Source organism: Osmerus eperlanus, chromosome 1, assembly GCF_963692335.1.
Source record: "Osmerus eperlanus chromosome 1, fOsmEpe2.1, whole genome shotgun sequence".
In the NCBI taxonomy this organism is placed as follows: Eukaryota; Metazoa; Chordata; class Actinopteri; order Osmeriformes; family Osmeridae; genus Osmerus; species Osmerus eperlanus.
Genome location: NC_085018.1, coordinates 17,395,980 through 17,501,669, shown reverse-complemented (window position 1 = coordinate 17,501,669; position 105,690 = coordinate 17,395,980). Strand labels below are relative to the sequence as shown.

The 105,690-nt window shown below is 46.0% G+C and overlaps 4 protein-coding genes and 1 non-coding gene across 8 annotated transcripts; all 5 read right to left on the bottom strand.

Annotated features, from left to right (window-relative positions):
- Positions 1-7,083: 7,083 nt before the first annotated feature.
- ip6k2b (inositol hexakisphosphate kinase 2b) lies at positions 7,084-30,064 on the bottom strand. 3 transcript variants are annotated; one of them, XM_062465009.1, is made up of 7 exons: positions 30,042-30,056; positions 24,528-24,626; positions 12,256-12,605; positions 9,607-9,838; positions 9,319-9,488; positions 8,915-9,090; positions 7,084-8,783 (listed from the first exon to the last, which is right to left on the bottom strand). In XM_062465009.1, exons 3-7 carry the CDS (start codon positions 12,467-12,469, stop codon positions 8,175-8,177), a joined length of 1,401 nt encoding a protein of 466 aa, XP_062320993.1. In that variant the 5' UTR covers positions 12,470-12,605; positions 24,528-24,626; positions 30,042-30,056; the 3' UTR covers positions 7,084-8,174. The 3 variants fall into 3 exon arrangements, with proteins under 3 accessions (XP_062320993.1, XP_062320977.1, XP_062320986.1); XM_062464993.1 differs by lacking the exon at positions 24,528-24,626 and having other exon boundaries at positions 30,042-30,064; XM_062465002.1 differs by lacking the exons at positions 24,528-24,626; positions 30,042-30,056 and adding an exon at positions 13,685-13,701.
- Positions 30,065-36,122: 6,058 nt separating this feature from the next.
- trnaf-gaa (transfer RNA phenylalanine (anticodon GAA)) lies at positions 36,123-36,195 on the bottom strand. The gene has a single exon. It is a non-coding gene; the product is annotated as a tRNA-Phe (tRNA).
- A 2,428-nt stretch (positions 36,196-38,623) lies between these two features.
- On the bottom strand, positions 38,624-51,065 carry LOC134023131 (G-protein coupled receptor 22). Its single transcript, XM_062464981.1, has 3 exons — positions 50,677-51,065; positions 42,174-42,233; positions 38,624-42,127 (listed from the first exon to the last, which is right to left on the bottom strand). Exon 3 carries the CDS (start codon positions 42,033-42,035, stop codon positions 40,290-40,292), a length of 1,746 nt encoding a protein of 581 aa, XP_062320965.1. The 5' UTR covers positions 42,036-42,127; positions 42,174-42,233; positions 50,677-51,065; the 3' UTR covers positions 38,624-40,289.
- Positions 51,066-59,774: 8,709 nt separating this feature from the next.
- Positions 59,775-62,548, bottom strand: si:dkey-117n7.5 (uncharacterized protein LOC559444 homolog). 2 transcript variants are annotated; one of them, XM_062465133.1, is made up of 5 exons: positions 62,298-62,548; positions 61,760-61,885; positions 61,151-61,369; positions 60,490-60,672; positions 59,775-60,339 (listed from the first exon to the last, which is right to left on the bottom strand). In XM_062465133.1, the coding sequence occupies exons 1-5, from the start codon at positions 62,407-62,409 to the stop codon at positions 60,314-60,316; spliced, it is 666 nt and encodes a 221-aa protein (XP_062321117.1). In that variant the 5' UTR covers positions 62,410-62,548; the 3' UTR covers positions 59,775-60,313. The 2 variants fall into 2 exon arrangements, with proteins under 2 accessions (XP_062321117.1, XP_062321126.1); XM_062465142.1 differs by having other exon boundaries at positions 62,304-62,548.
- Positions 62,549-62,685: 137 nt separating this feature from the next.
- On the bottom strand, positions 62,686-103,732 carry col7a1 (collagen, type VII, alpha 1). The gene is made up of 114 exons (XM_062465170.1): positions 103,444-103,732; positions 98,380-98,452; positions 98,057-98,237; positions 97,616-97,772; positions 97,227-97,320; positions 96,930-97,088; positions 96,574-96,731; positions 95,876-96,005; positions 95,547-95,666; positions 94,447-94,602; positions 94,113-94,232; positions 93,703-93,852; positions 92,935-93,051; positions 92,168-92,311; positions 91,912-92,037; positions 91,664-91,810; positions 91,008-91,130; positions 90,559-90,831; positions 90,326-90,469; positions 90,118-90,249; positions 89,636-89,782; positions 89,362-89,490; positions 89,107-89,256; positions 88,739-88,875; positions 88,391-88,517; positions 88,121-88,264; positions 87,684-87,853; positions 87,524-87,562; positions 87,280-87,306; positions 87,126-87,170; positions 86,884-86,997; positions 86,181-86,252; positions 86,057-86,092; positions 85,621-85,674; positions 85,442-85,516; positions 85,210-85,323; positions 84,463-84,489; positions 84,269-84,322; positions 84,082-84,153; positions 83,928-83,987; positions 83,658-83,693; positions 83,023-83,067; positions 82,710-82,745; positions 82,544-82,588; positions 82,371-82,406; positions 82,218-82,253; positions 81,952-81,984; positions 81,808-81,879; positions 81,640-81,699; positions 81,343-81,378; positions 81,181-81,261; positions 80,537-80,572; positions 80,046-80,090; positions 79,871-79,942; positions 79,695-79,739; positions 79,580-79,615; positions 79,440-79,481; positions 79,176-79,256; positions 78,979-79,014; positions 78,747-78,782; positions 78,204-78,284; positions 78,090-78,125; positions 77,838-77,909; positions 77,703-77,747; positions 77,162-77,197; positions 76,543-76,578; positions 75,799-75,903; positions 75,622-75,687; positions 75,460-75,495; positions 75,330-75,365; positions 75,125-75,172; positions 74,971-75,006; positions 74,719-74,844; positions 74,318-74,527; positions 74,172-74,207; positions 74,016-74,060; positions 73,817-73,933; positions 73,629-73,700; positions 73,477-73,521; positions 72,445-72,480; positions 71,554-71,589; positions 71,426-71,470; positions 71,211-71,243; positions 71,021-71,083; positions 70,766-70,801; positions 70,545-70,625; positions 70,360-70,428; positions 70,023-70,058; positions 69,865-69,924; positions 69,700-69,744; positions 69,556-69,591; positions 69,404-69,439; positions 69,251-69,310; positions 68,975-69,100; positions 68,651-68,722; positions 68,533-68,568; positions 68,322-68,381; positions 68,111-68,155; positions 67,452-67,487; positions 67,279-67,314; positions 66,919-66,975; positions 66,764-66,835; positions 66,590-66,661; positions 66,398-66,433; positions 66,225-66,305; positions 65,208-65,261; positions 64,549-64,602; positions 64,338-64,400; positions 64,182-64,244; positions 63,900-64,016; positions 63,698-63,775; positions 63,401-63,454; positions 62,994-63,042; positions 62,686-62,816 (listed from the first exon to the last, which is right to left on the bottom strand). Exons 2-114 carry the CDS (start codon positions 98,447-98,449, stop codon positions 62,800-62,802), a joined length of 8,673 nt encoding a protein of 2,890 aa, XP_062321154.1. The 5' UTR covers positions 98,450-98,452; positions 103,444-103,732; the 3' UTR covers positions 62,686-62,799.
- Between the last annotated feature and the right edge of the window lie 1,958 nt (positions 103,733-105,690).

Here is a 105,690-nt window from a genome sequence, read left to right as displayed (position 1 = left end):
CCATATAGACTGTGCTATGGACCGTTTTTTGTGTGTCCGGAATAAAGAAATAATAATAATGTAGGTCACAACCCAGTGTCTATTCGACATCGGATATAATTTAAGCAACACTAAAATAAAGTAATCAAAGAAGAAAAATTATACGTTCCATATTTGATTTAATGTTTTATGAAAATGTTGTTTCAAAATTGCATTGATGTCTTTCGATATATTCAGTCACTACTGTCATGTAAATCTGTGTAACAAATGTAGACAACCCTAGGTTAAACCGTTACCAGCAGAGGTCTCTATCACCCTTCAGATGCTACAAGATGTACGTTGCAACCGATGTACAGAAGGTCTGATTGACAGTACTGAAACTCTCCAGCATGGGGCAGAGTGAAACCAATCCTTTGATTTTGAAGGGAAAAGTTACTATGGTAAGCATATCCAGTGTAAAGATGGAACATAATTTAGTTGTAGCCTATGTACGAGCATGACATATTCTAGATTTGAAATATGCTTACAGTGATGTGAAATATATCAACCCAAACCCAACTGCATACAACCACTGGTTGACTATACTAACTGTCCAGGTGAGTTTCTCTATATTTATATTGGACTGTCATTCATCTAAATTACGTCACACAGCTGAAACACAGTCCCTTTCTGTATTTATGGTTTAGATAAAATGCCCGCATTCAAATGTCAAATTCAGTCACCTTCACAGAGAGTTTGATGTTCTGTTCTCATGCAGTATGAGCACTCAAATCTTGTAGCTATCTTAAAAAATCATAATAATTGTTGGCCACCCGTGTGATGTTATTCAATATACATTTAGTCATTTAGCAGACACTCTTATCCAGAGTGACTTACAGTAAGTACAGGGACATTCCCCGAGGCAAGTTAGGTGAAATGCCTTGCCCAAGGACACAACGTCATTTAGCATGGCCAGGAATCAGACCGGCAACCTTCTGATTACTAGCCTAATTCCCTAACCACTCAGCCACCTGACATCTTTCATTTTTTCCCCCAGACCTAAAAAAAACCCTAGTCTAAGAAAGTTAAGGTAGAGGATAATGAGGTGAAAATCAGGTATCAGAGGAACAGAGACAAGATGGAGGTCAGAAGTGATACCAGGTGCTGGATTTTTTGCTGGTTTTGCGGATACAGAATATGTCAGGGCTGCTTACCTCCCTTCCTTGCTGTAAGAGAGAGTGAGAGAGAGAGTGAGAGAAAGTGGGAGTTGTAGTCACAAGACCACCATGAGATTGAGCACTGTGAGTCTCTCCAAGCCTGGCTGTCTTATCCTACTCCTCCTGTTTCCTGCTTAATGCCTCTCTGGAATAGTCCTGTATAAACAGACTTGAGTCACTCATATTCGATTCCAGCTCCTTTAATCATTATATTCATTATATTCTATTAGGCTATGTCTGCTATTTTGAGTAATTGACCATTCCTTTCCAGGGTCAAACAGCGAAATCTCTCTATTATTCTATCACAATGCCCACTGAACTATTCTAAGGATAATTCCAAGTTATGCTTTTACTTTTGAATGCATATCAAACCTTCTGAATATGATGAATAATCACAGGCTAGGATGAATTATGATGTCCAAAGAGGGATGGCTGCTCTGTGATTGGATAACCCCTGTGTGAAGTCTTTGGACTTTATCTTCTTATTGAACCGTGGGAACAGGCATCAAGTAAACATCCATCCTGATCTCTGGTTCCACTATTCACTATTGATGTGTCCTAGTTCTGCTCAGCTGTCCAATATAACCCTGAGGTCAGGGTTAGTGTGGCAGTGATTCCCATAGAGGGCTTAATCTCTCCCTTACTACATTGTAGCTGTCAGACAGACAGGGGGACATTGTGTCCCTGACCCTGGCCCTGGCTTACATAAACATGTTATAGATTGAATAGAGACCGTTCTCCTGCCTTTGTCGTATGGTCTTCATCAGTAACACTGATGCATGATCTGTAATCTAATGCAAAATACCATGGTGTTTTGTGTGTCTATGTTTCAATGGGATTAATCAAATCTTCAGAATATCCACACGACAGAGAGAGAGAGAGAAAGAGGGAGGGAGGGGAGAAGAGAGAGAGAGAGAGAGAGAGAGAGAGAGAGAGAGAGAGAGAGAGAGAGAGAGAGAGAAAGAGAGAGGGAGGGAGGGAGGGAGGGAGAGGGAAATTGATGCCTGGTGTGTTCATAATGCATTGCTCTCCTCTACCTGCTTAATATAAGCACAAATGCTGTTCCCTGTCTGGTATGCTTGGCAGAAATGAGTTATACTGTATTCAGGATGAATCTACATTTTTAATTGCCTGATACCTACTAACATTTGTTCTGTTTAACACAGTGCTTTATTATGACCAACATGCAGAACTCCTAGCGAATAGTAAACAACTAGTAAGTAAAGAAAACAAAGGATAAGCTTTTGTAAAGAAGCATACCTATTATAATCTATTATTCCTATCAATGGTAGAACCCACACAGATGCATTTTCACATTGAACAAAAAACGGACATGCAACTCAGCATTCTTGGTAACATACAGTATATGTCAATGAGAACAATAGGCACAACAATACTGTATTTAAACAAGGTGAGAGTGTAAAACAGGAACCTGTTGGGCAGCACACCAGTGGCCTGACGTGTGTCTCACGTAGATTAGTCCTTAGTGACATCAATGCTTTGTTCATTCTAAGAAGGTGTGAAGTGAAATGACAGGAAGCTATAAAAATAAAAACTCACTCGTCATGACTGAATCTTCTGCAAACACCCCCGCACACACTCAGGCTTACCATTAGAACAGTTTTCGGAGCTTTTGAGAATGCTGGGAAACTGATTTCTGGCCTGTTCTGGGCAATGATGTGTACAGATGAAACAGTTTAGTTCAGCAGTATATGTGTGTGTGTGTTTTAATAATGATGGATAATCTTACTGCACTCACTATACCCTTGCTGGGATTTGCTCCACAGGTCTAATCCAGATTATTCCAGATTCGTCTTTCAGACACGCACACACATACGCACAGCCCCCCTACCCCTGCGCTGCTCACTGTGTTATATAAAGCCTCTCTACTCAAGTAAACTGATGCTGCTAAACTGGGAGGGGAGTGTGAGTGAGAATGCAGATGCAGACACATTCTTATATACACATCAGTTTTGAAGCTTGTCATTTTTGTACCATGATCTTCCTTCATAAATGTGTGATGCACTGACACAATACATGGACCAATGTATTCAATTGAAAGAGGAAAAAAGTCACATAAATAAGTGAAGGTCACACAAATATCAGATGCTGTAGGATATGTTTGCATGAAATCAGTGGAAATGGTGTCCTTACAGTACATCCTCATTGAAACACCACAGTCAGATGGGTAAGCAGTGCATATAGATGCCATATAGTTATTTATAGTTACACGTTCAGACTGACTGCAGCAGTTGAATGCGAGGCCAGGAGCGTGGAGGAAGGGAGTTAACCAAATACTTTTTTGTCATGTTTTTAAAATCTGTTGTGTAAAGTCACTCACAGTATGTTCCAGATATAGTTATATTAACCATCCCTATCAGATTGTCCAGCAACCTTTGACATCTAGACTCAGGTGAGTTCTGTTTCAGAACAGGCAGAACTAGTCAGCGGTTATCTCTGACCTTCAACGTTATGCAAACCTCAACTGACACAGCCACTGCCAAGAGGGTCTATCTGTCGGTCTGTCTACTTTATCTTGATGCCAACACAGCGACTGAATGTCTATAAACCTGGAGCAAAGCCTTGAAACCTGGATATGTTGTCCCCCGATATTAAAGTAGGGCAAAGACAAGAGGGAGATGTCCAGGTGTCATATAACTTACATCCTCAAAGTCATTCATATCTAATAAGAAGACTGGGACTAGACCATAACTTGTCAAGGAGACCTATTTAGGTACTGTTAGCTACTGTGTTGTGCCTATGACGCATGCTGATGAAATCATAAAATTTGATCCAGCTACTGTTCCTAATGGTGTGTGGTGACATTTCTACATGTGCTTTATGTCGAAGGCCACTCAGCTGGGTGGACTGTTTGCATGCAGCTTATCCAGTAGCAGGGCTACCAGACATGTCATACATTCACACACTGAAGATTAGACACAAAATGGGATGAATAAATAATGGAGTTTGGGGAGTGGTCCCACAGATAGACTCATAACATCAGGCCAGGCAAGTATTGACATAGCCTTTATGCCCTTCACCTGAAATAAACACCAGCTACTAAATGCTTGCACATAGTACCATACACACACACACATGAACAGATGTCCATTCCCAATGTGCAAACACACCCTGACACACAAACATACTCTCAGACACATTCAGACTTGTATACCTCTTTTCAATATGTAAACAATGAATGTAAAACAAGAATGCATGATCTCTTCAAAATCAATTGTGTTTTAGGCTTTGAACATCTATGCTCTGGTACAATATGTGAGGAGGTAATCCAAGACTTGGGTCACACGTGTCTGTAAGTAAAAATAAAGTAAAAAAGGTGCTTTATTTTCATCCCTTCCCTGGGATATTTAGACTTTAGTTATCTGGAGCATGTCGCTGCATACAGTCTACAGCTTTGCTAAAAATACAGTTACTGTTGCCATAGAGATTCATCACCATTACAAAAGCTATCACCAAGGCAACCTAAACATCATCTAGATGTGCAAGGATGACTACTGCCTCTATTCTCTCTCATTTTCCTTTACTCACTGTCTCTTTAACTCCTCCACCTTAATAAATTAAAATACACATACACGTACACACACAAACACATTCAGTCAACCATAGCTCAGATTAAATAAACAACTATCACCACCAGGTAATTAAATATTAGCCATCATCTCTGCAGCTGACATGTAGATCATACAGTATTTCACATATTTATGTACATTCATCTAGAGAATCATACTCGACACACCTGGTCTTAAAATTAGACATGACAGAAAAGCTATTAAACTATGAAGATGCAGATTATGTGTTTTTCAGAATAAATCCCTTCCTATCTGTCCCTGCAGGTTCATGGCTCCTCCCTCTTATTCTGGTGGTACATTGTGTCCTCACATCACAGTGACAGGGTGGGCTTTGTCAATGACAGCCCACCCACCCACCCATTCAACCTGACGAAATACATAAAAGATGCATGAACAAATGCAGTTTGTAATGCATCCATTAAGATAACTGCCCGTGGAGAACAGAAGAGGTACCGTACAAATAAAATAGCATTGCAAAACATCGAACTAGGAGCCCATATAACTGATAAGAGTTATAAATCATGAAATATGTGCCTTGATGCCTTGGAACACTCCTTCCAAATTACTCAACATGGAGAGGGAATCTAGCCAGTATCATGATGATGACTGTTGATAACGCTTAGCCTTTGACTGTAATGTGTCAGATAAGAAGTGGAAAAACTCATAGTTCAAATATTCTAGTTGCATTAAACCCCAACAAAGGCCATAAAATGACTCCTGGTGTGTTATCACACACACACACACACACACACACACACACACACACACACACACACACACACACACACACCCTTTGTGTGTAGGTTGGCTCTTGAGCATGGGTGAGTAACATACTGTGTTCAAACCGGCTAGGACTGGACTGAGTGGTACGGGTGGGCAACGCTCGGTGTGACTCTCCCCCAGGGGCCTTGTGTCCTTGCTGGGTATCATTGAGCTGCGTGCTCCATCCACCCAGCCAACATCACACTAGTCTGTGTAATGCCTCTCATTCCACAGACGTCATCAGTGCATCCAGGCCTCAATGTATTTACCACTGTGTGTCACATTCAGTACCATCATGATGACGTGTGCTCAGGCTGTCGACTGTATGTGTACAGCTCCCTCAGTCTCCTCCAGCCATTCAACTTCAGTCTTAATGTCTGTTTTAAGACATCTGAATATTATTAACAGCCCTTAACAGGTCAAACACAATGCCAAGCTTGCGCTAAAATGTGTGTTGTGTCCTAACATTACTAAGTATAGCAGTACTGTTATCAAAGGCCTCTTTGATAGCAGCCTTTGTTACTTTCCCATAGCCATTTGACACATTAAATAAAGCTTCCACTATTACCCTTTATTGCCAGTGATACCTTTTCTTTATGGGCATCTTTTACCACCTACCAAAATAATTCACACCCGTGTTTCATTTTCCATCAGCAACAGGTGAAACCATGACTGTGCTGTCAGGCAGCATTCCAGACATTCCTTCCACATTATAAATCCCTGAGTGGACTTATCCTCCTTAACTCAGCATTTTCCATTCTTCAAAAGCCGATTTGAGGCGGCAGGAACAGAGGCTTCCGCCACTAGGTAACTCCTTTTACCAACGCAGGGTTAATGGGTGCAGACGAGGTCATTGCCATGGCAACCAACACCCCCATGTCCACCCCTTACATTTGTCAACCTCACCCCCCCGCCTGAACCCCTATATAGAGGTTTTTACTTTTGTAATTTTTCCAGATTTAAGGGTGTAATCTGAGCCAAAGAGGATAACAATGCAGAGAACGTGCTGGAACACCCGAGGTAGTCAAGGACATCGCCTTTCAGCAGAAAATGACACAAAATGTAAAGTGCTTAATAGGATGAACTTTCTGCAACAGTGACGCATGTTAGGGGACGTTTTCAGGCGCAGACTTGTATTTACTCACAGTCTTAAGTAATTTATGTGCACACATTAAAGCTTGATCTGGGAGTCTTAAACTGAGCTCTAAGAAATCCTCTGCCTCAATTAAGGCTACTTTATTGACACACTGGGTCAGTGTTTGCGTTTCATCCAGTTGCGTGGTCCAAGAATTTTGTGGGATACAAAAACATGGTGTGGAAATTCCCCAGCACACCATGGGAGAGCAGGGAGCATGACTAACGTCTCCCCCAGCAGCAGAGCCGACTCATCTTTCAGCTAGATGGCATTTCTCGACTTTCCCGTGCAGTGTCATTCTACACAACATAAATCACGTGCCAATAACATATTCCTATTTCTATGAAAGTTAGGTCAAAATCCCTCCTTGACTCTCCCTAAATACAATTAGCTTAAACTTTAGACAAGAACCATCAACACGTGCTTTTACCACAAACAAATGTCTTTATTGTTCCAACATATTGTTGACACACAGGTATACAAGAGGGCTATCTTCCCTTGCAAAAACAAAATTATATTAAATCCAATATAGAACAGAACATTTACAACAGTAATATGGAATGTAGTTGTCTCCGTTTCTCATTTTAGTTCTTTCCATTAAAGTTTTTTTTAGAAATGTGTCCAATAAATAGTATCTCTCTGTATCTATTTTTATGATCAATATATTCTCTTCTTTAGTCACCGTTTTCAGGAATGAAGAGAAACAATTAAGACAAAACAAAGAAAGTGACAAGAAATTGTCTTTCCCTTACAACTCCCTCACTGCCACAGTCTGTCAGAGGCTAAACAGTACAGGGGAGAAAAGGCATAGACAAAAGGGTAGATCCCTTCTTCTATTCCTAAATCTGAAAGACAATCTGTTTTTCTCTGAAAGACAAAGTGTCTCTGTCAGGTGTTGTAAATCCAGATGCACCAAAAAGTATTTTGGTTGCTACGGTTTGCAGAGACAACAGGACATATACAAAATATCTATAAAAAGAGTGCGATGAGGGGTCGCTTGCTTGAGGACTGTCCAGTCCAGGACACAACCCACCGGGACCCACAAATATGTGATGTGCTCTTGACGGCTCTTGACAGCAAGTCAGACAGCTGCTTGACTTGCACGTTTCCTTTCTGTGTCCGTCTTATTCTCAGAGAGCCCTTACAATAAAGACAAGTCTGTAACAGAGGAGGATGCTACACAGTTTCAAGTGCCTGATGGGACTCCGGTCCCATCCACTAGCTCTCCTACCACACAAAATAAAGAAAGGGGTTTGGGAGCGGTCAAAGGAGAAAAGTGCCAATGAGTGCACAGTCAGTTCTGTCCCACAACAATCAAGTGGGGTAGGGTTCAGGACGGAGCCTGTGTTCCCTTCCCCGACCCTGAAGCATCCCTGATCCCGCCCCTCCTATTCCGGAGGGTTACGGGTCAGATCCCCGCATGGGCATTAGGTCAATGCCTCGACAGAGGAGCTTAGCTTAGAGCTTTCATTCCCAGGTTTGTGGCTCCAACATGGTGGCCAACGTTTAGTCTTAGTCTGCACCATGGTCCTCCAGCTGAGAGATGATTGTGATGAGATTCTGGAGGCCAAAGATGTATCCACTGTCCTGGCCCTCGTGCACCACACTGTCCTCCCCGTAGTGGCGACAGGTCGTGTGGGCAAAGTCAATCATGCGCACATCCACCACGGGGCTGCAGGCCTCTCCTGCTCCACGGGACGCGAGGCTGCCTCCGTTTTTGCTCGCCACCCCACCGCTCCCACTGGCGGCAGAGGAGGAACGAGGAAACCCAAATGCCCCTTCCTCCTCCTCCTCCTCCTCCTCATCGTCCTCGTCTTCGTCTGAAGGCTCGTCTTCGTCACCCTCCTCGCCGCCGCGGTGCCGGGTTCTGGTGGGGGTGCAAGAGGGCTCTCCATCGTAGATGATCAGCAGAGAGCTGGAGTAGAAGCGGTAGGACTCGCAGGACTCCAGCACAGCCTGCATGTCCTTCAGCTTGTGCAGCACCGGGGAGAGCAGCTCACGGCGTAGACGCCGCCCGTCATGGAAGAACTGGAACAAGGCCTCCTTGAAGCCCGGCAAGGTGAGCTTCCGGCCGTGGTACTTGTTCATGAACATCAGCTGGCCTGAGTCGGACTGGTACACCTGCAGGGGGAATAACAAACATGAATGTGTCAACAAACAACGCGCTTTCTAAAATGTCACCATATTTGACATGTACGACTGCAATTGTGGTTTCAGCAGCCTTTGAGAGAGAGAGTGTGAGGAGGTCCTACCTGCATGCCACAGAGGCGGACCCCGATGGAAGCAGACGTGCTCTGTTGGCATTTCCTAATCTGATTGGCCTTCTTCTCCTCAGAAGCATCGTCCCCATGCTGGCGTGTGCCCATCTTCAGGTCCAGCACACACGGTACAGAGTGGCGCCAAGTCAGGTTCTCCAACAGGATGAATTCTGGGATAGGGTCAAGGCTCAACTAACAACAGCAGACCTTCAATCTCTGTACTTCCTCTACATCCCTGTCCATCTTGATATCTGATCAATAACCTTGATTCTCAATTGCTTTAAACAACTGCCCATTCATTTTTCCACAGGGGACCCATGTTGGTCCGAAGCCTTCCAAACTGTTAGGACACGAGGTCCTGGGTTACAGAGCAGAGCCTGTCTGCAGGGAAAAGATACTGTATTGATTGCGGTGCTTGGAGTTCTCCTTCATTCTCTGCAGGTGCTGCTGGTGGCACTTGAGGCTCCAGGGGTTGTGTGTGATCTCAGGGACCACGTTGCCCTTCTTCAGGCTGTAGTAGAGCACATCTGCCGGCTGCTGCTGCTTCTGCACCTCCTCTCGGTTATAACTACACACACACGCAAAGATGTTAGCACACAGACTATTTTGCAACTCTTGGCGATGTAGGCTTCTGTGCGGTTAAATAGTCAAACTACGTGTTTGTGTGTGTGTACATTTGTGCTAACCTCATAATCTTGTCCTCTTTACGGATCTGTCTGGCCCTGTCTTTGCTGTAGTTGTCGTTGTCGTGGAGCTGGGAGGATTGCTTCTTGTTGCCCCACTTCAGCATCTTGCTCTTGGGCTCACAGTCCGCCGAGGGGTCCGTGTTCTCCAGATCACCTGGTTCACTGTGGAGGGGGTAGGCAATGAGACACAGATTCCCCTCCTCGTCCTCCTCGAAGCTGACTGATACCACTCCTGAGACAGAGGGAAACAGGAAGGAAGGAGAGAGAGACAGCAGGACTGTTAGTACCAATAAATAGGATTCCTTCTTTCTCTATGCAAAGGCAGGTGATTTAGCCAAGACCATCCAAATACTGGGATGGCTATGGCAGCTCTTACCAACTGTGTCCTGTCTCCAGCATCTAAAACTGTAAAGAGACAGACACAAACACACACAAGCATACAAACACAGACACACACATGCTATGGAGGCAGAACATATGGCAGAGAGGGGGGGGGTAGGGAGTCAGAAGATAGAAAGTATCGTAGAAACTATAGGAGGCGTTTGTCCTTAAAACAAGAAGCAGAGATACGCAATCACCACAGGAGTCCAGAATGTATGAAACTCACTCAGACCTTTATTAAGCAACCACAGAACCTAATCCCAACACCATCACATTTCAAACATCACAGCGTTCCAAAAAGTAAACTTGAACACTAGAATTTAAGGTGCAGCAGATATTTGATGACCCTTGTACAAAATCACAAAATAATCACTTGAAAACACTTAAGGCCAACTGTCATGATACAACATAATACAAACAAGTAGAACAGTCAGTATCACACTAAATGAACATTTGTACAGTCACAATAAATCCATGATAAGTCCATTTGAGTCCATATTTGGGTCAATTCAGGTCCAGCCAGCTTTTATTATTTGACCAAGTCCAATAATTCATCTAATAAAATGAAACAAAACTAATCTGATAAGCGTGTATGTGCAGAGCTGGGTGGGTTTTTTCTAGAACAGAGAACCCCCCCAGTAACCACCCTCCAGCTATTAACAGCTTTTCAAGGAACAGTGTAATGGGTGGGGGAAGTGTCCCAAAAGGAAATCACATCACAGCTGCTGGAGCTGATAGATACCAGGAAAGAGGGATGGATGGAGGGGGGAGGGGGGGGTGTTGGGGGTTCTGGATTAAACTGACAACGGCAGATCTGTGAGTAAAAAAAAAACTGGAATAAAAGAATATGTAGTTTGAATAAAACTAGATATGGAAGAGTGGAACTAAGGCTAAGGCTGAATAGTAACTGAACCCAGCGGGGACAGTGGGAAACAGAGCTCTTCCCTTTCACTGCTCTCGTCCTGAGTGATGTCATTGGCAATGATGTCACTATCATGCAGAATGGTCAGGCTGTTAACTCTACCCTCACTGTAGTCCAACAAAAGTGCAGTGTCACCAGCACGTGGGATTATGAGTGTGCCATTAGTCAGTGCCTTATGCAAGTTACTGGTCTACTGGTCACTACCTAGATGTGTTTGGTGTGTGTGTGTGCGCATGTGTGCGTCTATACATACAAGAATATTCGGGTAAAAGTGTGAGTGTGTCTGATGAGGAACATTCCATAACGTATGAGAGGTCGACAGTCTGTTTCCACTGATGTGTCCTCTGCCAGTCTTTTTATAGTTCAATGCTGCATTGCTGTGGAATCAGATGCCATGCCAAGTCTTTACTCTGTCACATGTCTGGGCACCAAGTAAGATAAGGTAGATCTATGGATATATCATATGTGACCGTGATGTCAATGCATGTCTGGGCACGTGTCCGAAGACGTCTATTAGAAAAGTGTGTGTGTGTGTGTGTGTGTGTGAAGGGGAGGGGGGGATTTCCAATGAAGGGCAGAGTCCTTAGCAGTATTCTCTCCCCATATGAACGGAGTCCTCTGATGATGAGTCTATTTCTTATTGAGTGTCCAGAAATCTAGCGTAGCCTCATGGTGTCCCTGTAACCCTGTCCCTCTTCTGTGGCCAGGCCTGGTGCTCTGACATGGAGCCCAGAGTCAAGGGCTACTACTGACCTCCTCTCTGGGCTGGCTCACTTCTACCCCTCAAACTGATGGTATGCGCATGTTTCACATTCCTGCTGAGGTTTCAGATTCCATCTGAAAGTAGGAGTCTAAGGCCTACCTCCACACATCCGTCTGCGCACAGGAGCGTGTATACAGCTTGTGTGGACAGTCAGTATGTGTTTATCAACCTCAGAATGTGGCAGTTTTTGTAGTCCCTTGGAAAGGGGGGGTCGTTCTCCATCCGAGGATAGTGCCCTCTTTCTCCCCTCACCCACCCTCCTCCACCTCAATGTTTGACTCCACACTGCAGCTCTCTGCACTGATGCTGAGTCCACAACGTTCCAACCCCCCCGTGCCCGCTTAAGCCCCTCACACAGAAAAACTAATCCCCATTGTGCTTCGGAACCACCATCTCCAGCCATTGCTAATCCTGGATACAGTCAATGTTACACAACCACGGTTATCAGGAACAGAGAGATAGAGGAAGAGAGAGAGAAAGACGAGGAAAGAAATACTGGGCAATAGCAGTTGCATACAAACACACACACACACACACACACAAACATCCCTAAATAACGAATGATGTTTCCCTGGATCCTTACCTTTGTACTGGGGGGTAAACTTCCTGATCTCTGGTGGAAGGCTCTTGTAGAACTGGTGCTCGCGGGGGATGAGGGGCTTGCAGATGGTCTGCTCCCCGAAACGGAGCACACACGAGTGGCCCCCAACCTGGTGAACGAAGGGCTCAAGCATCACCCCTTTTCCGGGATAGGGTGTCCCATCTGCCTGCATGAGGGCTTCTAGAGCGGGACTCATCCTCACTCCGCATCTGATGGCTGAGCTGGGGGGGCCCACCACGGCGTCTGGGAGGGAGGCGGAAGAGCGGCCGCCCCTTTGGCTCCCTATCCTCTCGCTGTTCTTCTCTGGGCTGCTAGGGGGCGCTGCTGGAAGCCTGCGTCGCAGCAGGAAAAACAAAGGGCAGTGCAGGAAGGAAGGAGAGAGAGAAGAGAGGAGAAAAATCCTTTAGTTCCCTTCGCTTTCCAGGTCCAAGGCTAAGTTAGTGAAGTCCTGTGTCGGGTTAGGATATTCCCCCTGTATGAGTGGGGCTTAAAATGGTGGTTTTAACAGCTCCGGGAGCTGTATTTAGTGGATGAGAGCGAGTGTGGGTTCCCGTCGCTTGCTGGTACTGAACTGACGTCTCTGCTGAGCTCAGAGCGAGAAAAGATCACAACATGACCCATGGCTCCTCCCCTTACCCCAGCCTCAACCAATCAAGGGCTGGCAGCTGTTGTTGGGTGGGGACAAACCACTGAGGACAGGAGCAGGCAAACAAAGAGGAAGAGAGAGAGAAGAGGGGGAGGGGAGGTCGAGCACAGAAAACACAACGGCGACAAAAACAGAAAGGGATGTTATAGATAGACATAGATGAAGATGTGAGTTACATTACCAAGACGTATTTCAAATATCCCTGCAAAATTATATTTATAGATGCCGTTTCCATAACTGCTCCGGCAGCAGGTCATGAAAACCTGGGGAAATTCCACTGCGAGAGTGGAGAGACAAAAAGTGAAAGGGCTGATCTATGCTTTCCCTTTCCTTTCACCAATGTCACTTTAACAATCTTATCTTAGACGAGGCGGCTGAGGGAAAAGGATACCAGAACAAGAAAGACAAGTGGGATAAGAGGGGAAGGAGGGGCTTGTTGGCAGATGTAAACAGAGGCGGGGGTCCCTGGCCCTTTCCCCAGCACACGCCTTCCTCACAGACTCTGGATCATAAAGCCAAACACGCAAACATCCACCTTAACAAATGCATGGTGATGCATGGTGATGCATGGTCAAAAGCTAAAGCGTACACCCGAGGGAGCACTAATAGAGAGAAGTATTTTAGGAAATGATTGAAATGACTACTAAGAGTCTAACTAGGCTAATGACTGACAGTCAAGTATAAGCTGATGTGTGTGTGTGTGTGTGTGTGTGTGTGTGTATATGTGTGCATGCACGCATGTGTGAGCACCTACCAACCACTCACATGTTAATCCCCAAAATCCAACTTGCTTTCTGGAATTAGAGCTGTTAATAATCGATCCCATAGCACAGTCCAGAAGCAGAGGTAGAAGGGGATTACAGGGTGTACTCTGCCCCAGGACAGGCGCTCCTGCTTGGCAAGGATCCTGGGACACCCCAGTGAATGTGATAGATGAGACCAAAAGTGGAAAGGTTCAGTACATTGGTGTAAAATGGTGTGGAGCTGTGTTCCTGTGGACAACAGACTCAGGGTGTTGGTTAATGGTAATAGTGTGTGTGTGTGTATGAGTGTTTCCTTTCCATGTCAGTGTGTTTGCATGACTGGCTGCTTTTATGGCCTAGTCAAAGTTGGTAGATGAATGTGTCAGTGTTATGTCAGGTTGGCCTCGTCCCCTCTCCCATCACACGGGCCTGTGCCCAGGGACAATGGACCCCAGCTTGAACTGGCTGGGCCCTCAGCCCGATTACGAAACAGACAGAACCGGGCATGGCCAGGAACCTTCTAGAAATACACAGCACACATCCAGAGATACCTTACAAGAGACATCTAGGCTCACTAACATTACTCTGGACAAATTAACATAGTAATACAATTGATATATATATATATATATATGCAAATCATCAAAAAAGCAAATTAGCAAACAGGAAATGCAGTGCTAGGATAACATCTAGAGTGAGAAATAGAGGGGGCGAGAGAGAGTAGCGCAGACAGCGTGACCTAGAGAGGACCATGGTGATCGCCTGCAGCACTAAGCTGAGCAATACACTTGACTGAACCACCCCCCAGTCCTTCCGTCTCTCCCACACTCTTTACCTTTCAGCCCGTCTCTATGGCCCTTCTTCCCCCCACCGCTGTCTGCCAGGGGAGAACATGCCTTCCGAAGGACAGACAACCAGGGCAAAGCTACACACATGCACGAGAATGACAGATTGCTTCCCAAACACACTGTGCTAATCCCCAAGAACATGCCACTCACACCGCCTGGCCTCTTTCCCCAGACAACACCGTTGCTTTGGGTTTGGTCCTGTTCTGATTTCCACCTTTGGTCATCATAGCCTTAGCTAACAGTCCATTTCAACAAGCCTGTCACCCCTCTCATACATCATGCCCGCCTGTTAATGTGTGTGTTATGGTGTCAGTGTGTGTGAGTAGGTCAATGATCGTGTGTAGCAGGAGCCAAGAGATGTGGGAGGAGTCACACGAGAGCATGAGAGCCAGTGAGATGGTGTGGAAGTGTCACACATGCCGTGACATCTGCACAGGCTTCAGCAGGTGAAACCCCAATTACTGAGGCGTGTTCCCTCTCCATCCCTCTCTCCCTCACACACACCCTCACGCCTACCCCCTCTCTCTCTGGTTCTCCATTTCCATCCATTTTAGATAGACCTATGAGGATTAGTTTCTAATAAAAACACATGATAGTCATGCTGTCAGGAATATTTAAATCACAAAGATATGCCAATCTCTGAATGGACTGGAATAATATTCTGGGGTCCTTGTCACTCGACACTGGGAATACCAAATAAACATTGCATCTAATAATACACACACACACCCCTAGTGTCACTCACAAACAAGCATGATTGCGAGCACATAGCCCAAACACCAACACACACACACACACATAGAAATAACACTGCTTGCATTCACACACTGCTTGCAGTCACACTGTCAACAGAGCGCACACGTCACCTCACACGCGTGGCCCAAACACAAGGTTGGGCCCGGATGTCATGATGTTTACAGGGAAAACAGGTGGACCTCCTGACTCCCCACACGCACACCTGCACAGTGTCCCAGATACACACCTGTGCTCAGGTGTTGTGGCTTCAGTTGAGTTGACCTGGGGGCGACACGTCACTGGAAACATTTCAGGGTCATGACTTTGACAGCAAAGTATTTAGGGGGTAATTACTTTTAAAAAGTGTACATACATGTGTTGGGATCAAGACCCTCGTAATTAGGTCCTAGCTGTTGAAGAAACGAAGGAACTTTTTGTGAAAGACCCGTCCCAGAGGGAGCTGTGGGGTCTGGAAGGAGCAGGGCAGCTGTGGTGGCAGTTACAGGTGACAGGGAACCAGGGTCACCACAGACCTGACCACAGATATGACCACAGACCTGACCACAGCCAGTCTGCTGAGGTACTGTCTGCTGCAGCGGCTACACTGCCAAGACAACGTGGCCAGTTTGTTGACTGACTGGGAAACACACACTCTCTACCTGGTGGCATACCTTGTGCAGCATACCAGGTTACATAAGAACATTCCTGAAACGCTCGTGAAGTTAAACGTGTACAATCCAAGGCATGCACACATACACAGGCAAACTAGCTGGCTTACTAAGTGCCTATACTCAGCACTACCTTCAGGCTACAAGTGTCCAGGGACATAACACGCGAACACACACAAGTCACTAAAGAATGGTATTTGAAAGACAACTAGGCCAGTGCGCACACACACACACACATCAGTATAGCTGAGATTGGCCCACATTCTGAGGCATGGATAATGCATGGTCTATGTGCTGTCCTCAACATCACTTGAATGAAAGGTGAGAGCAGACTTACTTTTGCTGTCACAGTTCAATACACAAAGCATGCTTGGTTAGCACACTACCTAAAGAAACTACACAGACATCATGTAAACACAATCCATTTGGCCTATGTGCGCACCCACACACACTTCCTCTGAACCACTGATTGCAATGTTTAAATGCAGTACAGCTTCCCCTACTTGGAGATAATGGTGTGTCATCAGGCAGACCCACAGTAAATGAGTTCCATGGAGGAATGTCTGTGACTCACAGCGTCTTCATTTGAGTAGAGGAGTCCATAAAGGCTCAAGTGTGTGTGTTTGTGTGCATGTACGTGTGGACACCTGTGTCAGGGATCATGTATGAAGGGAATTAGCCTACTTGTTTACATTTGTAAGTTCACGTGTACAAATTTATATTTGGGGTTGTTTTTACTAAACCTACTGTATTTCAGGAGGGTCCCAGACGAGGGTTAGCCTTCTTGCTGTTTGACCCTATTTTCTGGTTATTGTAGATCAAGGTGATTTGATCACCAGCCAGTCTTGGAGAACTGTATGTGGGAGTGTGTGTGTATATTAGAGCCCGACCGATAAAGGATTTTTAAGGCCGATACTGATACAAATATTTGGTGATTTAAAAATCCGATATTCCGATATCGGCCGATATAAAAAAATATTTTAAAAATCCAGAAACGCGTAACAAAACAAACTGATTTCCCTAACAGTAGTTATTTGTAGTTTACATTTAGTCACTTTTAGCAGAAATTCTTATCCAGAGTGACTAAGTACAGGGACATTCCCCGAGTGCCTTCCCAAGGACACAACGTCATTTGACATGGCCGGGAATCGAACCAGCAACCTTCTGATTAATAGCCCGATTCCCTAACTGCTCAGCCATCTGACTCCTGTTATTATTTCCTCACTAAAATAACGTTAATGCAGTTTCTGATAAATAAAATGTATAAAAATACAAACTTACGATATGAAACTTAAAGTCCTTTGAACAAAAACACAATAAAAAAAATAAAAAATATTAATATTCATTTATCGGCCATTATAAATGCCGATACCGATAGTTTGGAAAATGCCCAATATCGGCCGATAATATCGGCCCGCCGATATATCGGTCGGGCTCTAGTGTATATGTGTGCATGCTTACTAGTTGCTAAGTGCTAGGTAGTCAGTACTGAAGGAGCAGGTGTAGGATGCAGGCTCCAGTTTACTGACAGTGTTTAAGTACAAAACACTCCTGGGGCATTCAAACACAGATCATCCCTGAAAGTGCCCTCCCTTTTCTTGCACTCAATATGACCAGCATTCTGCACTGTCATATTGATAGAGCCCCCCTTCCTCCAGGATATACACCCTTAGGTCTGCTGGCTGGGGGGGTTCTGACATCTCCCATTATTGGACCACATCCATCCACTCCTCCCCCTATGCCATCACTCGCAGGCAGACACACACACACATGCCCTAGGCCCCGCCTCCCTGACCCATATCCTGCTGGACAGCAACGACCAGCTTCAGTTTACCGAGGTTGTGAGCACTGGCAAAATTACATCTCTCAACCACCGTCCATCTCTCCCTCACCATTTGGTCAATTTCCTGTTCCTGTAAAAACGCTGCATCTCTCCCTGTTGTGGGAGTGTGTTTTCCCTTTCAGAGAGACAGTGCTGTGATAGCTTGCAGTCAGCAGGTTTGTTGACACAAATCCCACTCTCAGCTCCCAGACCCCCCAGCTCTCAACACCTCCTCATGTGAAAGACAGACTACTGCCTCGGGTTCTTACTGCCTCGGGGTCTCCCTCCCAGAGACAACCACAAACGGATGCATACTTCTGACTTCTGACATCTCAAATTCTCCTCCTGGATATGCCATTCCATGGTGAACTACAGTATACAGTCAATGGACAGAGAGTTCTGGTCCCCTTACACACCGAGTCTCAGATCCACAACCCTTCAACCAGCCAGACGAAATGTGTGCTTGTGTCAATTTCCAACTGAAATAGGTGGTGGGGGGCAGCACTGGCTATAGTCCAGATGTTACCAGAGGGCTGCGTGGCTAGCAAGAGGATTAGTGGAGAAGGAGCCAGGGAGGGGAAGGGGAATGACTGATATAAACCCACTTTCTAAGCTTCTACCCTAAATCTCTCCCACAACTCTCTGAGAAAGGTCAGTCTCTGGAGAGCCTGGGCTATAGAGAGGAGCGTGGAGATCAGGGCTACAGACGAGGTAAACAGAGACATGTATAGATCTGTAGGAAACTCCACACTAGCATACTGACATAACAGCGGGGTCAAAGCTAACCCTCAGGCTTAGAAAATAATGTATATCACACCTCTGAGTCAAGTTCATTACCAATGCACAGTGTGTGTCAGAGCTGTGGTCTAGATATGTTACAGGACTGTGAAAGGTCAAGGTTAAGCATTTTAACAGCAGCCAAAAGCCTTGTCATTATGTTTCCCACATCCATTGGTGCTCATATTTCCAGTTCATTGAGTATGTGCATGTCTCAAAACCAAGATACTTTATTTGCGCCTTGAACACTTCAGGTCTAAAAATATCTACAAACTCAATTTGAGTGTACTGTCCCTTTCAATTTTAAAGACCTGGTTTCACAGCTTGTTGACCAAATAGTAACACTTTTTCCCTGCTCTTGTGTGTCATTTGTGTTTAATTATCCATGTAGGCATTTTCCTACTCAACAGAAGCTAAGGCACCCATGTCTATGCACAGTCTCCGGCCCTTCCCTTGACAGCCCAGTGCAGTAACGAGAGGCAGATGACCTGCTGTCACAGGCAGCGCGGCTTATGAAACCCCTCCCCAGCACGTGTAGAGCAGGAAGTCACATGGCCTGTCCACAGGGCTAGAGCTGTCAAAGAGCAGACACACACTCCAGCAACTCCACAATGTGGAGGCCTGCACTTAGGAACCATGATATATACACACACACACACACACACATAACACACACTCTGGAAATCTGCATGTGCACAGCTGCTCCTGACCCACAGGCACACAGTTCCAAAACAACAAGTGGGATCAACACCAGATACAGCTGTATAGGCACAGTGCAGATCCTGAGGTCCAGATGGAAACACTCAGACCTCTAGTCAGCAGCAGAGCCCTGAGAACTGGTCTGCACAAGACACATGCACACACACGCACTGTGCTACTAGTCTACTAGTGCAGCCCTGGATTGTTATATTTAGTGGAATCATGTTTGATAGACTTTGCCGCAAACTAATGTGGATGAGAATAAAAGACAATAAATTGCTGTGTACGCAGTGTTGGTGTGTTATTGTGTCAGCAGTGTCGAGTCAGCCCAACAATGATTTCTATCTGATTCTCACACAGATGTGCACACACACATTCCTTCTCTCTCTCTCTCTCTCTCTCTCTCTCTCTCTCTCTCTCTCTCTCTCTCTCTCTCTCTCTCTCTCTCTCTCTCTCTCTCTCTCTCTCTCTGTGTGTGTTTGTATTACGAAAAGCTTTGCTCAAGCCCAATATGAGGAAATGGCACTGACTGGAGTCTTTCTAAGGCTCTCCCAACTATTACACTACTGAAACTCTATCTCTTCCTCCTCCCCTCCTCACACTTCTGCCTTTCTCTGAGCCTCTATCTCTCCCTCTCTTTCTCCCCCTCTCTCTCTCCCCCTCTCTCTCTCCCTCTCCCTCTTACACTACTGAAACTCTATCTCTTCCTCCTCCCCTCCTCACACTTCTGCCTTTCTCTGAGCCTCTATCTCCCTCTCCCCCTCTCCCCCTCTCCCCCTCTCTCCCTCTCTCCCTCTCTCCCTCTCTCCCTCTCTCTCTCTCTCTCTCTCTCTCTCTCTCTCTCTCTCTCTCTCTCTCTCTCTCTCTCTCTGTGTGTGTGTGTGTGTGTGTCTCTCTGTGTGTGTGTGTGTGTTTGTATTACGAAAAGCTTTGCTCAAGCCCAATATGAGGAAATGGCACTGACTGGAGTCTTTCTAAGGCTCTCCCAACTATTACACTACTGAAACTCTATCTCTTCCTCCTCCCCTCCTCACACTTCTGCCTTTCTCTGAGCCTCTATCTCTCCCTCTCTTTCTCCCCCTCTCTCTCTCCCCCTCTCTCTCTCCCTCTCCCTCTTACACTACTGAAACTCTATCTCTTCCTCCTCCCCTCCTCACACTTCTGCCTTTCTCTGAGCCTCTATCTCCCTCTCTCCTCTCTCCCTCTCTCCCTCTCTCCCTCTCTCCCTCTCTCCCTCTCTCCCTCTCTCCCTCTCTCCCTCTCTCCCCCCTCCCCCTCCCCCTCCCCCTCCCCCGTCCCCCTCCCTCTCCCCCCTCTCCCTCTCTCCCTCTCTCTCTCTCTCTCTCTCTCTCTCTCTCTCTCTCTCTCTCTCTCTCTCTCTCTCTCTCTCTCTCTCTCTCTCTCTCTCTCTCTCTCTCTCTCTCTCTCTCTCTCTCTCTCTCTCTCTCTCTCTCTCTCTCTCTCTCTCTCTCTCTCTCTCTCTCTCTCTCTCTCTCTCTCTCTCTCTCTCTCTCTCTCTCTCTCTCAGCACAAATGAACGAGTGAACAGAGAATGTTTATGTCTTTTTCTGCAGCAGTTCAAGTTTCCTCACATATCAGTGTGTATGTGCATGCAGTGTGTGTGTGTGAGAAACTGTGTCAACAGCCTTACGTAACAACTTCTGAATTTTAACTGAACCCCATGACATTGAGTTCATCAGTACAGTCAGCTCAAAGGTAGCATCCAGTTCTATTAAGAAAAACATACTAACCCTCCCCCAGAGAACAACACTGGCTGTGGTCTTCTCAAACAGCCTGGTTGACTTTGGAATACAGACATTCTGTGTGGACAAGTTATAGATTGAGTGAATCAACAATATAGGGTAATGTAGTTTAAAGCTTTGACAACTACATGCATGTTGGTCCACTCATTCGACAGTGTATGTGTATACTCTAAATGTTTGCCTATGTGTGTGTATTTGTGTGCAAGTATGAGGCAATGACTTTGTGGATAACTCTGCATCCCAGTATGGGACATCCTAGATGGTAAACACTTGGCAAACACTTTTGAATTGGCACCTCGTGCCAATTCAAAAATTAGCACGATGGGACTGGTTGCTGGAACAGGACACGAGGATCTAGGGAAGTCCAAAACGGAACAGAAACCTACAACAGAAAAAAAACTAACCAAGGGAGAAAAAGGCCAAACACCAGCAGAAAACATAACATAAAGGGTCATTCTGGCCTTGCCCAACACATTTCAACAAACTAAACCATGCCCAGACCTCATTTGCTTGATCAAATTAGGAGCCTGCCACCAGACTAATGCATTTTACTGTCACTGTTAAGAGTCTAGTTACTTCCATACACCAACTCCCTTGATTGCTACAAGCACAGTACTTGTAGATCAATATAACTTGCAAAAGCTTTGATTTAGGTCACTACTGACACGACTGTGTCTGCCTGACCAATTGGTTTCCAACAACACTAACCAAGGAAGACAATCATTTCCCATCATGTTATAACAGCAACTACCATTAAGGTGCACATGCTCAAATCAGCTAGTCTGTGTGTGTTTGAGTCATGTGTTTGTGTGCTTGTGTCCCTGTATGTGCGTGTGTTCAGCTGTGACACAAGTGAGAATGTCTCTGCCCGTTCCTCCCAGAGCCACAAAAGCCTCTAATTGGGATTAGGCCTGAAGGTGGAGGGTGTGGAGGGTGTGGAGGGTCTGTTGAAGAAGAGTGGAGCTCGCACGGTAGGCGGAGCACCACACCCTGCTAGGACACCAGCTAGAGGCCCACGTGTTCGTGTTCGGGGCGTGTTCGGGGCCTTAAGAGTTGACAGGCTAAGAGTCTCATCTAATCATGAAGTAACACGACTCTCTGCTTTTATGAGCTGGGGTGTATGTAGGTCAGGGAGTTCACCTATCCTACTTCCCTCGTTAATTTATAGAAGACATAGGAAATCGAGAGAAAACGGCATTTGATGTCAGAAGCTTCTGCATGGGAAGAGCAGACTGAATCGTGAGTTACGAAGGACGGGCCAAATGGAGATGGGAGCAAGCGAGCGAGAAAGAACGATATGATCGGCATCCATGTTATTTATCACATCCTGATCCCAAAACTAGCAGTCATGTTCCGGTCGCTCTGCTGCTGGGAACTGCTTTGGAGATACGTGGAAGCGTGCTCAGCAGAGCACCATGTGAACCATTTATGTGTAAATAACAAGGGTAAGAAAATACTGGGAGGGATACATTCACCCATCTTTAAGCACCACATAAATCTTTGAGTTTTTTGGTAAGATGGGAGATGAGAACTCTGGTGCTGCTCAGAGTGTGGCAGTGTGACCTGCCTCAGAGCCATGACAGGTCACTTGTAATGGCCTTATTGCCATGCAATAAGAAAATCATACTTGGAAAAGTGCACACACATGGCAGAGGTGGGCGAAGATAAATCAAAATGATTCTTGTTACAAAATAAAGTACATAAACACTGGTGCCAAAAATGATCAATACAAAATAGCATGTATTCTGTCATTTCAAAACACATTTGTTAAATTTAGTTTTCAAATTCTGGCTCTCAATTCACGTTTTCATGAACATAAAATGTGTGCAAGCTCCCGATATCTGGGGGGACAAACTCCACAAAAGTTAAAGTTGACCATGAAAATTGGGAGAATTGGGGAAATGGACTAGTGTGGTCTTATCAAATCAGTGTGTGTGTGTCTAAGCACTTTGTTCTTCATTTAAATATGTATTTTCATACCTTTTTGTTTTATGTTACTTTTATATTAATGTTGAAGGAACCAAGGAGAAAGTATTTTGAAAAAAAAAAATTACTCCACTCTAAAAGGTGTCTTTTAACAAATCACATTTGCATTTTTTCCGCCGTCAAATACCAATTACAAAATACTGAAAATTTTAAAAAGTATTTCACATACCGTACAAGTCACATAAATACTGCTCATCTGCGCACACACAAACATGGAGGTTTGTTTAAAAATCTGTTTCATAATAAAAACTGTTGATTTAGAGACTCACAAGTCAGGATGTGAGCCCTTCTCAAACTGTGCACGTGTCTGTGTGAATGTGCCCGTCTCGTCAGTCAGGGTGCAATACAGTGTGGCGATTGTGTATTCCGTATGAGTGCTACTGTCTGGATGACTGCTCAATGCCATTGTGATATTTAGCAGTAGAACACAATGTGACAATGAGGTGTGATCAGGGTGTGCTTGACCATCACACAAAACATGGCTGGAGTGTTTCAATAGTCACTGAATCAATTGTGCTACTGGTGTGATATTCCTGTCCAGTATCGTCAAAGCCAATAATCATTGTGCCAGGCTGATACTTCCCTCAGACTCTCCTGTCCACGTGAGGGTGTCACCCTCCTCCCAGGACAGAGGGCTTAGTCTAGACCAGGGCCCCTGTGACAAGCTTGGACCCCCTTGATGCCCTAAATGGTCTAGTCTGAATACTTATAAACATGGTATTTTGCCTGTAATGTCTGCAATGCGGTGAATAAAACTATAGGACAATAATAATGTACCTGACAGTACAACTGTCCCCCCCCAAAGGACCAATAGCATATTAGGCTGGAGGTCATGATGTTTTGGCTCATCGGTGTATAATCCTTATCCCATGTTATAATCCTGCAAAGCTCCACATTAATATGAGTCTCTCTGGACTTATGGCCATGTCTATGACGAGGAATATGCATGTGTAAGTATACATATGTATGAGGTAGAGTTTATATGTGTGTGATAGGTGTGTGTGAACTAGGATGTGCATGTGAACATGAACACTGCTGCAAGTGTTACTTTGTCAGTGACTGTCTGCCTGCCAGTGTGTGTGAATGAGTGGATGAGAGATACTGCAGTTCTCTGCCTGTCCCAGTGCACATGAAGAGTGGTGCACGTGTTTCTGCAGAGGCGAGTGAACGAGAGCAGCACCCTGCAGCCCAAAACACTGTACTCCTCTCTCCTCCCTCCCAGTCTGTCTCCATCCATCCCTCTCTCCCACCCGTCTGCTTCCATTACCCATCTGTCCTTTTCTGACACAGCTTTCTCACCTCCTCTCACAGTCCAGATCCCTCCATCTTTCTCTCCTCATACTAATCCTTCCCTCAAAATCTGCTTCTGTTAGTTTCCGTGCTCCGAGATGTTTTTGTCTTATCCCTCTCTCCATCCAGTCTTTTTCGACCTGGTTCTACCTCTTCACCCTCGTAACGTGTGGGCATACACACACTTTATGTCATCCATTTCTAACCCCCCTGCATCCCTCCCGTGTCACTTTCCCCTCTCCGTGTCGTCGTGACAAAATCGAGCCTCATCACTTACCTCTTTCACCCGCACTCGCCCCCGTCCTTCCTTCTCACACTCTCACATCAACCCTCTCTGCGGCAGCGTGGAATTTTACAGAGCTATGCAGTGCCTGGGCTGGGAGAGCGAGGGAGAGACGGAGAGAGGGAGGGAAGGAGAGAAGGTGAGGATGGTTGCTTCCTGACACAGAGCACAGATAACCTGAGCCAGTCTACTGAAGGACATGATACCTCACCCCACACACAGTGGAAAAACACCAGAGAGAAACCCTGTAGAACTGCAGAGAAACCCTCTATTTCTGGACACTCCCCATTACATGTCTTGATTCTTTGTTCAATATAAAAGCTACCCACGCACATCTATCCTACGCACTTGCAGATGCTATGAGTAGAGTAGACAATCATGACAGTGCAAATGATACCCAGTCTGTTTGCATCCATTGAAGAAATGGGTGAAAGGTAGGTAAGAGGAAACTACAGTCTGGGAAGCAAAGCCCCAAACTTTTATTAACAATACCATCTATTGATCTGACTGACCTGACTGTTTCCTAACTAGGACAGATTACCACAGTAGTGAGCTCATCAACCAGGAAGGTCAGTGTACAGCCATGAAATATGCTAGGACAGCCTCTATTCCCTCTCAAATACATTATTTATGTACTGATAAATCAGAGCCTTTGTTACAACTTGGAAACAACGGGGGTGTCCAACCTATAAATACTTAAACCTCTGAATACTTAAACCTCTGAATAGAGTGAAGGAACTCTGCCCACATGACAGGCTGTGCTCCACGCCAGTGAACTGCAGTACATCTGTTGTGTAGCCTCCAACCAGGGTTCTCATTCTATTTCAATCAATAACAGGCAGCTGGCATTAGGACAACCCAGCTAATTAGCACGTGGCGTGGTGGGTTTTCCAGCTGTAAATCAGGGACATGATTTGTTCAACCCTGACTGATGCTGTTGGGGGGTCCGACAGTGGTGCGGTCTGTGTGGTCTGTGTGTACGGTAAGGGGATGATTCGAGTGGTCTGCAGGATGCAGGCATGCCCAACAGAAGATCTACCAGGTGGCAGGATGCTGCTCAGTTGCAGCCTGCCAGGATGAAGGAGGTGGCAATATCTAAATATGCATATGCCACTCCTGAAAGAGAAAGGCTGTTGCTGATGGTGCCGTCTGATGTTCTTGTACTCCTAGTCTGCAGTTCTGAAGTGGAGGTGGTGATTTGGAAATGATGTCATAAGTGGTGGTGATGAGTAAGCCAGTTGAGGAAAGTGTACAGCCTGATAGTCACAGTGTGTGTGAGTGTGTTGTTGAGGTTGTGTGCCGATTAGGCTAGGTTTATGCTGCAGCACAGTGGAGGGAGGCTGGTGATTGTATAGCCTAAAGGACAAGTGTGTGTGTGTGTGTGTGCGTGCCACGGGTCGATGGCCTGCGTCAGCAGTGTGGACACACTGCTCCCGCACTGCTGAACACATTTCACACTCATCACTGCTCACAGTCACTCTGGCTGTGTCATACCACGCATAGACAGTTTTTCTTACATCTACCTCGCTACACTACGCAATTACTGGACAAGCACTCGTACATCCTATATAAAACAGAAATATGTAACAAATATGTATTCTGGCATCACAATTCAAACAGATCCAAGGCAAATGTTTTCCATAAACTTGTAAACACCAGTGTCAAATAAGTGGGCAGGGCTGTGATGGATCTGACCTGTCAACACTCCCGTATCAGACCGGCCTTGACCAGGTGAGGCCTGGGGAGTGGAGACCAGGAGCCCAGGGGGGGCTGAGGGGAAAGTATAAAGGACAATGATGTAAAAAGCATTGGGGAGGCCATGCTGCAAACCCCAGTCATTCCTTCACTAGATCCCTCCATCATTCCTGACCCTATTTGCATCACTCTCTTTCCAGACGGGCGCCAAGGCATATCACCCCCCACTGGACTGGCCCTCGGACCTGGGCCAGCGATGTGTCAGGCTGGACCGGCCCCCGTGTCCACATGTCCTCTCCTGCAACCACCCAACCCAATAAACAGACAACAAAAACTTGGCAGCATGCACGTTCTGGGAGTATACGTACATGGAAGGGTTAGGTGAACAGGGGTGTTTGCAGTTTGCTCCCATACAGGTGCAGGGCACAAGTACCAGTCTACAAGTACCAGTCTACGTGCACTATACTGTGGCTAAGGACCCTTTAAAGATAATGCAGTCTTCAGTCTCTGACTATGTAGATCTTGTGTACTATTCCACTGATTGTGTAACTCTGACCCTGCGCACAGCATTACTAAATCCCTGAGATTAAGCCAGAGATGGAACAAAAGTGAGACTGAGAGGGAAAAGCGGACAGGTGTAGGCAGAGAGAGAGGGACGGAGGCAGAGAGAGAGGGACGGAGGCAGAGAGAGTGGGACGGAGGCAGAGAGAGAGAGGGACGGAGGCAGAGAGGGAGGGACGGAGGCAGAGAGAGTGGGACGGAAGCAGAGAGAAAGGGACGGAGGCAGAGAGAGAGGGACGGAAGCAGAGAGAGAGGGACGGAGGCAGAGAGAGAGGGACGGAGGCAGAGAGAGAGGGACGGAGGCAGGTGGTTGGCTGCCAGGGAGCAGCAGGCATCTGGCCCAGTCTCCCAGAGAACAATGAGGACACCAGACAGAGAGGACGGCTTAGCCTCAGAACACACACACACTTGTGCAAACACGCAAATACACACACTTACTCCTGCAAACGGGAACACACACAACCACACCTCGGTTACAACACTAAAGAGGTCAAACCAAGGCTGTTGGCACCACGACAGCCATTACAAGATTTTCTCAAAAGACCAATGTGATGACATTATCTCTGCAACTAAATAGCCAATTATCGATGACACGAAGACTTGATTCCTTAGCTTCCTCAGCTCCTCTCTCGGGGTACAGTACCGGAGGGGGAGAGGAAACTCATTCAGCTGTATCTGGATCAGCCCTCCCAGGACACAGCTATTTTAACTAACAGAAGAACTTGAAATGAGAACAAAAACCTCAACCCAGAAAGTCTGAGGCTGATAGAATGGAGGGAGAGGGAGGAGATAACCTTCAGTGAGGAGAGCTAAAAACAGCTTGAGTGTTTAATAGGAGAGAAAGAATGAGGTAAATTAGAGCCTGTGCCAGAGAATGAAAGGACACTCTGACTTAAAGATAGCATCTTAAATATAACTCAGACAGAGAAAGGGAGAGAATATAAAAAGGTTAACATTTTAATAATAATTTAGTTCTTTCTTTTCATATTCTCCTAGCCAGCTCAGACCAACTCTTTGTTCTAATAATAAAACTGCAGTCTCCATGGCAAAAGTCTTGCAGGTTAGAAGAACATAAAACTGTCCTCCAACCCCTGACCATCTCAAACATTTATCTCTTAGCAATTATGGCACCATCAGCAAGACTATGTCCAGATCAATGTTTGTGGTCAGTACTACGGAGGTGCCCAGAGTAAGATGAGATGTTTCCTGCTATGGCTTGTATCAGATGACCAAGGCTCATATACAGAGGGACTGAAAGCCACTACCTGACATAATGCGTGACACTGAGACCCATGCCGTTTTAAACTAGGTCACTAGTTTAAAACTCCCTCTCCAGCCTCTCTCTCTTTCACTACGTATCCCTCGCACCACCACCCCTCCACTCTATAACCAACATGCACTCAAAACCTGTCCTCAGGATGTGTCAACGTCCAACTGTACATGCAGTACACACAGTGGACGTCTCTGTGCGTAGCATGAACACTGCATGCAAAGTGTGGTGTGTGCTGTTTGAGTTGTCTACCTGACAGCCTTCTCCTGTGGTCTGTGAGTGTACAATGTGTGTGTATGTACAATGTGTGTGTATGTACATGTGAGTGTGTGTGTGTGTGCACTTGGCCCTTCATTTCATACGGTGTGTAGCGTAGATCCTATGGGTAAAACCATGACTTCTGTGCAGCTTATTGTAACTAAGAAGAGAAAACATCAATGACATAACTCCCCTGAGACAGGGTCATGGCACCTGCTTGGTTGCCCAGATACTGGGCCTTTGCTTACGTATGAGCCACGAATAACGAACTGCTGGTAACTGGTTACAGCAGCACAGCCTCCAACTGACGACACACTGAGAAGGAGAAGCAAGACTGCAGAGCTCCAAGCACAACTCACAGAAGACCATCCAATAACAGGTATGGTTATGGTACATTATTGCCATAACTGGCTTTAATGAGAAATATTAATAGTCATAGGTAGGGTTATACTTAATTTCAATGTGATGTGTTTTTTGTGCGCGGGAATGGCTGTACTGATCAGCATACAACTCCAGTCTATTCAAGAAAAGCAGAAGGTAAAATGTTTCAATAAGGCTCTTCCTTTTCATTATAACTCAGTAGAACATTGTGTTAAAAGACAAACATGGGAAAGTGATGATATAAAACTTCGGATGGAACATCAATGGCATTTGTATCACAAACAACCCAGCCCAGCAAGGACAAGGAATTGTAGCACATGTTGTCCATCATGTTTCAAAAGCCAATGATGTTATAGTGCCAAGGTCATTCTCCAAAACAGAAGGCCACAAATAAGTTGTATCCCAGCCAGGGGTGCCAATAAAAATGTTGGGCCCCATGAACAGATGGCAATTTGGGCTCCCCCACCCTCCCATTTTCGGTATGTCGGGTTATTCATTCAACACATTTTCAAGCTTTTCACAGTGCCCTGGGTAGTCATTTCCACTCTTTGCCCTACTTTGAACGCCCCCTGATCCCAGCAACTTTAGACTGAAGAGGAGGATATACACATCTTAAAGTAATCTTCATAGAAGAAACCAATACTAACAGCGCACTGATGGAGGATCACATTTCTGTCTGGAGGCACAGTCGGGGTCCTTCTGATGCATCTGCGAACTCTGCACGTGAGAAAACTTTTCCTCACCCCTGTCTAGCTTCCCATTCAGGGAGAGGTCACCTCAAAAGGTGTCTTTATAGAGCAAGACATTCTACACCTGCTACTGACACTGGATACCACATCCATTTCAGATGACTGGCCAACGGGAGGATCACAGAGAACAGATGACATGGCATGTGCTCTCACGAATACACACACATTTTCGATGGCCATCTCAATAACTAAGTTAAATTGGACAATTACGGTAGTCGTCAAAACGTAGATTCCACGGATATGACAAATCCTAACACTGGTTCATACAACTTGCTTACTTATAACCTTGCTTGCTAATATTTTCATGCACAAATCAAAAAGTTTGTACTAAGCCTTAGTTCCTTTCTCTTCAGTACGTATGTAGCCTACAGCAAGCTAAAAAGGTCTTCCTGAAATCCAAAATCTACTAGTAAGTGTGCAACCATGTGACGACTCCACCTCACCCACCAGCCATACTACAAGTGGGGACATGCATGTGCCTACTTTAAGCTTTAACTGTAGTCAGTAACATTAACTAGACTTTCAGAGAATGATTAATCCAAGACAATAAACTCGCTGCTCTATACTTTGTAACACATTTATCTCTTTACATACCGTTTCATTGAGACGAAATGTATCAACATGCACACGTGTGCAGTCTCCCACGTGTTCCTAAAAATGTGGGCGGGAATAACTAATATTAGTCTTGCATTGGTCAACAAGACAGTGAGAAACTCCCATTCGATTGGATACAGGCCTTTTTATGGATTTTGTGACGTGTCAGGAGATAAACTTGTCTCTAGTTTGAAAGGTTATTCATCATTTACCCGTGCAGGTGTCAGGTTATTCATTGTCCAAAACATCTCAAAAACGTAAACTGTTTTCGGAAGGGATTAGGTAATCTGTCACTTAAGAGTCTCTCTGTATGATAAGATCTGTTTTCTGCGCCTGCAGTCATGGCCTCTAAAAACACGCTATTGGCACATTCTGAAAATAAGACCAAACACGTGAGTGAGAGGGGGTCTGGAGAATTAATGGATCAAAAGAGTGAATTTAAAAAGACAGGATTTGTATCCTCCCCACTCTATCTGGAGAGGGCCACAAATGAAAATGTATAAACATGTTCTTTGCACGAGATGAAAAAAATGTAATCCTCAATCTTTGTTAGTTTTTTGAGTGCGCGCGTGCATGTGTCTTTAGTGGTGGTAACCCTTTCCTGTCTACTTCAAATTAAATTGCATCCTGTTATGTAAGTTAATACATAAAGTTAACGTGGAGGCACAATTATAGACTAGACTACCGACACTTGAGTCTTGATGTGTGTACAGTATCTCTGTGTGTGTGCTTCTTCTGCATGTGCACTAGGAGCCTACAGAACGCTCACGTGCACACCCATGCATGTACAACACACAACATATGTGTCCCTTCCCCCTTCTTGCTTGTCCTTGTTCCTTTGAACAGCTGTTTTTCTTCTTGTGCCTCCTAGTTTATTTTAATCTGTTTCTCCTTCCCTCCCGCTATCTGCATCCCAGGCTGGAGGGGATGGTGGACCTGTGTAAACTCATCAGAGCCAGGGAGCACACAGTGTTATTCCTAAGTAAACACAAAGAGGCAAGATAAAGGCTCGGGACCACACCTACAGAAATGTGGACAGCTCACCTGCTACTTACCCCTGCCACTAACCACTGTCTGCACAGGTAGCTGTCATAGACGCTAAATAGACCTCCAAAAGTCAATGGCACATATTGACCCCATAATCTTTTCCATCCATTTCCAACCTACCGCACGACACTCCTTCCTCTAAGTTCTCTGAATCAGCATGTGGTTTGTATGTATGACTGTGGTACAGTAAGTGTGGTCAGCTAAAGGTTGGTCTGGCCTTCATACACTTGTTATTATCTGTCATCAGGGGACTTAATGGAGTCTCCACCACTTCAGACACGTCCTTTAGATGTTAAGAGGGGTTTATGAGCTTTCTGCTGTGTCAGCTCTCTAACACACCCCAGCTCTGAATCCCCTCACACTCTGATCACTCAGCACACAGACAGGGAGCCACAACAGAACACATCTGCAGGGGGCCCAGGTCCATGGCAACAGTAACCGCTGACAACAAACAGCAGTGAGCTCTTTTGCCTGAACACTTGAGGTTCCTCATTCCCTGCTCTAAATATAAAGCTTTGCCACACACAGGTCAATGGAGGCTGATGGCCTGATATAGACAACTTGTTCATGCTCGATCCCCTGAACATGTTTACTACCTCTAAGGCATGCTACTCAGTAACTCCTGTTACAACACCACTCCAAGTCCTCCAAACATCAGAGACAGGGAAAGGGGTCATTCAGGCCCTGTATGAGGACACCACAGCTAGAGCCTGGGAATATACTACTCTGAGCACTGCTAGACAATTGCCAATCAGAGCAGCTTTGTGCCACTGGGCATAGCTCTGACCTAAACCACATCTGTGGTTTCAACTGTGTTATTTATGATTCAGAGAGAAAAAATACATCCTGCCGTTAAAATCATACCCTAGTTGGGCAGCAGATTCATGTGCCAGGGGGTTTGTTCCCATTCCTCCTGGCATAGCCTTGAACATATTTCAAAGAATGTCAATCAGTGCTTTCAGAGCTAGTTTGGCAATGCTGTTCCTTAGCCCTGGTTAGCATTGAGCTTTTTCTTTACCCTCTGTCTCCTGACACTATCTTTAATTGACTCATGTTATAATACACTCACCATGGAAGTCATGACATTTGCTTGGCTTGCCTTGATTCAGGTCACAGTAATGAACAGAACAAGCACACTCCTCTGCTGTATCCGGCTCCTCACAACCGGCTCCACCTTTTAGACAAACACGCTTCACAGGCTGTACGCACGCTGCAAAGTCAAACTAAGATGTCATACAGAGCTGACACATTGGAGTTTATGAATTCTATACCAACCCCAGTTAAGAAGTTTACCCAGTTATTACTCTGGTACAGCATTATATTTTGTGTTACCTGAGGGAGAGGCAAAAGTCTTTTTTCACAAGTCATGTTTTACAAAAAATGACACATACAATACATAATTGAAGGTTAGAACAAATACATCAGCAAACCAGTGTCAAACTAAAGTAAAAAAATAACTTAGGATTCATTAATGTTTTAGTAGAAATAGGAGAACTGTTATATAAAAAACAATAGGTCTTGTACTGAACTGTTCAGTGACATTTAGATACTACTGACTGACATTTATACCTACTGACTGAATGGTGTTTCTGAAAGCTGTTACTGTGCTGCATACAATAAATTGAACTGTTGAAAACAGACCACATCTTCTGACCTATGACCAAATACTAAATGTCAAAAGCAAGATAGAATTATTGTGTTCTAAACAAAACCACAATCCAAGAAATTCTCATAGAACTGCCATGACAACTTATCCAATGTGTGCCTCTCAGTTTATCACATTTCAGTGCTGCCCCAGTAGATTTTGTCGAGTGACGCAAGTATTGCAGTGATCAAAGAATAAAAAGAGTTTATCTTTGATATGACATTGATTAAACAACAACAAAATCCGCCCCTGCTGCTGTGTGTGTGTGTAGCCAATATGTGTCTCCAAATCAAACAATGAGGCGATTCTTCCAGCTTCAGACAAATGACAAATAGCTCACATTCTGTTCCCTACTGCCTGATGCTGTTCATTCAGGAGTGTGCTGACTTGCTGTGTTGTTTGACTTCATATCTGTCTAAGGCCAAACATCATCATGTTGACTGACATAATGGAACATTCTGCTGTGTTGAAAGGTGGCACTGGTCAAAGCTCACAAATATGTAATGTCTGTCTCTGTCTCTCTCTCTCTCTGTCGCTCTCTCTTTCTCTATCAATAGCTCATCCTTCTCTCTTCTCCCTCTTCTCTTTCATCCATGAAGTTTCAGAATGATTTTCAGTTCTAGAATATCAATTCTGTCTGAGTCATGTGTGAATGTGTTACAGTAAATTCAGCGGAATCTGTAAAGGTGAAGTCTGTAGTTAATCCACCAGCAACGTCTTATATAAAATTAATTGATGTTCTTGATGTTGATTCTTGTGCTTTTAGGGATGTAGTCATGGCATCAAAACACTCTGGACTTTCTCAAGTCTGGAACGGACTGCTTGTGTCCTGCTGCACTCTTTCCTCACCAGGGAGCCAGTCTGGATCATTTCTATTTGGCAGAGAGCACATGTAGGGCTAATGACAGCTCATGGGGCAACCAATTATACTATATGTATGTACCTGTATGTGTGTGTGAGTGTGTGAGTGTGTGTGTGTATGTGTGTGTGACAGAAAGAGCTTTTGTGTGCAAAAGTTGGAGTCTGTTTTACTGTAGATAAAACTTCTATGTGTATGTGTTTAATTGTCTTTTAGTCCCATCCTTCTGTCATATTGGGTGTGAATGCATGCTGTTCAATATGCAAGTCAGCAATTTGTCAGCTAATTGTACCCTGTTTGAGTTATTCTTGGAAAAAGAGAAACCATAGAACAGCCAAAGGTGGCGAGGAACGAGGAGGAACCAGGAAGTGAGGCCTGTTTGGGCGTCAGCTGAATCATAACAATGTTACAGTAATTTTCTCCTTGAAACTCTTTTTCTGTAACTGACTCCAAACAGGACAATGTGCAGCCGTTTGAATCCATTCAGAACAGCACAAAACTGTGCTTGACAATCAACTAACAGTTTGGTGAACATACACTGAAAAACAGGTCCTGGCTTGTACAAGATATGCTATCTGGTCAATCATTAGCTTGTCTATTAAAATGTACTGAGGCCTTGTCACACTTGTCGACCTGATATCACAGAGAGTGTGTTAATGAACCTCATTTACTTGGATCAAAATATCCATGTATACAGGCATTCAGACTTCAGAGGCATTCAGGGGAAGCTAGGACAAATAGTAAGCAAAAGTAATATACAGTATGGACTGTATATATAGGTTCTTCTACAATCAGAAATGAACAAATACACACATTAACATTAACAACTCCCCATCATGGGTGTTATAATAACCATGTCCTTCTAGCACAAACAACCTCCAGACTGGAGAAAAGATTAAACTGACAAACTAACAGATATGGCACTAGTCAATACATTGGGCATTGAACTAGAGCTAGCCAAACTGTACTGTATAACCTAGAGATGTAACCTTGAGATGGTTACATAACCAGACCACAGAAGCAGTATTGAAAGCACTTACACTAAGATAATACTCCCATCAAAGCAGATAACATAAATGTAACAGACATACGTATGGGCAGATTTCTTTCTTTCTTTAATACATTTTTAAGGTTAGGGTTAGTCATGATAGCGGAGAGGCAAACGAGTATAGATGAGAAAACAAGACAGTGCTAAACTCTATAGGCACACAAGGCCCATGTGGCTCAGATAGGGTGCTCTGGAGTGTGGAGAGAAGAGGAAAAGGAGGAGTACAGAGAGATGGGGTAAAGGGGGGGGGGGGGGCTTTGGAGTGTTTGGGGAATGATGGGGGAATGGACATTGTCTGTTTTCAGTAACTGTTACGTAAGAGTGTTTGGCTAGTGTGTATTAACAACCATGTGTGAACTTCCTGACTCCTCAGAGCATACCTTCACCTTTCTGAAATTACAGTCAGATGCCCCCACACTCTTTTAGCTTTTTTTTTAGCTCTTTTATGTAAACAGGACTAGGCAGGGATAAACTAGAAACAAAATATTTCAGACACACAAACCAAGACAAAATAAATGAGGGACTTTTGTTTGGTCTGGTATATACTCATTAATGTGGAGTGGCAATAACTGAAGACCAAGCATGATTCGACTAAATCTGTACGTCAACCACACATGACTGTGTTGACTTACAAGGCAATATTAATTGTTTAAGGACTGGTAATGTGTATATGACTGTTTGCGATAAGTAATGGTAATATGAGTGTCAAGCTACATGTCAAGCCAGCCAACCATATTTTATGGGATACATACTGTACAGTCACCTAATATCAAAAAGCATCAGGCTGAACTGTGCACCTGCTCAGTCTACTAAGACTCCATTTACTTATTTACGTTTACTTTATTCATGTATCAGCTTCAAATACTCATATATAGTCAAAATATATTCCTATTCCTTTCTGTACTGATGGAACCAGCCGCCACTGGCTAAACTAATTTCATTGAGCTCTGACGTATGCAGTCCATGCTCCTCTTAATTTTCTTTTTCTAACAAACAACGTCATTCAAGTCTATGCTAAATGGTTATTTCTATTGGTTTCGAATGTCCTCGGGTGAGTAAACAAAATCAAGCAGTAGATAAATGGTCGTACAATGCCCCCTTGTGGAATGTTGTGTGTAAAGCTTACTTTTCCTTTTTTATATGCGGCAATCAAAATCAATCAGAATTAGAATGGGCTTTCTTCACCATGTAAATTCACATAAACAAGGAATTTTCTGTGGCAGGAAAGTGCATACGATAAACATACAAATAGCATGGATCTATAATAGTAGAACAAAATAATAACCTGATACATGGTGGAAAACGCCTTGGAAATAGATTTTCCATGGTGGAAAATCTATTTTTGTTTCATAAGTGCTTCGCATGTAAGGTGTGCAGAGTAATGACAGCTTAATTTAGTTTAATATGTAGGCACTGTTAAATTACGAAAATGTCATAAAGCAGCCAAATGTTCCACTGTAATGATTCCCAAAAAACACATGCTGCCGAAACCCGGGATCGAACCAGGGACCTTTAGATCTTCAGTCTAACGCTCTCCCAACTGAGCTATTTCGGCGCCATGAATGTAAACGGAATAGTTTTCAATTTAAAATTACTATATAATTAAAGGCTACAAATTGGCTACTAGTCTTTTTTTTCTGGGAACTACAAACAGGCGAAATTATTCCAACTGATTACGCACAAGACAAGGTTTAGGTCTAAATTATTCAGAATGTGTATCTAATGTGGAGGAAATCGTATTGAGAAATAACCTCTGGAAGCGAGCTTACAAATTACATGGCACTGTGACTCTGGGTTACTTTAAAGCATGCTCTTGATTTTTGTAATCATTTTAATTCGGTTCTTAATCATATTCATGTAAGGCTACATGCATAATTGAATAGCCTACTTTGTCCTCTACACACACTTCGGGTCAAAGCCAGTATCTGACAGCTGGGTCAGGAGACCAGCTGGACGAAGCAAGCGAAATCATTAATGACAGTTTAGAAACGGCTTTTTTAAGAAATGTAAAGGTAGTTTGAATGTAAAAAAAAAAACGCAATTAATTTCCCCAAACACTGTCCCAACATTATAATTTACGTTTCCAGAGTGTGGCAATAAAAAAAACCACACTAGATGAATGATAATTTCTTAATGTTCTTGGGAAATAGGCTACGGGCCATATGAAAGCATTTTGATAATATTTTAGCGTAATGGATTATTTGTAGTGACTGATAAACACGGTGTGTTGAAATAACATATAAATAATTTCCCAGATAGTCTAACAGTAGACAGTCTTCCTGCCTTGTTGGTTCCTCATCCAACATAGCAGTAATACCAGGACTATAGTAATACTGCAGCAGTTGTGGGGGTGGTAGTTTGGCTCTCAAACTCGTTACATCTGCATTATCTTCCAATGTTATCGTCAGTGTTTTGTTTTTTTCTTCCTGTGGGCTGCAGTGTTGCTCTTAATACTTATTTATCCTTCCCTGCTCTTACCTCATCTCTCCCTCCTTACCTGTCCTCTAATCTCCTCTCTCTGTTGCTTTGGCTTTTTTCTCTTCTCCCTCCATCTCAATTTTCTCCTGCTTCTCTACCTATCTCTACTGCTCCTCTCTCTCTCTTCTTGCTGATCTTTCCCTCTCCCATTCTCATCTCTGTTTCCCCCAAGGTGACTTTCCTTCCTCCACAGGCATTGCAGATGTTTTCCATTGTTCTGGAAAGCATGAGTGTGGAAAAGAGATGAGAGAGACAGGGAACAAAGGGTGAGGAAGGGTGGAATGTCGGAAGACCGGGAGAAGAGGATGAGGAGGGAAAAGGAGGGAACTGATGAGATTAACAGGAGGATACAAATGATATTACTAACTGCACATTCTTTGGTGTAATCAAATCAGTATCATACGCATGTGAACTTGTGAACACACACATATATACTTATATAGATACATACAGTGTGTACAAACACACACACATGTCTGTTATTGACAAAATATGTTATTTTTTATTGAAGACATCCCCACAATTTGCTAGTTAGAGTTCTATAAAACACGTCTTCTTGAAATTTGACATGAACCCTCATTGGCACATCAGATTATCACTGTTGTGACACCAGAGAGGGGCAGAGAGGGGCATGAGGACACACACATGAGAGGAGGGTGAGCAAACAACAGTCAGCAGTAAATACTGTAAGGATCTGGGACAGAGTTGCTAAATTTAGGGATCAGAGAGAGAATGAGAGCAGAAGCAAAGTATGTAAAAGGGAAATGTGAGTCGAGGGACGTGAGAGAGAGAGGGAGAGTTATGCCCACGGGGGAAAAAGGGATTAAAGATGCCTCCAGAAGAACAGATCTGAGTGTTGCTTAGAGCCAGGAGAATAACATTATATCAGACTGTGATTAAAATGTTTTGACAGGACTAGTCATATGCAGTATAATTGGGCTTACTAAATAAAACTTGGCAAATGTGATGTATAATCAATTTAAAAGGGTTATATGCAATCAAGGCAAACTCTTTTTCAAGGCCACATCCATTCCTGTTGCTAAAAGAGCTTGTTCTGAATATATTAAGTGAACAGTGGCAAGAAGGTATTATACTGCTTTAACCTTCCCACATGGCAAGAGTGCTTCTAAATTGGTTGTGAGCTCACCCATTCTCTCTCTGCATTATTCTATGATGTTGCTTGTCAATGGTGGTTCATGATTAATAGAGTGGCCCCATGCAGTTAAAAGGTTGCTATTTGAACGCAACTAATTAGTGACTATCTTTATAAGGTTCTTCTGGTGATTTAGCATAACCAGATGGAAGCTAGATAGATGTCAAACATGGTGGGGTTTCAGTTGATCGTTTTTCATCAGGCGACATGCTTCATCTCTTGCTTGGGTGTGGGAGTGTGTATGTGGGCATGGGAGTGTGTATGTGGGTGTGGGAGTGTGTATGTGGGTGTGTGTATGTGTCGGTTTGTGTCGGTGTGTACTCTCAAAAATACTAAGAAAATCATAGATAGTCAATTTCTTTAATACAGACTTTGTTCTTCTCTATTAAGAAATACAATTTTGGTGACACAATAGAAATCATGTACAATACTATATCTCTATTCACATGGTCATAAATGTACAGAACAGAACACACATACATTAACACAAATACATTAAGTGTGATCTCATCACGTGTCCCACCCACTCAGGATTCTGGCCAGCAGATGATTGTGACCAAACAACTCACTTCTACAACTCAAACCCTCCATAGCTGGATAATTCAATATTTACATCCCTGATAAAATGTACATATATAAATACACAGGATGTCTTTTCTTCTGGCTGGCTCCAACTGGTTAAGAGGAGCAGTGGATGTAGCCCAAAGCCCCCGTAGCTCATTCAGGAGGCCATCGTCTAAACAAAGTGTTTCTAATAAACATGTAGAGTAACATTATGATTCTATATCTAACACCATTTATACTGACTAGATGAGGGCTGGTGTGGCGATACAGAGATAGAAAGCCCTGAGGAGGAGGCTGACAGAGATAGAAAAGAAACAGGACTTCTCCAGAACAGCTGCATGGTGCCAGCCCTGTCTAACTCTGGAGCTTCTGATGGTCCACAGTGCTGCCCTCCACACTGCCCTCCAATAGACTCTAAACACAAATTACAAATTCGCAATGTTCTGTCCTGTATGTTTAACACTGACATCGAAAAGCGACCTCTTGTTTACTGTAAAACGTTGTTTTGTGTTAAAATTGCGGATTGCATGCCCCACTTATGGATAGTTGGAGGGACTGATGCTAAATATTGCCCTTTGATGACCTCAGTAAAATTGAAGAGAGATTTCAGTATATCCATACTGTAATATTCACATAGTTACAGTTGCGCCATATGATTTGTTTGTTGACCATGTCGACTAATACGACATGACAAAGCTAACTGCCTGCAATCAACAGATGTTGTCACCCATAGCTTTAGCAATTCAAGCTAAAAACAAACCAATTCTTAGTTTACATCCAATGAGGCTCAATCATTCCTTGAGATTTATTGCACATTATACCACACACACACACACACACACTCATGCACGCACGCACGCACACACACTCTTGCTTATACTTTTATTATGCTTATTCTTGTAAAACCAACACAACATTCAGCACCATCTCCACTGAGTACCAACAAAGAACTGAATTAAGGCATGACTAATCAAACTATACAGACTTGACAGTGATTCTCACTGAGAATAATTGGTGTGCTGGGTCAGTAGGTCTTATGTGCTTTCACAGAGGATGACTAACACTACATTAACTATGTGCATTAAGGATATGTGTATGTGTTTGTGTACGCGCATGGGCATGACAGTGTTTTTACAGTGTTAGTGTTAGTGTTCTTTTGCAAAGATGTGTTTTTTTAAGTGTGGTAGCAGTAATATCACCTATTGCCAGTAGGCGATGCAATGGAGATGGCGGTGGCCATCTTGCTGGGCTGGGCTTCTAATTAGAGGCAGTATGTTGAGAGCAGCCTCTAATTGGACCCCTGGGCTGACCTGCTTTTAGAGATGACAACCATGGCTCCTGTGACCGTTGTAAACGAATAGCTTCTATCACTGAATATCTCACTCTTATGACTCAACACACACTCCCTCTCATCAACACTCAACCCACACACACACACACACACACAAATAGCCTCACTCCCTCACTGCCTCCGTGAGGCATCGGTCTGTGGCATCGCTGGCCTCCACCCGCGGCTTGCGTGCCTTCCTCTGTCCTCCCCCCTCCACCCAGGAGTTGTGGATGACAGTTCCCCCGCTTGGTGCCGGGTCCACCTGCAGCAGAGACACCACCCTCTTCTTGACCCGGGTCTTCAGCGCACGGCGCAGCTTCTGCCTGGTGAAGGCGTAGAGTAGGGGATGGAAGATGGTGGTGCCGTAGGCCATGGCCAGAAAGCAGAGGCGCACCCGGACCAGGCCATCGCTGGGGCCCAGCGCCAGGATCAGCACGTTGACCGCCGACAGGGGAGCCCAGCAGCCCAGGAAGGAGGAGATGATGATGAGGGACATCTTGAAGACCCGCCGCTGGCGCTCCCGCCGGTCCCGGTGGCGCCTCACCGCCCGCCTCAGGGCGATAATGGCTGACACTGATGCCTGAACACCCAAGGAGGCCGGTGGCTGGGGCTGGGCCTGGGGTTGGGGTGGGGAAATGGTCTGGGTCTGAGGGACCGCGGTTGGGGCTTGGTCTGGGGTCTGCGGGGCAGGGGTGGCGGGCGTGGTAGCCACAGGGGTGGTGGCAGCGGTGGTGATACCTGTAGCCCCGCTGTCAGAAGTGACCTGGGTGATGATGGACAGGGGCGGGGGTGAGGCAGGTGTGGGTGTGGGGATGAGGGGTGCGTGGGTGAGGTGCTGGGTTTGGCTGGAGGAGGCCGTCTCTGCGGCGGTGGTTCCTAGACTCAGGTCCTTCCTCTTCCGTCGTCGTCGCCTCACCCTGCAGCCTGAGTCTTTGGAGCGTCCGGCCACCCCACCACGCATCATGTGGGTGCCGATGCGGATGTTGAGGGCCTGCAGGATACGGGAGTAGGTAAACAACATGACGGCCACTGCTATGAAGAAGCAGGGCACCTGGAGCAGCAGGTGGTAGTACATGGCCATGCCCGTGTGGTAGCCCTGCCCGCCCGCGCACAGCAGAGTCCGGTTCTGCCACTCCAGCGGCAGGTGGCCTGACGACTTGAAGGAGGAGGACGAGAGGATGGAGGAAAAAGAGGGCGAGGGGGAGGAAAGAAGCGTGGGAGCCAGTCTGGTGGGTAGACCCGTCGACACGGTGCTGTCCCCCTCTGCGGTCTCTCCTCCCTCGTTCCCTTCCTCCTCCTCCACCCCTGAGGAAAAGAAGTCTCCTTCCAGGAAGGGCAGGAAAAAGACGGCGAGCGACAGCGCCCAGACAGCCGCCAGCAGCAGCGCTGCACGTCGGGGTGTGAGTAGGCGGGTGGCAGGCCGCACCGAGATGTCGTAGCGGTCCAGGCTGATGACCAACACGTTGACGGCTGTGGCTACACTGGTGAAGGTCACACAGGCCTCATGGAAGCAGCACAGCGTGGCTAGACCCTCCCCACCGCCCTCGCTGGGCAGTAGGATAATGGCCACGGTCAGCGGCAGACACAGCACACACACCAGAATATCCAGCACGTGCAGGTTGACCGTGACCAGGTTACTGACCGAGTCGACCAGGTTGGACTGGGCGCAGTAGAGGACCAACACGGTGAGGTTGCTGCTGAAGCCCAGCACCAGCTCCAGCATGAGCACAGTGGTCAGCGACACCTGGAAACCCAGGGGATACGGTGCGCTCCATTCTGGTTCCAACCCACCCACACCCCCTCCCTCCAGGAGGCCGGCCCCCTGCCCGTCGCTGGTCTCCAGGAGGTCGCTGTAGCCTTCGGTCTCCATGGACACAGCAGCACTCTTTCATACATATCAACGGCGATCGCCTCGCCAGCCCATGCTCCGCGCTCTCTCGCTCTCTCGCTCTCTCGCTCTCTCGCTCTCTCGCTCTCTCGCTCTCTCGCTCTCTCGCTCTCTCGCTCTGGCCAGGCACTGAAGACAGCTCTGAAAATGACTGACAGGTTCTGTTCTTTCTCTACGATTCTGTGGAAAGAAAGGGAGAGACAAAACAATTCCAGTTAAAGTTCAACTTTGTCTGTATTGTAAGTCTTTAAATAGACCTCTCTCAGCCCTCAGTCAAGAACATGACGTGTTACGTATATTTCACACGAAAGGTGCAGCCATGAGTGGACAAAACAACTGAAAGTTTGATTCCTGTTCTGTCTGGTCATAGATGAGACAACAACAAGTTCAGTGAACATGGAAAGAGTTCAGGGTGGAGTGGGAGTCATTTCTCCCAGAAGAGTGTGTGTGTACAAGTGTGTGTGTGTGTGTGTGTGTGTTTTTTGAGGCAATAGGTGAGCAGATGGAGATGCTGCAAACAGCCCACAGCTTTTAACAAGCCATCGGGGAGCTTTTGTCCGACAGTGCTTACTCACTCTCCAGCTCATTCACTGTGTTGTGTTCACACACACTAGTTTGAAAAGACTGGGGGACTAATCGCATTCTCATACAGTCTCTCAGTGGGTGGTCCAAACTTCCACAAGATGTACTTTCCCACAAACTTGATCAGATAAATAAAATACTGTAACAGCCCCAGAGAAAACCCACCACCAGCACCACACATCATCTCTACACGCAACAACCAATCATGATCGTGTACACCAAATGACAATGACATATTTGATCAAATGTTCTTCAAACATTCATAACCCCTTTTAAACCTCTCCCCACTAAGACCTCTTTCTCATATTAATTTCACGATCCATGTAAAACATGTTTGGTTGAGGAGGAGTTGAGCTCTGAGTGGAGCTGGCTCGCTCTGCTGGTCGTCTGCATCGCGTGGGAGAACATGCAGCACATCTCCACATGGGAGGCGTCCAAATGAGTGTGGCGTCAGTTAATAGTTTTCAGAGAGACGCGTAATGAAGACGAATGGGTCAATGATCTTTAGACAGTATCACATAAACAAGGCCAGCTCCCCTGTCTCGCCGGCTCTGTCGGTCTCTCTCTCTCTCTCTCCATCCCTTTAGAGGCTTCTCTCGCCTCCCTCCATCTTGGTCTATATTGCCTCTCCACTTTGATTCTCTCTGAATTGCCTAGCATGTGCAGTGCTCTCTCGTCGTGACTGACCTCTCTGGTGCGCTGACAGGAGACAAGCATCCTCACACTGCATATCAAAATACCAGACTGGAGAACAATGAAATACTGGCGAGGCCTCCTTGTTGACAGAATAGAAGAAATGAGACGTGATACCCAATTCTTTGACCTTGAATCCCTTCTCTGAGGACCTGTCAGAATCATCTTTCTCTTTCTGCAAGGCCCCGACGGATAAACCAGTATTTTCTTTTCCGTCCTGTCGAACCCATATCTCCCTGCTGTCTTGGAGACAGAACAGACAGTCCTTCTGTGGAGACAGGCTCCCCTAATCCACTAATGGGTTCCGTGGGGTTTGTGGTGTCGCTGGAACATTGATGTAAAGCATCATCGACCTGCCAGTTTATAAGCCTGAGGCAACAGAGAGCAGAACCCACCACACCCTGTAGCCCTCCCTGCCTCATTAAACTGGGACAAGGCGTGTCACACAGAGGGCTACCTGAACTGAATACAAGATTGTCTTTTTATATTGACAGAATGCATGGCAATAGGTAATGTGCTGTTAAGATTCTTTTTTTTATGGTCAAGGATTGTACATTTACGATACAATCTCGTCTGTGGCCTCATTTGCTCAAATGCCCGCACATCGTTGTTTCACAATGAAAGTGTTGTGTTGTGACAAAATACCCATACATCTCAGCGAGAAAGTCATAATGAGTTATTGATTAGGTGATACACATCAATGGATGTAAATATACACAGAGTCAAGGGTATCATGGGAGTGAGACACCCTCTTTCAGAGCTGTAATGTGGAGTAAGAAAACAGTGTTCCATTCCCTTCTTTGTCAAGGAGAACATGCAAACACACTGTACAGTGACACCTCAGCAGTCTCATCACAAGTAAGAGACTGGTGCCGGGACAAGGACATCATATCCAATGGTAAGTGACTCTTTGAATGTGTCCTGTTTTACAGTACGCTCCTGATCGTACACTTCAAGGACACATTTCTAGAAGACTGTCTATATAGATGTCTATATAACCAGCACCACACAGGGACCCTGACGAGGCCAGGAGAATAAACAAGGCCACCAGACAGGACGATCCATGCACAGGGGATTCTAGTGATCCATCACTGCAAAATATTGATCACACTGAAAGTTAATTATATATCTTTGGTGCAGCCGTTAAGTCAATTGAACACTGTCACTGAGAGGACTAAATGTCAATTTAAGGCAATGAAGTCATTGCAAAAGCAATATGGGAAATTATTAAATTTGAATATAGTGTGCTATGCCAAAGTTACACATTCATCAGCACGCTGTTATTTGTGTGAGAACATAGATGTTAAAAAAGATTTAATCGCCCAATTCCTTATGTATGGAAAAGGTAGAATGTAATGTGTCTCTGTGCTGCTTGTGGATGAGAGGAAGATGAGACAATGGATGATGTACGCATTTAATCTCTTCAAATACATGACATCATCATCCCTCTCCTAAGGGAAGCTCTGGCTTTGTAACAAGGGTCTGATTGCCTGTGCTGAAACTGCGAGTAGCCAACCACAAATCAGATCCACCATCTTTTACTGACACAGTGAGCACTATTACACTATTATTTTCTTTAACCTTTATTTATCCAAGTTTGTCTCTTTAACACAGAAACACATTTAGCAAGAGAGGCCTGGTAAGGATGGAACAATCCTTAGGGTTTCTTTACAGTACATCAGAATAAAACTGAGACTTATTTTAGACATATAATCAAGAAGGCTTAACACATCAAACTCACTGTGGAAAAAGAGACACTCATACATTACCAATGCCACCACACACACACACGCACACACATACACACACACGCACGCACACACACACACACACGCACACACACAAACACACACACAAACTGCTGAAAGGCAATGTGTACTTTGATGGGGACAAAAAAAGATATCAGTCTAGAAGACATGGCCTTTTCAGATGAGCAGCTGGGACTGTAACCTCAGGAGAGGAATGTCCTGCTTCCCCTCGTCTTGACAGGGTGAGGAGGGAGGAGAAGACAGAGACATACATCCAGACAACACTATAGCATAGCTTAGACCTCCAGATCTAAAACTCTTTTTCTTACCCTGGTAACTGCTGATCTGGCTCATCTGAGCCGTTCCACGAGGACGTGGTGATTCACACAGTTAAACTAAAATGGTGTCAGTCTCTGTTCCATCACTTCAATTCCTTATTGAAACAGTTTGTGTTGCCAGTCCCTCTTTAAAGACAGGTTTTGGTGGCTTTGTAGAGTATATACTAAGTTTGTTTCTAAGTTTGAGTTTGAGAAAGTCTGTGTTTGCCAGTATGTGTGTGTGTGTGTGTGTGTGTGTGTGTGTGTGTGTCGTGGTAAGACCCCAGGCGGTCGGTGGTGGGCTTGTAGACAGTGGCTCACAGCAAGGTGACACTCAGACACAAAGCCCAGCAGGCCGGTGATTGACAGGCCAGAGACAGATGAAGGGGACAGCACAGAGTTGAAGGGACATCCAGCTCATAATATATTTATTAATAACCTAAATAACAGTGAACAGGAGGGGAAAACGACAGCTCTCCGGGTCGTAAATGTTGGATGACATATCCAGCACAGCTCCCAAGGCACATGCAACAATGACATCTCATATGTAACCCCAGCATGCAACTAGATGTCACCACACTCCCAGACACCAATCAAATCCCAGTTGCCTCTGATGGGTCTCAGTTCCCGGCCTCAGAGGCTTTGTTCACACTAGAAAGAAAAGGCCTTGTGGCCTCATGGGATCCTCTGTTGCTGCTTGATGTTCACTGATGTCCTCTAATCAGACCAGTTCTGTCCAGATCCAACCTATCAAGTGGTTGAATCCAAGGTCTTTCGTGTCACCAGTCTACAACACAACCCTCTCAGCATGCAGATCAGCAAATAGACTAGTGAGAGGAGGAGTTTAATTGAATTTGAACTCAAGATTCAATCAGCACACAGCTAGGTCATTAGAAAATGTAAAGCAGAATCCTTATTGACTTATCGCTGGGTTATTTGGTGTTGAGGTTCAAGAAGAACACAACACCCCTCCCATTTGCCATCACGACCGCACAGCTGATGACCATCAGCTAATAACAACATCCACTTGAAACCAGTCAATACATAAACATGAGTATAGCCATACTATATCACTGTGTGTTTCTACTCTTGTGTCCGACCCACTTCACATCTCAAGCTTGTTTATCTTCTTTCTCTGCGCCGTGAGAGAATTGGACAAGATCCAGGAAGCCCAAGAGGAGACCTCAGCATTCAGACACCAAACCCCGAGCCTTCGGCCTGGATCACTCTGGAGTGGTACCCCAGGGGTAAAAATTTCTGCATAGCAACAACACCTCACACGTTTCTGCCTTCTATTTCTACCCGTGACAGGTAACCAGCTCCTATACAGTAGGCACAGTGACAGGTAGCCAGCTCCTATACAGTAGGCACAGTGACAGGTAGCCAGCTCCTATACAGTAGGCACAGTGACAGGTAGCCAACTCCTATACAGTAGGCACAGTGACAGGTAGCCAGCTCCTATACAGTAGGCACAGTGACCGGAGACATGCTCCTATACAGTAGGCACAGTGACAGGAGACATGCTCCATTTAGCCCTGTTGTGCTGAGCAGCAAACAGACAAACAAAGTATCACTGGATTCGTTTCCAAAACCATGCTAGCAAAAAAGCAGTTTTATCCCTTGCATGCCAACACACATCCAAAGGTGGTTTAATCTTGCTGTGATAAATGTAAAATGACTTACCACCTTAGCGGGAGAGTTAAAAAAAGAGAGTGAGAGAGATGTAGAATATTGATCAGAATGCGAGGGCAGTGAGGAAGTTAAAAGGGAAAGAGGGAGAGAGACAGAGAGATGGAGCTGGGTTGTGGAGAGGTAGTCCACTGCTGACTCATAGCTGTCTTAGGTGTTTCTAAGGTCCGCAGTGAGACAATCGATCAAAGGTGTAATTTTCCCTCTCAATTCATCCAGCAGTGCCAAGAGCTAACAGCCACCAGCTGGGACAGCAGCCTCCCTGGCAGCCCAAGAAAACTGCCTCTTCAAAACACCAGTACTCTCCACAGCATCGACGCCACTGGCTGAACCAGGTATGCCTGTGTATTTCACACAGTTCTGGGTGAGTAAAACATAAACTGATATTTTATCATCACTCTATATAAACAGCATCTTTTTTCAAAATTTCCAATCCATAAAACCAATCCATATTGACACACACACGCATATGCATGCAGACACATACCCATGCAGGCACGCGTACACACACAAACACACACTGGGTAATATCTTACACACCAGCCAAACAGCCACCCACACAGTCTTACTCATGTTTTCTGCAGATAGAACTGAAGATGGATCACCATTAGAGCAAACTGACATATTGTGTGTTCAAAAGACTTCTGGATCCTTTCCACTGTCTGTGCATGCGGACATGCACGCAACTGAGAGATGGAGCATAAGAGATGGGTAAGAGGGAGGAATAGAGGGATGGATGGAGAAACGGAGGGATACTGTTGGAGTGGATAGATGGGGGAGGGAGTGATGGATGGGAAGGAGATGTAGAGGTACAGATAGATGCTGAGTTGTGTAGTCGCTTGAGGGTAATGTTTGTGCCCTGTTCACTCCCTCTATCCATCTCTCTTTTGACCACTACCAAACTATCCTCCTCTCCTTCCATCCATCATGCCACCACCGCATTTTCCATTATTGTGCTGACTCTTCTCAATCTCAGTGTGAAGCACAGTATACAGACTTTAACAATGCAGCATATGGGCAAATTCAGTTTTGTGCCTTAACTACATTCCCATGTTAGAATACAGAACACAGGGTGTGTGTGTCTGTATGTGTTACTTAACTCCAGCATCCATTATCAACATGTCCTAGACTACAACCCAGCCCAGAACCAGCTAGCCCGTTATTTTGCCATTTCAAGTACCAATCCATCAATAAGCCCAATCAAGGCTACACTGCAATCACACAGCTTTTTATCAAGAGACAGAATCCAAAATCATGTATGAACGTAGCTGAAATCAGGCTGGGGCTAGCGGGTGGTTGAGTCATAGCACTGAAATGCAGTTTGACATACACTACATGCATGTGAACGGTCATTTTTTCTTTTGTTTGATTATACACCAATCCAGGATGTGTCGATGTCAGTGGATCAATGACAGGCTTATTACCCAGTCTTGCATCTGCCTGGCATAGGGGATCATTTTCTGGGAGGGAGAAGGGTACTTTAGTGAGGAAAAAAGGAGGGATGAAAAGAGAGATAGATCGTAGATAGACAGCTAAGGGATAAAAACGAAAGGAGTGTAAGAAAAGAGAGGGAATAAACTGACATATAGAGAGATGAAAGACCCTTGTGCTCGGTTCAAATGATGAAGTTATTTCTCTCCAGAAGGCAATTAGAACTCAATTATTGCCATTTATCTCCTGCAGACAGGACTTAATTTGGGCAGGAGGGGCCTGGGGCGTGGGTCACAGTAGTCCGCTCTGCTGTCACACTATCATGACAGACCTTGACACCTGAGGGAGGAAGAGACCAGCACCGTACCAGCACTTCGCCCCAATACATCACACACACACACACACACAAACATATACATTGGTTCCACTTTTTCACATATAAATCTTCTCCTGGCTCTCCTCCATCCCGAATCCTTTATCTTTCCATCTCCCTATTTCATTTGCTTTTCCTGTTGTGTATTTAATTGGTCCAGTCTAGCTTTTAGATTATCCCATCTTTGTCTCTTTTGTTTTAGATAATAAAGTGCACTGCATTTTTATTTAACATATTCACCCTACTGGCTGATTTAGGGGAAAGTCATGCAGACCTACAGTACAGTAAAGAGACACATGACAGGAGATTTGTGGATATACAGACTCAAAACTCAGTAGCTGACACACATACTGTACAAACAACATTGTATATTGAATAACTATGGATGTCAAGTCCACAAAGTGGCTCCTATTTTATTTCCTCCATATAACTCCAATTGAACATTAAGGCCTACAATGTGTCTAGGAATAAGATCTGTATAAGAACATTCTAGAGGAAAACTACAACATGAATAACATGTCCCCCCACTTGTTTAAAATTAATCATATACGACAGCATCGGCTACCTCATGTACTGTGTATCATCTAGCTGAGTGACACACCGTACAGAAGAATCATCAAAGCCTCCATAAATATAAACATGCACAAATGCACGCATGCGTAGGTGCGCTTGTAAATCCAGACACACACGCACACGCACACACACCCACACACAAATGCACAAAAACCCACAGGGATACACACTTAATACAGGAGCACACACATGTTCAATAGAGATTTGAGTGAGAAGAATGGGAATAGGTTTTCCAAGACAGTCCCTTTGGAATTCACGGCAGGGGCTCCCCAAGGAGGAATAAAGAAGAGGGGCAAATTCAAAACCCACTCCTTTCTCACAAAACATACATCCACACTTTATACAGAAATAGTGAGATTTACTAGTTTAGGATGCCTGATACACAATGGTCTGTGATACTTTATGCCATTCAAAACGTTGTGCATCCCTGGGCCCACTAAAACAGAAAACTTTTGAATTTCAAACAGATTTACTGTTACCCTTTTACATATAGCAAGCTAAAGTAGGTCACACTTGTTTACCTTGGTTACAGTTAAAGTTACAGCCTTCACCCTGGTGAGTAAGTCATGGTTGACCTTATCTAGTAGGCTGATAATCCTAACTCTAACCCTACTTTATGAACACATGATGAATCATATGTAGTAGACGTACATTTCTATTAGAATTTTGAATTTTAGGACTTAAAGGCAGGTTTCAATCCGATGCTACTTTGAAAGTTTATCATGTGACATGACTCATCTTCTAGTCTATTGTTTGAACAGCCTACATAACAGCAGCAGCCTCAGGTGAGTAGAACTCTGAGGATACCAGTGCACCACGATACTTATCGTGTTATTAGCAACAGAAGTGGGAGATGATGGTGACTTAGTTGGGTGTCGTTTTCAGTGCAACACCATGGAGAACAGCAGAGCACTGACTCCGGATAGGCCGATGCTATGTTGGGAAGCGACCCGTACACAAATGTATCGATATTCTTCACAGTTATAACGTTGATAATCACACAAGTCACATTTCTCTGACATTCTAATAGATTAAGAATTTTCGGACTCATTAATTATTTGGAAAGCAACATTGACAGTGAAATTGACATGCCTGATGTAATTTTTTCTAACGAAAAATCTGTGACCGTCGTTAAATTACACATTACATGTAACCAGATAGTAAACGAGAATCCGATATATAATTACATTTCCTTAGGTTAACGAGTAACTACTTACCACCTTGCACTGGTTTATGAGGGGAATTCCCGCTACATTCTACTGCAGGTGTCCGCGCGCTGCGCTGTCTCTCGCCGATTCACTCCAGAGCGCTCCAGGACAGCCGGCTGTCAGCGCCCGACGTGACCGGAATAAATTCACGCCTTTGTGGTGTCATAAATATTATAGAGCACAGGATTGGAAAAATTCTCCACGGGACAAGAAAAAGAGGTTGGTAGTGACCTTTTCTGTTCATAAATCAGATAATTCCTTTAGCATTTCTCTCTCTCAGCAGCCTATCACTCTAGACCTCTCCACACAGAGCAGGAGCATCCCACACTTGGACCAGCCAAACGCATAGATTATCTCATGTACTGCAGAGGGTAGCCGCTCGTGGATGCACGCAGTCCTTCCATCCCTCCAATACGGTTACTCTCTGCAAGCAGCGGGTAAGGGAGGGAAGGCGAGGAGGGGGTGGATGGAGGGTGCGTTTTTAGTTGGAGGGAGATAGAAGAAAGGGGAAGGAGGGGTGTGTGATACAAGGACGACCTGAGATTTCTCAAGGGTGAACGCTTTTCCTGTAGTAATTCAGCGTCATTCCCCAAAATCCCGGCATATTTTTTGCTCTAACTGACACACAGGGTAGGCTACGACAGTGTATTAAACCCACTTCAACTCATGTCTTTCGAAACCGATGTAGAGGGGATAGGAGATGCAAGAACGACAGGTGCGCTTGTCCCAACATTAGAACTGTCGAGCTGTTTCTTCTTGCTGATAAGTGATACGTATTCAGTATAGCTAAACACAGAATTGCAGAGTTTTATGAGATTATTTATCTCCTCTCAGTCCACTTTTACACATTGAATTGAAAATGGCTCTAGTGTGAGATTCATTTAATAGTAATTTGGGGTGAACACAATTTGTTCATCATTTAATTTAATGTCAACAGTCAGAGTGAGACAATGGAAAAGTGAAAAAGAAATGGCTCACACTGTCTAAACAGCTAGGCTATGTCAGACTAAGGGAAAATTGTCTGACATTGATGGACTATTTAAAATGACTTCAATCCCAGCATGTGAGCATGTGAACACCAAATGATGAATGATAAGATTTTTCAAACAATGTCGGAATAATGACTGGATAAAGATTACTCTTAGATGACACATGGACAAGGTAGAAGAGGTACAAATTGTGTGTCCATATGACCTTGAATAAAAACATGGATTCTTCCTGATTTCAATAAACGTTTAACACACACTCACACATTATTTACATTGTTTAATTCAGTATTCATAAACAGACTTCTCTGGACTTGCACGCTGATCAAGAGCTATATAATCACCACAGGGTAACTAAACTTCTCACAGCCAGGGATGATCGGAAAACAGCAGCATTTCTGCAAAACAGTGGGGAATGGACAGGTAAAGAGGAAAATATAAAGAGAGAGGGAGGGGGTTGGGGGAAGGGGTGTGGGGACTCTACCAAGACCGAAAGATTCTTGGAAAAGGATAGGGCAAGGTCGGGGTAATTTAATTGGATTCTGCAACACCTTAGTTGTGTCTGACATTCTCCCTTGCTCCTCCCCCCTGCTGTATTGTACCGGTACAGAGCACTGGTACACTAACAAGCTTTAATGCTATTTCCCTGTCTGTCCAGTACCGAATTTCCTGTAAATCCTGCCACTTCCATACACACAGACACAAACACAAACACACGTACACAAACACACACACACACACGCACACACACACACACACACACACTTGCACTTCCTGGTGAAGACAAACAAATGGGAACTGGTCTCACTAGCGATGTGCATCTTTGGTAAAAACAGTTGCATACAAATGCAGAATGAGCCAGGGATCAGGAAGACCTGCCAAACACCCACACACCATACGCTTGTTTCCTTCAGCCAGGCTATGAACACACACACACTCACACACACACACACACACAGGCACACACACCGACAGGAGCACTCCCATACTCTCATGCACATAAACCTACATGCAGTATACACATTACATGTTGTGCTTGTTGTGTATTGCATCATTGTTTTACCATATTGTGTGGTGGTTAGTGAGTCCTGTTGCCCTATCTGACAGTTTGTCTGGTAGTTAGAAATCTGAGCACCACCTACCCATCAGAACATGAAAGGTGACCAGCAGCAGTGTCTGTAAACCGGACCTGACATTCAGACCTGAGATCTCACCTGTCTACTGCTTTGGCACTTGCTCAGTCAAGAGAGGAAGTTTAGGACACACTACAGCCACACACACACACACACACACACACACACACACACACACACACACACACACACACACACACACACACACCCAAGCACAAACAAACAAACATAGACAGTACATACACAGGGAAGTATGTACACATGTACAGTATATCTGTGAGCAGAACCACATATTCATGATGAACATATTTAGGTGTTGTTTCTAGAGCAAACACTCAGGTTATAACAGTATTATCTGTTTCTCTACTTCAGGAGTTGCGTTATAAAGAGATCTGCACTGCAGCTGGGAAGGGCAAATATGATCTGTCTTTCCAACTGAGGTGTTATTGACTTTTCTCAAAGGACTTAAAAATTAATTTCAAGCAGCAAGTCAATAAACGCATTGAGAATGAAATTAGGATATGCTTAAACTCTGATTTACATTCAGCCACAGCTCACCCTGCCCTTGAAGGAACCACTGACAGGGATCTCATAGCTGACCTTATTAGTGTCTGGATAGAGAGAGAGATAAAAAGAGAGAGACAGAGAGAGAAAGAGAGAGATAAAGAGAGAGAGATAAAGAGAGAGAGAAAGAGACAGATAGAGAGGGGGGGCAGCTGAAGTGGACAATAAAAGTGACACTGAAGCAGTTGAAAATGTCATAAAGCAGTAACGTGGGAGAAGAGGGTGGATTTGAGAAAAAGTGAGAATGTGAGAGCGATAAAAAGAGTGACAAAAAGGAGAGGAAATTCTGAGATAAGCAGTGTCCTCTAAATGTCCTTATTTCCACTGAAGGGGACATTAATCCAAGGTGCTGGAACGCTGAAGCAAAGGGAGGAAGAAAAGGTAGAGGAAAGGGTTAAGTGTTTAGGGCAGCAGTGTGAAATGGAGGGAATAAAAAAAAAGAGGGGAGAAAAAGAGGCACATGAAAGGTAACAAATTTCTCCACAATTTTCTCTTCATCCTCACACTGGCAGTGACCTTGAGTTGGAGCCTCGGACTGGCTGGTCAAGCCAAAGGATTATGAAAGGACTGGCAGAGTGGATAAAGCCGGCAATAGGGAAAGATAATGTGGCAAAAGACAAGATCAGCACGAGCTGTTTGATCACACCAGAGCCAATTAGGACATTTAATTATTTATGACAGAGGCCTAATTTTACCTCAGGAATAGACAGAAATAAACAGTGGATATTGCGAAGGATAGAGAGAGCTCTCTGAATGCCACCTCTGTAGTGTTTGTCTAGGCTAATGGTACCTCTGCCTCAAGGGTGAAGGGCAAGTACAGGTTAATGGATCTTCTCGTTAACATCTATGAGGCAGGATGGACATGGACCTGCTGGGCACGGCTTGTGTCACCACCACTGTGTGTATAGGCAAACACGTACACTGTAATCAGTGTGCTGTCAAATGACTCTCATATGATGGATGCTTTTATATGCTTCTGTAGAAAATAATACATGGTTCACCATAGTGTTTGTAGGTGGTACAATTGTGTAATTTGGCACTTTCTTCCCCCAATGTGTGCATGTATGCGTGGATTCATGTGCCTGCCTGTGAGTGTGTACGTGTGCATTTTGTGTTCACTATTGTGTTTTAAGTTGGCTAATGGGCTGTGAAATGAGCTTGGCTTATGAAGACAGTGATGTTTAGAGACCAGCTCTGCTCCTCAGGGCTCCCTGAAGGCTATGTACTTTAGGATGGCAACCAAACAAACCCTGAAAACATTACAATAGACTAAGGACAAAATATAGACAAAAATAAGCCTTCCAATCCCTAATATATGCTATGGTCTACATTAAACATAAATTCACAGGAATGTACACATCAAAACCTAGATGTGTATATTATGTTGAATGTTATGGACCAATACAGTTTTTCTTTATATTAGAGCGACCATACAATAGTGTGTGTGTCTTTGTGTTTAGTATGTACATTTGTGCACAGTCAGCTGGCATCTATGGCCCATCCCAAGTCTGTGTGAACATGTGTTTATGTCTAGACACGTCCCGTTTTAGCACACCACAGGGGGACCTGGTGACAGCTAGATGATGAGAAGCGCTCTGACCTGTCACCAAACTCCTCTTCCACCTCCCTCCTTCTCCCTTCACCTCCAACCTTCTCAGTCTGTTCTCCCTGAGCAGTCTGTGACCCATGGACCTCTTCTCCAGCTCAGCCTCCTTCCTTTGTCAGTCCTCCTCCCCCACCTGCCTCCTAAAGCCGAGGCCCGTCTGTTCTCCACCTCTCATCTGCACATCAGTCTGTTTCCACTAACGTCAGAGACCTTCAAATTACACCTGAGTGACGTCACGATGACAACCCCCTTCCACAGACCATTCGTGACCGTCACGATCTGCCCAGTGAATAAATGCTTTAGTCACACCCAGTCCTGGGAGAGGGTTAGGGTTCTCGCAGGACATCCCATTTCCCATGCATCTCAGTTTGTTTTTACCAGAGCCCAAAGGAAATAGTCACATTTGAGCCTGGGCCGGGAGGAGAAGCCAGGACAGCAGGGGACAGTGGGTTCAATGAGAAAGAGACTACGCTGGTGTCCAGTAATCCAAGCTGACACCTCATTACTGGAAGAAACTTTACTGCTGGATGTAATGCACCATGCCAACAGGAATATAGACACCAGGTGAAAACACAGGTGACTTAAGCTTCTCTGAATTAATGAACACATAGGCTGTTCCAATTTAGTCTTCTGGAGTGCTAAGTGTCTGTGTGTATGTGTGTCTGTTTGAGTTTAGTTATAGTGTGGTTGAACTGTTTGTTTACAAGACACATCTCTTTGAAACAAATCAATATGTAATTTACTCAAAGGTTCCATCTGAGGTCAGCAGAGGTCAGTGCCATTATTCACCTATCTGGTCCAGAGAAGTTCCCTGAACTGCTAAAAGACACCCACATTGTGTGATTAAACCCTCCAAAAATAGTGTACATATTCAGTTTGGTGTTGATCTTCCAGTATAAACCCAGCTTTGGTGTACCACTCTTACTGTACTGGTGTTATAACAAACTGTGTGTGGTTACATAAACCACACATTAATGTGTTTCCATACTCCAGGAAGGTAAACTTTTATTTTTTCATATTGGTGGTAACTCGGTTCCACCAAACAACTCAAAGCAGATCATTTGAACAGTGTGGTTAGGGTTAGGGTTAGTTAGTACACCCCACATGACCCCACGAGACGGGATGGTCAGATGCATAGCAATTCTGTCTAAATCTAAAACATGCTTGGAAATCAGATGGATGCTGCGACATTCTCGATAACACAGACTTTACTTATGTAAACATGGAGCTTTGGACTATATGCACACTTGAAATGAGCACCTGTCAGTGGTTACTTATTGCTGGCTAGCTCAGTCAGAACACAGCCTCAGGTCAGCATGACTGGGGGTTAATGGCTCCATATTTGAGCTCCTCCTGACAGCTCTAGCTTATGAAGAGATCATGAGTCATCCGTCAGAGGGTAAGTGGATGGTGGTCTAGGCCAGAGTGAGGTCATTCTAGGAAGGCCAGACACTGGCCCTGCCTAAGATGCCGAGATAATAGGGGCAGAACACCATTGGCTGGAGTGTCTGATCCAAAGAGGACCCTCTGTCCTCTCCAACTCTGTGTATTTATCTCCAAATGACGGATCCTTTCTAACACTCTCCTCTTCCTGCTCAGCTGCTCAATTATCCTCCTTTCAGCCCAGAGAGGAGGAAGATACAGAAGATGGAGTGGCGAGAGAGAGGAATAGATAGATCGAGAGCAAGAGAGAGTGACGCTGTCACAGGTCTTCTCACGTTCACGTCACCAAAGAGCTCTTAGGAGGAGCTCGGCACCCGCTATAAAAGAGCCCCAAAAGTAAATGACAGTTCACTGTCCTGAAATAATTGAAGTCAGTGTGGGAGTGTGTGTGTGTGAGTCAGAGACAGACGCAGGACGCTGTACACAAAAACAACCTAATAAAACACGAGCTGTCAATCGAAGAAATTGAAATGGAGAGGGAACTGGTGAGTGACAGGTGGTGGGGATGAGAAATGGCATATGTTAATGTTGGGTTATGAGACCCAAGCAGCCCCAGAGAGACTGCAGATAATGCTGAGCCATTCTGGCACTCAGGTGGCTCATCATCCACTGTGTCATAATGAAGAGAATATGCTAATGGACAGCTTATCCACTGGAGGACAGGAATTAAACAGAATAAACAGCTTGTGTGTGTGAGAGAGAGAGAGAGAGAGAGAGAGAGAGAGAGAGAGAGAGAGAGAGATGGGAAGGGGAAAGTGTGTGTATGTGCGCAGGACGGAGAGGTCACACCCGATCGTTTTTCAACTTTCAGTTTTTCTCACCTTCTGTCTAGATGTAACTTCTGAACTACAATTACGTAGTTTTTATACTATCTTGACCTTCCTTGCACACTTAAATTTGCATAACCAATTAATAAGCAATAAAAGACATCAACAAATTCAAATCTATCATGCATAAACATTGACGGAGAAAGAGATATCCTGCAAAGGAGGAGAAAGGCGTGTAACACCTGTTCAAATTGGCATGACTTGACAGTGAAACAGCCTGAGAGCAGACGAGGGAAGCTAAAAGCAGTGTGGAGGAACGGGTTACGATCAATAGACCAATAAATGCTTATTGCTGCATTACTTAAGAGTGCTGAAGTTGAGTGTCCTTCAGGACACAGAAAAAGTGTTTGTTCCCTTTCCTCCCTCAGCCAGACAAAGAGGATTGATTAGCAGTTGGACTGAAGCCTTGGGCATTGTATAGGAGTAGTACACTGTACAGATGAAGCCTGACTGGGGCATTGTATAGGAGGAGTATATACTGTACAGATGCAATAAAAGAACATTACTGAGCCTTTGTAGAAGCTGGCATATTCCACAGGACTCAACTAGAGTCTGAAATTATGAAACATAGAAAACTGTAAGAATGGACACATCACAGTGAGCGAAATAGAGCGAGAGAGACATAGATAAACATTATGTTACATTATTTGACTGAGTGGGTGATGGAGCAAAGAAGGGTGTTACAGGGTGACACAACAGCATATCTAGCAAATTTGCATTGCCATAGCAACAGCCCTCCTAATTTGAAAGGCAAGTAGGCGGGGAGATAGATATGGAGAGTGTGTGTGTGAGTGATGGTGTGTGTGTGTAACTTGTTGGCATGCTTGGTCCTGTTCTTGGCACACTACTACAACGCTCTCTGTTCTGCCAACCGTAGACCCTGCAGCTTTAAACAGTCAAGGTCAGTCAGGAGGAAAAATGAACAACTCCTAAACGTGTTCCTGCATACTACACACTGATGCATTCAATACTGGCCCACACAGATAGAGGGCACCGCCATCTCACACTACATACGTGACCAATCTGTATCCAATCATCCATCCCTTTCCACCTGAATGCTCCTAGACACTGACCTAAAAGCATGGTATTGGAGTAGTCCAAGTGGCAGAGTGCACAAGTGCACACTTAGGGGAGAGAAGGCTAGCGAGCTGAAAGATATGGCTTCTATTATCATGGGAAGATAATGCAGCTCTGCTTCAGTAGTGCCAAGGTGACCTTGGAAGGGTGGTAAACCGATGTCATCAGTAATGAAAAGCTAATGAGAACATATAATGCACGTTATTCATGTAAACAGCATACACATAATTACACATACACACAGGCGGATCACCTACGTAATCTGCACCATGTAATTAAAAACCGACACAGAAGCATACATGGACACACATGTATGCTTATGTGTAATTACAAACACAAAACCAGGGAGATTGAATCATAATTAAGTTACAATGCTTAAATATGGTATTTGTGATGTGGTATGATGTGTAATGTGACCCCAAGTGTGATGTGCAGGTCTGGACTGGGACTGAAAAACGGCCCGGGACTTTGAAACGCAGACCGGACCACGACTGTGTATTATTATTATATATTTAATTTTTTTGCATTATGCCGCGGCCGTTTGGGAAATCTCCCGACTCTCCCGAGGGCCAGTCCGACCCTGGTGATGTGGTCCCAGCACCGACCCCCCAGTGTCCCCCGAACAGGGAGAATCTGAGGCTATGGTTCTAGGATGGTTCTGTCTGGTGTGAGTAGCAGACAGTTCATGGGTACTTAAATCAATGACAGGTGTTGCTTATATGATGAATAGGAGGAAAGCAGATCAGAATCACATGTAGTAAACAAGACAAATCTGGCGCACACAATCGCACACTCTGACAAACACACTCAGAACCTGACTGACAGTAATAGACAGAAGAACTGAGCAGATGAGAGGCAGGCTGGGAGCAGAAAGGTGTGAGAAATGCTCAGCACGCACACACACACACACACACACACACAAACACACACACACACACACACACACACAAACTAGCACACATAGCCAATCATTCCAAATCATGTTCAGTTGTCAAGCTTTCCCCAAAGTCTTGGGATAGAAAATATACAAAACCATCAAAAACGAATACAGAACCGAGACACGCTGCATAACTCTGTTCTCCTTCCAGGTCACCATTATCTTTGTTCCGTTCTAATAAAGTTTCCCTCTCCCTGTGTGTATGTCCGTCTGTGTGATGAGGAGTGCTCGTCAGGGGAAATCAGGAAGGCCATGGAGCAAGGGAGACCATGAGAGGATGAGTCACACCAGATAAGCGTTTAATCTCTTCATTAATAAAACATGCTATGGTGTAATTAAAGCTTTTACTTACAGCACAGCTTGGAACTAGACACTTGCACAGACACCGCACACACACACACACGCACGCACACACACACATACACAAACTGATAGAAGACAGGTTCTGTCTGAGGTAGAAACAGATTTATATATAGAGAAGCCGAGGCAGCAAATGGACTAGCATCCATATTGTAAAGATATGACATTTTCCAATTCATCATAAGAACTGTTTAATACTTAAGTCATGTGATTTGTCCAATCCAAAGAAAAAAAGCTTATATAAAAACAGTATAAAAATACTTCTCAAAATAGCACCTTTTCTGTCAAGTAGACATGCAGATGTATACAAATAAAATTACTACAACAATATATAACTCTTTTCCCAAGTTAAATTATGCATATATGTACAATTCAATGTCAATATTTTGTGCTTCAAAGATTATGTCTTCAACAGTGGAACAATTCTGTACATTGGTGGACTGATTTAGATGTCATGTACAGACAGTACTCAATAACAACCATTTGGACCATTAAAATGGAAGGATCATTGGGTAAAAAGGTGTGCCCACTGACTGAAGAAATGCAATAGCAATAAATAAGCAAACATCTAAACCATCAACCTTGGGGAAAAACATGGATCCATCAACAGCTCAAATATATCTTTAGCTGATGTTTATATTCTTAAACATCAAAACTACGGTTTATTGACATTCTTGGAGCTGGAAACGAGGTGGTAAATGTGTACCTATTCATCATCCTCGTCTGCCGGACGGAGTCGCTGGAATGAAAAACGGGATAAATATGCTTGTGCGTGTGCTGGTTTGTTCACCATATTGGTATGGATGTGTGCAAGTGTGGGTGCTCTGTGTGTTGTAATGTGTTTAATGGGCAAGTCCATGGGTGTGTATGTCCAGTTGAGTGTGTTTACCTGTGTTGCCCCCGAGGCAGAGTTTCTCACACTGCTCCAGGAGGAGGAAGCGGTTGGCGTTGCCGTCACAGCCGCTGTAGATGAAGGGCCTGCAGGCCTGAGCCGGGGCGTTAAAGTAGTAACGCAGGGTGAAGCGCCCACAGGTGCCCTCCTCTAGAGGCAGTGAGCACGGGTCCACTGGAGCTGAACACACACATAGAAACACACACATATATGTACAGTACATACAGTATATAACAGCAAGGAAATACTTCTGAGATGAAAAACAGAGAAGAGTAGACATGAGCAGGACTGGGCTGAAGGGAGCAGTGGAAGGTGGTAGCAGTGCTCAAGGTTAACTTTAGATTTATGTTTGGAATATATTAGTTGGTAATAAACATGCACACACAGCAGCAACACACAAGCCTATGAAGTAAATGTACATCCATCTCTATTTCATAAAAATAATTCAAAATAATTTATCAGGCAATGAGGGATTGTAAGGTCAAACTTAGCATGTTTCATTAATCTGCCGTGCTTCTTGAATGATGTGTTCCACCTATGTAAGCATACCCATCATGCTTCAGTAGCCCCTATACAGTACCACATGCAGGGAGGTGGGATGCGGTATGAACCCCATCATAGCCTGAACCCTGGAGATGAGTTAGTGGGTGGACTTTACCTTCCCCCTTCAGGTCTCTCTTAGGTCTGTCTGCTTTCTGAGAGGCCACAGCTTTCTGAGAGGCCACAGCTTTCTGAGAGGCCACAGCTTTCTGAGAGGCCACAGCTTTCTGAGAGGCCACAGCTTTCTGAGAGGCCACAGCTTTCTGAGAGGCCACAGCTTTCTGGGGCACAACTTTCACAGCCTCACCAGTCGAGGAAGAAACTTTGACAACCTCACCTGTCGACACGCATTAAACAGACAGACAGGCACACACACACACAAACACTCACTAATAAATCTATCTACTCGGTTATATGAACAGGTAGATGCGCCAATTTTGTGACCATTTTCAGCACATCACAAAACATACACAGGACACAAACACACACTAGACACATACATACAGTACCAGTCAAAAGTTTGGACCCCTTTATGGGAAAAGGGTTTCAAACTTTTGACTGGTACTGTAGATATATATTGTACACAAGAGAAATTGTGTGCAACTGTATTTAGCAGCAGACTAGTGTGTGAGACTGGGGTGAGGTTAAAAGATTGAGCTAGGTTAAGCGTGGCCTACGAATGAAGGGCTGTGTGGTGTGGTGTTTTGTGGTGCAGGAGGAGGCATACCCCTGCTCTGATTGATGTTGGGGGTGAAGAGGACAATCTCCTCCAGAGGGTCATCATAGTTCTCGATGGAGTAGATATGCTCGTAGTCCGGGTCGTTGGTGTTCATCACCACACGGAGTTCACGACCTGCAACACAGGTAGGCGCCACATCGGTCACACCCCCTCAACCCATTTCACCCAGACATGGAGGAATGGGGGCAGGAGACTATAACTTACCATAACATGACCCCACCATATGCTACCATTATATTAACTTACCATCCCCTTACCCTCCCATACCAGGAACCTAACTAAGAATCTAAGGCTAGAATTGTATAAGGACTTACTAGGTGGGGTAAGTCCCCTGAGTTATAAACACAATCTTTGAGAATCAAACGGGACATGATCATATTGTGTTAGAGTTGCACAGAGTATACACTTAAGACGGACAGGAAGACAGTAACAGTTAGGAGTCCTCTGTTTTCTTGACCAGAAAACCACCCTGGAGTTCAAAGGTCTCCACACACAGACAGACATGGCAGGAGAGACAGACAGACACACTCACCCTCCTCGCCCATCTGGGCCAGCGAGCGCTGTGGTGCCGGCCCCGCCCTGAAAGACTGGACACCTGGGCGGGGCTTAGGGTCTGGGGCAAGACCTGAGAGGACCATACGGGGGCAGGAGGGGAGGAGGAGGACCAAGAAGAAGAGACATATATAGGACAGAGAGGCAGCATAAGAACATGGAGGATTAGTTTACGGGGTAGAAGAGGAATAAAAGGGTGATCAGAGGAGAGAGGGGGAAGGGAGGTAAGGGGCAGTGACCAGCGGGAGAAACAATAACCAAAAGACAACAACAGAACAACCAAGCTGGTCAGTAGGAGATTACAATGATGTTAGCAGAACCGCCTCCACCAGAACATTGGCACATTCAAACACATACATAGTTACCCACAATACAAAAAAATACAGACAGAACAATGTACACATAAAATCCCCAAACTTGGTCCAACATGAAAATGATAATCATGAAAGTAAGTCCCACTGTTCCATATTTGGTTCTCACTCACCTCCACAAGCTGAAACAGAGGAAGGAAGAAGAGAGAGAGAGAAAACATCAAAGTACATTCATCAGTGTATTAGCACCCTGCAGATGCTTCTGAGGCACTGAAGACGCGTGTTGAGGCTCATCTGGAGGACAGCAGTGTAACAGTATACAGTCAGGCCTGGCACAAGAAGATGACTGAGAGACTCACCACAGTGTTGACTCATCTCTGTGCGAACGTATGCACGAATCTCATCCTCCTGTACGCACAGAGAAGAGGGTGAGAGGAATAAACAGCCGAGTGTGTGTGTGTGCACGTCTGTCAGTGTGTGTGTGTATCAGCGTTTTTCAGTGTGTGAGTGTGTGTGAGCTGGTCTGAGACCAGGTTTAGGCCCCTCTGGGCTGACGTCTGGCACAGTGTGTGAGTGTGTGTGAGCTGGTCTGAGACCAGGTTTAGGCCCCTCTGGGCTGACGTCTGGCACAGTGTGTGAGTGTGTGTGAGCTGGTCTGAGACCAGGTTTAGGCCCCTCTGGGCTGACGTCTGGCACAGTGTGTGAGTGTGTGTGAGCTGGTCTGAGACCAGGTTTAGGCCCCTCTGGGCTGACGTCTGGCACTGACCGTCAGGCCTGGCTCTCCTCTGTCTCCCTTCATTCCATCTGCACCGATCTCCCCCTGGGAAGACATACACAAACACATGCACACACACACACACACACACACACACATGTCTTACCAAACACAACCAAACCCTCATAGAGGTCATAGGTAGATTCTGAAAGATTCATGATGCTTGTGTTCTTTGTTATGTTTGATCCCAGCTAAGCAAAGCAAATGATGGAATAGGTACACACCTGACTACACTATGCATGGCAAATCCCCCTCTCCAGGTAGGGACACATGTATAGAGTCACTCACCTGCTCACCCATGGCTCCTGGGATCCCAGGGATCCCACGAGGACCCACCAGAGCTGGCCCAGATGGCCCACGCTCTCCCTGACACACACACACACACACGTACGTACACACACACACACACGTGAACTCACACAGCATATAGGAGGAATAACACCACTGAACATTGAAAATTGTAGTTTTATGATCAGCCTGCTGATTATACCTTCTGTCCCTGGAGGCCTTCAGGGCCTTTAGCTCCAGCCAGGCCCTGGGGTCCACTAAGACCAGGGACTCCGTCCACTCCCCTGGGGCCCGGGGGGCCAGGGATACCTGCGGGGCCCTGGCCACCACACAGAACAAAGGACAGCTACATATCAAGAACATTTCTCTTTTCCTGCATATCCCCAGAGAGGGTTAACAGTGGCATTCAGTGGACAGCTTCAGTGGGGTGACACACCGTAAAGTTGGTTATCTTCTCTATAATGGTATGGTTGGTAAGACTCACCCTTTCACCTTTCTCTCCATGAGCGCCCTTATTTCCTCCAACTCCATCAAAGCCACGGTCGCCCTGCATAGAAGTATGTCTGTTTCACTGTTCAGACTCCGTGCTGTTGAATATGCCCACACCTACACACAACACACTGGAGATATGGGCAGATACCTTGGGGCCGATGAGTCCCTCCTTCCCTGGAGATCCTGTAGCCCCTATGAGCCCCACGTCACCCTGAAATGCACACATGCACAAAGACACACAGACGCACACACACACACACACACAACCCTAATCAGCCCTGGTGACTAACCAACCTTGAAAATGGGATACAGTGCCATTGTCTTCAGGTTGTAATGGTGTGACTTTGACTGATTCCAACCTGCTCCCCTTTCCTCCCAGGCAGGCCTGAGCGTCCATGGATGCCAGCGTCACCCTGGACACAGAGACACAAGGAGCATTAGCACCACAGACACAAGGAGCATTAGCACCACAGACACAAGGAGCATTAGCACCACAGACACAAGGAGCATTAGCACCACAGACACAAGGAGCATTAGCACCACAGACACAAGGAGCATTAGCACCACAGACACAAGGAGCATTAGCACCACAGACACAAGGAGCATTAGCACCACAGACACAAGGAGCATTAGCACCACAGACACAAGGAGCATTAGCACCACAGACAAGCCAGACAAGTGACAGAGAAGTGACCGTGTGGGGCGACCGTAATGCCGACAGCCCCCTAGGAGAAGAGCCCACGAGAGACACTGAGAGATACCTCATGAGTCCATCAGCATCAGCTGTGAATCTTTGGTGTGTGGAGGTGACGGGCAGACAGGTCATGGTGCACGCTTCACCTCCCCACCCACATTAACTTCATTCAATCTTCTCATTATCCAAAGACAGATGTGTCGCGATTTAATATGAAAACGGTATGATAATATTCTCTATTATCTCGACAGGCATCTCCTCGTATTCATTCTGGCCTTTGTCTCCTTCTGCCTTCCAGCTTGTTTCCCAGTCTCTCTCCCTCACCTTTTCTCCTTTGGGTCCGTCCGCTCCGCACGCCCCTTTTGCTCCTCGGTCGCCCTGGAAACCAATGAGTTGTCAATGACAGAAGCAGATGAAGTGCCCTGTCAATCAAAGAGGGCTAGACGGCTTCGAACCACCAATCTACCCTGACAGAGTGGGACTAAACATAGACCCACAGTCCTTTCACCTGTCACTCATTCTGCTGCTACACACACACACGCACACACACACACACACACACACGCACACACACACACACACACACACACACACACACACACACACACACACACACACACACACACACACACACACCAGTCTTATTCACCAGGTGAATCATCATTGCCTGCCACTCTGTAAAATGGTATCTGTCAGTAGTTAACACTAGTGAATGTAGCGCACAAACTAGTGGATTGTATTTGGACCATATCTAACCTTAAACAGATCCCAGTAGTACAATCCCAACACAAGTACCTAGTGATTACTGAGAGAACAAAAACTGGAGGGAGATGAAGGAAAATGAAAGTGTTTCGGGCCCCATGCGAAGTCTGAGTGGGTAGATTCTGTACCGCCTGGATTAGTCATTCTAAACCCAGATTAGCATGCTGTGACAGAACATCATAGCCGTCGACAGCAAGGTCATCTCTCCGTATGTGTGACAGAGATCACTCCTCATCACAGCGTTAGAGTTAGCAGCTACTGCAGTGGTAAACCAAGGGAAGGTCGAGAGGGGGGAAGTGTCCCAGATGTACCCTAATAAAACCACCCTCTCGTGTCAGGCGACATGGGGAGTATGGAAGATCATTTTAGGTTTAAAGTCAGAAAGATCCTCTGCGGGGATGTCAGCCAGGTGTGATGAGAGGCCCGTGGCCGCGGGGCCCTCTGCGGGGATGGAACTGGAGCATGAAGGACGTCTCTCAAGGTTCTCCACGTCAGGAGGGGAGCGTCAACCCACGCACTAAGAGGAGCGTACACGGGCTCACTTCATGAACACACGCACACGCCACCTGCTCTACACACCTTGGATCCACGCATCCCAGTAATCCCCACGTCTCCTTTCTCGCCTCTCATTCCAGACAGACCGTCCTTCCCTGCTGAGCCCTGAACACACACACACACACGGGAGGGTTAGAGAGGCGTAATGGAAGTGCGTTCATGTTGGCTCGAGGAGACAGGAATAGAGAAAGACTGACCGACTCTCCGGGCACCCCAGGTTGGCCTGCCTCTCCCTACAGACACAAAGAGACACAGCCTTGTGAGAGCTGTGGCACGCTGAGCCTTTAACACTCTACCACAGGCAACCTAAAGACATGGCAGTCACAGCATGGAGATTCACAATACATTCACACACAACATCCTCAGTCATGTAGGAATCGGGACCCTACTTTCTGTCCTCCTGGGCCACGGGCCCCCTGGAAACCTGTGGAGCCCCTTTCTCCTGGTTCCCCTCTCAGACCCTGAGGACACACACACACACACAGTTACATTGTACCTCTTCAGAATGTTATCAACACATTGAGTAGTGAGCTGTGAAAGGAGTCGCCCTCCTCCAAACTCACCTGCTCCCCAGTGGGCCCCTCCTGACCCTTCACACCTTTCTCCCCCTGCACCCCCTTGGGCCCCCGGTCCCCCTGGAACAAGCACAACCATCTCGAGTATTAATCCCTACTGTGCAAGGATGCCTTGTAGATAGTGAGGGTTGGGTCTTACTCACGGTCTCTCCTTTGTTTCCCTTCTCTCCAGGAGGTCCCCCCACCAGAAGAGTGTCTCCCTGTAGGGGATAACAGCAGTCCAGTGAAGAGCACTGCTCTCATACACAGGTCTTCACACTGGGGCCTTCTGTATCTTTCACTCTGCAAGTTGTTTCTTCACTTCTAAAACGCATCTTCACTATTAAAACCCCCTTTAAACGGCCTCTTAGTTTGTTTTCGTCTAGACGAAAGATGTTTTTTTTTCTTTCATTGTTGTTTTCTTACTTTTCCTCTTTCATTATATCTATTTCTTGCGCTTGTTTCTATTTCACACAAGGCTGCACAAACACAGCCTTGATCACATTCGGCATTTCAATGCATACCTTTTCTCCTTTGTCCCCTTGTGGCCCCAATTCCCCCTGAAAAAATTGAGAGCAGGGCTCACTAGTCAGGCATGACAAGGAGATTCACAATTGTTCATGAACAGAATGCTCAGGGGACAGATGAAGCATGGTGACACATCCGCGTTGGGGAAAAAAGAAGGAGAAATATTCACCTTCTCTCCCCGTTCTCCTCTGCTCCCTGGAGAGCCCTGAGGAAGACACACACACACACGCACACACACACACACACGCACACACACACACACGCACACGCACACACACGCACGCACACGCACACACACACACACACACACACCCACACACACACATTGCATATAGCCCTGATCATCAATGCAAACCGCAGTCTAATAAACACACATGATGACTGATGTACATAGATGCACAACATCATAACCATTCTCAAATCAAAATGACCCATCACAGCACACTTAAATATACAGTCTCTTCCTTCAGGTAAATGGCAACGAACCATGCCTCTTCTACGGGTTACCAGGCAACTAATGGAGGAGAGCTACTTCAGTGTACTTTTACAAGATCAGGAGCTGAGAAGACAAAGTGGCCTTTACACAGAAAGACACCGTCACAATCCTTTTAACCTTTATTATGGCTATAACTCTGGCGAAGTGGAGGTGGACAGAGCGAGAGACCGACCTTTGGACAGACAGAAAGAGAGAGAAAGATTTGGAGAGCTGACTAGGTGCAGATGTCTCCCCTCAGTCAGAGAAGCAGGGAGGGCTGCAGAGCCAGATCTAGGGCGTGCTGAGTGACAGCCTCCCCAAATACAATTGAAAATAAAGCTCTTTATATTTACTGTGGATCCTCTGTCTCCGTCTAGACCAGAGCGACCTTCCTCCCCCTGAAAACAGAACAGACAAACACATGAGAATACAAAAGGAGTATAGTGAACACACAACAAAGAGTGTCTGAGACAAACAGTCCCATGCTCCCCCTCCCCCTATGGAGGAGAAGCGTGTGTTATAATAAAGCCCACGTAACGTCTGTGGCGGAGGCGGCCATCTTACCCTGGGACCTGGGTCTCCTCTCTCTCCTCTAGATCCAGGCGCTCCCACTCCAGCCTCCCCCTGACAAGCAGCAATAGAGCTCATAAGATACATGCTCACTGATAGGACAGACACACACAGGAAGGTGTCATTACTAGATACATGTACGTTGTCCAAATGATGGGAGAATGTCCTGTATATCTACTGTATGTCTCTCTGAAGACAAACTCACCTTGTCACCTTTGACTCCATCTGTACCTGGGATGCCCTAGACAGAGCAAAAAACAATATAACGATTAGGAAACACACGCGCGCACACACAAAACACACATAATGGTAATTCCACTTACTGCTTGTCCAGGGGGCCCTGGAGGACCAGGAGATCCAGACTTGCCCACCTGACCTGGGAAGCCTTGGAGTCCCTGAAATAAAAGCCATTATTGCATCACTTCACACCCACACCACACACTATCTCTCTGCTACTATTACACACACACACACACACACACACACACACACACACACACACACACACACACACACACACACACACACACACACACACACACACACACACACACACATACGCATAAACACACATTCACTGCCTCACTCCAACACACTGTACGCTAAAGCAATCAAGCCTTGTGTAGGAGGGTCAAGTCTTCTCTAACCCTCTCTCCTAATTGTCCAGGGGGTCCCGGGGCTCCAGACTCTCCTCTGACTCCAGCCACACCAGCAGTCCCAGCTAGTCCCCTCGGTCCTGGGGGCCCTGCTGGGCCTGGCAGTCCTGGGTCACCCTGGAGCACAGACACACAGGTTCACCATGGGATCACATGGTATCACCATGGTATCACCATGGTATCACACAACACAACACACAACATCAAGAAACACACAATACAAGATAGGAGGGAACTCAATTAATCAATCAATCAAGGTATGCTCACCTTCAGTCCGTTGGGTCCAGGCTGACCTGGAGGTCCAGCGAGTCCCACTCCTCTCTCTCCCTGCAACACACCAGGTCCAGTCAGATCTGGGGCCCAGGTGGGCTCACCAACACACCCAGAGCAGCATATGCAGGGTGGGCCATTGGGTCTTACCTTGTCCCCTTTGCCTCCCAGTGGTCCTCTGGGCCCCTAACAGAGACGGAGAGAGGGTGAGGCATGGCTGTTTCTGGGTTTGAAAGTATTTGTACTGGTCCAGTATGTGTAATTGCTAGACAGACTTATTATGAGGCCAGGCAGTAACTAACCTCTTCTCCAGGATCTCCATTATCTCCAGGAACTCCCTATTCCAGGAAGACAAACGTTCTAGATGTAGCTTTCGTTGACCTTTGTCACAGTAACTGTTTTCTTAAAATGGTTTGTCAGATTGGAATGCAGTATAAACTACTCACTCTATCTCCTTTGATGCCTGCTGGCCCCTTTTCTCCTCTTTCACCCTAGACGGACGAAGTTTTGTCAAGAAAATGTTCCTCACATCAATTCTTTGTCATGAAGTACAGTGCGTGTGAATCCCTGAGAGAGCAAATGATTTAGAAACTGTGTAGAGTCAGACTTACACGAAGCCCAGCCAGTCCTCTCTCTCCCACTGTTCCAGGCAATGTCACACCAGGAAGTCCCTGCCACCAATCACAAGTCAGCTAGGACAGCTTCCATACCCTCAAAACTAAAATGATGCTCCGCAGTATTTTTTACAGTAACCCTGGAAATAACTCACAGTCTGTCCTTTGGGTCCAGGTGGTCCGCCCACAGACTGGAATAAAGACAAAAAAACAACAACGTCATTACAGTACAATTACTGTACAGTTCAATACCAACTATCCAGGGTCTACAATACATCTCGTGTGTCTTTGAAGTGATGTGATTACATATCCTGTAGGTTGAAGGGGTTGAGAGGATGAGTCATTCCCTTAAGGAAGTTGTCATTTGCAGCTGTGATTCATGAATAGGACTTTTCAAACACAGCCACTCACAAACACACACATACAAACACACGCATAAACACACACATAAACACACACACCACACTGTCCCCAAAACACACACCCACTCACCTTCCCTGGGGGGCCACTGTCCCCCTGCTCTCCTTTCAGACCAGGGGAGCCCATTGATCCAGCGATGCCCTGAGGATAAGGAGGGGAGGTATAAGAGGATAACCTTGAACACAAATATGCTACACAGTACTGTGCACACACACACACACAGCCACTCACTCACACACTCTGAAACACACACACACCAGTTTTCCTGGTAGTCCTGGTGTCCCCTCTTTTCCTGGCACACCATCTCTTCCTGGGACCCCCGGCTTTCCCCCTTCGCCCTACAGTATACAGAGACAGATGCAGCCACAATTGCTGTGTGTCGGTGGCTGAGGTGTGGAGAGCTGTGCTGTGGGGGGGAGTGTGATGGTGTAGTTGTTGGCTCTGTGAAATGAGCTTCCCTGGGCTGTGCTGTACTTACCACCTGTCCTGATAGTCCAGGGGGGCCATGTGGACCCTGGACAGAAGCAGAGCAGCATTAAAACACAATGAAGCAATAACTCAGGGATAAACCATGGGGCACAGCCCAACCATATACAACACCATATGAAATATCCCACAGACCTCACGGGGCCTGTAGACAGCAGAGTTAATAGTGTGAGGTTGGATGTGTGTCGGGTGAGGGCAAAAGGTTAGTCCCTGATAGACAGTGCTGCAGACATGGGACATGACATACCACAGCTCCTGGGGGGCCTGGAGGACCAGGAAGGCCGGAGTTTCCCTGTTGACCAGGCAGACCCTGGAGAGGAGAAGAGGCTTGATAATCATGGAGATTCATATATTATGGATTTATGTCTGTGTTTGTGTGTGTGTGCTTGTGTGTGTGGGTGTGTGTGTGTGAGTACTGGGGCTCGTCACAGTGTCACCTGAATACCAACTCCGGGCTCTCCTTGATTACCCTGGGGAACACAACACAAACAGAAACCTCCATGTTGACCTCAGACCCTTCATGTATCTGTCATTTGGAGCTCTGTAAGACCATGTTGTTGCTGTACAACTAGAGGACCAGCAGTATTCTCACCCAGCTGCCATACTAATGTGGTATGTGGGTTGTGAAGAAACAGACAGACCAGCTACTCACCTTCACACCTGGTGGCCCGGGAGGCCCGTTAGTGCCAATCGGACCCTGCAAACATAAACTGCATCACAACTACCCAGAGCTATGTGTGCGTGTCAATGTGTTTCCGTGTGTGTGTGTGTCTTACTTACAGTTGGCCCTCTAATTCCAGTTTCTCCTGGGTTTCCCTGCAAAAAGGAGATAAGAACATGTTCACATATTAAAACACTCAAACACACAGGCTCATACACAGTGAACACACACCCATGCGTCATACAACAGGACACACGTAGAAATCCATGTATTCTGTAAATAGACATGTACACGACACAACATAAGGCCGTACATACCTGTCTACACAGTACATAACAAATACATGCTGTACACATACTGCACGCGAACAAACACACAGAAGCACATCCAAAATGTATAAACATCCAAAAACACAACACATAATACAAAGACATTGTAGATGTACACATTATATCACTGAGAGGCCAACATAAAGCAAGAACAGCCACATGCTCAAACAGCCGACTGAAGCAAATGAATAAAGAGCTTTTGGAATTCAATTTCGTCATCAATTTAGTATTGGCTGCACTATTGTGTCTGATTGATTTATTTGCTACATTGCTGAATGGTATGTGAATTCTCTTGTTCAATCTCTCCAACCAAACAGGTATTTGCACATGAAACATTCTGCTCCTTGGGGGATGGGGGGGCTGGGTGAATATTTCATGAGAGACCTATCACCAGGCATACGCTCATCTCAGATCCACTCACTAAGAGACAAAAAACCTCAACCAAATACTGAAGCATATAAAGTAGCGACATGAATACAAACAGTTTGTTGCTATGCTCCTGGGCAGGGTGCTGCCACTGCATAGCCCACAGACATCAACCACACACAACTTGACACACGGACACACATAGAGCACCCTTGGGCAGCTTTAACTGTCCCTTTCCCGGTCCCCTCCAATCTAGTTTCCTAGTGATCAGAAGCATGGCAGCCAGCCAGCCAGCGTGAAGCCCAGAGAACCTACCGGTCTGCCCAGCACTCCAGGGAACCCAGGCAGGCCCTAGAGAGAAAGACGGAAGGTAAGGAAGAGGGGGACAGAGAAGAGTTGGAAAGTTGGGTGATTGACAGGAGAGGGGAGAAGAAAAAGGAGAGGTGGAGAGGGGGATGGAGCAGAGATGAGAGAGGACAGTGAGGAGTTAGAGGCAGAGCTGCAAAAGGTTACAGTCTAGGGATCTACGTAGCTGGCCTCAGCCCAGAGGGGAAAGAGAGAGCTCCATCGGCCTAGCGCTCGCAGCCAATCCCCAGGCTTTCTTACGTGGCTCCTGCCCTGGAGAGGGCTGCCATGCTGCGTTACTATTACTCACTGGGCGGCCTTGAGGACCAGCTGGCCCTGGTAGACCCTGCTCCAAGCATTGGAAGGAAATGAAACGTGTGAGAAACATTCTCCACCTCTTATCGCTCCCCCTCCATACCTCCATATACACGTCCTCTTTGTCACTTCATTTGTGTCTGCAGTCTCCTTGCAAATGTCAAGACTGAGTGCTCACAATATTGTCGAGTCTGTCATTCATCTACTGTGTGTTTGGCTGACTGATAACACGACAACTGATCTGCGTAATGTTTCTGCAGTCCTGCGATAGAGGGGGAGGGAAGGAGAGCTGTCCAGGTTCTATGACCGGTGCTGTTCTGCTGAATCCCAGAGCACAGGTGAGTAGTATTTGCATGTAGACATATCTACAAAGCATCAGTCAATCATTAATCGACAGCATCAGTCAATGCATTACTAGACCTGCAGGCTTACATTCCTTCAAAGTCGTATCACTGCTGCCAAAAATAATTTCACAGGTCAACTATAAGAATACAGGACAATGTCAAACTGAAATACTTTGCAATATGTCAAATGTGTTGGTATTTCAGATGACAGCCTTTCACATGGCACTATAATACATCTATAAACGGTGTATCAATAATGATATGATATAAGTAAGTGTAATTATCTCCAATACAAGAATGAGCCCGCATGTTTTGGCCTATTCCTCCACACCCATCTTCTTACCGGCTTCCCATCGGGACCAAGCTTGCCAGGTTCTCCTGCTGGGCCCTGGAAACATCCAGACACATCAGTGTTCACTGTACAGAACATCCCTCTTCCTCCACACTGCATGTGTTCAGGTCAACATGTTAGAATGCTTGAGGACTGAACCACACCTGGAAGCCATCACGCCCCTTTTCTCCAACCTCTCCTCTGTCTCCTTTTTCCCCTCGAGACCCTGCAAAACCCTGGACACACACACACACACACACACACACACATAGCCAGTTTACGTATCCTGATTATCCAGATTTTTGCAATACTGTAAGTACAGTACAGTATGGATATAGTAGAAGGTTCTCACCTTGTCTCCTTTGGGTCCTTGTGGTCCTAAGGAGCCAGGCTCTCCCCTCTGCCCTGCCACCCCTGGAAGACCCCTGAGGCCAGGCACACCAGAAAGAGGTCCTTCTGCAGATTCACCCTAAACACACACAAGTGCACATTTATCTCCATGTCATACGACACTCAACACAGCTTAGGAGTTATAGTACAAAGGGTACTACCTTTGGACCAGAGGGACCAACCACTCCATTCAGACCATCTTTCCCCTGTAAAATACTCATGTTGAAATACTATACATCCAGAGGACAAGCCATTTTGCTTTTCCTATTGTGAGTGGGATTATAACTATTATGGTAATTGCAGAGATCAATACTCACAGAATCTCCTTTGTCCCCCTTCTCTGCTCTCTCACCCTGAAGAACATACAGAGTTATTAATAATACCCCTGCACAAATCTTCCTCCTCCATCCCATAATGACTTGTGTTTTCTTCTTCCTCCGCACGGTCCATTACTTCCTCCCACCTTATCTCCTGGTCGTCCAGCCTCCCCCAGTTCCCCGGCTCTCCCAGGGACTCCAGGTATTCCAGGCTTGCCCGGCTCTCCCGCCTGCCCTGGGGGTCCCGCAGGTCCCCTCTCTCCGATGGCTCGTCCCGTAGGCCCCTGGGACCCGGTGGGCCCTCGTTCACCCTGCTCTCCCTTCACACCCCGTTCCCCCTGTAGCCCTCGTGCACCCTGGAACAGAAAGAGAAGAGAGTTGCTGATACTCGATGCCATGACAGAGTCATACGTAAGGGTCATATGTACATATATGTCCATACAGTAATGTACAGTGAGTACATGTAAATGCACAAACTGAGTGTATAGAAATGAACATGCAAATGGCAGATAGCGTGTGGTTAATGTCTCTTTGAGAGCCCACTCACGTCTGCCCCCAGGGGTCCTGTCAGGCCTGGACTGCCCTTGTCTCCTTTATGGCCCTTCTCAGGCTTGACCTCCACAGGCTTGAGCAGATCCTCCTTCCTGTCCACCAACACCTTCAGATCTCGCACCTGCTCAGACAGAGATCAGGTCAGGGGGAGTGACCTTCCAGATGCTGCATATGCTAGCTTATATTAGGGTTTTCAGCACGGGCCGGTCATTGGTTGTAAAGCTGGAAGAGAGAAGGTTCAACTGACCTGGATACCAAAAACGGAGAAGGCCTTCTGCACATCCTGCCAAGACAAAAACACAGAGGGGAATCACTTTCCCCTCACATTCTAGCTCTTTAATAGAATGGGCTTTCCTCCGAGCGCATGGCTCCTCACTGCGAGGTGGAGCGGGGGGGCTCACCACTGCTGTTCCTGGTTTTCCTGGTGCTCCGTCCTCCCCTGGGTCTCCCTGAAGGCCACATCAGAGCGTCAGCACCACATCAGAGCGTCAGCACCACATCAGAGCGTCAGCACCACATCAGAGCGTCAGCACCACTGTATCAACCCAGAAAGTCCCATTTATTCCCCTCACCCTTACTGAAAACCAATCAGTTTCATCAACATACCGTTTCTCCCTTCATACCCGTCGCTCCTTTGTCCCCCTGAAAGACAGGCGTAGGTGAGGGAAAGGGACAAGATAAGCGGAGCGCTGATGTAGGCTCTGATTACGTAATACAGACTGAACGATAGACTTACTCTGGTTCCGGCCACTCCTGGTATCCCTGGAACACCCTAACACCGACAGAGAGGCATTAGAAACTAAAGGATAAGGTTTAGCACATGTACTGGGACCGTAATATGTCATATTGTGTGACTTGTGTGTATTTGTTTTGAGGGTTGATATGTGAAGTCACTCACCGGTGTTCCTGCAGGCCCTTGAGGACCAGGGATGGGAGCGACATCAGCCCCCTTCACATATACCACCTGAGAGAGAGAGTTTTCACCTTTGTCACACTTCACAATCACATTTCACACTTCAACAACCCCCGACACCACCACACACAGATCCACACACATACTCCAGCATGTCCGTACCTGTCCTGGAGGTCCGATGGTGCCGGGGGCCCCTGGAGCCCCACTTGCTCCTGCTGGCCCCACAGGTCCAGCTATACCCCGTTCTCCCTTCAGTGCATCCCGGCCCTAGAGGAAACACACACACACACAGGACAATTCACTTTTCACACCAAGACTGACACACACACCTGCCTGCTCTGTATTGAAGTTTACTAAAAAGGCCCTCACTAAAAAGGGCGAGCAAATCAAAGCAGGTCGGTCCAGGCCTACCTCTCACCTGAGGTCCTGGAGATAATGAATCTGAATTGATACAGGAAGGCACATGGCTGACATTTGGAGGACCCCTTTGGAGCCCCTTCAGAAGTGTCTCCAACCCTCAAATGCTAAGCATGGTCATTAGAGGGCTGCAGGATCTCATGGCTTGGCCTGAGGCAACTATTGATTTCCCGGTGAGCAGAGAGTGTGATGTGATATCAGTGTCAGTGTAAACCCCAGTTCATAAACACACACTCAGGTGGAAGGTAATGAGAAGGAAATCACTGCAGAGGGCTAATGAGTCCTACTAAGCATCCAAGAAGAGAAGGATCGATAGACGGAGGGAAGGAGGAAGACAGACAGCAGGGGATATGGAGACAAAGTTCATGATGTTCAGAGAGAGAGAGAGAGAGAGAGAGAGAGAGAGAGAGAGAGAGAGAGAGAGAGAGAGAGAGAGAGAGAGAGAGAGAGAGAGAGAGAGAGAGCAGAGTATGAGGTGAGGTCACTGACATCTCTTCCAGCTGCCCCTGCTTCTCCTTTGTCCCCCTGTTGGAAACAGAAATCGTCAGGAGTCAGAATATCAACTGAACAGGTCTATCATTAACCCCTGATCAATCAACAATAATGAAAGATTACAATTAATGATTACTTTATTACTTTTATACTGTTTTGAATGTTCTGAATATAATAAACAGTGCTATATTATGATCATGAGGAATATGCCTTTCTATAAATTATGTTGCTTGTATCACGTAAACTGTCATTATGCTGTTAGCTAAAGCCTGCTTATCCCAGCATAGCCATAAGTTAGTTCTTTGTAAAATGCGACGAGGAAATGTCTGTGACACTAGAGTGTAGGTCAAAGGTCAAAATGTTACCAAAGTGTATAGTGCCAGGGAACTTTGAACGAGGAAAATAGGAGGAACGTCAAGGCCATTTCTAGGAGCCCTATCTAAAGACTAAACAAGCTATCTAGCACCATGAATGCATTGTGTCTTCTTTCTGTGCTTGCGAAACTATGTTGATTGTCACCCTCCCCCCCCCCCCCCCCCTTACATATATGTAATAAATACTGATGATTTTGTCTTGAACTTGTTCTAACAACTTGAATGGTGTAACCATAAACTACCTTTCTCCCATCTTCCCCAGGAATGCCATCTTCACCCTGTAACACACACACACGTACACACACACACACAAAAGTCAATTCAGGTAAGATCAACCATTGAGACGTTACAATACTTTTGGATTATCAATGAGCTCCAACTGGCTGTAGCACCAACATTATTGCTAAGATAATTTATTACTGGTGCTTTAAGACTACAGACTATAATTTTGCTACCCGCGGAGGGGAAAGAAAAAGCTTACATGTAATCACAGCACTCCAACCAGAGGAAGTGACAAACAAGCCTAATGGTAATGACATACATAGAGAGAACCCGAGAAATAATCACCAGTAATGAGACTCAAACAATAAACCCACACTGAGCAAATAGCCTCCAATCACAGTGTCGTAGTCAGATACTTGCAGTACTACTAAGTGGTCTGAGTGGTGGTCTGCAGTGGTCTGAGCTGAGTGTTTGTGTGTTTGCAGAATGTCGCAGAGCGTTAAGTACAGATGAGTGGAGAGCAGTACTGATTAGTATTGGCCTTATTAGATTTTTAGTCACCATTTTCCCTTGAGCACCAGGCTTGCCGTCTTCTCCTGATTTGCCCTGAAGCAAAAAAAGTGTTCAAACTGTAAAGTGTGTTTCTGTATGTGTGTGCGTGCCATGAGTGTGTGTGTGAATTTTTGAGTAACTCACAGGTGTTCCTGGGTTCCCCAGAGGGCCGGTGGCGCCCGGGGGACCCTGGTCTCCTCTCAGTCCAGGGAGCCCCTGTAGACAGACACACAGACTAAGAACTCTTGCAGCAGTCAGACTGGAACTCAACTAAAACATCCATAGTTCCCTTGAAACACAATTATAAAAATTGTCTGGACACAGCTCCAGAAAGTTCAAGACAATGGACCATCTGTACAGTAGGAAGTGTACAGGTCATATTAGGTGTTTACTCACATCTCTTCCTGACTCCCCTTGTTTTCCAGCGTCTCCCTACAGAGGAAACGGTTGAATGAAAACCATGTTTGTGTTTGTGTCACAGTGGAGTGTGGTACTGAGATTGGCACTGACCCGCAGGCCTGCAGTCCCAGGTGGTCCTGGTTTACCGTCCAGCCCAGCTCGGCCATCCAGCCCAGACGCTCCCCTCTCTCCCTGAAGACACAGGCACATGTGTATGAAGCAGCAGAACAGAAGCTAGCAGCCTACATAAAAGGTTACTCCACTTCATACAGGCCCAACAACAGCACACAGCACATTTATTCATTTAGCAGACGCTTTTATCCAAAGCGACTTTGGATAAATTGAGTACACAGCACGTGTACTCAATTAAACTGTATATTGGGGTCACGTGTATTATAGGAATTTTCATTTGGCTTTAAACAGATAGTTTGCCACAAATTCACAGAAAGCCAGGTGTATTGTGTTGCTTTTAGCAGGCCCCACTGCGCTTCATCACACTGGGAATCTGCAGACTGGAAAACAGGATCCAGTGGAATGAAGGACAGTGGAACCAACCAGTCACCATCTAGTGTATAAATCATTTGCCATCATTCAGGAAATTAGACAATACAAGTAAAGCTATAGATTATGATGTAACCACGTTGTAAATCCAACCTTCTCTCCTGGACTGCCTCTTTCTCCTGCATCACCCTGTGGGATGGAGACCAACAGAAATCACTCATACTGTGTGAAAGATGAAGGATTTAATGACATGTGTATTTATCTATGTATTTGTATATATGTAAACAAAGTAAGATTAAGAGATAGGAGAGAGGGAGAGAGAGGGAGAGAGAGAAAAGAGAGCAACAGACAGCAAGACAGACAATCAGACAGACTGTTGACTCACTCTGGCCCCTGGCAGTCCCCGCTGTCCCTCCAGTCCCTGTTTGTGACACAGAGGGAGAGACAGGGGGTCATTCAATAATCACACACAACAGCATACTCTGACACATCATGACGGGTCACCGTGTAACAGAATCAGTGACCCGGACCTGGATCAGAGATGTGCGGATAGAGCAAGGCAGTGGAAGCACGATGACTTACCCGTATCCCTGCAACCCCTGGGACCCCGGCCTCACCCTTTAAACCTTTGCCCCCATGCTCTCCTGGGTCTCCACTATCACCCTTGGAAGAGGAAGTGACATCAGAGAGGTCAGGGAAACAGAGAACAAGAAAAGGAGGTATTGAGTGTTCCTGAATTAGCTCCAATATGGAGCGGCTGTTGTGTACACACTGTACAGCATAGCACACGTAATATATCGATTGGTACATTTATTTGTGGAGGGCAAGAACATTTCCAGTACATACCTTTTCTCCTCTCTCTCCTTTCAGCTGAAGCTGCGTGTCTGCCTGTAAATAGGTGGGATGACAGTAACAGAGTGAGAGGAGAAAGAGAGAAAGAAGTGAGAGATGAAACGCTGTCAAAGAGTAGAGTAGTTTGGATTTACCACTTTCCCCGGAGGTCCTGCGGGGCCTTGAGCTCCCTGAGAAGACAAGCACAGAGATGAGCGGAGGAGAACGCCACGGGTCAGACAAGGATAATAGTGCAGAGAGACGACTAACCAGCTCTCCTTTGTCTCCTCTCAATCCGGCAGGCCCAGGGCTCCCCTGAGAAAGACACACATGTCCATCACTGGTGCTGCATAGTAGCTAGCCTTTCAATTACACACGTGACAGGTGATCTGGGTGTTTTCATAGGAGGGCAATAGCATCGTGAGTTATCTGAAAAGGTGCGTCACATTTCGGCCGTGTTCTCCTGGGTCTCCCATGTCCCCCTTCTCGCCCGCCCTCCCGGATGGGCCGGGCAGTCCCTGAGGACGATCCACAGAAAACAGGGTTTTAATTGACAGACCAAACCTCAAACTCTTATGCTGCAGTTAGTCCTTACAACCACAGTGTACGGCCCATACTCACCCTGAGTCCTCTCTCCCCAACCTTTCCTGGCAACCCTGACTCCCCCTAGAGGAGAACATTTGTCAGTACATCTGAGGGGAGCCTGGGAGGAACTGGAGTCTGCACATATTCAAAAACCACAGCCTCTCTACAAACTCCTCAGGGAGATAAGCTGGGTCTGACACATGACTGAATCAAAGGGACGAAATTAAATATCACGCTGTCAAATGAATTCAATTCAGACTTCTGTCTATCAGGTTTGATGTGAGTGATGGCAGGGAAAACAAAATGTGTCAAACTTTTAATTAGCCAGATGGATGTTGATAAGAGGGGAAGTGGAGAAAGGATGGAGAGGGAGGGATGGCAGAACACACACAGAGAGACACAGTGAGTGAGAGGAAGAGACAAAAGATAGGTAGAAGAGACAAGGAGAAAAACAAAATGCCAAAAGATGGAGAGAATGGAGGAACAGAGAAAGAAAGAGAGACAGATAAGGAAAGTGAATTTCTTACAGGAGTTCCTTCGTCGCCCTTGTCTCCTTTGTCCCCCTGTAAAAAGAGCTATGAATCATTCATGCACTTCACAAAGAGAAAGGAAGACCAAAGTGACTCAGTAAACAGACATTTTAGACGAGAACTACTTCAGCCGAACACAGGCAAACAAAGTGCATAATACCAGTACGGAACAGTATTAGACCAAACAGGAAGTGTGGAGAACAGGATGCAGATCAGCAACATTAGCTAGAACAGCCCTTGGGGAAGGGTTGCAGCGACTCGTGGTCATGATCGCTAGCTCTAAAGTGACACAGGGGCCGAGTCAGAGTAGAGGCAGAGAGATCAGTATGGGAATATGCTCATACAAACGTACACAACAATTAGCTCTGAGTATTGATAGAGGAGTAAGTTGTAATGTTGAGGCAGTCATTCCATTGGGTAACCCATGCATGCTAAAGCCATTCTGATGGTTCTTATCTGGATGAATGAGAGATAAGGTTTAGACATGGAAAAACTATGGCCAAGCTATTTAATCATCCTTATAAATCAGTGGTAGTAAACAAAGCCCAGTCCAGAGAGGGTGCAGGTGAGTTGTGGGTAAGTAAGAGCTGCAGGTGTTAGAGACCAGAGGTCAAGGGTTAGGTATAAGGGGTATCTCAGACCTCCTTTCCGGAAAGACCTATCTTCCCTGGGGATCCAGGTCGCCCATTCCCCCCTGCCTCTCCTGGTTCTCCTGGGTCACCCTAAAACACACAGAGGAACTCAAACCAAACTTAATCAAAACTACATTATAAATTTGACTCTAAGGACATTGTGTGTCTCACCTTGGCACCCACTCTCCCACTGAGCCCTGGAAGTCCCTGCAGAGAGAAGCACATGTTTATGTATAGCCATTACACCAGTAAGAGTGTGAGTATGTGTGTGTGTGTGTGTGTGTGTGTCAAAGGGATGACCTACTCTGTCAGCCAGTACAAAGAGATGCTCTACGTATGAATTATAGATGAGTTATAAATAGTGTTTACAAAGTATGAACACATCAAAGTTTTCAAAGATTCTTTTTCTGTGAAAAGACGTTACTTGGATACAGAGCTACATGGCATCATCATTTCTGTGTGACTCACTCGATCTCCCGGCTCTCCTTTAGGACCAGACGACCCAGGTGCCCCGGCCCCTGGGGGTCCCTGGAGGAACAGAGGACAAAGACAGAGTGAGGAGGAGAGGAGGAGGAGAGAGAGGAACACATCCAAGTGTTTGAGTGTGTCTCATCTTGTACCTCTCTACCAACTCACTTTTTCCCCTTTCTGTGCCGGCTCTCCCTTCTGTCCCCTGGGCCCCTCCGTCCCAGCAAGGCCTGGCTCGCCCTGAGAGTAGAGGGGGTTTCAGCCACTACACTTGAGATGGACAGGATGATAAAGGAAGGAAAGCCAGCCTACCTGATCTCCTTTCTTCCCCGGTAAGCCTGGGCCCTGCATGTGCGGGATGACAAGAGAGCCGACGTCTCGTCACCACATCACAGTCACAGTCAGCCTCATGCGTCTCTACCCTATTACTGGCTTCATTAGTACACATGAATCCGTCTAAATGCCATGGGTATATCCATAATAGCTTGCACATGACCTAATCTCAGCGGCTGTGGAAAGATCTAGAGGGTAAGATAATCACAGTGATTAAATCAAATAAAACCAATATGTCGACTCACGCTTCTGCCGGGCTCCCCACGGGCACCCTCGTTTCCCTGGAAACACAGAGGTCAAGTTGTTCAGCCATCAACAGATGTTTTCAACATGGCCAGCTTATTGAGCACAAGCTCTTCAATTAATAACACTGTTGGCCAGAAAAGTAGGAGCGTCACCTTCTCGCCAGACAGTCCACTAGTGCCTGGCACACCCTGCAAAGAGAAGCCGACAGGTCCTTACACGTATGACCTATCTTGTGACCTCTCCGAATTTTTTATTTTTTATATTGAGTGATGCAGGTGAGGGAGGGTTGCGGTGCACAGACGCCAGTCATGTTCAAACTCCTCACCCTCAGCCCCGGAGCTCCTGGAGATCCTGTCTTTCCTGTCTCTCCCTGAAAGGCACAGCGCCACACGGTGGTGAGAGCATGATATTGTATTGTGATACAGAAGCCATTTGTGCAGTGCCACTTCTGGTGTAGGGGACATGGTACTGCATCTAATGCTGTGACTTACCTTCTCTGCTGCTGGCCCAGCTGTTCCCCTCTCCCCCTACAGACAGCACAGAAACACTGACAGTAAGATTGTTGTATAGTCCTGCACGTGAGGTGTACATTGACAGTTCAATGCCACGGATGTATGATTGAGGCTGTGTAAAGGTTTTGTTTTGTCAACAAGTTTACAGCACCGGACGGTGAATAAATGGTCGGCCTTCTAACCAAAAGCACTGCTGACAGTTTGGAGACATCAAATCAATCTTTTTAACAACTGCACGGACCGGAACCCTGAGGTGTGAAGCCCCGTCTGAAGGGGTCAGTCAGTGACTCACCCTGTCGCCCTGTGATCCAGGCTCCCCCGGCTGCCCACGGTCCCCCTGAGGCCACACAGAAAGGACTTACACTTATATACCCAACATAGCAACAATAAACAATAGACACACACTGCACATCAAACAAAACTACTCCAATCCAAGGTTATCAAGATCATCTATAGCATCCGTCACAAATACCACTACAGTCAAGGCATGACATTCAAGGTGCATGTCAAAACTGTATGCCAGCAACTGTACTTAAAAACAAAAAGGACACTGCACATCCACTATGTATTCATGTATTCCACGACCTACCCCATGAATTTCCCAAGACTACCCATTGCTACCCCATCCTTTTAAATTGAGTTATCACTGTGGGAATAAATGAGCTTTTGCTTGGTTGGTTCTGATTTTGGGCTATCTATAAACCCGACGAGTAGGGAGGGATTCCACTGAAAGTGGATGAGATGTATCCATGCAGACCGTGTCTGCCTTCTCAGTCAGTCTAGTCACGTTCAGGTAATACAAGTCAGTCTGCTGCTCCCCAAGGATTTACTCACAGGTCTTCACTCTCGACACACTCTCTTCAACACGTAATACACCCTGCCAATAACAATCATGTGGTGCTGATACGATGCTTGTCTTTGCCTTACCTTGCTGCCAATTTCCCCTGGAGGCCCACGAGGACCCTGAATGGCACAATACAGATCAACAACACAACACCAACGACTTAGCAAAGGGAAAATGTAACGGATGAGTATGAGCATTTGAAGTCCTCCTTGAGTAAGTGAGCGAGTGAGTGTGCATGCATGTGTACTGTATGGAGGTGTGTCTGTGTGTATGTGTGTCTGTGTCTATGTGTGTCTGTGTATGTGTGTATGTGTGTCTGTGTGTATGTGTGTCTGTGTGGCTATGGGTCCTACCCTGTCACCAGGCTCTCCTGCCCTCCCTGCAGGACCAGGCAAGCCCTCTGCACTCTCTCCCTAAAACAGACATCCCAGTGAAAAAAACAAACAAAGTGAAAAATCACTAATAAAGAGACTAAATTTGACAGCGCTTCACACGCCCGACACCAACCTTGTCTCCCTTGAGTCCCGCGGATCCTGCCAGTCCTCTGGGTCCCTGGGGCCCTGGGGGTCCTGCAGGCCCCTAAGAAGAACAACACAGACAAGTATATAACACACCTATCACACCTCTCACACTTTCACAAGCAGATGCAGACATACACACAAACACACACATCAATCAGAATGACAAAGCTTACCGATGAGCCTTTGTCGCCTTTCACGGCCACCCCACTGCCTACACCCGAAGGTCCCTGTCAGAGAGACAGCACATCCAGATAGACAGAGACAGATGGACAGAGACAGAGATAAGAGGCGAGTATCATTATACTCTCCTGCTGGTCTATAGGACAAATCTGCCAGGTGAGAACAAGCCGCTGACAGAATGACTCACCCTCTCTCCTGTGCTGCCCTTGTCTCCCTGTGGATATACATATTATAGAGAGTGAGAGACAGAGAGGGAGAGAGAGGGAGAGAAATAGTGAGAAAAGAAAGTGAAAGATAAAACAAGTAATTGAAACAATATAAATATGCAATCCTCCAAAAAGTATTACATGAGATAAACTAACACAAACACAAACACACACACACACACACACACACACACTCACATCACCGCCCCCAGACACCTAAGCTGCCCCTTGCTGCACCATGTCTGAACTTCAAGGCTTTTGAACATCAAGAGATACAGTATTGGTTGTCTAGGAAACAGAGCGAAGGGCAGGAGTGGGTAGAAAATGAAAGGATGAAGAGGAGGACTGAAGTTTGCACCATAACTATATACATCTGGAGGTTAAAGAAAGAGAGAGGAAAGGGTGTTGTGGTTCAGATCTTCATGTTAAAAACTTTCATGATTCAAATGACAGAAGCTGAAAGTTACATTAAAGAGCTTGGGTGTGCTCTCACACTCAGACAGTTGAGTTCAGAACCTGGGATACATTTTGAATGAACAACTCAGAGGTGCATGAGAAGTTTCCAACTTGTCCATTCAACTCAACCTACAGTACACAGAGTAGATTTCCACCTGTCCATAATCAGATGGTAAGGTTTTCAACCCCCCCCCCCCCCTCATATAGCAACTAGGTCTTAACAACGTCTCCAGACCAAAATGTGTGTCTGATAACGTGACGGAGGAACTGACCTTGATGGACTGGCCAGGGGTGCCTGGTATCCCTGGGATACCGTCCTTTGCTGCAATTCCTGGTGGGCCGAGGGAACCCTTGGCCCCGTCGTTGCCTGGGCGTCCTGGTGTGCCCTGGGAGTTTGAGTTTAGGATCTGTCCTTAGTTTCAGTATGACACACGTTTGAGCAAGTGTGTGTGTGTGTGTGTGTGTGTGTGTGTGTGTGAGCATAGGTGAGGGGACGTCTCTCACCGGGATTCCTGGGATTCCAGGCTCTCCTTTCCTACCAGGGAGACCACCTCCTGTCACAGCTGAGCCTGGCTCGCCCTGAAACAGCAGCAAACCAGCATGATCACACACACAACACACACATATGTACAGTATACACACACACACACACACACACACTCATAAGGGTGCATTTAACTCACCCGTTCTCCCCGCTCACCCTTTGTCCCTAACAGGCCAGTTGGACCTGGGTCTCCCTGAAACAGACATGTTCATATTAACACACAAACATTTACATTTTTGTATTTTCATTTCTCAGATATTTGCTGTTTCAGACATTTAAAGTTACAGATATCCTTATTTCTGTCATCCTGCCAGGCTGCCTATGGAAGGTCAAACTGAGCAGCATCTTGCCACCTGTCTAGATCTTCTCTTGGGCATGCCTGAAATCTGCAGACCACTCACTGCCTGCCTCTGTGTACACACTGCACCCATCAGCACCTGTACCCAAGTGCTGCTGGTACTTCAGCAGTGTTCAGTCAACATGTGTTCAAATACAGTACAAAAGCATTTCAAAGTCTGTATAACAAAGCCCAGTGCACAGTAATCACACCATCCACGCTGCTAGCAGACACTTACACGGTCTCCTCTGATACCAGGAACCCCCTGTGTGCCCTGGAGAACAAAGCAGAAAACATTGGGATGAATAGTGTCATTCACTTGGACTCACATGGTGGTCCCACTATGGCCCCTCTTTACTCACCGCCACTCCTCCTGGTCCAGGAAGTCCTGGTCGGCCTGGCAACCCTGGACCTCCATCTAGCCCAGGGAAACCCTAAAGAGTGAAGGCTCACGTCACGTAAACAAAACGTTAGCTAGTAGCCATCACTGGAACGATTTGTGTGGCAACGGCATGTTGTCATGGTATCTGTGACACATTAGACTGAGAGGATGGGTGTAGTGTGTGCTCTCTGTATGTGTGTACTGTAGTGTAGTGTGTGCTCTCTGTATGTGTGTACTGTAGTGTAGTGTGTGCTCTCTGTATGTGTGTACTGTAGTGTAGTGTGTGCTCTCTGTATGTGTGTACTGTAGTGTAGTGTGTGCTCTCTGTATGTATGTACTGTAGTGTAGTGTGTGCTCTCTGTATGTGTGTACTGTAGTGTAGTGTGTGCTCTCTGTATGTGTGTACTGTAGTGTAGTGTGTGCTCTCTGTATGTGTGTACTGTAGTGTAGTGTGTGCTCTCTGTATGTATGTACTGTAGTGTAGTGTGTGCTCTCTGTATGTGTGTACTGTAGTGTAGTGTGTGCTCTCTGTATGTGTGTACTGTAGTGTAGTGTGTGCTCTCTGTATGTGTGTACTGTAGTGTAGTGTGTGCTCTCTGTATGTGTGTACTGTAGTGTAGTGTGTGTATGGAAATGTGTGCGAGCAGAAAGCATCGTGTGAGCACCAGGTACAGTGTACTCACCCTCTCCCCCTTCTCCCCTCTCACTCCCACCAGAGGGCCCTCAGTGCGGCCTGGCTGACCTGGGGCCCCTTCTGGCCCTCTAGGGCCTTCCCTACCAGGCAAACCATCACGGCCCTGAAACACGCACATACCAACACAATAAACGCACCCATTTTCTCCTTTTATTGTGAAACCCTGTCTTTTGTTGAATGATTATTGATAAGTGTATGTCGCAATCAGTGAGTCAGTAGTGAGAGACTAACAGGCTCTCCTTTGCGTCCGTCAGTCCCGTCTCTGCCTCTCAGTCCCTGTGGGAGGGGACCAATCACTGATCAGCGCAACTCAAACCAACCAATGATCACACAAAAAATACCATCAAAACATACAGTACAACAGTGTGCTGTGGTGGTGACGTACCCCTTGTCCCTGCTCCCCCTTCTCCCCCTGAACAGAAGACATGAGGATCATTGTTAGTCAAACAGATCACATCTGCATCGAGTTGACAGTGCTGTGTGTCCATGCACTAATCCAAAGGCCCACCCTCCTAGTGAGCAGTAATGGTCCAATAAGCTAGAACCTTTGAGGCTGCCTGACCTGCCTTGGCCAGTTTACATGGCAGGTGCATAAATATGAAGTTAATATGGAGAAATAAGCAACTTACCCGAGGGCACTGCACAGTACACTGCTCTGTTCCTGTTTGCTACGGCACGACAACAGAAGCAGATTGAGAAATCAAACGCAGACAAACAAAACATGAACCCTTATAACACCTCTATGCGGCCCCAAACCACTCACACACACACACACACACACACACACACCTCTGGTATTCTGGCGATGCCGCACAGCAGGTCTGCCAGATCAGCGTGCCGCGTGAGCAGCTGTGCTGCATCACGGGTGTACAGCATGTTCTGGGGGCTTCCATCTGTCACCACCTGCCGCAGCTCCTCAGTGTCTGCCCGCCCCGTGCCCACCGCCAACACCGTCACACCTGACAGAGACATTACACACACGTCAACACACAGCCCACTTTGAAGCAGACAGCTTTTCCTGTCTCATGGCACATGCCAGAAAGAGGTGTGCTCAATTGAGAATATGGAAAACAAAGGATAGAAGAGCAGAAATCTGGAGTATTTCTATGAGTCATAATTTTGTTGTAAACACACACCTGCAATCACACCAAAAACAATAGACCAAATAGAATCCCAAAAGAGCGACAACGAGTCTGAGTTCTGTACTGTATGTGTGTTTAACCTACCGGTGGATCTGATATCTGCGGCACCGATTGTGATGTTGTCTGATGACCTGCCGTCAGCGATGATGACCACGGCTCCAGGGACTCTGGACCGCCGGCCGGCCGAGGAGGAGAGGAGGAACTGTCTGGTGAATGACAACGCTTCCCCTGTAGGCCAGGATGGACACACTTACAACACTTTCAGAGTGCATTATACTGTATATTTAAAAGACATCTGAGAAAGAAATATCTTGTATAATAATGTTGAGATACACCACACATACAAACACACACCTATTTTGTTGCCTGGTATATCATCAAATGGGGTGGACAGGATCTCCTGTAGTAGAGTCCTACTATTGCTATGACGATTGAGCAGAAACCAGACTTTGGGTCGGGCACTGTAAACCACAATCCCCACCTGGACAAAGCAGAGGTTCCATTATAAGATGGCATATACGACGATGTGGCCAATTAGACAGAATCAATACAAAAGAAAAATATGTACTTTAAAAAGAATTTGCAGTGTAGAAAAGACAGAGTCGGGTGGGGGAGGCGGAAGACTAAACCATATCATATCACACCATATCTAGCAGTGTGATGTCAGTGTGTGTTGTGTGTGTGCGTTCCCTGCCTGTGTACCTGGGAGTCTTGGGCTCCAATGGCGGTGAGTGAGCCTGCAGCACTGGTCAGGAGGGACCGCAGGGGCTCGGCCAGGCTGGCCCGGTCTCTGGAGGCTGGAACCACGAACACCAAGTCCAGACGACCACCCACACACACTACAGAGAGAGAGACAGAGAGAGAGAGAGAGAGAGAGAGAGAGAGAGAGAGAGAGAGAGAGAGAGAGAGAGAGAGAGAGAGAGAGAGAGAGAGAGAGAGAGAGAGAGTCATGCTTTAGTATACCCTGTGTGTACACTACTGTATATGTGTATGATCGAGACAGAAAGCATGGAGAAGCGAGAACCATTAAGGATAGAGAGTGAGGAGGATGGAGAGGAAGAGGTGTGTACCAGTCCGCTCCTCCACGTAGACCTCTGGCCCCAGCTCCCTGTCGAAGCTGGGCTTCAGGGTGAGGCGGTACCGCAGGCCCAGGCGCAACCCTGTCACCCGGTACGAGCTGGACGAACTGGGGAGGGTGATGGTCTGACCCGGCCCAGAGTCTACGCCACACACACACACACGCAAGAACAGGAACGCAAACATTTACGACATGTTTAAAATGGCGACAAACATATACGGATACACATAACTAAGGCTTAAATGACCTCTCTCCTCCCTCCAGTGGAGGACATATCCTGTAGCACCAGCCACGGGAATCCAGCCCAGCAGCATGGACGTCTGGGTGATCTCCGCCACCTGGAAGCCTGTGACAGACGCCAGGACCGGAGTCCCCGCTGCACACGACAACACAACGCACTCAGACAACACACACTGGACAGACAGTAGGAGGAAGCGGATCAGATCTGTTCTTGTGTGTGGTCAGTGTGTGTGGTCAGTGTGTGTGGTCAGTGTGGGTGGTCAGTGTGGGTGTGTCCGTACGCGTGGTGATCCTGACGGAGACTGGGGAGCTCTCCCTGTTCTGGACCAGGGCCTTGACCATGACCTCGTACTGAGCGCCCCGATCCAGCTGCTGCAGGTCCACAGACGTCACATTGCCCCCCACCTCCTGGCTCCTCTCCTCACCCCCTAAAGAACCACGGGGGTTTACAGAGGGTTGTCAAAATGCTCAGCACATAACACTACCAGAATTTGAACTATCAAAACACAGATCATCATGATTTTATCGTCCACGGGCAAAAAATCTAATATTTATTAGCTTTTTTCCCACCAGTTTATTGTACGTTATGTCTGTGCTAGTCAAGCTAAGCACTGAAGCAGGTGTTATAGTGATTTTAATGAAAGATCAAAGATGATTTGCCAATATTATTATGTAAATATGACAATAAGTAGAATATATAAGTAGAATATTACTATTTATTATTCCTTTTTTAAATTAATTCATTTATTATTCAAACCCTCACCATCTGTTCGTTTCCATGCAACACGATAGGCTGTTGCTCCTTGCACGCCAACCCACGTTACCCTGATGACCTCACTTCCAAAGTCCTGGACTCGGAGTGACGTCACGGTACTCACGACAAGCTGGTCTGATTCTACAGAGAGCAGCAGAAGTCAGTAATTGGGTTTCATCAGTAAGTAGTATCTCTTCTTTTAATCAAGGTGAACTACCTGTTCTGAATCTGTGAGAGGTGGGGGTTCCTTCCCGAGAACCAAACAGTGGAGAGACAAACACTTGGTAAGGGGAGTCTGCCTGGAGCCCATCCAGAGTGAAGGAAGTGACATCAGCTGTGACACTGCGGGATGACTCCAGGCCTGGAGACAGAATGAAGACAGCTACTATGACAACCACTACTACTACTACTAGGTCAAGTTGAATGGAGAAAAGAGAGAACCACACCCACCATCTTCACGGCGCCAAGTAATCTTGTAGCCTGTCGCCCTGGAGACTGGTAACCAGGTGATACGTACAGTCCGAGAGTTGACATTGAAGACCTCAACTCGACTGATGACGCCTGATCCAGAGACAGGATTGGTCCTTGCAGTGAGGGTGACTGCCTCCCCCACCCGACTGCCAATCACAGCGGCAACACCGATGGCCAGTGCTTCGTCTGGCTGCAGGCCCTCGATGGTGTAGGAGGTTGTGTCTGCTGACAGGACACGGGACTGCTCCACACCTAAGGAGGAGGAGAGGCATGATTCAAATTCATGCTGTACAGTACACACCTTGACAACATATATAACTGCTCCATACTTACAGTACAAGACCTATTGTCTGAAAGAAACATTTGAATGTGGAGAAACAGGATAAAAGGGAAAGAAAATGTACAAACTGTATACAGGGAACACTTACTACTGCCTTGTCTCCAAGTGACCCTGTAGCCTGATGACCCAGATACACCTGACCAGGAAATTCTCAGTCTCCGACTGTTGGCATTGGTCACTCGCAAGTTGGTCACTTTGGCCAAAGCTTGCACTGAAATCAATTCATCAATCAGTCAGAAGAAGAATTGATTCATGTCAAGACGTCATTGATCAGTCATTCCTAGATTCCTAGATTCGTAGAGGCTCATGGCAACAATATGTATGATGGTGGTAAGGATATAGTAGCGGCCCTGTAGCTGTTCAGTACAGCAGCTGCTCCTTCTCTTCTGTATGTCCTGGTCTGTCTCTCCTCTACCCTAGATCCAGTATCCCTCCCTACTACTCATACTGGATGTGTCTGAAGCAGTCAGGACATCAACACTGGGCTGATAAGTCAGCTTGCTCATACACACCACCTCCACAAAAACCGCATCTATTGAAGCTGTGCTTTTCCACTCATGTACGGGCTGAGGCTCCAACCCACACTGTTCACACAGTGATCTGACCTGCTTGGTTAATGGAGAGCTGGCAGTCCAGCACCCAGCTGTATTACATTGGAGGAATGTTGAAAGATAAGATATGCAGCATAAGATTCAATCCTGGTCTCCCCCGGTAACACACAGACAATAATACAGCCCTCCTCACCTCCTTGGATGGAGATGGTGACGGCCTCTCCCTCTCTGTCCCCCACCACTGCTGTCATGGTGACGCCGTAGGACACGCCCTCCGCTAGGTCTCGCAGGTCAAGGGTCGTCTGGTTACCGGGGATGCTACGAGTCTCTTCAGTCCCTGCTGTGACGAGAGGAGGAAACCAGCCACCTCAGCACCAGACACCTGCGACTGTCACCGAACATTTTCAGATGGTCCAACCGGATCGGTGGGCCTTGCTGTACCTTCAGGGTTGACGATGAGGATCCGGTACTGTGTGGCTCCAGCCACCCCGGTCCAGCCCAGTCTGACGGTGCTGCCCAGGGTCTCCACCACCCTCAGCTCAGACACCTTCCCCACAGGCTGCTCTGCTGAGGGGAGTCCACCAGAAACACAAAACAGTCCACAGCATAAAAAGCAAACACATATATGGGCCCATGTAAACATGGGGAAATGTGCATATTTTCAGACCACAGCTTTATTCCAGCGGGTAAAGCTGACCTTTGTTGTTAAAAACGGGCGTGGCCTCCTCGCGGCCCTCGTACTGGGTGAAGAGGGTGATGGTGTACTCGGTGCTGGGCTGCAGTTGTGTCAGCTCATAGCTGGTCGTGCTCCTGGAGAAGGAGCGGCTTTGGACACGGCCCTCTACGACACACAGGAACCTCCATCACACATCATCACACACAGGAACCTCCATCACACATCATCACACACAGGAACCTCCATCACACATCATCACACACAGGAACCTCCATCACACATCATCACACACAGGAACCTCCATCACACATCATCACACACGTGAACCTCCATCACACATCATCACACACAGGAACCTCCATCACACATCATCACACACAGGAACCTCCATCACACATCATCACACACGTGAACCTCCATCACACATCATCACACATGTGAACCTCCATCACACATCATCACACACAGGAACCTCCATCACACATCATCACACACGTGAACCTCCATCACACATCATCACACATGTGAACCTCCATCACACATCCTCACACACAGGAACCTCCATCACACATCATCACACACAGGAACCTCCATCACACATCATCACACACAGGAACCTCCAAAGAGAATTACAGGTATGTTTGTCTCGTGGTAGGAGTAGGTGAACCATCTGGACATCTCTGTCATCATCATAGAGCCTTCTAATGACGTGAAGTCAGCAGGCACAGTGCCAAATTATACACATACTGTCCAACACTTGTTTACGAGTGTGTGTGTGTGTGCCTGACCTCTTGCATCCCTCCACTCCAGGCGATAGCCCCTGGCAGAGGGGATGAGGTTCCAGGTGAGGCGGATGGTGGAGGGGCCGGTGGGGGCTGCTCTTAAGACCTGTTGCTCCTGACGTTCTGAGACACACACACACGAAACAGTCCTGTCCACTCAGAATGCTTAACATCAACTCATATGATCAACTATGTCACCTCACACTCTGGTTTTTGCTGCTCAAACTACTGTACAGACAGGGGTGTCTAATTACTCTAAATGATCAACCTCTGTTCTTTCATGTCCATCTTTACCCACAAGCGTAGACAAGGCCTCTGGGAACAAATCAGTCCAAACGTAAACCAAAGGTTTCATTGAACTCAAGACATCCTAACTGAATTAGTCATCAAACATGTGTAAACTTGTGCATTTGTTTGGAGAGCAAAGAGTGCCAACAATAGCCCTCTCCCTGTCTCCATCTCAACACCAGTTGTTTGGACACAGCAATAAGAAGGAAACTTCCTTCAAGGAAGTTTTCACAGACTTTATTCATCCACAAATGGAAGGAACTACGAAAGGCAGAACATAATCAGAGACTGGATGACTGTTTCTGTAATCTTTTCAAAGTGGTTCAATTTTCTAAAGTGCATTTGATATTTCAGAAAGATGTCTGGTCAAGATTGTTATTATGGGCTACAGTGACTAAGAATGTGTGAGTGTGTGTGTCTGAGCGTGTGCATCTGTGTGTGTCTGCGCGTGAGTGACGACGTTGAAGTGAGACTCTTGACCCACACCTATCTTGAAGCGAGCAGTGGCCGCGTCGCCCTCTGTGTCTGAGTCATACAGAGCGATGACGGTGACGATGTACTCCGTGTCTGCCTGCAGGCGGAGGAGCGTGTGAGCCTCCCTGTCACCAGGAAGCTCCACAGACTGAACGTCACGACCTGGGACACACGCAGAGAACAGACCACAAGAGAGGAGAAGGGGAAAGACAGATGAGAGAGAGAGAGAGAGAGAGAGAGAGAGAGAGAGAGAGAGAGAGAGAGAGAGAGAGAGAGAGAGAGGAAGAAAGATAGAAAATGGTGCAACATCAAACAGGAAGTTAAATCGAAAAAGATGTCGGATTATTTGATGTTTTTTTATTCGACTGTGTGTCTACAGAGAACACGTTGTAACAGAAGTGAGTCAGCGTCCCAGTCCTCACCAGTTAATGGTCCCCAGACCAGGCGGTAGGCCCTGACTCCTCGGACTCCTTGCCACTGCACACGGACACTCTGCTGTGACACAGTCTCTACCGACAACTGCTGCACCGCCTCAAGACGCACTGCACAAGCAACACACACACGCAAACAAAATATCTAGCCATTGTAAAATGACAGAGTTTACAACCCATGACAGGAGTCAGACAACAGCCCTCCCCTCAGTCACTGCAGTTGGAATCACCACCAGCAGGGGGCAGTCTTGCAGTGTAATCGTTTCATGCAGGGTTGGTTGACAGTCAGTTACTGCAGTAGGGGTGCAGGACAGTCAGTACTCACATGTGCGTGCGGTGAGGGTGGCCGGGGAGGCAGAGTTCCGAGGGAAGAGCGGGTGTAGGGTGAGGACGTATTCCGTGTTGGGCAGGAGCCTCTCCAGGGTGACAGAGGTGGAGTCAGCTGACAGACTCTGCTCCAATAACTGAGCTGCTGGCTGACCTGCGGTCCCAAAACCAGCCAATCGCAGTAGTCAGTCGTGGTGACTCACGACTGACCTGAGAAAAACTCAGCAATGCCAGACGTTTCTATGTTTATGTTTTGACTGAAAAACATCTGTGATGTGTTTGTGGTACACGCGTTCAATGTTCTGTTTTCTGTGCGTGTGTTCCTAAGTGTCCTCAATCCCTGTCCTGTGCCAAGCCCTCCTCCAGCACAACAGGAATGTGTGGCCTGAAGTAATGGGCATCAGGCTCACTGTGTGTCTGCCTCTCTGTCTCTACGTGATAGGCATGCAGCTGTTGAAAACGGGAGGCAGAGAAACAGGTACAAACATCTCCCTCGACTTGACGAAATACACACACGACCCATTTAAAACAAATACACACTTCTGAAAAAATCCCTGTGTGGGTGTGTGTGCTCCGTGTTAGACCAACCCTGAGAGGAGAGATGCCACACTGCCACATCAGCTTTGTAAAACCAGGTGGGGCTAATACCAATCCCCGGGGTGTGTTTTTCACACACACACACGTATCCTTCATCTTTTATCTACGTAAAGTCCCAGTGTTTAGAGCAGCGTTCCAGTATCAGACACACCCTGTCTGTGATCATGCATCTCGAGCTGCAGCCAAATACCATTAAAGAAGACTTTTTGTCGTCTACAAAGATGTATAATGCTGTTGGAGGTAATGACTGGGTAATAAACTCCTCTCTGATGCCTGGAGGGCTGCAGAAGTCTTTTCTTCACCATGAAAATTAAGTATTAAACTTGCCACCAGAGGGTGAACTATCTTTCCTTTCCTATTGTCCTATCAGACAAAAGGACTTGTGTGAGTTTTCATTGGATGACAGGAAATCCGTTGCCATTGATTTTAGAGACGATGTGACTGACTGTGAATAATATCTGCTGTAGTGGTTGTGTGTTTGTGTGTGTGTGTGTGTCTGACCTCGCGGTCCGTAGGTGAGCCTGTATCCCTGTATGGAAGAGGAAGGGGCATCCCAGGCCAGAGACAGAGAGAGGAAGCCTGCCCGGAGAAGACGAAAGCTGGACACCCCTGGTAGGGACCCTGAGAGAGAAGGATGAAAGGGAGGAGGGGAGAGGAGGAGGGTCAGAGAAGCAATGATGAGGAAGGTGGTTTTCTGTAATGATGGTTATTACGGGTCTCTTTCCTAGTATCCCCACCCACCCACCTTCCCACAAGTCTTTTTTCCTGTTCTATCTTCTGTGGTGTGTGCAGAATCTGTGTGAGTGTTTACGTGTGTGTGTGTGACTCACTGGTGCGCTGCTTAGCAGACACAGGCTCGCCCACACTGTTGGGGTACTGGGCGATGATGGTCACCAGGTAGTCTGTTCCAGACTTTAGTTCCCGTGCCAGAAAGCTCCTCTGGCTTGCAGAGACAGTCTCCTGAACAGCCACACAAAAACATCATCTCTTCAATACCTTTTAAACACAAATCAGAAAATGTTGAAGGAGATTTCTGGTGCCATACTGTAAATTCTAAATAATTCAAGGGGACCCATGCTGGAAATCACAGGTCTAGTTCTAGTTCAGGTGTAGTTGTATACATGACTCAGACTTCCATCATCAAGCAGAAATCTAGAGCGGCTGGTGTAAAACACAGCAATCTTTTGGCATGGTCTTCAATTGGGATTGGTGACTGATCTGTTGGCATATCAAGACTCCTAGAGGGAATTTCAGTCTTGTCTGAGCCAAGGTTTAATTTTGAGGAGCAGCTAAATTATAATCCAGATCCACCCTGTAGACATGTTGGTGCATTCCTCTGCCAACAGTATGTTGTGTCATAAATTGAAAAAATAAAAGCCTCAATCCATCTCCCTCTCTCTTCTGTCAGTCAGATTCTTTCTAGAGCTCTTATTTCCAAAGTGCAAATAGCCCATAAGAATCTGGGTTACATCAGCCAGTTGCTGGTGCCAATTCATAAAACAACATGAAAAATTTGCTGTGCACCAACCTGACGGAGCTCGGCTGTGATTGGCTGACCCAGACCGGATAGAGGTGTGTACTGCACCAAGTAGCCAGTCACAGGCCCGCCTGCAGGACTCCAAGTGAACCTCAGTGAATCAGTGGTCTGGCCGGAGAACTGGAGGTTGGATGGACCAGAGAAGGCCTCTGCCAAGAAAACAGAGGGATCGAGACAAAGATAGAGATGGTGACAGAGAGACACAGAGAGACACAGAGACAGACAGAGAGAGGAGGTCAGACTGGTGACGGACATGACAGAGACAGGGGGTCCTGATGTGATATGTTCTGTATGCTGTATGTGTTGTGAGTGTGTGTGTGAGTGTTGAGTGTGTGTGTGAGGGTTACCATCACTAGCGTAGACGCCCCCTGCACTGGAACACACGCGTGGTCCCACCAAAGAAAACAGAGTACTCAGGAGCCTGAACTCTCCCACATAGAAGGTGTAGTCAGCAATTGGCGGGGAGGCGATGAGAGCCAACTCAGCCTTATCTGCGCTCTTTATACCTGAGAGCAAGAGATAAATACTGTACTACACAGTACACACACAGCAACGCAAACACAGACAGAACACACAGGGTAACGCGCACACACACAAAGACAGACACACATACTGTCATAACATCCTCTCGAACAGACACCTACCCACTGCGATGACATCCACTCCCAGACTTCGTAGCTTCTGGGCTGGTTCTTGCACGCTGTCCTGAGACTTTCCATCTGTGATCAGTATAGTGATCTGAGGGAAAGGGATAGAGAGAGAGAGGCAGAGGCAGGAGGAGAGACAGAAGGAGAAACAGAAGGACAGACGGGTGGAGAGACAGGGAGGGAAACATACCGAGGGAGAGACAGAGGAGGACATGGAGAGGGAAACGGAAGGAGAAACCGGGAGAGGGAAGGGGGAGAGACAGAGGGGGAGATAGAAGACACAGACGGTAAGGACACCAAGAGAACACATGAGCACTGGAACCTGTAATCTTTGGAATGGGCGGAACACCCATGACTCTCCGGGCCCCTTGTTAACCTTCTCTAACCTTGGGAACATCCCTGATAGACGAGGGGTTGAAGAAATTGTCAGCAACAAATTTGAGTCCAGCCCCAGTGTGGGTGCTGCCTCCTTTGTAGTTGAGGTTCTCCACCGCGTTGACCAGCTCGGTGCCATTCAGGTAGGTGGAAAAGGTAAACTCCACCCTGTCAGACCAGACACAAACCAGCACACACAGCTTCACAACCTGAGCTTTAGCAAAACAACAGTTTCAGCATGATAGTGAAATACAGTACAAAATCTGACACCAGAGTTAAAGCCCCAAAAGAAGCAGTTCCAAAAATTGGACATGCCATCTGTATTTGTGCCAAGCCAGCAGGCAGACATAGTCATTGACATTGTTCGAAACATGTTGTGAAATGTTCATCAGTGGTTCATGTTTAACAACAGTACTGTACAGTAGTGAGCATGTGTGTGTGCTGTGTCTGACCTGGCGACATCGCTGTACTGCACTCCCCCGAAGCGGACTCCTGACTGGCTGACCAGGCTGGCGAAGGGCTTGACGATGCTGGCCATGAAGCCCCTCACCTGGACAAAGTTGCTTCGACCGATACTGGACGAACCGTCCACCAAGAACACCAGGTCTGCTGCTACCACATTATTACACCTGCCTGCTCAAACACACACACATGTGCACACACACACATGTGCACACACCCACAAAGAGAACACACCGAGCAGGAGAGTGAGCTGTTGAGGATTTAGAGCTGAGTATCAGCACAGCAGAGAGCTACTGTCGTCATGGTTCCCTACCTTGAGTTTCCGCCTGGGGCACCAACGACAGCCCGACCACCAGGATGAAAATCCAGCTCCACATCTTCATAACCTGGACACACACACACACACACTGGTCACACTTTTTACAATCAAAGTGTGTACATGGGTGTGTCTGTGAGTATGGGAAGGTGTCCAGGTACAGTGTAGCTGGTCTATCTCCTGTAGACTCACACACATTCCATACAGCACAGACCCATGACCCGTCACGCCACACTTGATCACAGCCAACACCAGCTCACAGGGCAACTGTGTGAATCAACACACAAAAACTGGTGTCCATCTGAATGGAGAACTGATCTCAAAGTTAGTTATACAACTATACAGAAACAAACAATGAATAGACGGATCCTCATTATCAAGGATTCAGGTCAAATGATCAAAGTGACTAGTTTACCCCATTAGGGTTCCATCAGAAGCTCATTGCTACCATGTCAACCTTGATACATATGCAATGCCATGAATGAAAACAAGGTGATCCTCAACAAATGAGCTATTGCAAATAGCTACCAGATGCTAACCTGACAGGTTTACAGACCACAAAGAGTGGAAACCAGCTCTGATTTAAGAGGCAGAAAAAGTTTATGTCACAACAAATTATAAATAAAAAAAAATGGCCATACTCTAAATGAATCAGACGCTGCACGTTATTCAGATGCAAGGCATAGTCTTCGACAGTGGCTCTCAGCATGTTTAGGTCTGTATTGTAAATCAACAAAGGAACCTTTCAGCCCCAGCTGTGAGTATTTAGCATGATGTGCTGCAGAGGCCTGCTCCCAGAAGTGTCCAGTCTGTCTGACTGCTTGTGGCAGTGCACTCCTTCCCCTACAGAAGTGTCCAGCCTGTCTGACTGCTTGTGGCAGTGCACTCCTTCCCCTACAGAAGTGTCCAGTCTGTCTGACTGCTTGTGGCAGTGCACTCCTTCCCCTACAGAAGTGTCCAGTCTGTCTGACTGCTTGTGGCAGTGCACTCCTTCCCCTACAGAAGTGTCCAGTCTGTCTGACTGCTTGTGGCAGTGCACTCCTTCCCCTACAGAAGTGTCCAGTCTGTCTGACTGCTTGTGGCAGTGCACTCCTTCCCCTACAGGCTAGGGTCATACTCAACACACTTCAACAAGAAACACTCCAAAATATTTATATGGAGGAGCTATTGGAAGTAGTCTTGCATTTGTGTGTAGCACATACTGTATACATACAATCAATCTACACATACAGTATGGTATCAAGACCAATGAGTGAACATATACATTCAGACATTTATTTATTTTAAAAGGGGAGGGGGGATGTTGCCAAATGCCTACCTATCAAAGTCATGACATGCAAACATACACACAAACACATACACTCTCACTTTTTGACCCCTAGGTTGACCCTTTAATAGACTCCAGGTACAGACATATCGCCATTATTTGTCTTGGCTCTCAACAAAACGACTAGTTGTCACAACTTAATTAACTAACAGGAAATGTATGAAAAAAAAGAAGCTGAAGAATAAGCTTAAAACCATGTATGCCCCTTTATCTGCTCCTGGGTTTATGTAAAGGACAGCAGAGTTGAAGTCAACAACCACTTCAGAGCTGCTTTCAGGACAGAAACTCGTAAATGCCTTTACAAAATGTTTGTTCCCATTGTATGATTCATGAACCACAGAGCGGACATTACTGAACCTTCCTCCAAAACACACAGCCTTCCTCATGACATAGACCACTCACACTAACTCTAATGTGTACCAAATGGAAGCCCACATGGAACCCTGTGCTGCCTGACAGCAGAAGACCGACTGACAGTCCTAGAAAATGATCTTTAATTGCTCGATAGCAGAGAACTGAATCTCAGTTTTCGTGTTATGTCCCTTGGTTGTATGTACACATATTCTTGTTGTCTTACTTAAATCACTAGATCCAGGCTGTGAGACCAGAGATTGACCACAGCCTGTTTAAAGGCTCTTTACGAGCCGGCAGTTACCACTGAGCATTAACGACTACACACAATTTCGGGACGCACTCTAAATACTGCAACTGAGTAAGTAAAAATCACGCACAATGCATTGAGGATTGTCCTTACCCTTCTCTCTCTGTCTGTCACTGATTTCCTCTCAGTCTTTTCTTCCATCCTTTCACATCCCCCTTCACCTCGAATACAGTGAGGCAGTACTTGTCAGATGATAAAAACTCATTATTTTCAATCATATTAAGACAAAGCAAAAGCTTTGGAGTCCTCCAAAAGAGCAATTTCATGAGTTTTCTCTTTTTAGCACGTTATTATCTAGGGACACCAATAACAAGTCTATACTGAGCACATTCCGGGGGGGGGGGGCATTTTTTGAAAGGGTACAATAATTGTCTTAGTGGTATCGACACACCCACTGGGATTTAGATGGAAGTAGAACATCCAGTTTACAAGGTTGGAGACAGAGACGGAAAGAGACCGACAGAGAGAACAATGTGAAAAAGACAGGAAGTCAGAGAACGAGAGAAAGAGACAGAGAAAGAACCAAAAACAGAAAGAAAAGGAAGAGAGGGAGGGAGACAGAGTGGGTGAGTGTGTGTGAGGGAAGACAACGGGGAGAAAAATAGAGAAGTTACAAAAGTACAGTAGCACCATAATGAACGTCTTCAGTGAACATTGAGTTCTGTCAGCACTAGCCTAGGAAAGATGCCATTCTCCCCAGGGGTGACTGCTGCTGGTGCCCTGTGACAGAGCAGCTTTTTGTCTAAAAACCAGGCTCCCTCAGCATGACATTTAAGTGGCTGTGGGGGGTCATTTAGATTTATCGAACCTAACACTACCACACATGGGCAGAAAAGAGGGGTTCTCTGTACTTCCGGTGTTACAGATGAATACAGCATTTGACCCTCTCTGGGTTGCAGAAGTAAAGAATCATCTCCAGTCCCTGGCTATTCTGAGTCATTGACACTGTGACCTCCATCCCCCAGGGCCAGTGCAGCACATCTCATCCCAGTCTGAAGTGCTCTATTGCCTTGCTGGGTCATGGCCACTCTCTTATCAGCCAAACTAAACACCAGACGGGACGCCGTGTTGATTGATTGTCTGTCTGAATGTCTTGTGACCTTTTTGAGTGCAAATCAGAGCATTATGGGATGCGGAAGGAGGACAGTGACTCTACGATCTTGAAGATTTTTAACTATTTGGACAAAATTAGTGTTTCTCTCTAATATACAGGTTGCACAGTTTAAAAAATAAACAATAAACAGACATCATATCCCAGCTGCAGAGCATGAGCCGTTTTCCACAGACACAGGTGGAAACCAACAGACCAGCAGCCAGTCTCACAACAGTCAGAACTTCCACTGACCCATTGACTTCCAAAATACAATAAAGGAATGTGACAAATCAATTCCACTAAAGTTCTCCAAAGCTTCATTGAGAGCAGTGGATTAGCAGAGAAAAACCCCACATCAAACACACTGTAACCAACAGCAGCAGTCCACACATGATACATGTGGTAGCGGTCCAGACTCCATATCAATCTAGAAACTAAAGCAGCACCCCACAGATGGAAATTACAGCCTGAAGTAGAAGTAGAACTACAAGGAAAAAGGATGAGGATGAAAAGTAGAGAGAAGGTGATGGTGAAATGTGAAGGAAATACCATGAGATTTAGGAAATGATTAGGCGAAGATGAAGATAGCCAGACCCCTTCATTGTGGAAGGCAGGGAAGAGGGGTGTCATTACCCATATCTGATGTTAAATCTACCAGTCATCAACTAGCCTGACTTCTGCACAACCTTGATTGGCAGGCTAGTAAATCAGGATATGCGTAAACTGTTAAATTCCACTTTGTGATTGTCCTACAAGCTGAAATTGTGCTTGTGGTATATTCTGATGGGAACAACCCAGAGATCCAACTGTGGCTCACACTGCCATTAGGGGGGTCAGGTGGTTGCCGGTTCGATTCCCGGCCGTGAAAAATGTGTCCTTGGGCAAGGCACTTCACCCTACTTGCTTCTGGGAATGTCCCTGTACTTACTGTAAGTCGCTCTGGATAAGAGTGTCTGCTAAATGACTAAATGTAAATGTAACCTAGATCAACTGAGGTCAATTGAGGACAGAAGGCTTCCTAAATTAGTCAGAAGTGTTACGCTGCATGTTAAGTTCTTCTGAGGTCATCAATAAATAAATTAATGTTCAAAAACACATTGGCAAGTCAGATCACATACTTTAAACATGTAATGCAAAAAGCTGCATTATGAATAATTATCTTTATACCCAACAGGTGCATCTGAAACAACTTTGGTATGCTGACTGTGTCTCTTACCCTCTAGATTATAAAGTCTAATTAACTAGGTGTTTTAGAATTCTAGTTATCTGCCTTTCTTACATTTCAGAAAACATTGACATGTTGACCTTTAATCTGGTCAATCTCACATAAAGTGTTTCACTGCAAACATGTAACTCTGTTTTTCTTAATAATTACTAAAACTAGTTATGTCCTAAAAGTCTCAAGGAAAGAGTGGTTATGTACAGTCTTGCCTTTATACATTGCTTTAGGCAGTCTCAGTAAGGTGCTGGGAATGATTGACATGAATATGGGGATGTTGGAGGTACAGTACATCTTTCAATCCAAATGACAAACCCTAACTATTTTGCTAGTTTTGTGAACACAGGCTAATGCCCATCCACTATGGTATGTTAACCTAGGGACTCCGATAAGCTCGGACAGGTGGCTCGATTTTCTTAACGTTGACCCACACAGGCGCAAGTATTCTGATTAGCATATTTATGCGATAGGCCTACTTAAAAATGTCAAATGTAAATAATTGCAAATGGTCCCTATATTAATAGTAAACTTCTAAGAGGACTGCACGAGTCCCCTGCATGTTTTCTTAATGCACAAGCATTCCAGCAATTCCTCTTCAATTAAACCAATAAATCAGTAATTCCCTCAGACTCTCATCAGTCGTGACACTGGGCGAGGCCCCCTGAAGCCGGACGCGTACTCACACCACTCACGTCCTCTGGTAGGCTACCTGGCTACCCCTTAAACTCTCCGATGGACCGACAAACTGCTGCTTCACTCACCTTTTCACTTGTTGCATACCGTTAATCCAACGTCGCCCTCCGTTCAACCTTTCCGGCAAAAGTGGGGTTTGCAGTAGAAGTGGGTAGCCACAATAAATCTTTCCTCTTTCCCACCGCTCTTTAAGCCAGTTTCCTCAGTACTGAGCCTGTGGTAGGGCGACACACTGCGTATTGTATTAGGCTAGCCTTTTAGCGAAGCATGTTGAAGGAGCCTGGCCCATGATAAAGTAGGGTATTTGTCTTTCAGTCATGCAATCTCACTGGCTTACTGGGCTGAGTCAAAGCAGCAACAGCAAATAGTTCAGACTTGTTCTCAGATGCCTGAAGGGGAGTCTTTAGTTTTACCCTCTTCTTTTTTTTCACTCTCACTTTTCTGTCTCTCCCTCCCAGTTCCTGCCAGCATACACGAGCAAGGTTCGCACGACCTACCCACCCTCATCAACCAATTACAGTATGTGGCGGGCGACTGTGCGTTCATGAACTGACAGTAGTACCTTCTTACCTTGTCATGTCGTTTAGCCTTCTCACTATGAAAGTTAAGTAATTAGTTCATACTAGTGCTCTCCGAAGGTTGGACAATAATCTGTCCTCTTCGTGACTTTCAACATCCTTTAATAAAATATATATTTGTTGTGGTTTGAGGTTAACCATTAAATGAAACAGCTAAACCTCTTAGCAAAACAACGTCCATTATTTTCATAATCGATTTCGTTTCATGTTTTCGACATGGAATGCATATGCCTTCAGTATTGGTTTGTTTTGTTTCTTTGGCCAGAAAGTTCTCTCAATACAATAGGTGTCCTCTTGCCTGCAAAAAGTAGGTTTGAGGCGGGTTTGAGAGGGGTTTTACTAAGTACCAAGCTTTGCATTGACAGACATATGCATGTTTAAGCACATCAGTTAGGGGAGAATGGAATTACTGACATGCTAGGGGCAGTGTACATTCTGACCTTTATTGATGATATATTATATTGTTGGAGTGTTTAGCTTCTATATAGTTATTGTTGCTATAGCTATCTCCAAGTTCATTCTGTTTCTCTCTATGTATCTTATGCTATGAGTAGGTATGTGTGAGTATGTGTGCAAGTGTTTGTGTTTGTTTGCATGTCTGTGTGCTAGGGAAGAAGGGGAAACTGCAGGACAGATGTGCTGCTCAAGCTCTTTTGAAGCAGGCAACAATTCTGAAACTGTAACCATGCTGCACTAATAAAAATACATTCCAGCGCAAGACTCTATGTTCTATTGACACGGCTGTTTTAGGTTTTAGTTGGGAGAAACAGGGGCACAACACACTGTAGAACACCCTCTGTCCACTTTTCATTTGGTCTGCTGCACTAACTTCTTTCTCATCTTCACTTGGTTGTCTACTATAGCCATCTGGAGTGCAACCACAGTGCTTGCAGAACCCACCAAAAGTTAGACAATGTACTTATAGAATTGGCATTGCTACAAAAGGGAATGATTTCCCCCATCCACAAATCTTACTGCTACAGACACCAATGAGCCCAGTGTGACACACATTCATAATAATAGTGTGGATATTGTCTGAAAGTGATGTTATAGAAAAGAGAGGTTGTCATAGTATGTTATAGAAGTAGTCTGGAAGGTGGGTTGTTAATGTATAGACATCAGGATGTCCATTGTGATTCACTGTATATCCTGTAGCTTTCTGCTTTGTTCCTCTATGGATGTACAGTACTTGTTCTGCGTATGGGGGAGAAAGATTGAGCGTTTTGCCTTCAGTTGCATCGCAGATGTTCTGAGTGAGGTGTGTCTTGCTATAAATTATGTCTGGCCAAAGCAGGAATTAATCTGGAGCGATGATGTCATCACTCCTCTCTCTCTGACACTTCCATATGGATCTAGAGGATGTGCTGTTGGCTGTTTTATACCATCGCTCTTTTCAGGGACTATGAAGGGGGTTGGTGGGAAACCAACCACTATTTTGGAAATAACACTTAAAAACGTGTTACTACTATCTATCTCATCTGTGGCACTCTGAGCTGGTGTCAGCATCTGTCACAGTCAAACAGAACAACAAAGACCATGGTTGATCTCTGTATCATTTGCTTTCTCCAGATGGAAGCAGGAATGCCGAAGGACTGAGGGTCGAGAGGCAATATCTTTTTCTCTCTCTTTGTACTGTCACTTACCCCTGCCTTCCCCTGTCATTGAAGTCTGTCTCTCCTCTGCCCTTACCTATCTTCCTGAGAATATAGAGGTGATAGATGGAGGTAAGGATGTGAA

What these genes read in the sequence shown, in the direction of transcription:
- ip6k2b (XM_062464993.1), bottom strand. An exon ending in CAAGCACCGCAATCAATACA is followed by an intron (nt 9,091 to 9,318) that starts GTATCTTTTCCC and finishes ACCCTATCCCAG; the next exon opens with AATTCATCCTGTTGGAGAAC. An exon ending in TCCGCCTCTGTGGCATGCAG is followed by an intron (nt 8,784 to 8,914) that starts GTAGGACCTCCT and finishes TTCCCCCTGCAG; the next exon opens with GTGTACCAGTCCGACTCAGG.
- LOC134023131 (XM_062464981.1), bottom strand. Translation starts at nt 42,035, where the DNA reads ATGGAGACCGAAGGCTACAGCGACCTCCTGGAGACCAGCGACGGGCAG.
- si:dkey-117n7.5 (XM_062465133.1), bottom strand. Translation starts at nt 62,409, where the DNA reads ATGGTCCTCTCAGGTCTTGCCCCAGACCCTAAGCCCCGCCCAGGTGTC. An exon ending in GATGGGCGAGGAGGGTGAGT is followed by an intron (nt 61,886 to 62,297) that starts GTGTCTGTCTGT and finishes CCTGTGTTGCAG; the next exon opens with GTCGTGAACTCCGTGTGGTG. An exon ending in CTGCCTCGGGGGCAACACAG is followed by an intron (nt 60,340 to 60,489) that starts GTAAACACACTC and finishes TTTTCATTCCAG; the next exon opens with CGACTCCGTCCGGCAGACGA.
- col7a1 (XM_062465170.1), bottom strand. Translation starts at nt 98,449, where the DNA reads ATGAAGATGTGGAGCTGGATTTTCATCCTGGTGGTCGGGCTGTCGTTG. An exon ending in CTATCAGGGATGTTCCCAAG is followed by an intron (nt 97,321 to 97,615) that starts GTTAGAGAAGGT and finishes CCTTTCCCTCAG; the next exon opens with ATCACTATACTGATCACAGA. An exon ending in GAAAACCAGGAACAGCAGTG is followed by an intron (nt 75,007 to 75,124) that starts GTGAGCCCCCCC and finishes TTGTCTTGGCAG; the next exon opens with GATGTGCAGAAGGCCTTCTC.